Genomic DNA, 144,179 nt, shown 5'->3' with positions numbered 1-144,179 from the left:
GCTGATGAATTGTATATGTTCTTAAAATGATTACTAGTTTGTGTAGCTCTACTGATGAATTGTATGTAGACCTACTGTAAATTGAATGGTAATATGTATAGCTCAACTGATGAATTGTTTATGATTATAAATTGAATTAATCTACTTGATATTAATTGCACAAATTTGTATAGCTTAATGAAAGTATGCTACTTTGTATTGTATATATTTGTATAGTTTTGGCCGATGAATTGTATATGCTTTGAATTGAATAGTAATCTATATAGCTCTACTGATAAATTGTTTGTGTTTGTAATTTGAAGTAGTTTGCATGATATGTATTATCAATTTCTGTATATCACAACTGGTTGAATTGTTTATGCCTTAAATTTAATTAACTTGTTTTGTATTATACATATAGCTCAACTGATGAATGATCGTTTGCGTTTGTAAATTTAATAATCTGATTGGCTATGTATTGTATACTTTTAGTAGAGCCATCGATGTAGCTCAGTCGGCAGACTCGCTGGGCTGCTGATCCGGAGCTGCGTTCGGGCTTGTGTTGGATCCCCCTTTGGTCTTTGGTTTCTTCTGAGGTTTTCCCCAGCCGTGGGACTGAAGCCGGATGGTCTATGGCGAGTCTATGGCGAGTCCTTGGCATCAACCCCTTTGATTTGATTACCCCCCTTTGATTTGATTATCTGGTTGGGTTTTTCCGAAGTTTCCCCCACCAAAAGGCAAATGCCGGGTAATATTTTGGCGAATCCTCGGACCTCATCTCACCTCACTACATCTCGCCAAAATGTAAAAAAATAAAATAAAATAAAAAAATGTAAAAAATTGCACAAAATTGTAAAAATTGTAGAAAATTGCTAAATTGTAAAACTATAAAAATTTGTAAAAATTGTAATTGTAATATTGTAAAATGTTGACTTGTTCCTCATCTTAAAGCTTCATTGCCCATGTAAGATCTATGGAATAAAATAAATGAATGAATAAATGAATGAATGAATGTAGTATTTCTTTTTAACCAGTTTGAATTTTACGTACGTAATTTTGTTGGCTTTGATGCATATTGATTTGTGCGTAATTCTCTTTTACAAGCAGTAATTTTTTTAAACCAATTTCAATTTTATGTGTTTTTGTTAGTTTTCATACTTCATTTATTTCTCCTTTGTAAGTAGGAATTTTTTAATCGACTTTGAATTTTAGGTGTCTTTTTTTTGGCTTTGACACTGAATTTAGCTTATATCTGCGTAAATGTCTTTTGTATGTAATATTTTTTTATCGAGTTTGAATTTTACGTGTTTTTGTTGGCTTTGATACATAATTTATTTCTGCGTAATTCTCATTTGTAAGTAGTAGTTAATATGTAAAATTCAACCTCTATCAAAATTATTTATTATGTTAGTTGGCTTTGATACGCAATGAAGTTTTATTTTAACGTACAGTTACCCTTAAAAGGAATGAGACGACTCTTGGTCGTCGGAAGTTAAAGTTCTACAGCGCGGTTCACTCGATATCGACGTAACATTAAGTACCATGACAAATATAACAAGATTTGCTACAAGGACCACAACAAGGACAAGGACCAGAATAAGGATCACGAAGAAGATAGCCATTTAAGGCCACGATTTCACAACATAGCTCGAGTCACAAAATATCATTGCTTCTCTGTACCGAATGGCAAATGCCTGCTATGGGATCTACATTCTGGACTTCTATTGTCATTGTCTTGTCTCGGTAGCTCATATAGTAGCGTGTCGGTTCCACTGTATAACCTAAACGTCTCGTGTTCGATCCCAGGCAAAACTTTTTTTATGGAGGTGTAATTAATTTCTTCAGAGTTCCTCGACTGTCTAATATGTCGAAAAATATGGACTAATTTATGCCCAATGGAAATGTGCATGTTGTGAAAAAATTCAAAAGTAAAAAAAATGTAGATAACGCAGGGAATTAAAAATCTCATGTATTAAAAAGAAGAATCCATATGTAATGAGTTGCAATGTAATGATCCTCATGTTCTTTAATACTACAAGAAGTACAACGTAATTTATCAAAAATTATGAAAGAGGGAAATAGAATACATTTGAATAGAAAAGTAAAAAATTCAGATAAAGCAATTAAAGCTATTTGGAATATTATTAAATTTAAACTTGTAGATATCCTAAGAAAGGAAATACTTTTTTCATTAAAACCAGTGATTGAAGATCCCATATCTATTGAAAATTCTTTTAACGTCTTATAGTATATAATACAGAAATATTATTGACAACTTAAACATTCAAGATTTTGCAAAAGATACTGCAATTGGTTACTTAACAGATGTATTTAATAATTAGTATTAATGTATGTAATTAGTGAATAACTGCAACACTGCTTTTTCATTCAATCATAACATGAATAAAATTGAATGCACATAAAGTTAAACACTATTGCAAACACGTAGATGAAATAGTTAAAATCAACTGAAGGGATGAGAATGAAAGAATCCAAAGCCACATTTTTAACAAAAATTGTTTTGTGCGAGTGTATTTCTTACACATATGGGAAAGCTGCTAATTAAATATTGTAATAATTACTCAGCAAATGACATAACCTAAGGACTCTAAACCTTTGTAAAAGTTTATCTGTGTGGCTTAGGACTATCTTTTAATTTCATTTTAATTGTTAGTTTTTAATATATATGCATTTACATTGTATATGTGTGCGTGTGCATCAGCATTCTCATTTCCCAGGATTCCACAATGGGGTGGTATCCATTGGAATACAATTCTTGTATTGAGTGATATTAATTGAGAGAGCATTTTAGTTCTTTCTGCTGTTTGGGATGAAGGTGTGTGTTTAGAGACTATTGATAGAATAGCTGCTTTGGAGTCTGACAATATAACTGCATTCTTAAATTTATTGATGTGGCATAGAAGATTCCTGAGACTTTCACTTATTGCAACGATTTCTCCATCAAAACTTGTTGTTCCATATCCAAGATCTCTATAAAGCGAGAAGAGACAGCACGTAACACCTACACCGGCACCTTGTTCTCTGGAGATCAAGGATCCGTCAGTGTATAAATGAAGCCAGTTTTGTGGAGGGTACCTAATATTAATTGTTTCTAAAGACAATTGTTTCATTATTTCAGTGTTTACTTCTGATTTCAGTATTTCTTCTGTTAAATTTAGATTATATTCTATATTTAATGGAGTTAAAAGGTTTGGTTTAATTTGTAAGTTTTCTAATAAATTCGGGATATTGATTTTCTATTTAATTCTTGAGCCATGGATATGAAACTTTTTTCACTTTTCAATCTACAGAGAGGACTGCATGAATGCCAATCGTTTCAAGGTCAGACATGCTAACTGTTACTTCACAGCGGTGGACTCGATAAGTGTTCAAAACATTTAATATTTGTTGCTTGAATATCTTACTATAGTTTCACCACGATACTAAGCGCGAAACACTACGATAGTACTCAAATAATTATTAATCCTTAAATATTTTAATAATAATAATGTATCACTTTCATTCCTATCGTATCCCATCATTTTAAAAGTAAACGAAACATATAGGTTGGAAGTGAAATAATCTTGGAGACTGAAAGGGACGACAGGATACATGTAAATGAATAGAAAACCTTTATTACGTTTTGTAATTAAATGCATGGTTAATTAGAAAATTAAATTTGAAGTTTCAGCAGTCCGGCAACATCGCCGTTAACACACTCTTCTTGTGATACAGATGTAAGAGGTCAACGAAATCGGTGTGGCTCGCTAGATGAGCTGTTCACTGGCGCTGCGTTGTAACCAACTCGCATCGTGCAGTGGCTTGAAATTAGAGGTTTTAAAAATTTAATTTACACGAAAACTGTCCACACTATTGAAATACGCAGAGAAGTAAATTATTTTTTATTAGTTTTCCTATCGATATGGACAGAAATCACTATCCTACTCGCAATAGTTACCGAATATGAGGTTGTTAACATTTGATAAAAGCATTTTTTTCTGAAAAAACTATCAACTTTCCACTAATATTATTATATAGTTTTTTGTTACATACAACATGTGCTGAAAATTTGTAAGGCTATTTTATTTCTACTCTGTATAGAATTTATTTTTATTGTATAAGACAAACATGAAGTCATAATATCAATTACGTACTAGAAACTAGACGAAATCAATTTAAGACACTTCACAAACTTGATTTATATTTTTTTCATTAATATGTCTATAGATTTTGGTTATTTCCTCCTCTACTATCCCTTTTATTGGCCAGAAGTATTGTAGAAAGAGGAGCAGGGATAGTTTGAACAACATGTCTACAATTACTAATAAAAGGAATTGTTCATGCAGAGCATCAATAGGCTACGCATTTTGTTTTAAGGTTTTTTCATGTGCTTGTACAGCCACTTAGTATTGTTTATATACTGAAACCTTTACAGCGATGTCTGTAATTCCGCGTAAGAATTGAAATGCCTCAATAAGTTAGCATGTTTAGCTCGGCTCTACTTCGTTCCATGTCTGACAAGCGACGTAAACAGTACCGAGAGAGAGAGAGAGGGGGGGAGAGAGAGAGAGAGAGAGAGAGAGAGAGAGAGGGAGGGAGGGTGGCAGGGAGGGAGGGAAAAAGATAATTGCTATTCAACCATGGCAGAAGTTTTAATCCACGTTTGTCTACAAGTTGAGAGGAGGTAGAGTTCTTCAGACACTTCAATAGCAATCCCTTCCTTCCTTTCTTTCTTTCTTCCTTCTCTCTCTCTCTGCGGGCTCTGTTTACGTCGCCGGTCAGACCAGCGAATAGCTCAATTTTCCTGTTTTGTTTTTTTGTGCGCCGGCGTTTAGTTCCACTTTGGAGCGCTAGAGGTTAGTGTAATCGAGCACACGCTAAGTGTTTCTCGATAATAATAGTTATTGAATATGAGAGTTGAGACACAGAATCCAAACACCGTCTTCTTTGTTGCATAATCCAGTAACGCTTTTCTTCAAATAAATTCAAGTTAACAGCTTTTCCTTATTTGTCACTGATAAACTAGTTGTAATAATAATTTTTATGTTTTATATATAAGAAATTATATTATAAAATAATATACGTAATAAAATTACGTATGAAATTCGTTTAATATTTCTATACAATATAATAGGCATATGGTTTTACTTCTCGCAGGAGTTTTGTTTTTCCATTTTCAGTGCATCTAGTCATTATATTTTATTTGTTGATGGTGTAAATGTCTCAACTCTCATGATAAAGGAACTCTAGAGTCTAGACATTACAGATAATGACGGATTTATTATTTCATCGGTCAAATTTATTTTGAGTACATAATGTATCTAGATGTATTAATTGTATGCCTGTTATATTCCGCTGTGTCGGCTGCTAGTTTGTGTGATGTCAGCGCCAACTCTAGGGAAAAAGCAGAATCTCACGCTCAAGTTGGTTTGAAGGTCATTGAAATCAGTCCTGCCACCCTACTCACCCGATCTGACTCCGTCGGACTTTTTTTGTTTCCATGGATGAAGAAATGTCTGAAAGGAAAGCGATTCAGTGATGTGGATGACACCAAAGAAAACACGCTAACGGCTTTGAACAGTATCCTGCCTAAAGAGTTCCAACATTGTTTTCAGCAGTGGCAAAAGCGTTGGGAGAAGTGCATTAATGCACTTGGACAATACTTTGAAGGGGACTAAAGTTCTGTGAATGCAGATTTCAATTAAAATAAAAAAAAAAAAACATTCCGGTTATTTTTGGGTCCCTTCTCATACACTCCGGGCGCATTTGACCGCAAGTTGGAGCGATAAATGTCCTGAGCTCAGATTTTGTTCAAAACATGGAGAGATGCTTTCAGTAGTCTAATACTGCCTTATATCACAGAACTAATCTTTTTGTTTCATAAATTTAAAAAATAAATACTCGTGCTCTGTGTAATTACGAAGCTTATTAATAGTCGAAAATTTTCTTATAGTAATAGTCAGTCTCACAAAAACGATATCAGAACGTTCCGGTAGTATTAATCAATATATTCTTGATTATTTGCATCATGGCTTCGAAGCGTGTATCAGAGGGATGTAATTGGAGAGAATATACTAATCAATCTGACTGTACGGAACTGGCTATAACAACTTAATTGGAATAGGCTACTAGATTTATTCAATTGGCTAAATTAAGTGACTCAATTTAACCAATTAGGGAAAGTACTCCCTTAACAACAGTGACTCAATTGAGTTAAATAGAGCACTAAGTGAATTCAACTTGCTAAACAGAAATGGCTCAATTTATTCAATTAGGGAAAACAAATTATGGTTTTATTGAACGACGCTCGCAACTGCCAAGGTTATATCAGTGTCGCCGGTGTGACGGAATTTTGTGCCGCAGGAGTTCTTTTACATGTCATTAAATCTACTGACACGAACCTCTCGCATTTAAGCATACTTAAATGCCATCGACCTGAGCCGGGATCGAACACGCAACCTCGAGCACTGAAGTCCAGCGCTATACCGACTACGCTACCCAAACCGACTTCAATTAGGGAAAAGTATCGACCTAACGGGAGTGATTCCTTTCATTTGAATGGAATACTGGATTCAAATGGCTTAAAAAAAAACACAATTCATTCAATTAGAAGATTATACTAGCCTAAGAATTGTGGTTCGATGCATTTAATTGGGTCTTGGATTAACTGAGACGGAGACATTAAAATAGCTCAATTCATTAAATTAGATAACTGCACTGCCAAAAGAAGAGTGTCTCGAATAACTAAAGTGGAGTACTGAACTAGAACAATTGAACAAGTATGGCAAGATTTATTCAATTAAAATATTGTAGTGACCCAACACTAATGCCTCCATTTTATTAAATTTAAGAACTACTGACTTAACAGTAGTGGCTTGAATCTTTTATCTAGAGTACCTAATGGAATAACAAAAATGGCTATATTAAAATGACTGGATTTATTCAACTTGAGGACTGTATTGCCTTCAGCGCTTCCTTAGTTTTGATGAACACAACCAGCAATTCTTTGAAAATTTATACTCCTTTTGTGCGTCAAAAATGGGATACAGTACTAACAGTCAAATGATTCCTAGACAAGCGAATATAGTTTAATCCCTTTCGAAGAGAAGTTGTACGCGTATTATTTTACTTTCCTTTGCTATGCGAGACAGAAACTTCAGAGCAATTGTAAAACACTAACAATAGGCCTATGTATTCTACAATATTAAATCCGGCTAAACTAGCGTACTTCGCTTATACACCTTCAAGTGTTTAAAGTCTCTCTCTTCAGTCATACCAACATACATTTTGTGACATTATGATAGTTCACGCTAGTGTATACTCACTCTATGCCTTGCATAGAGGAATCTGTGAAGGGTTAGGTTAGGTTAGTTTAGACTTTTATTATGCCTTACAAATACGCTGGGAAAAAGCTGGTGATTTTTTGTTTTGTGACGTTATCAGTAATAAGGTAGTGTAATGGCGGATTTTCATTTTTGAAATCACGAAAAACAACTCAGCGCTAGTTTCACTTTAATGTCGTAGGGCCGTATTCATAGACATTCTTAGCGCGGGCTTCCGGTGAATGATCAGCGAACTAATGTTTTTCGTATTGATAAATCATGTTAGCGATGTGATGTGACATATGATTCCTGTACAAGTAGCCAGTCGATAGCCGGGGCTTGTTTAGCACGCTCGTAGCGCGGGCTAGCGAAATGTCTATGAATAGCACCCTAATATGCGTACATATAGTACATGCATATATTTTTAGTAATAGTAGTATGTAAAATCCGGGCTTGCAAATCTAGTCTTTCAGGTAAGGCTACCTGTAAAGCAGATTTTGAATAATTCAAGGGAAAAATTGTTCCGGGGCCGGGTATCGATCCCGGGACCTCTGGTTGAACGTACCAGCGCTCTACCAACTGAGCTACCCGGGAACTCCACTCGACACCGTCTCAACCTTTCCCTTTATATCCACACAACTCGCGTGGGCTGACGAAACGCCAGAGACCCACATCGAGTGCACACAATCTCTGTGTAACTTGTACTTGTGATTTTCTATTAACGTACCGTACACAGTGACGTATATATTATGCAAATCTAGTATTTCAGGTAAGGCTACCTGTAAAGCAGATGTGGATATAAAGGGAAAGGTTCAGACGGTGTCGGGTGGAGTTAACGGGTAGCTCAGTTGGTAGAGCGCTGGTACGTTCAACCAGAGGTCCCTGGATCGATACCCGGCTCCGGAACAATTTTTCCCTTGAAATTATTCAAAACCGGGCTTTTCTACAGCACGCGACACTGGGTTAGATTAATTTAGTTTAGGTTCTTCGTATGCCTTGCATATACATATCTGTAACAGATTAGGTTAGGTTAGTTTAGTTTAGGTTTTGGTATGCTTTGCATGTACGAATCTGTGGGAGGTTACGTTTGTTTAGGTTTATGTATGTCTTGCATATACTAAGTGGAGTGAAATGTGAGATTCGCGTTATATTTTGAAGTGTTCTGTCTCTTTTTCATGAGTTAAATAATCACTTTTAGGTTATCTACACCGATAAATTGTTTACAATTTTAACCTATTTTCTAATATGTTTTCAAATTACCGGTAACTGTCGTCACATACTCATTCTTTACATTTCAAACTACCATCCGTCTGAAAATTATACCATTTTTCCAATTTTCAGTCAAAAAAACATTCAGTGTCGCATGCTACAGAAAACCCAAACCCGGACTAAAGAAACGAAGAGAATAAATTATACGGTTCCTTTATTTTACTGCAAAGTGCATTTTCACCTGTAGTAATGGACGAAAAGTGCAGTATTGACAGAAATAATAGAATTAATATATTACGGGAATAACAAGAAAAAGAATTATATACTGTACAAGAAACTTAGGGCCATATTTATAGACATTCTTAGCGCGGGCTTCCGTTGGATGATCAGAGATATGATATGATATATGATATGATATATGATATATATGATATGATATGATATGATATGATATGATATGATATGATATGATATGATATGATATGATATGATATGATATGATACAATATATGATATGAATCCTGTACAATTAATCAGTCGATAGCCAGGGCTAGTTTAGCACGTTCGTAGCGCGGGATAGTGAAATATCTATGCATAGCACCCATAGAGATTAGTACTTATCTTATGAAACGGAAGATTACAATTTCAGAAAGTAAGCACATTACAATAACGGAGAAAATTCTTGATACCTATTCGACGAGGAAGTGAACGCCAAATGTTCGTCTTAAATTAAATTACAAACTCAGAAGACGAAGTCAAAATAATCCGTAAAATATAAATCTTCGATAGCTTCCCGAATGACACAGTACTAATGTCTGTTTTACGTTTCGTTACGATTAGATGGGTTAATTGAGGGGATAGCTAATTCACATGAGGTCAAGATATGTGGGGATATTAGAGTGACGTAAGGTCAAGGAATATGAACAAATTATTTAAGTACGTTTTCTTTTCTGTATGTAGTGTGAGAAAATATCGAACTTTCACCCAGAAATTTTTTAAAATATATTTTGTTATAAATGCAATGAAGCGAAATGGTAACTAAAAATGTACGCATTTTTTTTATAATTTCACTTGGGGTATTACCTCTAAACCGAGTAACAATTCCAGTTTTCGGTCATAAAATGCTTACGTCAACTTACCTTAATTGAAGAGTATATCTCAAAATGCCGCTGTCTGTTTTTATATGTGCCCCAAATCTTGTAGAAGCAATCCCACTAACACTATCAAGTTTTGTTGCGTAGTACTGAAAATTCACACACGAATATTGTTTTTCAGCTCACGGAATATAAGACGACTTTTCGCATACATTTCTTTTCACTGGTTCTACATGTCCATAGGACTTCAATTTGAAATCGAGAAGGTCGTAAATCGCTACTAATACACAATCATAGGGAATTTTATGTAGCCTATACACATTCAATCACCAATAATCAAAAACAATTTACGCGTTCTCATTGTCCTACGTGAAGTAAGTCACTATTTTGTCCATAATTACTGGACAACGAGCGTCAAAACATCATTAATATATCATAGAATTCACTGCCTCGTAGAACACCTGCCCGATTGTCTTACACGCACTCAACGTATACAGAACTTCGCTTTAAAAGTTATGAGAAGGATCATCATGCCAGAAATATGAAACACACTACATTCACTTCATATTATAAATAATTATGATATTTTGAACATAAATCCCATTGTCCTTCTTTTGAAAAAAAAAAAATCTATATAGCTTATGAAATTCTATGTCCACTGCACATGCTTATTTGGCTTCTCTAAACACGCATCTCGCTTGCCGATAAAAACTGACTGAACAAGGAAAGGATCACGACAACAGCGCGATCTGAATCATATTTCAGTCCCGTCTCTCAGGCATGCAATTATACATGTAAAAGTGGAATATGTATCCTTCAAAGAAGTGAATATAGTAATCACATAGCAACCGATTGCTTTGCTTAATTAGTGAAAAGATGATTATGGCAATAATAATAATAATAATAATAATAATAATAATAATAATAATAATAATAATAATAATACGTAAGTACAGAACTGAAGGGTCCACTGCTTGAGGGAGCTATGCCATAACAACCATAAAGGGAGAAAAAAAAAGACTTTTACGAAAAAGGCAGTATTCTAGGATATCAGAATGCTCTACTACTGGGTGTTCAGTTCAAAATGTGTCATGGCTCGCTGTATGCCGTCATGTGGCTAGTCGATGAGCCTAGAGAATTCAATCTTCCTACACTTCCGTAGAGCTGTATTACTTATGTGCCAGAGAAGTTGCCTAGCAAGTACGGCGTTCATTCAGAAGAATACTTACCGATACGTACGGTAATGCCGGTAGTGGCAGGAATGTGAACTATTTCGAAACATGTACTGAGGTGAGTTTTTTCTTACTGTCGGGATATAGGGAGAGGGTTAAGACGATTACTTGCGTATTTGTTGACATTAACTTCGACGGTCAACATGGACACGGAGCATTTGATTTGTATTGTGGAATGTTGCCGTACGCAACCGATAATAAATACCCTGTGTACGACTTGACCGCGCAAAACACAGTTCGAAAGAGGTTATAGTAGCACACAGACCGTACAGACCGCCATCTGTTGCTACGACGTTCAAGTTATACCGTACACGTTCTCAAGTTCAGATTGAACGCCTTGATTAATAGGCAACTTCTCTGACACAAAAGCTGAAACTCGCTTCAAATCGCTGACTCATCGACAGTGACGTCATGACACACTTTCAAATGAACACCCAGTATTAGCTGGTGCAATGCCACATCTGTACTGAATGAACCGTAAGCAATGTCATTAATTTCAAAGGATTGATCTCTGAGATATTTAAAACAAAATGTTTAAAACAATTTTGTTTCTATACATTCATATATAACAATAATAAAAGACAAAAAAGATGCGTACTTATTGTATATTTCCCACCCTACGGATGATAATCGCATTAAATATAACAGACTCTCTGCAATTGCGAAGAGAGAAGTAAGGAAAATTAAAAGAGAAAGGTGGGATAAATTTGTAAATAATAATATTCAGTATGATATTAATGGCAAACAAGCTAAAGCATACAAGATTATGAAAAATTAAATAAAAAAGAGAAAGATGCTATAAACTGGAACCCCATTTCTGACATACAATGGCTAGATTTTTATCATTATTTATGGACTAGTAAGGATGGTGAAGAAAACATACAAACGGCTACATACAATGAATATGTTGACCCAATTTCAATAAATGAATTGAATTATGCTCTCCAAACAACCAGAAATAGGAAAACGCCGGGATCAGGTGGTCTAAATCTGGAATTGTTTAAATATGCGCCACAATGCTTCTTACAAAGATTTTTAAGTTTTTAAAATATATGTTGGAAGTTCGGTCACATACCAGAAGAATGGAATATAGCCCTAATTACTCCCATTTTTAAAGAAGGGGACAGGAAGAATTGTGAAAATTACAGAGGGATTAGCCTTCTTAACTCAGGCTATAAAATATATGCCAAGATTATCTCTCAAAGTCTAAACAAAATTGCAGAAGTGCTGTTATCAGAAGAACAGAGTGGGTTCCGGAAAAACAGATCATGTATTGATAATATCTTCGCCATAACGCAGATTATAGAAAAACATGTCGAATTTAATATTCCCACATATATGGCTTTCATAGAATTTGAGAAAGCATTTGATATGATTAGCAGAACAAAATTGTGGATAATATTAGAAGGAAAAGGAATTCCTAAGCATATAATAAGGGTGATACAAAGTATGTATAAAAACATAAAATCAAAATGAAAATAAACAAGATTACCACCAACTTACGAGAAGTTAACCAAGGGGTCAGACAAGGGTTCCCTTATCACCTGCCCTTTTTAATTTATATTTAGACGAAGCCGTAAGAGAATGGCAAAACAATTTAAAAACCCATTATTTTATAGATAATATCATTTTAGATGACTTACTTTTCGCAGACGACCAGTTGGTGTTGGCTGATTCTGAAGACAACCTACAGAGAGCAGTCCATTTGTTGAAAATTGTTGCTAATAACTACAATCTAAAAATATCACATAGGAAAACTAAAGTATTTGGTTTCTGCGGAAATAATACACTAAGAACTAAAATTGTAGTAGAAGATAAGATGATTGAACAAGTAAATTCTTTTAATTACCTTGGATGTGATCTCTCTCACATTTCCTCAATAGACGTAGAAAACAAGTTAAATAAATTCTTAAGACTTATTGGTACAATTAAACGTACACTCATAAATAAATTCGACGGACAGAGTGTACTCAAATTTTGCAAGACACTGGCAATTCCAGCATTGTTATATGGTTCAGAAACGTGGATTCTGACTAGAGCGCAACAGAGAAGAACTGAGGCTGCTGAGATGAGACTCTTAAGGCCACTAGCAGGATTAAGATTACAGGACCATAAGAGGAATGAAGATATACGTCAAGAACTGAATATCGAATGTATAACAACAACAATTGAAAAATATAGAAATAATTGGTACGACCACATAACAAGAATCCCCAACGACAGGATACCTTTCAGAACATGGTGTTACAGACCTACACGAAGAAGACGAGTGGGAAGACCAAAGAGAAGTTGGAGAGATCAGTTTGACGGATAAAATTCTGGAGGCGGAACAGGCCATCGGCCTAAACCTTGAAGTTATTGATGATGATGATGATGATGATGATGATGATGATGATGACATTCATATATGAGGCCTCCCCGTCCTCATTCAATAATCAAGACTATAAGGAAGAGACTAGTGAAGTGCTTTTTTTTTTTTTTTTTTTTGTGGAGTGTAGCATTGTATGGTGCAGAAACATGGACACACATCCTTACGACGTGGGACCCAAGGATTGGCAAACGCAACATTGGAAGTGAGAAGACAAGATGGGAGGACGAATTCAGATTAAGATTCGGTTTTGTTTAGTCAAGAACAGCGAAATACCGACAACAATGGAAGCTCATCACAAAGTGACTTGCAACCAAAACAGTGATTAGTGAACAGCGGATCCTTCAATGTAAACCCACACAGCATCTTAAACACACTATGCCATTACAAAAGTGATCACCATTCCCGGAATGGCTAACCAGTAACTGCTTGCCAAACTACCTTGCATAGTCAGGAGGTCCTTGCCTTTCACGGGATTTCTTGGATAATTCTAATTCTAGTAGAAACTATATTACAGTAATGGTATTATAGTTTGGGGTTGTGCTTTTAGTACCTCCCTCATGCAAATAACACTGTTACAGAAAATAATGACAAAATGTCAATAAGCCTCTTGATTATCGCTCAGAACTATTGTATTCTGAATTTAAAGTATCTCATATCCATCAAATTTATAAATGTCTTATTGAATTTAGTACACAAAAACCGAAATAGATTATTTAATTTGTATTCACATAAATATAAAATTGAAAGATCGCATAGCATGATTGACAGAACAGAACTGTACCACAACCAGGGGCGGCCGGTCCTTAGGAGCCACCCAACGGGGCCGTGCCCCCATCAATATTTCGTGCCCCGTATTTTTTTTCGCATTTAAAAAACATAAATTTTGCTCAAGAACACTGTATTCATAACTGTTTCACTAATTTCATCACATTACGCGATGTGTGTCAGTAAAACGTCAAAGATTATATGACACTAAATATTGAGAGCTCGCGTCAAAGAGTCCTTATATCTTGAATCACTTTAGCGCTCAACTGCCATAGTGCGCGGCTTGCAATGTCGCGTTCGCTACCGACGGAAATTCACGAAGTATTACGAAGTTACCGTTACAAGTACCCTATACGCTTCGTTGGGGCCCGTCCAAGCTGGCCCGCCTGACGGACGGAAGCAACTGCACGGCTAACGGTCTGACCGAGGTTCTAAAACAAAGTCTACAACCTTCCAATTTAGAAAATAAACTTATAGCTCGATGGTACTGCAGTAATGAGTGGAAACCAGGATGGGGTCCAGATTTTGATGCAGAAAACATTTCCTTTTGCGAAATTTGTTCACTGCTACGCCCACCAACTTGATCAACTTTTAATTTAATTATAAAAAATACATATTCAAAACGCATTAAATGAGTGAAATTGTTTTTGTAAATATTATTGGATTCATAGCATTCTTCTCTACTTCACCTAACGAAGTGACCTACTGCGATCTGTATGCAGTAAGCCAACCATTTCAGCAATACGATGGAACTTTCAGTCCCGAATTGTATCCTCCGTTAAGGGAAATAAAGCGGAGCTATTTAAATGCTTCCAAAGGATTGAAGAGGTAGATGACTCAAATGAATGGAATGATATAACAGTGAGAGAAGCTTCTGCCCTAAAAAAAACTTGTTAAATAATAATTAACTTTTATTTTTTTAGTTTATTTTATGACTTAATGAAACATGTTGATATTTTATACAATATATTACAGATGCAAACTGAAAAAATAGATCGAGAATATCTGACGCATTACAACATTTTGAGTCAGCTGTAATGGAAATAAGAGAGATCTGAAATAAATGTCGATGCTGAAGAAGAAGAATGTTCGTTTCCTCCAAGAAAAAGGCTGAAACTCAGTATGCAAGAAAACCTGTCGGCAGATGTCAAAGAAATATACGATAACATTATCAACCAATTCAATTGAGTTTCCTGCAAAGATATACAGTGACTCTCATAATTGATCGTACACTATCATTTAAGCGTACAATTTTATGAAATTAATCACTCAGAGACGATTTTACTTAAATGACGTTAATTATTCCAAGGAGAGTATGTGTTTACACATTACAATTACGATTTTTTCCTTCCACCTCTGTTTGAAGATACTGTAAGCACTGCATAATAATTTTATTAGTTTAAATACATGATCGACTACATCACAAAATTGAACGTACACCTGATAACATGCCTCTAACTCACCTCTATTACTATCCGGACAGGAGGTTCAGCAGTTGCTTCTTGACTGTCTTGAGTTCATTGTTCTTGTAAATAATATTATGTTTTTTTTCCCTGTGTACCATCAATTATGTGATGTTGAATTAAGATGTATTTTATTAAATTTTATTTTATTTCATTAACATTGTAGACAAATTACGTAAAATTTATGTTTATTTTGAGAAATGATAATAGACGTTATAATTATATTTCTTTTGTATGTAAATTATAATGCTAAATACAATATATAATTTGATTTATATAAAAATGTAAGTACGATCAATTATGAGAGCCACTGTATATCTGGCAGCTTTAATACGCTAGAGACAAAGAAATTAGCTTCATATAGAGATAAGTTCCCCACCGACCTGGCAAATATTTTCGTAAAAAATTATTGTTCTTTAGTTTTGAAAGAAAAATTTATTAATGAACTATCAGTGATCTATCGAAGTGAACATTTAAAGACATTTCCTCTGTGTGTGATTCGTTCAGTTTTTTAATGGATTACTCCTTTGAAGATTCATTCTCTGAAGTGGGAAAAGCCCTTCGAATCGCACTAACAACACCTTTTTCAACTGCTATGTCAGAACGGAATTTCAGCACAAAAATAGGATAAAACATTTCTCAGAAACACCATGCTGAATTCGTTGGCTTTCTGTTCTTTTCTTAAGGAGCATCTCCATAGAATTCCGAACTTAAGAACAGGGTCATCGAAAAGTTTGACAGAAAGAAGAACAGACGAGCACATCTTCTTTATAAATAATTCTGGAAATTGGTGAGTTTAATACTGAATTTGCGTTATTATGTAGGTGATAACTAAATAATTAACTAAAATGAAATAAAAAATCTTGGTGTATTATTTAACGCATATCGCAAAATTTGTGAAATATCTGGCCCCACCAACAAAAATGATCACGAGCCGCCACTGACCACAAGTGTAGCTTATAATCACAGTAGCAACTTCGGTCCAAGGCTTTATATACAACACGATAACTTAATTCCAAAACATACAATTTGCTAATGCTCCTTATTTTAAAAGAATCATTTAAAATTATTGTTTAGACAGAAAATTTAACGTTCCAATTATTGTGATATCTGTGTTTTTCTTTTTCTTCTTTTACTTCTGTAATGTTATCTGATTGAGGTTTTGGCTGATATTTACATCTATTATCAGGCAGTACATATTACTTGTCGATATGTGTCAGAGGAACAACAATTGTTTGTATGCACCTGAAGTCTGACTAGTGTAATATGTAGCTAGTCGGTGATTTATGCAATGGAGGGGGAAAGGAGCTGGCCACCCTACCCCATTATCTCCTGGTCTAGTTGCGTCATAAGTGGTGCCTTCTTTGTATCACTTGTGAGGTTCAGACTTGTCTTCGAACAGTTGGGTAAACAACAATAACTTCTGTAATCTGCTGATTAATGAAATATTTAGGCCTACATTAAAAGTTTGTGAAATACCTCGTGTGCACGAGTATGTACGCTTTCTGGGGACGCTAGAGATATTTTTTAAATTAAAAAAAGCATTTTTCTTGCAATAAATGTATAATAATAATAATAATAATAATAATAATAATAATAATTATTATTATTATTATTATTAATTATTTTCATGAAAATGTTATCTATTTTTAAATTATGTAAATGTGAAGGGAATATGCAAGAAATAAAACGAAATTCTATATGTATAATTTTGTATTTATATATAAATTGGGATATTGATGGAACTGGATGTGGTTATGTTCAATCAAATTATACTCGTATTGCAGGGTTTCAAAGTAGAAACTAAGAAAGGAAAGAAACATAAAGCGAGAGCGACCTGGAGAAGAACAGAACTGGAGAGTATTTCAAAACCGGCAATCCTCTCCTATATCCATCAAATGTTCCATATCTTTCTATTCCGTATTCCCTTTCTCGATCCAAGTCTCTGAGCAAATCCCTCTTTCCATTTCCTCTTGGATACCGAAAAAAAGAAGAAAGAAAGAATTATACGGTAGAGTTAGAGGAAACTCTTAACCCCCACCCCATATCTAATTTCCTTTTCAATTCTACTGTTGTTCTATATAATCAGATCACAAATGTCCTCAAAACCAATGCGTGTCCATTGATATGATTAATGGAATAGAATCTATCACACTTCCATCAGCAAACTTGATAGTTTTATCGACATTTTTAAAGCAATTTCCTACGTCGCTCGCTCAATATCCGTTTATCTGTATCAGTTCCAAATTGAGGAACCTCTTCCCTTCTGTCAGCGGACTGATACTTTAATATAATTTATTTTGGAGTTCCTTGCCTGACCCTGAGTGCCTTCCCACTCTATTACTGTAATGGAAAGCACTGACCGAAATCTAATTTCTTTGTTCTGAGACCACCATTGTAAGAGTTTGTAACAGCCATAGCGTTCATGAAAGGCAGTATAGGGTGTAGAAAATATAAGATTAATTAAATCTATGGATAAAAGGTGATTACCTTATGACTATCTGTAAATAAGATACTTAAAATGGAAGACGTGAGGAGGAAATTAATAAAAGAATAAATAACAGAATCTTCAATATAAAAATGAATAATGCTTAGAGCAATGGTGGGAAGATCTTGAGATACTACCCGTCACATAGAGGAGAGTTTGTGCGGTACGGGAATGTACTTCACCCCTTTCATGTGCAGTGGCGAACTTTGACAGAAACATAATATAAAATATGAGCACACATTATCTCTGCCGTGAGTTAAGCTTGTTCTCAACACTGTTTTACAATTCAATTAATTGTACACATTTTATTACAAGAAGTTGATATAAAAATAAATGAAGAACTCCCTCAAAGAAGGTTGTATATCAACGGCTTTTGCATATGATATACAACGTTCTTTGAGGGAGGTCTTCAAATGATAATTAGGCTACCTTAAGATCCATGCTGACTGAGCAATGTCCGAACTTTCATCTAAAGCAACTGAGTACGCTATGAATTGGGAAAACTAGATTTTAGTTGCTAATCCACCGGATCTGAAATATCTTCTATTCTTCTCCCTGTAGTATGAGAAGACAAACTAATATTTTCATATTGTTCCTTTTGTTCAGAGACCACTTAGACATGCCTTAACAAATTCCACGTCACTGAAAGGTTTCAATGATTTTGCGACTTCCCATGCAACTATGTAACTGACAAGAATTTCATTTTGTTTTTGAGTCAAGGCATTCGCCTCCTCTATATTCTGGTAATTTAATATTTCGGTTTTCAATTTTTCAAGCTGCTCCGTATGTTTCGGCTGTATAAATTGAAATAGAGAGAAATAGAAAAGAAAATAGAAAAGATAGAGCGAAATTTTGTTTAAAAATTTGTGGAAACAGAAAAATGATCTACGTAGCCTAGCTAATATTATTATTATTTTAGATTATTATTGTGTAGGTATTTCACTTAAAACTACGGTTACTTACTTGTAATTAAGCTGTGATTCCTCTGACATTGTTTATAATGTCTGTGTACATTGTTTCTGTGCATTTTTGTTGCATAGTAAGCATATCACCACAGACTACTATATACAGTCACGAAGTTTGAGTTTTGAGGGTGCTAGAAACAATAGACTGTGACGGTACTATTTTGCATTGCCTGTAATGAGGCGATATTAGCGATCCTAGTGGTGAGCAACTATCTAATGTTTGCATATTTACTACGTATTGAGCTTCGCGACTGAATATATAATAGACTGTGATATCACGTTTTCTCCGTGAGCACAACAGAAGAACTTTTCTTCCCAATCTACCTGAATTAGCGTTTACAAATATTCACTGAGGTTGACATATTCAACATCGCAAAGACAATCCGTCGCATCGACTAAGAGTTGCTTACAGAGGAGATGGAAGTTGGTGGAAGAAACGTGATGTCAGAACCCTCCCCGCTACCGGATGTGTAATCATGATTACCAGTTTGCCCGCGTCTGCCTTAGAGGATTGAACTATTAAACATAATCTTAAATAAAAATAAATAATTCAAACACAATAACTACATACAGAGTGAGCCGTAAGTATTGTTATTTATGCTGGTGGGTGATTTCTTTAGTAAACAGAAATAAAAAAAAATATCAAATACCATTTTCCAGTGTTTTGAATAATTTTCCAGAAAACGTGTGTCTTAAGAGACATGAATTGTACGATCGTGCAACGTTGTAATCAGTAGGAAATGCATATTAGATTGTTGTGTTGCTCTCAAAAACCCCTTTACCCGACTTATTTTGAATGGGGGAGTGCGAGGTCATGCCATGTACATTGTTTTTAAAATCAGAAGAAAAAACACAGATGATACACAGTTTAACTTTTGTGTTTAAACTGTGTTAGAGAACGGAGAAAGAACAATGCTCACGTTAAATAAAACAACTTGGTATATTTAAAATAAATTTCACAACTTAATTTTAATTAAATATTCAGAAAACACACAATAACATGCTCTTATTTCAAACTAAATTTACTGTGGGGAGCTGACGAGAAAGTCTCTGCGAGATGTATTTTATTTAGGTGCGGTGCGGAGAGATATTGGTGAATGGAGCACCGCTCTTCCTAGGACTGACCAGAGATAAGATAAGTTGTTATAAGTTATAGTCTTATGACCTAAACAGATGACATCACTGTCAGCACATGATGTTTAATTATACTGTGGCTGAAAATATCAGGTAGTTTGAGACTACCTCTGTGTCGATGTGTTGTATAAATTGAAACTGTTTGTTTATATTTTAAAAGTTGATCGAATGTTTCACGTTGGTTAGTTATTGTAATGTAGTTAATAGTGTGTCATTATATCGTATTCTGCGAGCAAGAAAGGCGTTACGCTGGCTGTTGCCTGTGTGTATAATTGGCACTACTACACATTCCTACCAGGGCTGATCTCGTGAGCACCCCAAAGTAGAAGATTAACCTTTCAGTAGTCGCGTGATATTTTTATATGCCAGTAGTCGCGTGGATTACAATAGTATTCCATACTAATTAACCACTAAAACATGAGTATCAAACGCAAAATAAATTTTCAATACATTACTATGTATTATGAAAATCATAAGGCTTACCATAAATATGTTATGTTTTATTTAACGACGCTCGCAACTGCAGAGGTTATATCAGCGTCGCCGGATGTGCCGGAATTTTGTCCCGCAGGAGTTCTTTTACATTCCAGTAAATCTACTGACATGAGCCTGTCGCATTTAAGCACACTTAAATGCCATCGACCTGGCCCGGGATCGAACCCGCAACCTTAGGCATAGAAGGCCAGCACTATACCAACTCGCCAACCAGGTCGACCTTACCATAAATATATGGATTTATGTATATATTACTTTTATCTAATTAAAACATCTCATGTAGGCCTACTGTTGCAACTACTCCTGTTCAGTATTCCTGTTCATCATGGACACTGTTCTTCTACTGAAATGGTTCATCGGGTTGTGTTCTCACATACATTTCAAAATAATATTATGTAGTGTATCAACTGTTGCAAAAATATTAACCCGTATTTTGCTGGTTTGGCTGGAATATACATTCTAATCGTACATCGCGGTTCGTGCAATTAATTTTACCTGCGTTGTTGAAGGATGTACACCCTTTTCTGTTCGTGAGGGGTTGTGGCTGCAGCTCGGCGGAGCACCGCCTCACTTCATTGTATATATCCATGACCATCTGAATGGTACATTCCCTGGTCGCTGGACGGAAATGGGAGGCTCTATTTTATACCTTGCGAGGTAACCCGACACGAATATACTCGATTATTTACTACAGGGACATCATTTTATTTTACTAACATTTTTAATATTAACCTGTTATACCTTTAGAGAACCGGAAACACCGCTTGCTCCCCCCCTCCAAGACTGGAGTTCGATGATACTGGCGTAAAACACAAATCACTCTACTAGGTATAGGATGGAAGAAAAGTAGTTCATCCATTTACGTAAACTAGGAAATATCGCGATTTTGAGTTCGATAATTTTCATTAGGTTTTTCTTTAATCAAAGTACAGTACTGTATTAAGAATAAGTGTTTTTACTCACGAAGTGAGTTATCCATGCGAACGTATTCATTATGCAGTGTATACTGTCTACAGCACATTAGCGTACAATACAGAGAAAGAAGTTAAATTGAAAAATAATCATAATATGAATATTTAAACACAATTTTGAAAATGGTGGCCGTTCATTTCGATACAGGCTTCAGTTCTTTTGTACATATTATCGCACTATAGACTATTGCATCTAATTCCAATTGCCAGTTTCGTCCTTCGTACTAGTAACTCATGTTGAAATAATTCTGTACCTACTCTACGTACTGTGAATTCAATCTTCACTTCTGCCCGACCCGAAAATATAAAATTACTCAGACATGCTATCTACTGTCCGTCCAAGTGGTTATGCCGTAAGATTGTAGAAAGGGAGGAAATCACGTGACAGTTAATTACTTAACGAGGTCCTTTTATTTAAGTTAAATTAAACAGCTGTATAATATTACGTAAACGTCCAATTCCCAAGAGAAATTAATGTTTTCAGAAAAGAGCTAAGACAGCCCAGCTTTTACAGAGGGGCGAGCAGAAGCAGGTGGGGGAAATCGGGATGCGACGTAGGCAAACGGATAGTACCTGTGCGAAAATATGATTCAATATTGAAAGCTCTTTCGTCACTGGAAAACGCGAACATATTTCTGGAACGTACTATACTCAGTAACTCAGTACTGCTTACTATCTGCGGTCTTGGTTCTGTGTGCAGTTGGAACTTCCTTAGTAGAAGGGGTGGGAGTGAAGTACATTAAAAAACTCAGGTACAATAAAAATTGAAGTAAAAATAAAATGATGTCCCTGTATAAGAGTGGAAGGGGTATAAGTGCCATTATTTTAAATGATGATTATTCATGTCATAAGGAAGAAAAATGTCCTCACTACTTGAATAATTTCGAGGGAAAAATTGTTCCGGGGCCGGGCATCGAACCCGGGACCTTTGGTTTAACGTACCAACGTTCTACCAACTGAGCTACCCGGGAACTCTACCCGACACCGATCCAATTTATCCCTCTATATCCACAGACCTTAAAGTGGGCTGACAACCGTCAAGCAACCCAACTTGGAGTGCACACTAACTCCGTGTGACTTAAATTGTGGTTTTCTGTTAATGAACAGTGACGTGTATTATGCAAATCAAGATTTTAGGTATAACTCCCTGTAAAGTTGATTTGAATAATTTCGAGGGAAAAATTGTTCCGGGGCCGGGCATCGAACCCGGGACCTTTGGTTTAACGTACCAACGCTCTACTAACTGAGCTACCCGGGAACTCTACCCGACTCCGATCCACTACTTTTTTCTAATCGCAATATTTAACTAATTATTAAAGTTTACAATAATAAACGTTTTGCAACGTTGCTGGATGGGGAGTTGGGAGTTTAGAAGTACACAGAACAACTCAATCGGGGAGAAGGGTGTTTAGAAGTACACAGTACAGCTCAAACCGGTACAGACATACCGGTATAAAAGAGATGTTCTGTTCTAATGCAGGAGCGACCATGACAATACTGTTGTTTACATAAAACGAGCAGCAAATACAAACTTCCAATCTCATTAATAGAACATTATGGTAAATTTACATTTTATGTAACAATATTGCTTCACTTTTTAATTGTACGTCTAAAGAAAAAACAATAATGGCTTTCTGTACAAAATGACACGAACTTTTTTTCTAATGCAACATTTTAATCTCTCCCGCTTCCGTAAAGAAGTATCATTTTTAAACAAATTTCTGGTTGTACGATTGTCGAAACGGGGTAAGAGACTTCTAGTTTCTAATAATCGTTGAGAAACTGCTACAAAAGTTCGTCGATTAGGTAACCTTCTTTGAGGAAAACGTTGACTGCACATCATCCTTGTCACACTTGAATTACGACGTCTTTCTCCATAAATTAATTGTCATTAGTAATTATGATATTCCTGAACTATGAATGACATTGTAAGCTGTTTATCGAATATCCTGTACTGAACTGCCATCCGCTTGGCAGTAGAACTATGGACAGGGAGCTTGAACTCATCTGACTCGTGCTTTGTGGAGAATACTGCCTGCTGAACGTCGCCATGTCTCTCACGCCAGAATATTAACACATTTAAGCATGCATTTTTACTAATTTCTCGAAAACGTAATAGACCACACAAATATTTATTTAAATCAATATTAACTCTTTGCTAAATATACCTACTGATATAATTATTTTCGTAATTTTACTAACGATATAATCAGTATAACGCAAATAAAATAACAAAATAAATCTTTTTTCTGGGAAAACTATAAAGTTTCGACTATATGCTGTATGGACTTTTTTGTTCCTGCATACCATCCCCGACGACTGTGAAAAGGACGGCACTTATACCCCTTACACCCTGCACATACAGGATGTAACAGAATGAATATACGATGAAAGAGTAATGGAACGGAGAAAAATTCTCTCCGGCGCCGGGATTTGAACCCGGGTTTTCAGCTCTACGTGCTGATGCTTTATCCACTAAGCCACACCGGATACAACCCCGACGTCGGACAGAATTGTCTCTGATTGAGTTCCAACTCTTGGGTTCCCTCTAGTGGCCGCCCTCTGCACTACGTCATAGATGTCTATGAACATAGGACCGAAGTCCACACATGTGCTTAGGTGCACTCGTTATGAGTGACTAGTTGGCCGGGATCCGACGGAATAAGCGCCGTCTTAAATCACTTCGTGATTTACGCATATCATACATTATATCACATCATATATCATATGTATTTCGGTACATTGAATAATAATATATTATTTAGCTGTATAACCGATTAAAGTTCTGTCACTTAGGCTGCTAAGTTTCCAGAGAAATAAAGGTTAGGTCTACTTTTTTTTCAGAGGATATATTTTTAATTGTAGCTATTAATTTTGTTATTACTTTTATGTGTTATTTTACTAAAGACGTAGTAAAATTAAGTTTGTTTTAATGAAATTTATTGATCACGTTTTATTTTCAATTCTGGTGAGATTATTATTGCTTAGGCCTACTTTTTTCTTCAGAGGATATGTTTTTAATTATAGCTGTTAATTTTGTTGTTATTTTTATTTGTTGCTTTACTAGAGACGTAGAAAAAGTCTGTTACAATAAAATTTATTGATCACGTTTTATTTCCAATTCTGGTGTGATTATTATTGCTTAACCTCATCCCACTTTGTTAACTACGTAAGCCTACACTACAAGTACTGATACACGTAAGTTACTCCATTAATTCATATTTCCATTATTATTGTTGTAAAGAGAAATGAAAATTAATATTTATTGGTTTCATAGTTAATTATCGCTATAATCATGAATGAGTGAAGCTATTATAGTAAATTTCAGTTCGTTTTGCACAAACAAAAGTTATATTAACTTATTTCTTGCAGGTATCTTCGAGTTTATGGTGGAATTTAATATACTTCATTAAAATAATAAAGTAACTTTATGCATTTAATATTTCAATAATGGAAGGAAGGTGTTAATTTTTCCAAAAGAACACGACAACGAAAGTGTAACATATTTTGTCGGCTGCTAGGAGAGAGATCTGCGATGATGGGGCGACAGTAGCGATCCTAGTAGCGGGCAACTACCCATGTTTGCATTTTTACTACATATTGAGCTTCGCGACTGTATATAGTAGACTGTGATATTATTATCATTAATAGCTTTGTCTTTCAAATTATGAAGGTTAACAAGCTTATCTTTATAAATTTCTATTGATTCCAATATATTTCATAATTTACCTTTTCTGTTGGCGTGTAGAATATCCATATCGGAATTAATGTTGATCAAAAAATGTTGACTGTTAAAAATATGTTCACTAAAAGCTGAATGCGAAGCTTGATGTGATATATTTTTGTGTTCTTTATATCTTATGTTGAAGTTTCGGCCAGTTTGACCTATATATGTTGCTTCGCATTCTGGAAATTGACATTACAGTTTATATACTCCTGAATTATTAAACTTGTCAAAATTTGTAATAGGAAATTTATTAAATAAAATTTTACCTAACGAGTTGTTTGTTTTGTACGCTATGTCAAAGTTTAGTTTTTTGAAAATGGAGGTAATGTTATAAACGTATGGATTTGTGTAAACAAAGCTTACGCAATCCTTTTTCTCTTTATTATTTGACAAATGGGTGTAATTTTTTAAATGTTTTTTCCGATTGGTTTGATAAATGATCCTATCAACTACTTGCCTGTTGTAGCCATTGTCTGAAGCTATAGAATAAATTGTATCTAGTTCCTTGTCATAGTCTGATTTGGACATAGGAGTATCCAGCAATCTATTGATTAAGCTATATAACCCTGCTTTCTTATGTTGAATTGGATGGTTTGAATGACTGGGGATTAAGTGTGTGGTTTGGGTTGGTTTCCTGTATATTTTGTAACAGAACTCATTATCTTTCCTTTCTATAGTCAAATCAAGGAAATGCAAAGAATTATTAATTTCATCTTCTTTAGTGAATTGGATATTAGGATGTATAGAGTTTACATTATCTAGTAAATTCTGAGAAGTAGTATTTTGGTATATTAGGATAGTGTCATCGACATAACGTCTCCATTTTATGATGTTATGAGTATTAGAATCAATGAATGTATTTTCTAGATCGTTGAGAAAAATTTCAGCTAAAATACCTGACAATGGATAGCCCATGGGAAGACCGTCAGTTTGTTTGTAAAATTTATTGTTAAAGGTGAAGTAATTTTGATCTGTGCAAACTCGAAGTAATGTAATTATTTCATCAATCTCTATTTGACTAATATTTTGTTCTTTTAAATTCTGTTCAATTAACTGGATCGTGTTTCTAATAGGAATATTGGTGTACATATTGATGACATCGAAAGAAGCCATTTTACATTTCTCATTAATTTGTAAACATTTTAACGTATCAATTAACTCTTTTGTGTTCTTAATACTGTAATTATTACGAAATTTATAGTTTTTCTTCAAATAAACTTGCAAAAATTTGGCGGTATTATATGTGGGAGCTGTACGAAAATTGATAACCGGTCTAATGGGGATGTCTGGTTTGTGTATTTTAGGTAATGATCTCATGGTGGGAGCTTTTGGATTCATTGAAACTAAAGAACGTTTTTCTTTATTCGTAACTGTAAATTCTATGGATTTCAGGGTGTCTTTTAAATTCTTTTGATACGGTAGGATCCTTTTTTAAGATTTCAAAATTATTATTGGAGATGAAAGATTCTGTTTTTTCAATGTATTGGAATTTGTCTAATATTACGGTTGCATTTCCTTTATCCGCTTTAGTGATAATCAAATCATTTTCTATTATTTTATTACGTAAATTCTGCATTGTTTGTTTATTTGCTTTAAATATCGTAAATACGTATAACTGAAGATAGTGTATTGAAAATTTTGAAAATATTTACATGGAAAATGTTTGTAAGGAAATGAATTATCAAAGCAACTACTGTTACCTCATGAACAGAAGATATATGCCCATATGTTGGTAAAACATCAGCTCTATAGCATCAGCATAATTCGAGAAAATAGTTTAATATTCTGAGGATAGGAAATTGTGCACCAATATCACCTTAAAAGCATAATATGTAATATTAGTTACTGTTAAAACATATACCTAGCTAACTTTTCTTTGTACTACAATATTGTTTTGATTAATTTATTGATTACTTTTATAAGGCTAAAGATATCATCAAGATCAATTCCAAATTATTATGTCATACTCTCTTTCTTCGGGATAAGACTTTCTTTATAAAATATTGTGTTTCATTCACTTAGTACAGTATAGTTGTACTACTATGGAATTTATGTGAATATTCCTTCTTAACTCTTTATTATGTTATTAAAGTTTAAAACACAACTGCAATATTAAAAAATTGGTGTTAGTATTTTTGTTTTACAGACAATATATATAATCTCAAACAAAAAGAAGCCGTATAAAAATAATAACAGAAAATTTCACGTTCTGTTTGAAGTTTGTACACCACTGTTTTCATAATCCAACATGCTGCTTATTCATATACATAATCCTTCCTCCTTCCATACCTAGAGCTTGATGCCCTCACACGACTTCAAGGTCAGAAAAATGCACTTGCTTTGACATCACTGGCCTACACCATGATGGACGACGGTAATTGTGATGAATTTATGTCGCGTTGATTTGCCCTGAGCAAAATTTTATCTGGAACACAACTTCTTCTTAAAGTTGTTGAAATATAAAGTGATCAATTTAAAAGTCTGTGACGAAACTTGCAGTAAGTTTCAATTCAATCAAGCGAAGCACAAGATAAAAGTTATTATTTTAATGTGTTGTGTCAGACGAAATAATATTAATCTTGATATAAAGTTTGATTTAATTGGCAAACTTTCCTATTCATTAATTTATCATCGCCTTCACCGTATACGCCTTCCGGACTTCACCTGTTCTAAATTTCACCAACTTTTTTTTCTGTTTCGGTTTCTATTTCCATGAGAAATATCTTTACGGTCTTTTCTGTGTACTTGTTCTGTCCACATTGTTTAACGTCATCTAAACAGTGTAACTTGTAATTAATTTGATATATCTTCACTATTTATATTATATATTAAGCTATCTCTTTTTCTACTTGCACAGATTAGGACACAAAAGGCTAGTTTAATAGTTTAGAATGTGTTTATTATGCCTTACCACTCTTCTATTTAGAAGTAGTAGATCGAAATGATAGCCGTCCAAATCTTGGATTTAAAATATCGGCATCCTAATCAATTCAAAAGAACAAAAAAGAAATTGTAAATTAGGGCCTAATGTTAAAAAATACATAATGCAATTTAAAAAATTAATATTCTGCGACAAGATGTGGTAGCTATCAAAACGATGAAAATTTATTGAAAATAAATAATATACATTGAATATTATAGAGAGATGGTGATTGATGATGTTCAATGAAGATTTTAAAATGGTTGATGCAATTGTCTGAAGAGTCTTTTCAGGAACCTTTAATTGTCTGAGGATCTCCAATGTAAATTTCGGAATTGTTCCTCGCGCACCTAACATAAGTCCAATGACATTCCAATCTTGAATATTATATTTATGACTGAGATCATCACAAAATTAAAGATAAATAGCAAAGCCCAAATTTCCGTTTCCTTTATATATAGTGTTTACAAATTGCTGTCAGATATTGTGGACACATATTTCTAACAACAAAACATTTAACAACTTTCGTGTTAAAATGGTCATGAAAATGCTTAGTTTCAGAGTTACGCTATTTAGTTGATTAAGAACAAACTCACAGTTCAAGTGATACTAAGCACTTATTAAACACAAATTATTACATAAAAAACTTATTAAACTATTTCTTACTGCCATTTTTTCCTCGGCCGTGTTCTTCCGCTATATAACGTCAATCTTTTTCCACCACCCAACTTATAGCCATACCACAGTCAATTTTTTTTAGTTGGTTATTTAACGACGCTGCAACAACTACGAGGTTATTTAGCGTTGATGAGATTGGTGTTAGCGAGATGGTATTTGGCTAGATGAGCCCGAGGATTCGCCATAGATTACTTGGCATTCACCTTATGGTTGGGGAAAACCTCGGAAAAACCCCAACCAGTTAATCAGCCCGAGCGCAACTTCAGACCGACAAGCAAGCGCCTTTACCGACTGAGCCACGCCGATGGCTGCCACATCTAGTATATACAGTCACGAAGCTAAATACGCAGTAAATATGCATCCATAGATAATTGATAACCACCAGGTTCGCTAATATCGCCTCATTACAGACGATGCGAAATAATACTGGCACAGTCTATTGTTCCTAGCACCCTCACAACTCAAGCTTTGTGACTATTTATATAGTAGACTGTGGCCATACCATACATATTCTCCTGCCCTGTGTAGTTTACTCTACGGCAGGGATCGACAAAAATCTCATCGTGATCACTAGCAATAGTGACGTCGCAGGGGCAGTGCAATAAACTGTCATTGCTTCACCCCCTCTCTTCCGTCCAACTCCCCTACAACTCCAGTACACAAACATCTATCAGTGGTGGGTTACCTGCTTATATTTAGATTGCTTCTTTCTCAAAACCTTCAACGTCTGTTCGGAAACGTATGTTTAAGGTAGAATGGGAGGAACAGTATTTGTTGTGCATATGGTGACAAGTTATGTTTTGCTTTGGAAATAGCAAAATCATTGAAGTGCTATAATGAAGGACAGTTCATTAAAACATGTCTCAATAGAGTTGCTAACATCATTTGTCCCGAATAATCTGATGTTTCAACAGTACGAAATTTCCACACGAACACTACAAAGGAGAACAAGGGATATTGAAACACTAGCTGAACGAGAAATAAAATCAGAGATGCATAAACACTGGTCTAATCTCTCGCTTCAGGTGGAAACAGATACTAATACAGTAGAATTCGTAATGTTCACCTGTGGAGTTACGAAGGACCATATGAGGATATTTGCTCGATGTCATTGCACTTAAAGGAAATACAACAGGAGAGGAGTTATTCCAAGCATGAAGAAAATATGTAGAAGAAATGAATCTGAATATGAAGCAATTTGTATCTATAGTAACACACGGGACTCGAAATACGACTTTAAAAAAGTCTACTAGGTGGAGTAACGTGTTATTAAGAGAGCTGGAAATAACTGAGAACATAAAACATAGCCATTGTATAATACGCCAGACTGGCTTAGATTTATTTAAAATGCTCTTCATAGAAAATGCTGCATATGTAGCCCTATCGTAGGACGCCTGCCGCTACTCTACATAGCTGCTATGTTTGGCTCTATATTCAATATATTTCGGAACAATTTTTTTCTGACCGAAAACTTGTAATATCTAAACAAAGAGTTGTATTAAGAGTGGCAATTTGTGATGTATTTTCTTAGTTGTTGTAGCACAGTAAAAATAAAGGTGAAGTAAAATATAATCTGTCAATCTATAAATCAATATTGTGTAGTCTACGTCAAATGCTTGCGTTGAGAGTCCGCCACTGCGATCCGAATGGAGTGCTCTATACTCCTCGATTGATGTTACATCTTATATATTGCCGTTTGCGTCCAGTGATGTCATCGTGAGTACAAATTTGTCGACGCAGTCGGAAAGTTGCGAGCTACGGCTTGTTGATCCATCGATAACAGAGTTTACGGTTTCCCCGCTCCTGGTGTTGGAAAGTCGCGAGCTACGACTTGTTGATTCACCGATAACAGAGTCTACCGTTTCCCCGCTCCTAGTGTCAGAAAGTCGCGAGCTACGGCTTGTTGATCCACCGATAACAGAGTCTACCGTTTCCCCGCTCCTAGTGTTGGAAAGTAGCGAGCTACGGCTTGTTGATTCACCGATAACAGATTCTACCGTTTCCCCGCTCCTAGTGTTGGAAAGTAGCGAGCTACGGCTTGTTGATTCACCGATAACAGAGTGTACCGTTTCCCCGCTCCTAGTGTTCGAAAGTTGCGAGCTACGGCTTGTTGATTCACCGATAACAGAGTCTACCGTTTCCCCGCTCCTAGTGTTGGAAAGTAGCGAGCTACGGCTTGTTGATTCACCGATAACAGAGTGTACCGTTTCCCCGCTCCTAGTGTTCGAAAGTTGCGAGCTACGGCTTGTTGATTCACCGATAACAGAGTCTACCGTTTCCCCGCTCCTAGTGTTGGAAAGTAGCGAGCTACGGCTTGTTGATTCACCGATAGCAGAGTACCGTTTCCCGGCTCCTAGTGTTGGAAAGTTGCGAGCTATGGCTTGTTGATTCACCGATAACAGAGTCTACCGTTTCCCCGCTCCTAGTGTTGGAAAGTTGCGAGCTATGGCTTGTTGATTCACCGATAACAGAGTACCGTTTCCCCGCTCCTAGTGTTGGAAAGTTGCGAGCTATGGCTTGTTGATCCACCGATAACAGAGTCTACCGTTTCCCCGCTCCTAGTGTTGGAAAGTAGCGAGCTACGGCTAGTTGATCCACCGATAACAGAGTCTACCGTTTCCCCGCTCCTAGTGTTGGAAAGTAGCGAGCTACGGCTAGTTGATCCACCGATAACAGAGTCTACCGTTTCCCCGCTCCTAGTGTTGGAAAGTTGCGAGCTATGGCTTGTTGATCCACCGATAACAGAGTCTACCGTTTCCCCGCTCCTAGTGTTGGAAAGTAGCGAGCTACGGCTAGTTGATCCACCGATAACAGAGTCTACCGTTTCCCCGCTCCTAGTGTTGGAAAGTTGCGAGCTACGGCTAGTTGATCCACCGATAACAGAGTCTACCGTTTCCCCGCTCCTAGTGTTGGAATGTCGCGAGCTACGGCTTGTTAGTTCCGTCGACTGCGGGAACTAACCGAATACCTGATTCCATCTCTCTCTCGTTATCCTGCCCCCTCCACATCCTACCATATCAGGGAAAACCGACTTTTTCCATGCCAGGGACTCCGTTACCCCTGTCTCTCTCTCACACTAATTTTACTATACCATCATTGTAACTATTCCACTTAGAAGACTCAGCCAGAACAAATTTCTACATTATAAAATTCTGTCACGTCTCTCCTTTTTCCCCTACCCATAGAATTAGGGCAAAATAGCATATTTTCTTGTAGTTAATAAACAAATAGGCCTATTGTTTACAACAGTGTCCCCTTTTCTTTGTCACATCTTCTCCTTAAGCTCCAATTCTTTTGTTCCTTCACTCCCGTTACCCTTCTCTCCACCTCGACGAAATGCCAGAAGGATGCAAAGGAGATCGGCGCACGGAGAATCTACACATGTGCAACCTATAAATATGATCAATGTTAAACAAATAAAATGAAAGGTGTTGAAGAAACAATGGATTTCTTTCTTTTTTTTTTTTTAGCGATTTTATTGTATATAGCTCATTCTATAGTTGGGAACTGGGAATACAGAACTGTTCAATCACAAAAAAATTAGAAGTGTATTACTGTCGGTATCGTGATTCACTATTTTGTTCCATCTACAGATTCAGCAGTGCATCGCCAAGGTTTAACGAAAATCCTCTCTGAAAGCCCTTCCGTCTCTCTGGGACGTGTGCAATTATATTAGATAGATAGATGCCATCTGTATGCGAATCACGGTACTACATCTGATGCATCTCCGGTCGGCTTGAAACTACTGAAAGATGATAGATGAAGTTGAATTTAATGAAGCGATTTGAATCTGAGATTCAACGCTGAAAGTTACCCAACAATTATGTTTCAATTAATTGAAGTGGAAAAACTCGGAAAAATCTGAGAAGGTAAATTTTCCTAATCCGGATTTCAACCTGAGGCTTCCCGCTTCACTGTCAGACATGCTAACATAAGTCTACAGCGGTGGACTTATTATTTTTCTTGATAACAAAAGGAAACTAGAATATTCTTCAAGGTGGTAAAAGAGGAAGAGTATAGGCCTACAAGAGTAATGCACGTAGGAAAATATTTATTTATTTATTTATTTATTTATTTATTTATTTATTTATTTATTTATTTATTTATTCTGGTGTAGTTAAGGCCATCAGGCCTTCTCTTCCACAACACCAGGAATACAAATACAATAATAGAAATAAACAGAGAAAAAAATACACTAAAATATCTCATGCTTGAGGCGCTACGAGACATTATGGAATTTATTTTGACGACCACTATAATATCTCTCTTAATTATCTGTTCTCCCTGATTGTTTGGTCAGCACGACGCAGAGCGACTGTGAAGACGTAACAGAACAAACACAAAGGAAGGAATAACAAACAGTCCCGTGCAATAGGGATAAATCTGCGCCCATACAGGAAGTCGAACCATTAACCGCATGCTTAGAAAGTGAAAGCGCTGTCACTCACTCAGTCACATTAGCCTTGTTAGGAAGACATACACCTACAGCTCATGCATTTTGTCAAGACACTCGCAATGCGCAGTACGGGAACAATGTTTCTGTGGAGGGGGTAGGAGTAGAAGGAAGGTGGGGCGTGTGTCTACTGAGTTCAAGGCAAAGGCTAACCCATTCCCCTATAATTCGTAAGTTGACTCATCCGTTCTCGTGCGCAGCTCTGTAGGAAGAGTAGGGAGTGTCTTGACACAAACCGAAAAACATAAAATCGTTCAAAAATAATGAAACGCGAACGGAAGAATGATTGAATTTACTGATGATGAAACTGTCAAACTACTTTCAAGAAAGTGAATGTGAAACAGAAATAGTCCATAATCAAACTAGAGGAAGAGAAAGCAAGGGAGAATAGGAGAAAGAATAGAAAGACGCACTACCTCTTGGTAGACACACTGCCACTAATTTATGAATAATGAAGTGGTGAAAAGCTACAAACTTTAGCAATTAATTTTAATTGCACTTAAACATAACAACGTAGGATTACATAAAACCACTTACTTACTTACTTATTGCCCTTTAAGGAACCCGGAAGTTCATTGCCGCCCTCACATAAGCCCGCCATTGGTCCCTATCCTGAGCAAGGTTAATCCAGTCTCTACCATCATATCCCACCTCCCTCAAATTCATTTTAATATTATCTTCCCATCTACGTCTCGGCCTCCCCAAAGGTCTTTTTCCCTCCGGTCTCCCAACTAACACTCTATATGCATTTCTGGATTCGCCCATAAGTGCTACATGCCCTGCCCATTAGTCGTGCCAGAGAATCAGTTCCATTCCAAAGCATATTTTGAGGTTTCGTAACAAGATGTTTTTTTACGGTGATGGGTTGTTAGCCCTTCGCCCAATCCCCAAGCTGGAGGACCACCTCTCATCGGCTGTCCGTGACTGCTTATTCAATATATTCACCGCTACCCTCCATATTTGGAGGCCGTCTCCTCGAACCGAAACCTGAGGAAGCGCCATGCCGTGGTAATAGGCACCCACAATACTTGGACATAAAACCACTGTAACAACAAACAAATCCCTATTAAATCATCCGTCAGAGAATTCTGTTTGCGTCCGATTCGTGCCCTGCATAAAGAAGATGTACTTCGAAAGAAACTGGAGGAAACGAATAAATAGAGAAAAAGTAAAATACTAGGGATAACGTATAGGAAGACATTAAAAACAAACCATTACAGACAACAATGCAAGTCAAAAGGAAAGAAAGAGGGAATTAAGTGAGAGAAAGAGAGAGAGAGACAAGTAAAGATAGAAGACGTGAAAATCATTCAATAAACCAGCAAAGAGGAAGAGAGATATTGATAAATCTATTAGAGAGGCAGCATAAAGATAATAGTGTGACACAGAAAGAGGAAGCGTAGAGAAAGAAACAGAAAAGGTTATAGAACAGGAAGAAAAGAGAAATTATAGGAATGGGAGATTTAGGTGATGAAAGATGTTGGGAAGAGTGTGTTAAGTATTACCACAGTCTAGTATATACAGTCACGAAGCTCAATAGGTAGTAAATATGCATCCATAGATAGTTGCTTACCACTAAGATCGCTAATATCGCCTCATTACAGACAATGCGAAATAGTACCGGCACAGTCTATTGTTCCTAGCACCCTTACAACTCAAGCTTCGCGACTGTATATATTACACTGGTATTACTGACAGTCACACGGAAAAGAAAATAGACGAAATAAAAATAAAGAGACAGGAAAAGAGAGATGAAGAGAAACAAATGTCAGAAGGGGAAGAAAATGGGAGAGAGAGAATTTAAGATAAATTGACGCAAGAAATGTAGGAGGAGCTTGAAAGGAAGGTTGGAAAGAAAGCCCTATAGATTAGAACGAGAGTGACAAAGGAAAACAAACAGAGGAAGACTGCGTGACAAAAGAAGAACGTGGGAGGCATAGGACGATATTGACCGTGACGTGAAGATAGCGTCCGAGCTTAGAGGGCCATGAGTGAAAAAAAGTAGAAGAAACAGAGTTACAACATCGATGATGTTGAACAACAACCTCGTATGTAACAAAAAAAAAAAAAAAACAAACAAAATGAGATTTCACTTGATTCCTACAAAATAATAAATAAAAAAACCTACCTGAAGCTTCTATAAACACATTTTAAATCCAAGCATGACTAGAAATTTAACATTTATATCCTCTCTTATGTCATACATTTGTTCGTTATCAGGATACAAAAATATATTTTCCACCCCTACTTCAGTAAGTATATTACATATTATATCTGCAGTGCTCGGGAAAAATGAATTAAGTCAGTTTCCACAAACCTTTTTTGATAATTTATTGACAACTTACGGAACATCTGCTTGCTTGGAAATAAAATAGATAAGTATTTCTCCCATTACAATAATTCATACAGAAAAAAATCAAGTCGACATAAACCAGTGTAAGTTGTCAATAAATTATCAAAAAAGGTTTGTGAAAACTGACTTATGTCACTTTTCCCAAGCACTGCAGATATTGATTCTAAGGAAGGAATGAAGTCTATTTTATCGTCACTTCTTTGGTATCTATAGGCAAAGGGAGGTAAGTAACTTACTTTTAGGTAAGTAAAAACAAATGCCAAGATACGCGCAAGAAACGATTGCCGAAAAGCAATGGTGGCGTTGCTGTCTGTTTTGATGTGTGTATGTAGGCACGCCGAGGGGGGAGAGGTACGAGCCGATGGAAGTACTGTCTCTTCCAAGAAGATGAACAAATGAGGACATCGCTGTGGAAATAAAGAACGTAGCAAGAGAAAAATTCGAAGCTAATTAAACGTGCAACATATCTTTACGAATGAAATAATAATACCGTGCGATACAAGACACGTATTCACATGCAATGGAACAAACTAAAGTCGTAATGTAACTATCACGACGCAAGACTGTTTCTATCGATGTCATTTCTCTTCCGACTGTACTCTTGAATATCATTCAAGTTATCTCATGGCCTTTTCTGTCGCCCGCTCTTCCTTATCGCAGTGTTTGATTCGCATTCCTTCCGTGGATATTCCGTGCTTGCGAGATCTAATACATTCATTCATTCTTCTGCAGACAACTGATATGCATAGAAACAATAGCAATTATCACATTTATTAATATTGGTTGCAACATTTACATTATTATTATTATTATTATTATTATTATTATTATTATTATTATTATTATTATTTTACAGGTTTACTATGTCTTTGACATTTTCCTATACCCATTTCAAGAATTTATAGCCACTCGCCACTCAGCTCTGTTCTCCCAATCTCACTCCTCTAAACCTCTCTCACTCAATGTTCTAACTATTCCCTCTGTCCAGGTTAAGTTCGGTCATCCTCTATTTCTTCTTCCCGTCTTATTATTATTATTATTATTATTATTAACAGCTAACAGACCAAGGCATTAATTAATTAATTCATTCATTCATTCATGTGTTGATAACTGAAATTAATGTAAACATTACAATTATTACATTTACTAATATTAGTTACAAAATTTGGATGAATATAGTCAGAATTTATTTCTTTGCTTATTTCGAAGTTTTTTTTTTTTTTTTCACACCTACTGTAACTGAATCCTTCATAATGACTACCTCTTCAGATACACTGGGACCTGCTTCTCCACAAAGAACCCTCCTGTCCACTTTTTTCTCGTTACTTAAACTATCGGCTACATAACTATCCGCAATTGTAGATGATTTCCCTCCTTTATGCCTCTTAAGTGCTAAAACATCCACACTTGTGTTAGCCGAGAACGTAGCGGAAGTTCTTCTAAATGAATGTCCTGTATACTGTTAAAGATTTTCCAAATTTCAAAAAGTTGCTATCTTACTAGGAATTGTGGAAAGAGTGTTCCAACCGGTTTATTATACTGTAACATTGTCCTTTGTCATATCGCATAAACAATCGCGATTTGTTTTTCCCAATCCTTGACCTAATCATAATGTAGCTATGTACTTCGTAACAATTTGTTAAATGACAAACACCACTTTTACTAGAAATAATTGTGAGTCTACGCGACATACATTTTTTAGAATCCGTACTTACAATAATATTTCTGTTTCCACCTCAACATCTTCCGGTCTCAATCCCAATAAATAATTCATCACAGCGACATGCTGCAGCAATTTCCATAACCGCCAATGCTTTTGTTAGAAAGTATCTATCATCAGGAGCATCTGATCTGTAAAGAATTGTACAGGGATATCATTTTATTTTTACATCAATTTTCATTGTACCTGAGTTTTTATAATGTACTTCACTCCCAACCCTTATACTAGTAAACTTCCACACGTCCTCCACACAGAACCAAGGCCGCATTTCCGGTAAAAGTCGTCTTACGGTCACAGTAAACAGTACTGAGTTAGTGCGTATAGTACGTTCCAGAAATAATTATGTTCGCGTTTTCCAGAGACGAAAGAGCTTTCAATATCGAATCATATTTTCGCACAGGTACTGTCGTTCGTTTGCCTACGTCGCATCCCGGTTTCCCCTACCGCTTCTGCTCGCCCCTCTGTAAAGGCTAGTGATCGGGTTCTTTTCTGAAAACATTAATTTCTGTTAGGAATTGGACGCCTACATAATATTATACAATTGTTTAAAATAACATAAATAAAAGGGCCTCGCTAAGTAATTGTCACGTCATTCCCCTCTTTCTACGACTCTGCGACATAAACACTTGGACGGACAGTAGATAGCATATCTGAGTAATTTTATCTTTTCGGATCGGGCAGAAGTGAATATTGAATTTACAGTACGTAAGGTACTCTTTTATAGAGTAGGTACAGAATTATTTCAACATGAGTTAGGTACTAGTACGAAGGACGAAACTGGTAATTAGAATTAGGTACAACAGTCTATAGTGCGATATTATGCAAAAACGAACTGAAGCCATATCGAAATGAAAGGCCACCATATTCAAAAATGTGTTTAAATATCCATATTATGATTATTTTTCAATTTAACTTCATTCTTTATACTGTACGCCAATGTGCTGTAGACAGTATAATTTACGTCCGCATAATAATTATTAATTTCAATTCAGGAATCCGCCCCTGAGCACAAGTTTTACTGTTTCAGGGGCGAGCTAAAGTATTTTTGTATATATTATACTTTATGTTTCAATTATTAGCAAAATAAATAAATAAATAAATAAATAAATAACTAAATAAATAAATAAATAACTAAATAAATAAATCAGTTCGTGAGTAAAAACACTTATTATTAATACTGTACTGTACTTTGATTAAACAAAAACTTAATGAAAATTATCAAACTCAAAATTGCGTTATTTCCTAGTTTACGAAATGGATGAACTACTTTTCTTCCTTTCTATATCTAGCAAAGTGATTTGTTTTCATTTTACCCCAGTATCATCGAACTCCAGACGTGGAAGGGGGTAGAAAACGGTGTTTCCGGTTCTCAACCCTTTGTCCAAAGGTATAACCAGGTTAATATTAGAAATGTTAGTAAAAATAAAATGATATCCCTGTACAAGTTCTCCTCTATTGAAAACACTCTATTTTTTTTCGGTTTGTACCTCTCATTATTTTATTTTAAAAAGCTCTCTTCGAATCTGAGTACGTTTATCACATAACAATACAGCTACTACGGCCTCTGCCACTATGAACGCAGAAATATTAAAGGTCACAGGAAGAGTCAAAACCTGCTGCGAGGAAAGAAGTATTTATTTTATGCAATTGAAGGTAAGTGTATACAAATTTGCTTGTCAAACTATAAATAAATAGCGATTTCATTGACAATACTCTGGGTACTTTAGTAAGCGAAATACACTGCTCCGTCGATATAGCACAAAGCCAATGTCTACCTACTTAGATATAACACGCGGAGCAAGTCCGCTGCAATCGGCAAGCATCATGGAGAGGTACAAATTGAAAGTTGAGGAATATTATGTAAGCCTGCAGTTAAAAATCGATCAAAAGAAAATGGGTATTTAAGAGTTGTTAATTCATTAAAAAATGTGAATTTGATACGAAATTAGTACAAATTAATTATATTTCCTAGAATATATCTGTCTGTAAAATATACAGCAGAGCATCGATTATCCGAGTACCGATCAACCGAAACTTCGGTTAACCGAAAACGTTCCGGTCAGCAATTTCAAATTTGCGCGCGAGCCATGTAGAAGTTCCGCTAGCGCTGTTTGCGAGATTTAGAGTCAAAAAAAAAAAAACGAGTCTCAGCTCTGAAGCAAACAAAATATTTTTTTACTGCTTTTCCTAAACTGTAGGCCACTTTGAACTTGTCAAAGTAGGCTAGTCAGTTCTTTGAGTTATTTGTAAGACGTGTGATACAATATATATATATATATATATATATATATATATATATATATATATATATATATATATATTAATTACACAGGGTGTTTAAAAATACGGGGAATAATTTCAGGTATGTATTTCCCCACATGTAGACAATCAAAATAGTTCATTACAACATGTGTCCGGAAATGCTTTGTTTCCGAGTTATGGCCTTCGCAACATTGAAATTCATCGGAACGTTTTTCTTTCCGCTGATCGTTGCCGTCAAAGGAGACATTAAGAGGGCACTCTGACAGTTCATTCCGAGGCGAAGGTTATATTCAGTGTTGTGTAGACGTTAGACTGTGCGACATGTATTCAAATCAAGAGCTGGCAGAGATACACTTCATGTACGGTAAGGCGGATGGCAATGCTGCGCTGGCTCGTCGTTTGTACCAGGAGGGGTACCCACAGCGACAATGTCCAGATCGGAAGACATTTGTACGTCTCCATTACCGTCTGTGCGAGTATGGAATATTTAACTCTCCTGGTTTGGGAAGGGGACGACCAAGATCTACAACTCCAGAAGTACAGGAGGAGATTCTGGAGGCGAGGCTGTGAACATGACTCCTTCTATGAGCACACGAAGGGTAGCGTTGCAAGTCAATGTTCCTCATACGACTGTCTAGTGACTGTTGAAAGAGTATCAATTGTATCCTTATCATTTGCAAAGTGTACAGGCCTTGTCACCAGCAGATTACCCTGCACGAGTTAGGTTCTGTCAGTGGTTTTTGCAGCAGTGTGGTGTAAATCCGAACTTTCCTGTCTTAGAATTATTTACAGATGAAGCACAGTTCACACGAGATGGCATAACAAATTTCCACAATCAGCACGTATGGGCATATGAAAACCCACGTGCAACTGTTCCATCTCATCACCAGGTGCGGTTCTCCCTCAACATGTCGGCCGGTATCTTTGGTGATCGATTAGTTGGACCCCATGCACTTGCAAACAGACTTACGGGGCAGGCATACACAAACTTCCTGGAAAACACCATACCTCATGTTTTAGAAGACACTCCACTGATCAATCGTCAACACGTCATTTATTTCTTGCATGATGGCGCTCCTGCACACTTCAGTCGTACAGCTCGCCGGTACTTGGATCGAAGGTTTCCTGATCGATGGATAGGCAGAGGTGGCCCAATTGCTTGGCCTCCACGCTCACCTGATCTGAACCCTCTCGATTTCTACTTGTGGGGCCATTTAAAATCATTGGTTTATTCGTCTCCGGTGCCTGATTTGGAATCCCTTCGGAATCGAATTGTGGCATGTTCTGAGGACATACGCAATACTCCTGGAGTTTGGGATCGTGTTCGCAGGTCAATGAGACATCGATGTGAGGTCTGTATTCAAGCAGGAGGTGGACATTTTGAACATCTTCTGTAATGACAACGAGCTGCGGAAAGAAAAACGTTCCGGTGAATTTCAATGTTGTGAAGGCCATAACTCGGAAATGAAGCATTTCCGGACACATGTTGCAATGAACTATTTTGATTGTCTACATGTGGGAAATATATACCTGAAATTATGCCCCGTATTTTTTAAACAACCTGTGTGTATATATATATATATATATATATATATATATATACAGTTTTGTTTTAGTACCAGTGTTTCTTTGTTTCATACTGCTCCTATGACACTGGTACAGTTTTTTTCGTAAATGATCCGTTATCCGAAAAATCAGTTATCCGAACACCCACTGTCTCCAATTGTTTCGGATGATCGATGTTCTACTGTAATCATCATCATCATCTTCAAACAAGTATTAGGCCTCTCGAATGGCCTGTTACGTCTCCTCACAATTGATCTCGCCATCTCTTTCTAGGTCTTCCCAGCGATACTGTAATGATAAATAAATAAATAAATAAATAAATACATAAATAAATAAATAAATTAATTAATTCTGTCATAATGCCTTACCTATATGCGAGGGCTTGGATTCTCGTCACATCAACAGACCACGTTGTACTGTTTTGCTGCTTTTTTTAGACTAAAATGCATTTACTAAATTGACGGAGCAGTGTATTTTCTATAATAATAATTATAATAATCGAATGCGGTTATTATACACTTCTAATATTGTACAGGGACATCATTTAATTTTACTAACATTTCTAATATTAACCTGCCTATACCTTTGGATTAATGGTTCAGAGCCGGATACACCGTTTGCTACCCCCTTCCACGACTGGAGTTGGATGATACTGGCGTAAAATACAAATAAATCACTTTACTACGTATAGGAGGGAAGAAAAGTAGTTCATCCATTTACGTAAACTAGGATATATCGTAATTTTGAAATTGATAATTTTGATTAGGTTTTTGTTTAATCAAAATACAGTACATTATTAACAATAAGTGTTTTTACTCACGGACTGAGCTATCCATGAGAACGCATTCATTATGGAGTGTATATTATACTGTCTACAGCACATTAGCTTACAATATAGAAAATGAAGTTAAATGAAAAATATTCATAATATGGATATTTAAACATTTTTTAAAATGGTACCGTTCATTTAGATACAGGCTTCAGTTCTTTTGTGCATATTATCACACTATAGACTATTGCATCTAATTCCAATGACCAGTTTCGTCCTTCGCACTAGTAACTCATGTTGAAATAATTCTGTACCTACTCTATAAAGGAGTACCTTACGTACTGTAAATTCAATCTTCACTTCTGCCCGACCCCCACAGATAACATTATTCAGACATGCTATCTACTGTCCGTCCAAATGGTTATGTCGCAGGATCGTAGAAAGGGGGAAATCACGTGACAGTTAATTACTTTTATTTAAGTTATTTTAAACAGTTGCAGGTGGGGGGAATCGGAATGTGGCGTAGGCAAACGGACGACAGTACCTGTGCGAAAATATGATTCAATATTGAAAGCTCTTTCGTCACTGGAAAACGCGAACATATTTCTGGAACGTACTATACTCAGTAACTCAATACTGTTTGTGTTTACTACGACCTTAAGGCGATTTTGACTGTATACGCTTGGTTCTGTGAGGAGAACAGTTGGAAGTTCACTAGTAGAGGGGGTGGGATTGAAGTACATTCAAAAACTGAGGTACAATAAAAATTGAAGTAAAAATAAAATGATGTTCCTCTAGTATATTATTATGTTGTGTCTATGTAATGTATAATGAGATTTTATAATCTTGTGACTGAGATCAGAATCAGAACATGAAAAATGAAATTAGAAAATTTTATTACGATATCCATTACCGATACGAATATGGATTTGCATATATTTCTTATTACTACCTAATAGCGAAGCGAAATGCTAGAAAAGTTATGCAAAATGTATGGCTAGTTACAGAAGGAAATAAGCTTTGAGCAGTTCTGCTTTAAAGAGAGCGCTTTGGAGCGAGTTAATCAAGGCAGTGGAGCTGGATCACGTACTTGACAAAAGACCCCGCTACAAGAATCTGCGAGAAGAGGCAGTTCTAGTTACGAATTATGGGCTAGTATAATGAGCTTACTTCATTGTTATCCTCAAGGGTGAAGCTCCTTTTGTCCCCCTTAATTCTTTGAATTACTGACCAGAGACAGACGTTAAAGAGATGCTTATCTCCCTAATAATACAGGCAACATGACAAAAGTTAGTGCCTGGACGTGTATGGGGAATACAATTTGTTTCATACATAATGTACAACAAAATTTTTACAGCCCTAATATGCTTATTACTAGGCTTGTAATGTTGGTGACCGATTACAAAATTAATGTTGACTGCAGCATGGTACATAGGCCGGGGACGTGAGTAGTACGAGGACACTGACTTGGTTCTGCGATCGATTACAGGAATAACAAGGTGAACATAAACAAGGATAGCTCTAAAAGTACATATACGCTACATAGCATTACAAAGATATATTTTTACGTACTTTTCGTTATGTGCAGAAGAATTATCATAGAATTATTTGTGGGTTTGAGTTTCCTCCCTTCGTTTCTTGTGCTACAGTGTATCTGTATATAATATCCCTTGTCACCTCATATGTTTGTATTACATAATTTACATGTAGGCCTGATGTTCCCGCCATTCATTTCAAAACATTCACCAAATTCCGCTGCAAAAATATACGTCTGAGAATCTTTAACCTTCTGCATTATTATTCAGCAGCTACACTGTTTACGCATGCTACAGTAGTGACTAGCGAACGGAGTATTCAGCAGGTACATTGTTGATGCATGCTAGAGTACTTTCTGGTAAACGGATAGTCAACTTGAACCCATCGTAACATACTCTATCGGTTCCCAACATTACAAATCTGCTTATTAGAAATGCAAATTATATTATGAAATTGTAACATAGGCTAATGGGCATCACGCAAACGAGTTTTCTTTGTTGTTCTCAATTCTGCGACATATTAAACCACATTGGAAGACAAACACAAGCATTTTTTTATTAATTAAAAACGTTTTCCGTATATCTATGACATATAAATGTGCAAACCTGCAAAATGTTGTGGTATAAAAGTACAGTGGTGCTTATCGGGTAGAAAATGGAGCAAGCCATAAGAACTTCACCTTTAAGAGATTTTTGTGCACACGTTATGGAATGAGTTCCGAGCCCACTGTGCTGTCAGGCTAAGATGTCCCTCCATCCACCACACCACGCATTTCTCTACAGTCTTCTAATCCGTGTACTTTATCTGTAATAGTGATCTGCCACTCCTCACAGAACTACAGCATATATGTTTTACAGTCTCCTGTGGGGTTTGAGTATTCAGATCTTCAGCCTATTAAATAGGCGGTTAGAGTTCGAGTCCCGGTGGGAAGTGAAACTTTTGCTGGACGAGATTGCAGTTGGGGTTTTTCTCGGGGTTCTCCTGTTTCTCCATATTATTCATCTACATCATTCCGTTGGCACTTCTCTATTTCGTTATGATTTCACAACATTCCCCGAACGCTGACTGGTCTAGGGACGAGTGGGGTTGTCTGCTGGATACGCAGCGAACATTAGTGTAGTCAGCTGGTGTGGGTTTGGGAATGCGCCTAGCTTGATGGTTAGCGCAATAGATTTTGAAAGGTCACAGTGCTTGGTAGTAGTGTCCCCATCCAGAAACTTCATTACATTCCATATAATAGGCTACTGTATGTGTGACGAGTCGGATAACCGTGAGATAACCAGGAACTACAGAAGTTTAGTTGCGTCTTATACAGAGAAATGGGTTGTCTACAATACAGTATACCAGCGGTTACTAAAGGGGGTATCATAATCTTGATTACATCGTGTAATCATAGACATTCAAAGGGGTACGAGGAGTTTGCTGTGCATTGCTGTCTGTCCCATTTACGTACTGAAGGCAAGCAGTGGCGCAACCATGTCGCTCTACAAACCCTCTGTCTATATGAACAGGAAGAGAATGTTTCACAGCGCATCGAAAGAGGATTTCTTTTTTCTGTCGGGGAAAATGTAGGCCTAATAGGTTTCCTTTGCTCAGCGGTTCCATTGCGAGTAGTAGTACTGGTATATAGAAACAAGATCAAAAGATATTACTACAATTATTGCAAAGCTAATTGTAGAGTCGTAACATATAATATTATTACTATTATTATTATTATTATTATTATTATTATTATTATTATTACTATTATTATTATTATTATTACTATTACTATTATTATTATTATTGTTGATCAGTATTTGCTACTATAATTCTTCTGTACGTGCATGAATGTTATATATATATATATATTATTACGTACAATATAAACACACATACACACACACAAGATGAACTGTTATGTAATTAATTTCAAAGAGTTAATCTTTGAGATATTTCACACAAAAATGTTTAATATAGGCCTAAGTTTGCTCGATTTTGTTTCTTTTTCGAGATAAAATTATTTTATATGAAACATTGCTTTGCGTGCTTCGGGAGAGTCATTGATTGAATTCCCAATATGCTCAGTCAATGTAAGAGAGCAATGTATTGATAATAAATGTTTGATACTCTTGAAATATGGAGAAATTTTATCCGAACAAGTATAAATTCTGCAAAGGAATTTGAAAATGTTACATTTCTTAAGATCAAATTTCTGCAGATTTAAAAGACAAAACTAGAATTCTCTCAATCATTTATTATCATAATACACTGTCCTCTTAAATCGACTGAGCATATTGGGAATTATATCAATGGCGCTCACAAAACACGCTATGAAATGTTTCATAGGAACACAATTTTTTGTCGTAAAGGAAGCAAAAATGATCATAATTATATTAAACTTTTCGGTTTGAAATATCTCACTCAAAGCATAACTCCTTGAAAATAATTAAATTACTTACGGTTCACCCGGTACATAAAAATGATAATAATAATAATAAGAATAATAATAATAATAATAACAATAATAATAATAAAGTCGGTAATAATGTACATATTAATGTAATGTAATGTAATGTTTCGATAATCATTTAAAATGGAACCAACACATTAATTACCTTTGTAATAAATTACGTAAAATAGTATATTATTTTGTTTTATTGAGGAATTATTTGTAAATAAGTTTATTACGTACAATATATTTAACTTTATTTGAACCGGTAATTATGTATGGAATTATAGGATGGGGCAGCTCATTTAAATTCAATTTTAATCCACTTTATTTATTACAGAAGAAAATAATTAAAATATGTCTTCATAAACCTGTTGATTTTCCATCTCAAAATTTGTTTCTAGACTTATTATTATATTTATTATATTGTATTAATAAAATTCATACATAAAATCGAAATACTTTTGAATTGTATTCTCATAGTTATGAAACGAAAGGTATGAATTCTTTAAGATTGTTTGAACCAAAATGCAACACTGTTACAGTATTTAATCATAGTAGTAATTTAGGCCCAAGAATATATAACAAATTTATATTTAAATATCCTAATCTTGTCAATTCTAATAGTTCTAGTATTAAATTTAAAAAGTTATGTATGGATTTTATAAAAATTGAAAAATTGTAAATTTAAATTTATATAATATAATTGCACAGTATACATAAGAAAAATTGTATTGTATAATTATTAATTTCAATTCAGGAATCCGCCCTTGAGCACGAGTTCTGCTCTTTCAGGGGCGTGCTGAAGTTTTTCTGTATATATTATACAGAGACATCATTTTATTTTTACTTCAATTTTTATTGTACCTGAGTTTTTTAATGTACTTCACTCCCACCCCTTCTACTAAGGAAGTTCCAACTCCACACAGAACCAAGACCGCAGATAGTAAGCAGTACTGAGTTACTGAGTATAGTACGTTCCAGAAATATGTTCGCGTTTTCCAGTGACGAAAGAGCTTTCAATACTGAATCATATTTTCGCACAGGGACTGTCCGTTTGCCTACGTCGCATCCCGATTTCCCCCACCTGCTTCTGCTCGCCCCTCTGTAATAGCTGGGCTGTCTTAGCTCTTTTCTGAAAACATTAATTTCTCTTAGGAATTGTGCGTTTACGTAATATTATACAGCTGTTTAATTTAACTTAAATAAAAGGGCCTCGTTAAGTAATTAACTGTCACGTGATTTCCTCCCTTTCTACAATCCTGCGGCATAACCACTTGGACGGACAGTAGGTAGCATGTCTGAGTAATTTTTTATTTTCGGGTCGGGCAGAAGTGAAGATTGAATTCACAGTACGTGGAGTAAGTACAGAATTATTTCAACATGAGTTACTAGTACGAAGGACGAAACTGGCAATTGGAATTAGATGCAATAGTCTATAGTGCGATAATATGCACAAAAGAACTGAAGCCTGTATCGAAATGAACGGCCACCATTTTCAAAATTGTGTAAATATTCATATTATGATTATTTTTCAATTTAACTTCTTTCTCTATATTGTGCGCTAATGTGCTGTAGACAGTATACACTGCATAATGAATACGTTCGCATGGATAACTCACTTCGTGAGTAAAAACACTTATTCTTAATACAGTACTGTACTTTGATTAAAGAAAAACCTAATGAAAATTATCGAACTCAAAATCGCGATATTTCCTAGTTTACGTAAATGGATGAACTACTTTTCTTCCATCCCATACCTAGTAGAGTGATTTGTGTTTTACGCCAGTATCATCGAACTCCAGTCTTGGAGGGGGGAGCAAGCGGTGTTTCCGGTTCTCTAAAGGTATAGACAGGTTAATATTAAAAATGTTAGTAAAAATAAAATGATGTCCCTGTATTTTATGTTACAATTATTAGCAAAACAATAAATAAATAAATAAATAAATAAATAAATAAATAAATAAATAAATAAATAAAGAAATAAAGAAATAAATTAATTAATTAATAATGTTCAGATAATTAAAGATATGATAAACATTAAAGAAAAACTATTTTGGTGCAGAGAATATTGCAAGAGATTTACAAAGATGGAGCCATAAATAAATGTTATTTGCATGCACATTTTAAGACCAATAAAATTATATTTTTACGTAAAATGCGCCAAATGAATTTTGCACAGCCATGTCAGCTCAGGGTATTTGCCATTCAGCCTCTCCTCGAAGTTTTAAGTGCTATCAGACGGTGTGAAGAATATAGAATGAAGCCGTGTAATTGCATTCGAAGAGGTAAGTATATTAGTGTCCTGTTTGTGTTCAGATTAGTAACCGTGTCTAACTGCATATCTATCTTTTATATATCCTTAAAATTTGAAGTAATAATATAGATTTCGTGTGCAGCTCTTCTGAGATATAAGATATAAGCTACTGATATTCTTTCCCATTAATAAATTTCAGGAATAGCCGTATGAATGCAAGAAGATAATTTGCTTTCCTTCTATTCCACTGCAAGAACAGGTGTAATAAGGTCCTTCCATTCTTTCCTTTATCGTCGGAGATCCTTTCTTCCTGGATATTGATGTAAGACTTCTTTCTCCGGAATTATATTCTTTCATCTTCTCTGTATTAGTTTCTATTATTTATTCATGCATTTTCTGCTACAATGTAGGCCTATAGGTTGTTTCAAAAATAACTTTACAACTTTATAAGCTTATAGAAATGTATCCACAGATCTTCCAGAATCGGTTCAGATGTCATTTTAAAGTACAATACATCGAGTTTGACTCATGCAGTGGCGTGCTATCTTGTGTGCCAAGATATGCTCGAAAACTTCCTCATTCCGCAGATTGACGAAGATGACCAAGAGGAACGCATTCAATAGCAGCAAGATGGGGCACCATCTCACTACCGCTTCGAAGTTCGTGAACGACTTGATCGACGTTTCCCGGTCGTTGGATTTGTCGTGCAGGGTCAACTGCACGGCTACTTCACTCACCAGATCTGACCGCATCGATTTTTTCCTGTGGGGGTTTGTCAAAGGTCGAATGTTTGTTCCTCCTTTACCTGCCGCAGTTGCAGAAGTGACTCCTGATCTACTGGCTCGTGTGTGGGAAGAAATTGACTATTGTCTGCTATATCACAAACGGTAGTCACATCGAATCAAAATAACTGATTAATGGAAATTTGATGTATTGTCTTTTGATATGACACCTTAACCATTTCAGCAATGAACCTCCGAGTTCCTTAAAAGTAAGTAACTATAATCCCATTGAAATTTATTTAGTACAAATCCATATTATTTAATTATATTTTATTTGTTTATTTTTTTAACCACTTGCTTTGTAAATATTTTTCTGAAATTCAGGATGCCTGTGGTCACCGATATTCTTCGGCTGATGTCATTGTGATTAAATATACAGGGTGATTCACGAGAATTTACTGTCCTTTATGGAGCTTATTTCCGAAGACATTCTGGGTAAAAATGTCATATAAACATTGGTCCTATTCACAATATTTACAGAGTTAACGTTTCGTTATTGGAACGCAATGCCGCGAACGCGTGATCTGGTCAGAGTGCAGTCAGCTCCCAGCGCGAGCGCTACGGAAATCAGATTGTACTCAAGCGGACAGTGACATTTTTTAAAAATGTGTTGTAAACTCTCCAAGACTGTAAATTAGGATCCCGTATTGAACTGAAAATAATTAAGTCGGTGGAAGTGGTGTGATTTGTAATAATTGTTGTGATAAGTGCATAAGAATAATGTAATTTCCTAGTTAAAAATAGAAAAAGATGTCTGTACGAAGCAACTGAGGAGTTCACAGCACAATTTTAGCTTCATAATATTTGCCAATTAAAGAAACGATACTTCTGAATGGTTCATTCTCTATTTGTATTAATCTTTTATCTTCAAACTAAAGAAAAAATGTATTTTACAAAAAAATTTAAATTAGTGTAACTCTGAAAATATTGAGAATGGGAACTAGATTTATATGACTTTTTTTGCTCAAAATGTCTTCTGAAATAAATTCCGTAAAGGACGGTAAATCCTTGTGAATCACCCTGCATATGTAGAAATTAAAAAAAAAATGTATTATACATATCACATTGAACATACTTAGAATAACAATAGTTCTCTCGGAAAGTTCTGGATAATCTGAAAGCGTTTTTACATAGGTACTCGTAAAAGTCTGACAACATACAGAATTCACCACACTACCTGGTCAATAGAACGGCTTTACTGCATCGGAAAGGAGGGCGGAAAGAGCATTATGTCTGAAGGTATTTGATAATAGACAAACAGCAATGTTATAGATCTTCATTTCAAATTTGCAACTGTTCCCTCACATAATGCCAAGCTATTATGCTTCATAACCTATACCCCACTGAAATGGAATAACCAGACGATTATTCTGACATCAGAAGCTTGGAATTCGACAATCAATCATGATAGATTTCCTCACTAGAAAATTCCGATAAATACACGCTAGTGTGCTGACTAAGAAATGAGTTTTTAGCTGAAGGGAAAAATGATCCATAAGAATGAAATTAGATGCGAAATTATCATATCAATATCATCACGGCTTAGGCCTGTTCCGTAACCAAGATTTAGGTGAGAAATTGATCTTTCCAACTTTTCAACGGTTTTCCAATTAATCTTTTAGCCTTAGGTATATAACTGAAGACCTCCCCGGGAAAAGCATGTAAAAACAAATTAATAAAATATGTGACTTAAATAGGAAAAGTAATTTTGAAGCATTCATTTATAGCAATAAATTATCGCTAGATAAGAGTGAATTTCAACACATACTTTTCATTATTTACATTTATGTTATAATGAGGATACTGACTAAAACCCTCGTGTAAGTCGTATACGTTATAAACAATTTAATTGCGAATTCTTTTGAAATGAACTATAATATTCGATTTGGATACTACGTTAAAAGTTTATATGTAAAACTCTGTATTTATATTAAAAATGTATACTAAGAAGAAACCAAAAGTTAAGAATCTAATGATTGGAGATGATCCAAAGATCCATTACACTTCATATTACATTTTGGATATAAAAACGAAACATTGAGATAAAGAATCTAGTGGAAGTCGAAGAAATACAGGATGTTTTAAAATAGACTGTACAACTTTAGAAGCCTATATAAATGTATTAACATTCTCGTGAATCACCCTGTATATTTTATCAGAATGACATCAGCCGAAGAATATCGGTGAGCACAGGAATCCTGAATTTCAGAAAAATATTTACAAAGCAAGTGATTAAAAAATAAACAAATAAAATATAATTAAATAATATGGATTTGTACTAAATAATTTTCAATGGGATTATAGTTACTTACTTACAAATGGCTTTTAAGGAACTCGGAGGTTCATTGCTGCCCTCACATAAGCCCGCCATCGGTCCCTATCCTGTGGAATATTAATCCAGTCCCTACCATCATATCCCACCTCCCTCAATTCCATTTTAATATTATTCTCTCACCTGCGTCTCGGCCTCCCCAAAGATATTTTTCCCTCCGGTGTCCCAACTAACACTCTATATGCATTTCTGCATTCGCCCATATTTGCTATATGCCCTGCCCATCTCAAACGACTGGATTTAATGTTCCTCATTATGTCAGGTGAAGAATACAATTGGTGCAGCTCTGCGTTGTGTAACTTTCTCCATTCTCCTGTAACTTCATCCCTCTCAGCCCCAAATATTTCCCTAAGCACTTTATTCTCAAACACCCTTAATCTCTTTTCCTCTCTCAAATTGAGAGTTCAAGTCTCATAACCATACAGAACAACCGGTAATATAACTGTTTTATAAATTCTAACTGACAGCAGACTAGATGACAAAAGCTTCTCAACCGAATAATAGCAGGCATTTCCCATATTTATTCTGCGTTTAATTTCCTCCCGAGTGTAATTTAAATTTGTTACTGTTGCTCCCAGATATTTGAAGTTCTCCACCTCTTCGAAGAATAAATCTCCAAAGTTTATGTTTCCATTTCGTACAATATTCTGGTCACGAGACATAATCATCGGTACTTTGTCTTTTCGGGATTTACTTCCATTCCTATCGCTTTACTTGCTTCAAGAAAAATTTCCGTGTTTTCCTTAATCGTTATTGGATTTTCTCCTAACATATTCATTTCATCCGCATAGACAAGAAGTTGATATAACCCGTTCAATTCCAAACCCTGTCTGTTATCCTGAAACTTCCTAATGAAATATTCTAGAGCGAAGTTAAAAAGTTAAAGTGATAGTACAACTCCTTGGTTTAGCCCGCAGTGAATTGGAAAAGCATCAGATAGAAACTCTCCTATACGGACTCAGCTGTAAGTTTTAATGAGACACATTTTAATTAATCGAACTAGTTTCTTGGGAATACCAAATTCAATAAGAATATTATATAAAACTTCTCTCTTAACCGAGTCATATGCGTTTTTGATATGTATGAGTAACTGATGTACTTTACCCTTATACTCCCATTTTTTCTCCAATATCTGTCGAATACAAAAAATCGGATCAATAGTCGATCTATTACGCCTAAAACCGCACTGATAATCACTGGGATTATAAAGTCTGAAAAAAGAGAATTATTAATAATTCGATTATTGTTAGATTGGTTGAAATATAAATGATGTTGAAGAATCTCCAAAAAGTCACTTCAATAGTTCGAAAACTTTTTGAAGGCGCGACTCACTTTTGGGTGAGACTTCTCTATGCGATTCCCCTCCACCGAATTGGTAGGATACCGGTATTTCAACTCATACGAAAAATAGAAATATCTATAAAATCGTAAACAACGATAAGTATACTCAAAATTAGTGGAAACCGGTGAAAAAACAACCAAAATAGAAAAATGTAGTGTCATAATGACGAAATATTAAAAGAAGATAATTTCTAATGAGGTACTTTGCTGATATATTTCAATACTTAAACACTGGATAATACGAGGTTGCAAGACCAAGATATTAACATAACAGCAAGAGATAAAATCAAAGGATTCATAAAGAAACTTAATTTCTGGTGTACATCACTTGACAAGAAGAATGTGTGCTTTCCAGTGCATTAAGGATCTTGTGGAACATTTGGCAATGTGTGATACGAGAAATACTGAGTTTATTAAATTAAGTTTCCACAATTTAATTCTAAACAACAGCTTTTTATTATTTTCTGGAAGACATTTAAAACAATACGACAGTCACAGATGGATACTAAATCCATTTTTAGGCAGTTGCGCTCATCTAGCTGAAATTCAAATAGGAGAGAGAGAAAAAAATGAAAAAATAATTAAAATATGTACAGTAGGTACCTAATGATGGAATGTTGCAAATAGGTTTTTTCGCAGAATGTAGAAAGTTGTGGATCATGAATACCTCGAGCTTACAAAAGAAACTCTCAAATTTTTTTTATAGCATTTGCAACCTCATATTTATACAAAACAAGCTTCTCGTCTATGACTGCCATAAAAACGAAGACGAGAAATCTCATTGAACTTGAAAGTGATAACACTGTGTATGTGTCGAATATAGAGCCCAGATTTAAGAGCTACTTTCTGAAAAACAGGCACGTTTGTCGCATTAATAAAATTACTTTTTTAGTGCATACTCTCTAAAACAGTTGCTTTTCGGCAACCTTTAGCGGCGTTTTAAACAAAATCAACGCAGCATCGTCAAAATCCATATTCGTACATAGCCTATACGAGATTCAGGTCCAGACGGTGGCAATGACAATCGTCATACCAACTTTAACAGGGTTTTAAACAAAATACTTCATAATATAACAACAAATAAAAGCCAACATTGTTTGATTATATTTGTCAGAAACGTTACCAGTGTTTTAAACAAAACAGTTCACCGTATAACAACAAATATAACCAAACATTCAACGTTTCTGATTCGGACTGAAATTTCCTCGGGTTTATCATTCATACTTTTACAAAACTAAACAAAGTCTTTCATAAATAAACTAGTTCGTATGTATTGATGTTTAGAAACGAGCTCTCAGAATATGTACCGCAGTGTATGCTCGTATTCGTACGCAATCTATACGCAGACGGCAGTGACAATCGGCATACCAACTACAACCACAGTCTAGTATATACAGTCACAAAGCTTGAGTTGATGAGGGTGCCAGAAACAATAGACTATGCCGGTACTATTTCACATTGTCTGTAATAAGGCGATAGTAGCGATCCTAGTGATTAGCAACTATATATGGATGCATATTCTCTGCCTATTGAGCTTCGTGATTGTACAGGGACGTCATTTTATTTCAATTTTTATTGTACCTGAGTTTTTGAATGTGCTTCACTCCCACCCCCTCTAATAGTAAACGTCTACACGTCCTACACACAGAACCAAGGCCGCATATAGTAAAAAGTACTGAGTTAGTGAGTACAGTACGTTCCAGAAATATGTTCGCGTTTTCCAGTGACGAAAGTGCTTTCAATATTGAATCGTATTTTCGGATAGGTACTGTCGTCCGTTTGCCTACGTCGCATTCCGATTTCTCCCACCTGCTTCTGCTCATCCCTCTGTAAAGGCTAGCGGCTGGGCTGTCTTAGCTCTTTTCTGAAAACATTAATTTCTGTTAGAAATTCTACGTCTATGAAATATTATACAACTGCTTAAAATAACTTAAATAAAAGAGCCTCGTTAAGTAATTAACTACAGTATCACGTGGTTTCTCCCCTTTCTACAATCCTACGAATAAACCCACTTGGACGGACATTAGATAGCATGTCTGAGTAATTTTATTTGTGCGGGTCGGGCAGAAGTGAAGATTGAATTTACAGTACGTAAGGTAGTCTCCTATAGAGTAGGTATGGAATTATTGCAACTAGTACGAAGGACGAAACTGGTAATTGGAATTAGGTAGTGTGATAATATGCACAAGAGAACTGAAGCCTGTATCGAAATGAACGGCCACCATTTTCAAAAATGTGTTTAAATATCCATATTATGATTATTTTTCAATTTAACTTCATTCTCTATATTGTGCACTAATGTCCTGTAGACAGTATAACGTACACTGCATAATGAATATGTTCGCATAGATAACTCAGTTCGTGAGTAAAAACACTTATTGTTAATACAGTATTGTATTTTGATTAAAGAAAAACCTAATGAAAATTATCAAACTCAAAATTTCGATATATCCTAGTTTACATAAATGGATTAACTACTTTTCTTCCCTCCTATACCTAGTAAAGTGATTTGTTTATATTTTACGTCAGTATCATCGAACTCCAATCGTGGAAATGGTGTTTCCTGTTCTCAACCGTTAATACAAAGATATAGCCAGGTTAATATTAAAAATGTTAGTAAAAATAAAATGATGTCCCTGTATATACTAGACTGTGCTATAACTGGGTTTAATATGCCAACATTGTTTCATTATGTTTATCAAACGGCGGTGAGAATATGACAATTTACTGACTACGCCTTTTTATACTTATATTTACTTTTACTCTACTTAATACTCGGCTTATGTCTCTTCCAAAAACACTGAATTCGTCCGCTAAAGGCTTATTTTGCGTAGGCTACTTGATACAAAAATATTTATTTTGTTTTAGTGTATAACTACTGAAATTTCTTTATTATGTTAAATGCTGCTTATGTTTCTCAATTACGTAATAAGTGTAAGTTAATAAGGCGTTCTTTGTTTCATTTTGTAAATCATCTCGCGACCTCCCTCAGCACTTTACACGACTGCCCTGAGAATTGCGACCCCCAGTTTGAGAACTACGGCTATGCTTGAATACATTTCTTAACTATTCTAAAGTTATAATTTTATTTTGTTATACTTTTTCTAAATGAATATACTCAAATTGAGTGGTATTTTTAATTTTTATTTATTTTAACTTCTTTAACTCCTAGGCTATTACAAATGCTCTCTTTTAGTGCTAGAGCGCTTGTTATTGTCGTTCTATTTCTATTATTTCGCGATAATTGGCGTACAATGTGGTATTCGCCTTTATTTAACAGACATTTAGTTAATTATACTCATTCGAGGTGAACGATTGGTTGGCACCGGAGGTGCAACCTTGGGCCTGCAAAATGTGAGTTCATTGCGTTAGCGAGTTCATTGCTCGGAGGTGTGACATTAGTGTTTTATTATTATTATTATTATTATTATTATTATTATTATTATTAATATTTAACTGTTGTTACTAATATTATTTGTATTATTTTTCCTCAATATTGTAATATTACTGTTTCTGTTATTATCTAATTATTAATAGGTGATGCTTGTGTAAAATTTGTGTTGGATAAATCCTAATTTCCGCTCTACTGGATTGTATCTGAGCACGAGTTCATGCTCATTTGGAGTAACTTGAGTATTATCACACCTTTTTTTTTTACGAAAATGTTGAATAAACTTCAGTTTGAATTTTCTGCGCACAGTAACTTTTGTAAAATAAATTAATGTTATATTAGGTAAATTACAGTAACAAAATAAATATCATTCACAACATGACAAAAGAAGTGATTTGATATCGTAAGAATCTATTTGTCATCTTCGTGATACTGAAATTAATGTACTTTCAATGCTTATACCGGCGAAAATTCAATGTCCAGACTCGCGCGAGCTATAACAATACGATACAGTTCCCCAGCACAACGAGTTGCAGTTGTGTGTCTTCTTTATGAAGAAATGGAACACTGGTGTAAGCGTTACACTTCTCCATTGACAACGTCTTCTCAGAGAGAAGATTAGCTGGGAGAAGGAGAATCTCCACTCCAAAGCTGAAAATCCCGTAGGCAGCTGAATTCTCAGTCATAGTAAGGAACCTTCCTAGGGGAAAGTAACACTTTACTGACACTCGAAGAGATGGTTACTCATCCTGAGAAATTAAAAAAAACACTTATATCTACAAATTGAATAGTCTGAATGTTTCAAATCAATCGAAGACTGATTACTGCAAACGATTGAAGTGTCACAAACAAAACTTGTGGGACTTTTTCCAAATAGTATTGTATATTAAGATAATATTAATCATTTACCATTTCCATATATTGCTGTTACGACACAACTTATTTCTTGCACTAAAATTATGGACTATAATATAGGCTTACATGTTCTTGCTAAGATAGGAGAAGAAATGTCAGAAGGAAGTGAAATAGGGAGAGAAGTACGACAAGGATGTCCTGTTCAACATCTACTTGGAGAATTTAGTGAAGGATTGTTTTCAGAACATGGGAGGAGTGATAGTAGGAGGAATAAGAATAAATTGTATAAGATATGCTGATGATATGAGATTGTTAGCAGAAGAGGAGACTAAAGGATATGCTACTGGAGCTAAATGACGACTGTGAGCAGTATGAGATGAAGATAAATGCAAGTAAGACGAAGAGCATAGTCATAAAAAGAAAATTACATAAGGTAAACTTACGAATGCTAAATGAGGTAGTAGAGCAAGTGCACGGCTTCACATACTTCGGGTGTACTATAAGCAGTAACATGAGCTGCTGCTAAGAAGTCAAAAGGAGAATAGCAATGGCAAAGGAAACTTTTAACAGAAAAATGAGCGTCTTCTGCGGACCCATGGAGAAAGAATTAAGGAAGAGACTAGTGAAGTGCTTTGTGTGTTGTGTAGCATTGTATGGTGCAGAAACGTGAAAATTACGACGAAGTCAAGAGAAACGGCTAGAAGCATTTGCAATGTGGATATAGAGAAGAATGAAACGTGTGAAATGGATAGACAGAATAAGAAATGAAGCTGCGTTGGAAAGAGTGGGTGAAGAAAGATTGATGCTGAAACTGATCAGAAAGAGAAAAGGAATTGGCTGGGTCACTGGTTGAGAAGAAACTGCCTTCTGAAGGGTGCATTGGAAGGAATGGTGAACGGGAAAAGAGTTCGGGGCAGAAGAGGATATCAGATGATAGACGACATTGAGATATATGCATCATATCAGGAGACAAAGAGAAAGGCAGAAGATAGGAAAGACTGGAGAATGCTGGGTTTGCAGTGAAAGACCTGCTCTTGGGCAGAACACTATGAATGAATGAATTAATGCATGAATGAATGAATGAATGCATAAATGAATGAATATGTTTTTGTTAGATTGGATAATAGTAATATTGTTATGGAAAACTTTATGGGAGCTAAGAATGAATTCTTTATCAGATTCTTTTCCAAAATATTTCTTTCACTTATCACAACCTTTAATTTATCTTTATCAAGCCTCTCAATGGAAAAGAAATAATATTACAAATAAAATAAAAGTAAATTGAAATAAATAAATAAATAATGAATAAATAAATAATAAATGAATAAATAAATAAAAATGAATGAATGAATGAATGATCTATTTTGTTCCATGAAGAGCTAAGACCTCCTAAAAAGAGAACTCGTTGGAAATTCATGTTGTGAGCTAATTCACATGATATGATTTAGTTGTGCTTGTACTCCTCCCTTTAGGAAAGCCCACTGTCTGCTACAATTGTGTCTAACAGTACAATCTAGACTCATAACGCACACATTTGAACACACAAACACGAGTGTTTTAATTGAATGGATGGCTGGAAGAACGTGGTATTTCGCTTTTAGTAAATTCACAGGAGGAGGGTTTGTTCTCTGGCATACGGACATTAGTGGAGCTGCACTAAATTGACTACATACCACGTTATTCCACTCAACGTAATTAATACATTCTTAAGTATGGGAAGAGGTATTTATCAATAAGGATAACATTGACATGATTCACAACCCTTATTTAAACTCTCCTGGTCACGTTCAAACGATTCATGCTGCCCCACACAAGGTAATTGCTTGAATACTAAACACTGGCTGATGTAATGACCAGAGCTCGGCAAGATACCACGTTTTTCCACTGTGTCAGCACCACAATTATATAGTATTGTCACTATAGATGAACAACAAGCGAGAATGTAAGACTAACAGCGCCCGTAAGTCCGAAAACCCGCACGACAGTATTGCCTGTCGTCGACTCCATGCAAGCAAACGTTCAAAACATCGGATCAACTCTCGAACGTCAAGCAGCCTTGAATCGTCACATTTGTTTATACCAGACTGAACATTTTATTTATTTTGGCAACTGTTATATGTATAAACAATCAAGTAGCCTATTTGAAACAACATGTCTACCTTTCAGTACAGTAATCCGTTTCCCAATCTCTATTTAATTACTAGGGCCTTATTAAAAGACTACGAATTTTTTCGTATGTTTGAGATCAAGTATACAATCTCAACTAAAAAAAAACGCTTTATTTGACGCTATGTTTTTTGTTTCTTAGAAATTCAAATTTATTTGAGAATTTTTTATTTATATAGGCCTAACCATAGGTAATATCTGATAGTAGAACCAGAACATTTTGATAACTGTGATACTGTTTTCTTTTGTCTTTTTGTATCAGTAAAACATCTCTAATGTTATTTATTTCAATTATGTATGTTATTCAAAGTTACGAATTCTTTCCACGTCGACCAAATGCTATTTTGAGAATGATGAGCGAGACTCGAAGCGCACGAGAGTTACGAGACGAGATTCTAAAGACAAGTGCAACGAACACAGCGAGCGAGAGCGGCAGTTAGTTTTTGTTCATCTCTAATTGTCACCTACTGGTACCTATTACAAATATCACGGAATTTCATGACGTACCGGAAGAATCATACCTCCCTGTTTCAAGCAAAAATTCAGTTTTGAGGAAATGTAACATACCACGTCTTCCAGCCATCCATTCAATTGTAATACAAGGTAGATCTACAGAATTTCTCAGAGATAATTCACTTAAGGTGAGTCTGTACTTCCATATCTTACAATGTTAAATTCCTCAATTTTAGGTACATTTTTCTCAGAAGTTATAAAAACGCAAATGTAGAAAAAATAGGGCATATGTAACATATAACTTGAAGTATTCAACTAGTTAAATAAAATTAAAATTCCACTGAGTAGTTGGCAAAAAAAAATCATTAATCTTTTATTGCACTAAGTATGACTGCAAATTATTATTATTTTTTTATTTTTGCTGAAGATAGAAATGGACTTTACTTTTTAACCCACTGTGTAAAATGTCATCACATTGATATTGTATATTAATTTCAGCCTTCTGGATACAATAATTTCTGAGAAAAGTATACCAATGTCACAAAAAATAAGTGAAATGGTGACAAATGTTCCACATATTTTGCAATGTTAAATTCCTCTCTTTTGGGTGCACTTATCTCAGAAGTGATAAAAGATTCAAATATAGGAAAAAAAAGGGTATATGTAATATAATTTTATGTACACAACCGGCTAAATAAATTTAAAATTCCACTGAGCGGTTGGCAAGAAAAAAAAATTTCATTAATAACATTTTTTTCATTAAGAATTACTACGATATATTTGCTGAAGATAGGACTGTAACTGACAATTAGAAGAAATGAACTCACATTATCACTTTCCACATATTAAACTACCGAAAAACGATAAAAACCAAAATTTCATTTTTTTTGTCAAAATTCGGTGTACAGATTTCCCTTAACAGATTTTGAACTCTATGCACGATTTGTCCATTTTTGTTTGTTTTAATAGGGAATTCTGCGGCCTTTTCCATTCACTCCGGGTCCTTCCTGCCCTGGACCAGTGTACTCTGCGATTTTCTTGAAATCGGCCGATCTAGATGCCGGTCTGCCTCTCTGTCTCCTACCGATGCGATTGTAGATCTGTGCCCATCTGCTAATGTCTCTTCAAGCCAAGAACCGTACAAGACCAAAACGATATGACGTCACTGGCTGATCTACGATTAGTTGGAAGCCAAAATAAATATACGCTGTAAAATACACCGTGTACCGCTTAGAGGGATCGAGACATAAATCAGATGAAGATATTGTTTTGATTTACATCTGACAAGATATAGAAACAGTCCAAGTTTATGCACCAATGGTTTAAAAACAGTTGCATGTTGATGTGAATGCGTACTAACGTTTATCGTGGAAAAGAGCCTGGCACCATTCAGTAGAACATTCCGTCATTGGACCATTCTTCTTCACCGAGGCAACAATTAAAGGGAATATATATATGGACATGTGGAGAAATTTTTTTGCTGATCAACTCCCTCTGGTCCACACCTGTGGAATAACGGTTAGCGCGTCTGGCCGCGAAACCAGGTGGCCCGGGTTCGATTCCCGGTGGCGACAAGTTACTTGGTTGAGGTTTTTCCCGGGATTTTCCTTCAACCCAATATGAGAAAATGCGGGTAACTTTCGGTGCTGGACCCCGGACTCATTTCACCGACATTATCACCTTTATCTCATTCAGACGCTAAATAACCTAAAATGTTGATAAAGCGTCGTAAAATAAACTACTAAAAAAACTTCCCCAGGATCGGGTTTTTAGCAACGTGGGGCTCCAACCCATTACTATGTAGCAGTGCGTGGCTTATTGAATGCAAACTTTCCCAATAGGTTGATCGGAAGAGGAGAACACTTGCCTGGCCACCTAGGTTATCCGACTTGACGCTCATTGACCTTTTTCTGGGACTTTATGACGAATGTTGTGTACCAACGTGGTACAGTTGACACTTTGGAAAAACTAAGACAACGCATTATAATTGCAGCTGCGGTATCACTCCACAAATGTTATGGAGCATTGGCAGAAAGTTGAGTACCTTTCGGATGTCTTCAGGGTAGCTCGAGGCGCACACATCGAGTTGCACTGACCATTCTCCGAAACTCGGAGAGTTTTTACATAAAGTTGTTCAAAAAGTTATGTTATAAAACCATTATTTATACTTTAAATTAGCACTTATTTCTCGATCCCTCTAAGCGGGAAACGGTGTATATCCCATAAATATTAAAACTAACGTTTTTACGAAAATTATGTGAATTCAAATAAATACAATGTAATTATATGATGATGATGATGATGATGATGATGGTACACTAGTGTCCAAAAGTTAAGCATAATTCAATATTTTGTTCCCAACCTATCAGAATGGCACCAAACTTGTACAAATGAATCACACAGGATCTGGTATGTAACAGAGTAACACATATCAGCAAATTTTGTTTTATTGTGGCGTAGGGACACATTTTACACAATTACGGTACAAAATCTGACTATCACGTCCACAAAAAAGATGATGCTAAGCGGTTAATATGGGGTGTGGTTACCCCTCATGGCTAACAGGCGTCGCAGCGCCGTGGCATGCCCTCTGTCAGGTGGTTCAAGAGCTCTGCAGATAGCTGTTTCCATTCCTGACGAAGAGCATTGCGAACGGCGTGAAGTGTCTTCGGTGGAGGCTGGTGGGCTGCAAGTCGTCTTCCTAATGCATCCCAGGCATGCTCTATAGGGTTCAGATCCAGGGACATTGCTGGCCAGTCCATGCACCGGATATCTTCCCCTGAAGATACTCCTCCACCAGGTTGGCTCTATGCGGACGTGCATTGTCGTCCATAAAGATGAAGTCTGGACGAACTGCACCTCTGAAAAGTCGCACATGTCGTTCCAATACCTCGTCTCTGTACCTCTGATCATTTACAGTACCAGCTGCGAAGATGTGAAGATCTGTACGTCCATTGAACATGATGCCTGCCCGCACGAGTACGTCACCACCACAAAATGGGCGTTTTTCCACGATTTTTGTGGGATGAAACCTGATTCCACGTTCCCTCCAGATTATTGTGAGACGGGAATTACCTATTAGTCAAACTGAATCTGGACTCGTCTGTAAACAGCACGTTCCTCCATTCATCCAAAGTCCAAGGTTGATGTTGCCGACTGCACTGTAAACGGTTCCTTATGTGTACTCGAGTGAGCTGGTCACACACTGCTGGTCGTTCGGCTTAAAGTTTGCCTCGAAAATCGAACGCCTGAGGCAACTGCAAGCTCAGAAAACAGTTGTCTTGCATGCATCGTCCGATTACGTCGTGCTGTTAAGGTCAAATATCGGTCCTCTTGCGGCGTTTTGACCCATGGGCGACCTTGTACAGGCATACGACGAACATCTCCTATGTCTTCGAACCGTCGCCAAAGCCTGGAAATGATATTTTGTGCCACATTCAGGGCTCGAGAGACTTCGGTCTGTGTCTGACCTGCTTCCAGACGTCCGATAATTCTACCCTTCAAAACAGGGTCCAGTTGGCGTCTCTGTGGCATGTTGCTGCTATCCTGTATAAGAAACTACCCTCTGTTCACAATGAGAGAACAAGAACGAATGAGTCGCATTGGGTCTGTTTGCTTACCTTCGAAACACGTGTTTACTCGGAGGGCAGGCGGAGGTTGAGGTACCCCCTTCCTATGCACAGAGCACAAGTACGATGCGGCACACACTGTGATAAATTTTTATGGCGATTGCTCACCGTTTTCCCTTTCAGTTCTCTGTTTTACGAATTATGCTTAACTTTTGGACACTAGTGTATATATTTGATATCAACATTTACATCCATGTAACGTGGACCTCACAATTTTGTATCCGATGCCACAATTACATTCATTACAGATATACCTTTTGTAGACGCTCTTATAATTTAACTTTCAACTCCATTTAAATTGATCAGTCTTCCCACCTTTAATCCTAACGACTTAATTTAGATCATTCAAAATCGAAAATTTTACAACTCCTTTCTTGATTTCCAGTTCACTTATATCGAACACACACAGTTTCTAATAATAATTGTTACTAAATCTTACTACACCATTGTCCAATATGTTCGTTATTATGTATGTTTCTTGTGTACATTCCATTTTCAGATCTCATTAATTTTCTACATATTATACTTTGCTATCCTAGCTAGCCTCCTCCACCATACTCCTTACCTATTTTCATTATCTCTATCGTCTCACTTAACTTCCTATTATACTCCTCTAATTCACTATTTATTTTACTTAGCCATCTTTGGACCAGAAACATTCACTTCACCCTTTTATGTTAAAAACTTGTCTTTCTTTTTCTTTTCTTCACCTCTCCCCATTTCAGCCCTTGCACTCATAGAAACAATTTCACTCCTCCTCTCGGCACTGATCTTCCTTCCCACTAATCTAGTTAAATTACTTCCCGAAACACTTGAATTTTTACTCGTGTCACTAAAATTCATTGCACTTGTGATATTGATTCTACGGTTCCATCAGCTTGCAGAGGTGGTGGCAGTCTCCATCAGCCGCCATCAGTGAATCTGATTGGTTCTTGTATAGGGCGGGAATTAGCAGATGAATGACATCGTGCACTGTTTTGTCATGGCGGTGTGTTCTGCTTTAGTTCTGCTGTATTGTTTGTAATGAACACAACGTAAAAACAATATGTTAATGGCTTATGAGCGAACATGTCAATGGACCAGTTATTACTACTAGTTCAAGAAATAAATTGTTTATGCTCTCTTTTCTTTGAACGAGATGACAGTTCGGAAATTTCGCAAAATCTTGTTAGCGTAGCACAGACAACTTGTACAGCCGCCATGACAGCTATCGAATCGTCCAGCAGTTTTGTTTCTATTATGCTGCACCGTGACGTCATTGTTGTCCACCGCCCCGTTGAGATTCGGAATACGCTGTATATATATTTTTTCCCGCACGAGTTCACCAAATCTAGCGACAGGAGTCTTTCGCATTTAAGCACACTTAAATGTCATCGACCTGGACCGGGATCGAACTAGCAGTCGACCTGGTTGGCGAGTTGGTATAGCGCTGGCCTTCTATGCCCAAGGTTGCGGGTTCGATCCCGGGCCAGGTCGATGGCATTTAAGTGTGCTTAAATGCGACAGGTTCATGTCAGTAGATTTACTGGCATGTAAAAGAACTCCTGCGGGACAAAATTCCGGCACATCCGGCGACGCTGATATAACCTCTGCAGTTGCGAGCGTCGTTAAATAAACATAACATTTATAACATTTCGAACTAGCAACCTCGGGCGCAAAGGGCCGGCTCTATGCCGCCTGCTCCACCCAGGGCGACAGTATACGAGAACAGATCATCCCAATGCTTGCAATGCCAACGTTGCTCTCTTTTAGTCGTGAGCCGAAACATGCTGCGTTTTTAGTAGGTTATTTTACGACGCTGTAACAACATCTTAGGTTATTTAGCGTCTGAATGATATTAAGGTGATAATGACGGTGAAATGAGTCCGGGGTCCAGCACCGAAAGTTAGCTAGCATTTGCTCATATTGGGTTGAGGGAAAACCCCGGAAAAAACCTCAACCAGGTAACTTGCACCAACCGGGAAACGAACCCGAGTCACCTGGTTTCGTAGCCAGACGCGCTAGCCATTACTCCACAGGTGTGGACTACATGCTTCGTAAGAGCTGCTGAGTTGTTCGCCATTGTCCTTGAGTCAACTGTCTAAAGTTTCGCGAACGAATATATAGTGTTGTGAGACCGTCAGGAAACCGGTTCGGATATGAATTTTCGAGAAACGATGGGGAGGGTGGGAGGGATGGTGTGGAGTGGAAGTACGGGCTCTGACGGCAGTGGTATGCTCAGTAGCCAACAATAAAATACCGCCTGAGCAGACGAGGTTGCACTAAATTATAATTACGTAGGCAATTTTTCACGCTCTTGGAGGAATTTGATGTCATCCTGCAAAGTATTGAATTTCCGCAAATCTTTTGAGGCTGAATTTAATTTTTTCATAGTTCCATGAATTTCTCTACATTCCCCGAATATATTATCTACTCCAGTTCTTTCAATAAAATATTCAAGTGACTATTCAGTATTGATTTTTATAATTGTCGAACATTCCTTGCTCCACAGCACTCATTTAGAGTCTTCAAATGCACGTACAGCAATAATTATGTATTTGTTATGAAGGAAGTCCACCACTTCAAGTAATAGAAAAGGGAAGGAAGAGAGCCAGTTCTTGAAGGCAGTGTCTTCACTTCTAACTGAAATCAAATATTGAACCGCAGTAATTAAAAACACAAACGTAGCATTCATGCCAATGTCAAGTGTGGACAGTTCCATACTATTTTATATATCGTTCGGATGCTGAGATTGGTTGGAAGTTAGAATTTAGAATTTAGCCCATGACATCCCTTGAGGGCTAAGGCCTTCTGCACGTAGGCAGGGTAGCTCTGATTCACTCTTTAGGTAAGATAGCCTAGAGATTGTTCCACCTTGTTCTCTTGTTCATCGTCTCTCGTGTTGGGTATGATGCACTTTCACTGGATTACGATCGTTATTCACTGATTCTGCCGCGCATACATTTCACTTTCCACCGATTGATGTTTCTTTCGACAGTTCTTTCCATGTTGATCTGCTTCTTGCGCGGCTCGTCCACTTCTTCCCCGCTCTCTGTGCGAATGTATCCGCCCATCTGGTTCTCTGTCTTCCTGCACTCCGCTTCCCAATCCTGGGGTCCCACATGGTCACTCTGTACGTAAACTGGGTGTCACGCACCCTAGTTACGTGGCCTCCCCAATTCCATTTAAGTTCGTCTGCAACCTGTACTGCTTCTTTCATGCCCGTGTTATTAGATATTAATTCCTCTGTTGTCACTTTTTCAGTGAGCAAGCCACCTGAGTAGCCCTTACTATCATGGAATGCCATGCCGAGTTTCAAGATCTATACAGTAACGCCACTCACTAATTTACTATGTGGGGTAGTTGCATCCTATACACGAGTTTCGAGGGTGTTTTGGAGGGCGGCGGCGGTACGATCATCCACTCTTCCTCTTTGTCTTTCTTATATTGGCTGCTTTCGCCAGGTGGAGGGCACATTGGAAGGATTGGATGTGCGCAGTGGAAGACTTTTAGAAATGAATAGTGTGAATTTGTAAAACAAATATAATTAACAATAATAAGTAACAATGTACATAAATGAAAAATTAAATAACAATAAATATGAAATGGGTGAGTGAAAATAGGACAAACTAATCTGAAATGATATCCCCAAGATATGTAAATCATGTAAGTATCACAAGGCTGAGGCCAACACACTTATAAGTGATTAAACAATCCAATATGGCCGTCTCTCGACAATCAGTGACTAACCTATTAGCCATATGTTCATGAACCACTCTTTAAAAGTATATATATATTTTAACTATCTGAGTATGAATCTGAACACAACACTCAGCCGGCACATTAACTTAATACATGATCCTTTCGAGCATAGATACCACTCAAACTGAGTAACCAAACTATAAATACATATACACTCAATAAGAGAGAAACTCTACCCAGCATAAGACATCACATGAGTGATTACTATACATTACCCTTGCACATATTGCTCACATACTCTGTGCAAATTGCACTAACACAAATCTTTGCACTTTACAAAATGAACACCCAACGGAGAGAGAGAGGGATGGAGACAGATACACGTAATAAGTAACGGACGATAATTCCAATCTCAGGGATCGTTTAAATACCAACAAAACTCGACGCATATGATAACAAAATAGCGGCGAAGGAAATCAATAATCAAATGGAGCAGGGAATACACAAAACAAAATGTGAGACCGTAACCGCTGCTTTATCACTCTAACCGTCTCGGAACATGAACTCACGTTTCAAATCAAATCTCATTACATAATTCCCAAATACAATTTACCTCAAAGACATATATCTCACAAATATGTTACTCGATGCAAATACTAAAACTTGCCCCCAAGACGTATCACAAGCAAGCGATGTTTCAAACTACAATCCACTAAAATCCCAAACACACACGACGCAATATAACTACTCCACTGATCTATCTCCAACACGTACAAAGCCCGAGTCACGTTGTCTATATCTGCCGCGTACCAAAATCCTAAATCTTGTTAAATGTTTCTGCCGCTTACGAGACCTTGAATCTGAGCCAACTGTTTCCGTATATCTCCCGCGTACCAGAGCTTAAGTCTTGTTAAGTGTATCTGCCGCGTACCGGAACCCGAGTGACGCTCCGTGTATCTCCATTAAAACAGGTAAACTCTCTCCCCCTCTACCCTCGTGAGACGTAATGAACGGCCAATAGGGTTATTTGGGAAAGAACAAATGAAGGGATTGATAGCGCTATCTATACTGTGACGTCTGAGAGCGCTCTGACGGATGAAGTGACGTACTAGGTGAACGGCCGTGGTCGTGGGCATGGCTCAAGGGTAATGCGATCAGTACAATATACCCTCTTGTGAGGCTGTGTTGAAGTTATCTAAGGCCATCAAAGCACTTTCAAGAGGATTGATTGATCGAACACAATTCAGCTGTCTCATTTACTACCACCGTCTGACAATGGTTTTCCTTGGAAAAAGAAACATATCAAATTTTTCTAAATTTATAAAAGAAAAAAAAAGCAGAGAAACCTGTGGTATTTCTTCTCTTGTATAAATAAACCTCCAACGCTTTCTAGGAATTTATTTTAACACTTTCGCCATTACGGTGATAATATTGATCATTTTGTTGGTGTCAATGAAAATAATATTTGAAATGTTCCTTTTCTCTAACAGAGATTTTACAAAAGACTATAGCAGCGAGGTATTAAGTTAAACGTTCACTACATCGTATCGCACTCATAGGACGAATCACACGGATAGGAAAATGACAATCTTTACTGTAATTGTTATGTAACAGCGTTCACTACATCGTATCGCTCGCATCGGCTCTCGGTAAATCCGTCCACGTTTCCCGGATGAGCAAATTTTCCGATGCATGTGATCATGGCCTTCTTTAATAAATCAATTTTAATTGCTCAACTGTTACTATTATGTTGTGCCATGTCCAGCGTCGCGCCAAAATGGCAGACGCACTTAAAATATGCTTTGCGTGTAATGCGTACGAGGAGTGCGATACAATGTAGTAAACGCTTACCTTTATAGTACTAGTGAAATGGCAATAGGATAAGGAAGTACTCAGTTTCTGTCCAACAGCAAATTTGTCCATCAGAACTCTGAGAGAAACTAACTGGAAATGAACGCCTTCCTATTTAGAGAAAGTCCGTCATCGGAGTTAAATAAGGCTAGGTGCGACTATTTTTTTAAATAGTAGGTGGTAAGAAGTGAAGCTAATTGAAAACGATGTGTCAGTAGTAAAATTAATACATGGTGATCAAATGTGTGTTAATAGTAACATTATTTGAAATGAAAGTTATAAAAATTCTTCAACAAATTTCATTGCTATGACTGGATTACTTACACAAACGTATGCAGATACAGGATAATACGTCAGAAAAGAATATATTTGCGTAGTGTTAATATAGGGCTGGAAATTTGAGTGTAACAAAAATGTCAATACATATTGTAACTTTTATTAAACAACAATGTGGTTTTTATTTCTAATTTTAATCACACACCCGTCAACAATGGGTATTCCACTGAACACTGCAACACAGTAGTCGTTATTGCACTCCAAAGAACGACAATGACTATTCACGTGGATTATTGAGAAGAACAACAATGTACTCCTAAGCTCAATTAATGTTCACAAAGCACTATGTACAAAACAAAACGTCAGTTCTCAGTTCACAGTTCGTTCGCCTTGGCTAGTTCTTCTAGCTCACTCACTCACGTTCACGGTACGTCGAACCAAAGACTTTCAGATAAAGTTCATTGCACTTCGAACCCAAGACTTCCGGACGCGTTGCTTCCGCCCGGACGCTGCCACAGTTACTCACTCAAGTTCACTGCACGTCGAACCCCGGTCTCGAAGGTTGGCTTCCTTACTCGCTCGCTGCTGATTCACAAACTGACTGACCAAACTAAACTGACACTTCTGGCTCACTTGCCCCTTTTTTATTTTTTAGATTACACGTTCTCGAATGTACTGCGTCGCGTAGCTTCTACAACAATCGGCTTGCGTGGCTTTGCCAAACTTCCAGATATTCCCTCCTTTGCTCCTTATGCTCCGCATCACGCCGCACCTTCCTTCGCACTAGATGCGCGCGCAACTTCCCCGACGCGACTGGGTCTTCCAACATGGCGACATAATATATTTTATAGTAAAAAACTGATATGAAATTTGAGGAAGACCCTATGACTTTATGTACGGTCTATACAGGAATTGTCCACACCTGTGGACTAACGGTCAGCGCGTCTGGCCGCGAAACCAGGTGGCCCGGGTTCGATTCCCGGTCGGGGCAAGTTACCTGGTTGAGGTTTTTTCCGGGGTTTTCCCTCAACCCAAGATGAGCAAATGCCGGGTAACTTTCGGTGCTGGACCCCGGACTCATTTCACCGGCATTATCACCTTCATCTCATTCAGACGCTAAATAACCTGAGCTGTTGATAAAGCGTCGTAAAATAAGCCACTAAAAATATACAGTATATATATATATATATATATATATATATATATATATATATACACAGGAATTAGAGAAATGGAATTAGGATAAACAAATATTTACTGTCAGGACTAAGAGTGTCTATTGAAAGATATGAAATAAATTACGAATTACAGCCAATGCTCACATACTAATAGTAATAAAATAATAATAATAATAATTTACTTACATATTTATTTATTTATTTATTTATTTATTTATTTATTTAATAATATTTGTGTGCTGAACAACAGCCAGAGGCCAATTATAATTCAGGACAATACACAAACAGAAGATACAAAGGTGCAAGAATAAATAAAATAATATCTTAAATCAAGAAAAACATACGTAAATGAATGTGAGAACAAAGACAGTAAATACTAATAAACGAAACTATACTTTAAAAGGATCTAAAGATCTAAATTGTTCCCATGCAAAATTGACGTATTTTATGCATCTACAGACTGGAGAAAGAGATTTTGAATTTGTGTTTTAAAATTTTCTTTTACAATCATAAACCCTTTATACGAATACGAAGGTTGATATTGTTTATGACAGACTCACAATCAATATCACCCATGATAACTTTGCAAAAAATTGATAATCAAGATTTTGACGTCTAGAATAAAGGCTACAACAGTTAAAATATTTACATTTAATCTCACAATTAAAGTCAGAGTAATTGGATATAAATCGAAAAGCACATAAGGAAATAAATTTTCATTGAATATTTTCCAATTTCATCGAATCAGTTGAGGTAATGGAATTCCAGGCTACAGATGCGTATTCAAGTTTAGATCGAACCAAAATAAAGTATAGAATTAATAGAGACGCAGGAATAGAAAAAGAATAAGTTGTAGACCTTAAACCAAGCATTGTCTCGGAATGATTATAAATATATTGAACATGATCATGAAAATATAATTTAGAATCAAGTAATACACAAAGATCTTTAATAGAATTTTCCCTAATAATACAGACGTTATTAAGAGAATAATTACATTTTTATCGAAGTAGTTATTCGTGAGTACGAAATGACAAAAGGTTTTGTTTCATTAATTTTCATTCCATTATCGTCAGACCAAAGTTCAATAGAGTTAATATCATTTTGAAGGGTTTGGTAAACGGCCGGACTATTTATTGTGAATAATAATAATAATAATAATAATAATAATAATAATAATAATAATGATAATAATAATAATAATAATAATAATAATAATGATAATAATAATAATAATAATAATAATAATAATCAATAAATGACTTTCAGAGAACCTGGAGGTTCATTGCCGCCTTCACATAAGCGTCCGACATCTGTCGCTATCCTAAGCAAGATTAATGCACTCCCAACCATTCCTCTTAACCCTAAATATTTTCCTAAGTACCTTATTCTCAAACATCCTTAGTCTCTGTTCCTCTCTCAGAGTGGGAGTCCAAGTTTCACAACCATATATAAGAACCGGCAATATAACTGTTTTATAAATTCTAGTTTTCAACTTTTTAGAGTGCAGACTGGATGACAAAAGCATTTTATCCGAATAATAGCAGGCATTTCCCGTATTCATTCTGAGTTTAATTTCCTCTCGAATGTCATATTTTTGTTACTTTTCTCCAAGATACTTCAGTTTTTCCACCTCTTCAAAAGTATAATAATAATAATAATAATAATAATAATAATAATAATAATAATAATAATAATAATAATAATGATAATAATAATGATAATAATAATAATAGTAATAATAATAATAATTTTAATAATAATAGTAATAATAATGATAACAATAACAATAATTATATAGCAATAATACTACATTAAAATAAAAGGTGAGAAGAACATTAAAGAGCTATTTCGAGGGACAGAAAATTAACAATATCAGTTATATCAACACAAGCCACCTACAACACACCATCGAAACAGGAACTCAATAATATTATTAACAACGGCGTACTAGTATATCCACAGATCCTGAACACGCTATATCATCGCAGATGTTAAAGCGTGTATAAATAAATTTAACAAATAAATTAACAATTATCTAGAATAGTTAGTATAAGCATATGAGAATATCCTTCAAATATTATTGTTAATCATCCGTCTAAATGTGATTAATGTCAAGATTTTATTAACTTTCTGTACTTTAAGTATGTTCTGAGTACGCATTCATGTCGAAGCACATCTGAATAACTGCATTTAACATGTTGCAACCACCATTGATTAAAATGAACTCTCCCAAGTATATTATGCAGGTATGTAACCAACATATACACACTCTCTTCATGTATAGCAGCGGTCATCAGAACACTGCACTCTCGGGCTAGCATCTCTTACCTACAGGTCTCTTACAGCACCAGCGTGCTTTCGTGGCTGCCGGCGAGTACGCTTCCTCCTGCACGAGGGTGCATGTTGCCATGCACTGCTTACCCGTAACTTATTTCAGCTAGTGCTGACGACCACCGCTGTATAGCAATGAATGGACGTTCACTGCTTTGGAGTAATGATTAACATGTCTGACCGTGAAACGGCGGATCCAAGTTCAATTTGGACAAGTTACTTAAGTTTTTTCTGAGGTTTTCTCTTAAACAATTGAAGCAGAATAATATTGCTGGTTAACTTTCGGCGTTAGACCTCGGACTCATTTGACCATCATCATCATCATCATCGTCACCATCATCATTTCCGTTTCTTTCCCGTGTTTCGGATTTTTTCCGCTGTAGAGTCGGCTGTGGGCCGCAACCGAACTTGGACACCGTGATATGTGGTCATTAGTTACTGGTGGTAGTGCTTTGTACAGAGGGGGTTCTCCCCTAGCGCTCATGGTACTCATGAAACCAGAGTTGAGAGACCGCGGTATTGCCTACGCGTAAAGATAAAGGGATTTTGTAGGTTGTAGGGGAGTGCAGAGGCGACCGGTAGAGGAATCTGTAGCGCGGGGAGCTTCAGGGAAAGTACACCATTCCATTACAGTCTAATACATACAGTCACGCAACTTCAACACTTTTTTTGCCAACATTCGCGACACTAGCGCCTAAGCGGCAAGCAAGGCACAAGTCATAGGGTTGATACAGTCAGCACGTGCTTTTAAGGGATGCGAGATGTTATAATAACGTTTTGAATATGCGTCGGAATAAAGGTAATGTGTGCAGTGCTGTAAATTGCAGTAACAACAAGTTTAAATCTCCGAATTTGTCATTCTTCAGATTTCCTAAAGGCCAAGAGAGGTAAGTGTGTATCTGAAAATCATAACTCAGTCATAACCAATAATCCACATCGTAGATAGCCTACATATTGCGTTCTATAAAACATTTATTATTTCATTATACATCTTGATTACACAACTTTTAACACTATATCACTTTGGAAAAAGTATTATATATCTTTCACGTGCTAAATTTGATGTTACCTTGTTAACATATTTCGGCCTGCTATCGGCCATCATCAGACCTGGTAGTTGTTGGTCTTGGCGCCTTTTGTTTTGTTTCCTGTGGGGGTGTGTTTCTGTAGTGTAATGTGGAGTCAAAGAGTGTGTTCTGAAACTGAGTTGTGTGTTGAGAATTTCATTTGGATGTGTTTTTGTGTGTTTGTATATTTCATATTTTTCTAGTGTGTTTAGTTTCTGGCTTTTTGGTTGGATGTGTAAAATTTCCATGTCTGTGTTGATGTCTCTGTATGTGTGGTTAGCATTTGTGATGTTTTCTGCATATGTGGAAGTGTTTTGTAATTTTGTTATGGCTCTAACGTGTTTGAAATGATCTGCCTGCCTGTCCTATGTAGAAGTTGTTGCAGGTATTATATTTTAGTTTGTATACGCCTGTGTGGTTGTGTTTGTTTGTTTGTGTTGTATGTGTGTTGAGATGTTTTTGTAGAGTATTATTTGCTCTGTATGCGGTGTCGTAATTTAATTTCTTGAATGAGGTTGCAATCTTGTGTGTGTTTTTGTTTTCCTATGTTAGTGTGTTTCTATATGTATATACATCATACATATACATGTATAACATACCTCCGTTTCGACGCCTCCATTTACTGAGATGGACGGAACATTTATTTCCATTCCCGTGAATGATGTAACTACGATTCAACTTGGATCTATATATGTTTCTCCTTCTAAGCCTCTCTTACCTTCTGATCTTGAAATTCTTCATCAATCTGCTTCTAACTATGTACACGCCGGAGATTTTAACGCCAAGAATACGCTCTGAAACTCTCAATTAACTAATAACCGAGGCAAAATCCTAGAATCCCACGCAACATAAAATGGGTATATGGTGATAGCGCCATACAACCCCACCCATTATCCTTACAATAACAGGAATAGACCAGATATAATTTATATTGCTCTAATCAATAGCAACCTTACTCCTATGTTTATTGAATCTATATATGCTTTAACGTCAGATCATAATCCTGTTCTGTTAATCCTGACCATATTCCTGCATCTACAATTTTTCGAAGACTGAGAAGACCACTACACATTGGATTACTTATCCAATTCATTTTCTTATAATCCATCTGTCGTAAATGTAAATGACCTTAACCTAGCTGTTGGAATGTATATCAGTATAGTTCAAGATGCTCTTCGTATCTCTACTTATAAAGAATCGCCAACCAACAGGAGAAAATGTAATCCGGATCTCTTGGAATTAATAAAATCAAAACGCAGAGCAAGGAAAATGTGGCAACATACCCGTTCTGAGGCTTCAAAAAATCTATATAATAATCTAAAAACAGGGTCCATAGGCTTGCTCTCTGCCAAAGACTGGACAAATCTTAAAAAGATGTCAGAGATTCGGCTTCTTCAAACAACAACCGGGGTATAACCAAGAGGCTTAAAAAACCTTCTCAGCACTCCAGACAAAAACCTATTGAAAGTTCTAACGGGCCAGTTTACGATCCCAGAGGTAAATCTAAGTTCTTGCGCAGCATTTGAAGCCACAGTTTTCGCCCGCTTCAGTTCATCCTTCCTGCTCTAAACAGAATAATAGAATCATTAGTGAAGTCAACAACTTTCTGCTTAAAACACCAACAGCAGTCATACACCCTACATCACCTTCAGAAGTTTAAAGAATCATCAAACGTCTAAAATCCTCGAAATCGTCTGGCCATGACAAAATTCGAAATATCTCTCTCAAAAGCTTGCCCAGCAAAGCAATTCTCCATGTTACCAAAATTTTTAATGCTTTTCTCAGTCTTCATTCTTCACCAACAGTATGGAAGCACGCGAGTGTAACAACTATACCCAAAACAAGAAAAAGATCCTACAATACCTCAGAATAGACGTCCAATTAGTTTATTAGACACTCATGGCAAAGTGTTGAAACGAATAATTCTCTCTAGACTACTTATCCATGCTGTCAATAGTATCCCAAATTATCCTATGGCTTTTCAGAAGAATACAAATATAACCTACAACATTCTGGCTCTGGTTGAAGAAATTTCAAAAGGCTTTAAGAATAAATATTATACTGCAGCTTTTCTACTGGACATTGCAAAAGCGTTTGACTCCGTGTGGCACTATGGACTACATTATAAATTACTCCCCCATTTTCCAGATGCTCTGACAAAACTTATTGCGAGTTATCTTCGTCAAAGGACTTATTGTGTTAAAGTTGACGGCCATCTTTCTATGTGCATCACATAAATGGTGGAGTTCCTCAAGAATCTGTGATTGGCCCTACCCTCTACTGCATATATACTTCTTATTTACCCACATCTCTACAAACAACAACATTTATGTATGCTGACGACACCATAATTTACTACACCAAATCTCATCCAAATGAAGCTATTGCTGCCATTCAAAAACATGTGAGTTTCATTGAACGATGGTTCCTGTGCTGGAGAATTCAAATCAACACTGACAAGTGCGAATCCATAGTTTTCACCAAGTGCACCAAAGTACCGGATAGTAAAATTACATTATATGGACAATGTCTACAATATGCTGATCAAATTAAATATCTCGGAGTCATTCTGGATAAACGCTTACTCTGGACACAACACATCAAATGTACCGCCGTTAAAGCTACTGCGCGCACTTTTCAAATTTATTTATTACTACGATCTCCCGTGCTCAGCTTGAAACAGAAGAAAAATCTCTATAGACAATTAATTCTTCCAATCCTTACTTATGCTTTTGCTGCTCGGTTTTATGCACCTCGGACTACACTCAAGCCACTACAAACAACACAAAATAGAGCTCTCTGGATTATCCATGCCTGCGACTGGTTTACAAGCAATATACAAGTTCATGAAGATCTACAGATTGATTATCTGCACACTCATCTTCTACGAACTACAAGACACTTCTATCAGAAACTTCATTCCATTGACAATCCTTTTATCTCATCATTAGGCAGTTATGATCCTCGACAGTTCACCAAATTGAGGACACCTAAATCAATCATTGATCATTAGGCTTTAGTTTATTGACTGGTTTTTCTTTATTATAAATTTGATGTTATTACCACTGAATTTTGATTTAGTGGTTTTATTCCACTTAGTTTTCCTCTTTGTTGTTAAGTATTTATGCGTAAGCAAAGAACCTAGTGGTTTTGCTACTACTTCTTTATTAATTATGCATTAAAAAAAAGAAATATTCTATCGATTGCGCTTTACATTATCCAATTATATTGTATAATTCTCGCATTATACGCTGTCATTTATGTACACCTACATCACGCATTACAAATTACTCAAGAATTACTTTCGCCTACCACAATAGTCTTTGTGCAGTGCGTGAAGTAACTATTAATTGACGATGTGATATCAATTTAAAGTATTTTAACATTCTCTGCACGTTCTTTCGGGATAGGTACCTCTAATTCATCAGATGCCTTGCTTGTTAACTTACGACTTTTTACAGATATCTAATTAACAAATTGTATGTATGTCACCCGTTACTAGCTGTTTGTGGCAGTCCGGAACGTGAAGCATTTACAGCGGTTCCAGTAATGTGAGTTAATTTCCTCAATGTTGCCGAACTGGTAACGGCGCATTAAGAAAACTAGCATTCACATTGCGAATTTTGGCATAATCACTGTCAAACTTTCACCACAGTTGAGGCATGTAAATTCTTTTTCTCAGCTAAACTTGTCTGATATTACAAACCGTTATATAGCACAGATCTTGTATGAATGACTTGACTTAAGACTGACAAAATGTGTGTAGGTTATATAAGACAAAACTTATACCAAGCAGCTGACTTACGACCGACATAAGAATAAGTATGCAGTGATGCCAACAATCAAATCTGAATTCAGTTTGAAAGCAATCTGTTATGCATTAGTATGCACGGAGACAATGACTTTTGAGACATCTATACATTTAATTGTCATTTGTGCTTGTTTATTTCAGAAACTACATGTAGCAATAACATTCACAAAATATGGTTCATATCAAGTGTGGGAATTTAATATACATATCTATCATTCGTTTTGGAAAGCCAGTATGTAAATCCAGACATATATATCACTTGTGCATACCAAGAAGAATTCATTTGGACAGTTCTCGCTTTCAACCCTGGAAAATTATCAATACAGGCGGTGTCAAATGTCATTAGACGAGCTGAAGCAATTACTGTATACACTGGCAGCAATCCCACCCAGAGCCAATTAGAATATGAGACACATTCCGAAGCTATAAATAGAAATGGAGCACGTATTCAGAGAATGCGCTTAAAATCAATGGCGCCTACGTGTATCTGTCCAAAGCCAGTTTAAAGAATTTCAGTATGAAAATTAAAACATAAAACTTTGAAGTATAGCACAGAGGGAACAGCAATGAAGTCATTTCAACGTGAACGGCATTCTTCGATTCGTATTGTAGGTAATTCACGTAGGAGCCTAGGCCTACTATATTATTCCAATGTTATGCCTCCGGGTAAAGATTACTGGACAACTTTCAACCAACCTGTGCCTTTATGTAATTATAATTTTAATAAAGGCAGGAAAGTTAATCTGAATATGTATGTTTATATGGAGAGAAATATATGCCTAGCTGGAAATGAGGAATGTTCTATTACACTATAAGGAAAACCAATAATTCATTAAGAACTAGAAAACCAAAGCATAGGCTAAAGGCAGGCGTAATTAAATATTCTCCTATGAAATGAAAAATGGAATTCCTGAATGTACTAAATAGGGCAAGGCAATTAATGATTTTGCATTATTTTCTTATGAAGGTTTAAACATTGCTAGCATATATGGAAATGTATGACATTAAAAACCGGGTTAAATAAAAGCAATTCGTTAGGGCATTTTTTTGCATTTTCTTACCTATCTTACGGATATGTCATTTTTTAGCAATTTTTAGGTCATTTTGAGCATTTTTTTTACACTTTTCAGGAAGGCTGTGACATTATTTGTATTTGATTTGAGATTTTTATTATAATTCAGTATTTTCCTTGTCAATACAATTTCTTGGAATTAAATAGGGGAGAGTCGGGTAGTATCGGACATCGGGTAATATCGGACAGTGAGTTTCTTTCATCTACCACCATATGGTAGTACCTGAATGACATGGTTACGTTTATCTATGCGACATCACAGAAACTTAACCATATCAATCAGGTACTATCATCGTGTGGTAGATGAAAGAAACTCACTGTCCGATACTACCCATGTCCGATACTACCCGGCTCTCCCCTAGATGTTTGCTAGCTTCTACCCCTATTTCTCAAGGTATGTGCATAATGAACTTGCCCACTTCTAGGAATTTTATTCAAATTCTTAGAGCGTATGCTAGCTTGTACCCCTATTTTTCAAGGCATAATGAACTTGCCCACTTCTAGGAATTTACCCACACTCCCACAGAGATTCCTTTCTCCAGGTAAACTGGCATTGTTATGCTGTTAATTGAGGTGGTCAGTTGTTTCTAGTCGTCTGTGTGAACAGATCAAGAGCAAAATGCCTAAAGTAAAGGAAAGTGCTAGTGTTAAATTAAAGGCATTTGTTTCAAAATATGGATAAAATATTTTTTCAACGGACGGTCGTATTTTATTCTGCAAGATCTGCGATGTGAGAGTGGCTGCTGAAAAAACGTTTACGATAGAACAACACATGTCAAGGGAGAAACATAAACGTGGCCTGCAGAGACTTGAAAATAAATCCAGTGTAAACTTACAGCAAATGCTTCTGGGGGATTCGTGTTCAACGTTTTCGCCATTTTGTGGGAAAATATGTGAAGCAATACAAGGTACTGTAACATGTATTTTTTTTAATTTTATGTAGTTCAGTAATCAAGTGAGTACTTAACGTAATTAAAAGTATGTTCATTGGCAATGCTTTACTTTTTATTGGTCATTTTTTTTTGTTTTTAGGTCATTTTTGTATTTTTTTAGGTCATAAATGCATTTTTTAATTTGCATTTTTTACCAATTCATAGGTCATTAAATGCCTTGCCCTAGTAATAAACTTATGCTGGCAGACATACTGTACTACAATATATCAGTAAAATGGACACAAAGAATAATATATCTAGGAACGCTATATGTTTTAAAACGGCAATCGCACTGAAAATAATAATTTTTAGTTCAACTCATTTTATATTACTGTAACAAAAAGATTAAACATAATAAGTGAAAATAGAGTATATTAAAGTAGTTACATCGACTCTTAAGATAAAAGTCCACATTTTTTCCTTAACGTCTTTCAGACTTTGGTAACATGATTCTTGGGAGTAAACTAAACAATTTATATAATGAAGAATCGGTGGAGCGGAGAAAAATTCTCTCCGGCACCGAGATTCGAACCTGCGTTTTCAGCTCTACGTGCTGACGCTCTATCCATTAAGCCACGCCGGATTCCAATTCCAATTCCGATTCCGGATTGAATCCTCTCAGTTTAAGCTCCATCTCTTAGCTTCCCTTTACTTCGGTACATAGCAATAAACAATTTACATAAATCAAACTTGAAAATCGAATTTGGAGGCCCACAGGAAATTTGAAAATAATAATAATAATAACACAATTTTTGACCGACCTAACTCCATTAGAAATTGACAAAGAGTAAAACTTATTTCGCCAAAATGATCCCCTACGTATGGAGAATATTAAAAACTAAAATTATTTATATATCTTGAACCATTCAAAAGATGTCACATTATATAAGCACTTTAAAAGAGTATATATTTTATGTATAGTTTTGAAAAAAAAACAATTATAATCGATTGAAAAAATAATTTAAATTAAAACATAGCCACATTTTTTAAGTTTTAATTTAGTACCTCAATGTAGTCTTTTACCAAATTATAAGTCTACTTTTTGTCTGTCGGAAGGATAACAAATGTCAGAGAATATGAAATAGGAGAAAACAGACACTGAAGATGGTGTAAGGTATACAAAGTATAGTGGGCTTATATTATAAATGTCCAAATAATTATGAAGTTATTAAGATAATGGGTACAAGTTATGTATCTTATTTTTGAAAACAAGAAGAAATGAGCTCCCAGATGAGGCAAAAACTGTATTTACCAAAATTTTGGAGAAATCTGACATTTCAAGAGTCGATGTATACCTTAGACTAGGAACAACATGGGTTCAGAAAAGATCATTCATGTTCTGATTGCACATTCGTTATTCAAGAGTTGATCCAAATTTTTCTATTTGAGCCAATGCATGAAAATTCTCCACAAAATTCCCTGACAATGTTATATCAATTTACGAAAAATACCTCATGAAAATGAACAAAGAAACAAAGATTTTAAAGATATGAATGGCTTACGTTATGCTTGTATTCCCATTATTCCCCTTCTATTCCCCTTGTTCTCCTTCTGTTCCTCTTGCTCTCATTCTCGTTAATTTTCCCTTGTATTCCCTTGTTCTTTATCTTCGTCCCTCATTTTCCTTGCAGGTCTTTTCTTTATTTTCCTTGTATCACTCTCGTTCTCCTTGTATTTATTCCTCTGTTCAGCTTGTATCCAAATTTTGTCATAGAATTACATCTTTCTTTTCACTGTGTAAGATTGAGCAACTTTGGAAAATTAAGCTTAGATAAATAGCAACCCTCTTACCTGTCTCCTCCGCTTCCCCTTGTACTCATTATCTACCCTTTGTTGATCTTAGTTTCCATTACTCTCCTTGGCTTTCTCTTGTTCTCTCTGTATTCCTGTTATATTTCTTCTATTCCCCATGTTCTCCTTGTATTCCCATTTATCTCCTTGTATTTTTCTTATTCCCCTTGTGTTCACTTTATCCTCCTAGTATTCTAGTATTCCCCTCCTTCTCCTTGTCTTTCCCTTGTTTTCATTGTCTTCTTCTTGCTCTCTATGTGTTCCCCTTGTCCTAATATTTCCCTTGCTTTTCTTATATTTTTCTTGCCTCTCTTAATTTCCATTATTCCCCCCTTTGTTCACTTTGTTTTCTCCTTATTATCCTTGTCTCAATCTCATTTTCTTTATCTTCTGTTTTTCCCCTGTGACTTTCTCTATTCCCCTTGTTCTTCTTGTCTTCCCTTTGGACCCCTTGCGTTCTTCTTGTTCACCTTATCTTCCCCGTAATCTTCTTATATTTGGTTCTTCTTCTCTGTCTCTTGATACCCTTATATTCTCCCTTTTTTCTTTGTCTATCACTTCTTCTTTTATATCCCATGCTCTCCTTTTATTCCCCTTGCTGTTTTTGTCTCTCCCTTATTGTCTTTGTTTTCTCGTTCTTCATATTTTCATTTGTTCTTCTTATAATCTCCTATTCTTCTTGTATTTCCATTTTATCCTAATCTTCCCGTTATTCTTGTATTCTTCTTCTTCTCCTTGCACTCGCTTTGTTCCATATCTCACACCACCCACATGTAGTTCTACGTAACGATACCGTGTCCCGCTTAGAGAGATCGAGAAATAAGTGCTAATTTAAAGTATAAATAAAGTATGTTGAATCTTACGTACACTACTTTTAACACTTGAATATAAATAATTTATTAAATGGCGATCGCATCTTGATTCAAAAAACAGAAATACAACATAGCATACAGAACAGAAAACACACTACAAAGACATCTCAACACACAAACAACACAAACAAATACAAACACACAGGCGTATACAAACTCACATGCAATAGTTGCGACAGTTTCTACGTAGGACAGGCAGGTAGATCATTCCAAACTCGATACAAAGAACACATTAAAGCAATAACCAGAGGACACAATACATCTACATATGCCGAACACATAACTAATGCCAACCACACATACAATAACATAAATACAGACATGGAAATCCTACACATACAACCCAAAAACAAAAAATCAATATACTAGAACAATATGAAATATGCAGACACACTAAAACACAGCCTAATCAAATACTCAACACACAGATCAATTTCAGAACACACACATTATTTCACTCAACTTTTCATTACACGAACGCACCCACACAACAGGCAGCGAAGTTGAGATGACGCCGAGACACAGAAGGCTCTGAGGATGGTGTCATGTTTCACTGAAACAGCTGTAAGCCGCACATGTTTACATAATTAACGCGAGTGAGATCGCCATTTAATCAATTATTTATAAATAATGATTTTATAACATAACTTTTTGTATAACTTGATGTAAAAATTCTCCGAGTTTCGGAGAATGGTCAGTGAAACTCGATGCGTACGCCTAGAGCTACCCTGAAGACATCTGAAAGGTACTCAACCTTCTGCCAAGTGTTGTGGAGTGATTAGTGCAGCTGCATTTATAATCCATTTTATCAGTTTTTCCAAAGTGTCAACTATACCACGTTGGTACACAACATTCGTCATAAAGCCCCAGAAAAAGGTCAATGGGCGTCAAGTCGGTTGACCTATGTGGCCAGGCAAGTGTTCTCCTTTTCCGATCAACCTATTGCGAAAGTTTGCATTCAAGAAGCCACGCATTGCTCATAGTAATGGGGTGGAGCCCCATGTTAATGAAAAACCGATCCTGGGGATTTGATCAACAACATAACTTCTGCACATGTCCAGATACACATTCCCTTTGATTATCGCCTTGATGAAGGAGAATCGTCATCAAACCAGAAGAGAGATATCGTGTGGTTAGCACGATGATCCCCCAGCCGTTATACCTGACTTTAGTAACCGGATTTCTATACCTATTGTAGCTATTCAAGTGGGTGAAAAAGAGCCAATTTTTAGTGATTTATTGTATTTTAAGACATGGAATCTGTTCAGAGATGTACGTTATTATCAATATAACTTTAATTTCAGGTTTATGGAGTATTTTTATTCTTGCAATAGAGTTTAAATATTAAAATTGGAATATATATATATATATATATATATATATATATATATATATATATATAATATTTGTTGGCGTCGTACAATATGTGGTCCAATATTATTTTGAGAAGATTAACTCCATATGTAGATGAAATTATTGGGGGGAACATCAGTGCGGTTTTAGGCGTAATAGATCGGCTATTGATCAGATATTTTGTATTCGACAGATATTGGAGAAAAAATGGGAGTATAAAGGTACAGTACATCAACTATTCATAGATTTCAAAAAGGCATAAGACTCAGTTAAGAGAAAAGTTTTATGTAATATTCTTATTGAATTTAGTATTCCCCAGAAACTTGTTCGATTAATTAAAATATGACTCAATGAAACTTACAGCAGAGTCCGTATAGGCCAGTTTCTATCTGATGATTTTACAATTCACTGCGGGCTAATGCAGGAGATGCACTATCACCTTTACTTTCTAACTTTGCTCTAGAATATGCCATTAGTAAAGTTCAGGATAACAGACAGGGTTTTGAATTGAACGGATTACATCAGCTTCTTGTCTACGTGGATGACGTGAATATGTTAGGAGAACATCCAGGAACAATTAGAGAAAACACGGAAATTTTACTTGAAGGAAGGAAGCAAAGCGATAGGTTTGGAAGTGAACTCCGAAAAGGCAAAGTATATGATTATGTCTTGTGACCAGAATATTGAACGAAATGGAAATATAAACGTTGGAGATTTATCCTTCGCAGAGGTGGAAAAATTCAAATATCTTGGAGCAACAGTAACAAATATGAATGACACTCGGGAGGAAATTAAACGCAGAATAAATATGGGAAATGCCTGTTATAATTTTATTGAGAAGCTTTCGTCATCTATCCTTCTATCAAAAATATCTGAAAGTTAGGATTTATAAAACAGTTATATTACCGGTTCTTCTATATGCTTGTGAAACTTGGATTCTCACTTTGAGAGAGGAACAGAGATTAAAGGTCTTTTAGAACAAGGTGCTTACGAAAATATATGGTGCTAAGAGGGATGAAGTTACAGGAGAATGGAGAAAGTTACACAACGTAGAACTGCACGCATTGTTTTCTTCACCTGATATTATTAGGAACATTAAATCCAGACGTTTGAGATGGGCAGGGCATGTAGCACGTATGGTCGACTCCAGAAATGCATATAGATTGTTGTTGGGAGGCCCGAGGGAAAAAGACCTTAGGGGAGGCCGAGACGTAGATGGGAGTATAATATTAAAATGGATTTGAGGGAGGTGGGTTATGATGATAAAGAGTGGCTTAAACTTGCACAGGATAGGGACCAATGGCGGGCTTATGCAAGAGCGGCAATGAACCTTCGGGTTCCTTAAAAGCCATTTGTAAGTATTTTAATTTCTCAAAATATAATGTGACTTCTAATACCGCCGATCGTCCACTGCTGTGGAGTAACGATTAGCCTTCTTGGCCGTGAAACGAGCAGGGCCGGGTTCAAATCCTGGTCGGGGCAAGTTATCTGGTTAGGTTTTTTCTGAGGTTTTCCCTCAACCACTCGAAGCAGAAGTGCTGGGTAACTTTCGGCTTAGACCTTGAACTTATTTCTCCTTCATTAGCATCATTCTATCAATCATCTTAATAGTTACAGGTCAACTAGGAGGACATGTCGGACGTGGTTTTTGGATCTGGCTATAGGCGACATCTGTCTGCGGGGGCTGCACATATCCAGGGAAGTCGCAGGGGCTTTAATAAGCGAATCGATGGCGACATGTTCTTCCGGTTGATGATGCATCAGATTCAGGCACATGAATTACGAATCGATGTCATCTAACTCAGGAGATCGCAGAATAACATCACAGACAGGCGGAGGATCAGTTCTCCAGTCAGAAATGGATGCTGTGGCTGAATCGATATGATGACAACATGCAGTGAATCATGCGCTTGAAGAGCGATCCTGAGGACTTCATCAATCATTCCAACACAAGGGGGTTGCACAATTAGCATAAGGCTGCGGTGCTTGCCTGCGGGCTCTCCTCCGGAAGAAAGAAATAACCGTCGGTCATGTCTGGTTACAACAATTCTTTTACCATTTAATACAAAATAATTTAGAGTGGTGAATCCTTGTTTTAAAATTTGCGCATTCTTGCGCATTTATTATTAATTAATTGTTTTCAGTGCCGGAAAACACGGTAACGCAGCGGCAACTGTTCCATGTTTGGTTTAAAAGTAGAAAAGAATCACCGACTGAGAAGTTTATGATCGCTGTGTGTGTTTTAGTCGTGCAAAATTATTCACATCACATCGAACAACACCGTCTCTGCAGCTCATCTCTTGAACTCTCTACCACAACATGTCAGAGACTGTCGGACATTATCTAGTGTCAAAAATAAACTAAAGTTGCACTTTTTCAATTCAGATTCCTTTCACTTATAAGCCCTTTTCTCTGCGATAGTTTTGTAAAAATGTTTTTTTTTTTTTTTTTACTTTCTGCTCCTGTTTTTATTGTTCTCTTGATTGCCAGTTGAATTTATTATCGTACCCTTTTTATTGTTGATTCTATTTAAATTTCGTATTTTTATTATTATTTTATTACATTCCATTTCTTATATTTCCTTGCGTTTCTCCCTGTTAACTATCTATATAAACTGAATTGCTTTTATTATATTCCAATCTTTAGATCTGTATTTCACTTTATTTTTTCTATTATGGTATTATTTTCATTTAGTTTACAGTCGATTTTGTTATGCTATTATTTTTTGTAATATGTTACTATCCTGTTCTTTAACTTTTTGTTAAATTTTCACTGCTTGTATACTTTGTCACCTGGTGGAGTGTAAGAGCTTAACTCTGCCAGTATAAATAAATAAATAAATAAATAAATAAATAAATAAATAAATAAATAAATAAATAAATAAATAAATAAATAAATAAATAAATAAACAAATAACAAATAAACAAATTAAAAAATAAATAAATAAATAAATAAATAAATAAATAAATAAATAAATAAGTGAGTGAGTGAATGAATGAATAAATAAATAAATAAATAAAGATATAAATAAATATATAATTAAATAAATATATAAATATATAAATATATGAATACATAAATAAATAAATAAGTAAATAAGTAACTAAGTGAGTAAGTAAATAAATAAATAAATAGTTAAATAAATAAATAAATAAGTAAATAAGTAAGTAAATAAGCAAGTAAATAAGTAATTAAATAAATAAAATATATTAAATAAATAATAAGTAAATAAATAAATAAATAAGTAAATAAGTAAGTGAAATAGTAAATAAGTAAGTAAATAAATAACTAAATAATTAAATAAATAAATAACTAAATAAGTAAGTGAATAAATAAAAAATAAATAAGTAATAAATAAATAAATATGTATGTAAATAAATAAATAAGTAAATTATTATTATTATTATTATTATAATTATTATTATTATTATAGTCTGAAAACACATTGGACTAATTTTGGTATATTCTTAAAAAAATACACTGTGTGGAAAAACGCAAATAGAGGTGGATAAAATTAATAACTTCTCTACATTATAACGGATTGTTATAAAAGTTTGTACAGATCTTAGAGGTAGCACATATTTTTTGCCTAGAATAAGTTGTTAATTTTGTGTAAATGTACCTCCTTTAAAGGAATATTTCCTCTTACACAATTATAATCGGAATTTGTAGGCCTACACAAAAATGTGTTCTACCTGCATGGTCCGCACAGAATTTCATAGCAATCCGTTAGAATAGAACAGAGAGAAGTTATTAATTTGTCCAGCTAGATTTGCATTTTTACACACTGTGCGTTGGTGGAATAAAATATATAGTCCCAATGTTAAGGGGAAAAGGGAGAACCGTAGAAGAAAAACCCCCATTCTACGATGTTTCACACCAGAAGCAATACTCTAATCGATAATGGGGATCCAATCCCAATTCGCTGAGTTTTAGGTCTTCGTTGCAGTATAGATCTAATGAAGTGAATGAACTTTGCATTAGAAAACTGTTTCAGGGTATTCGCTTCCATAAAAAAAATACAGCGAATTCAATTGAAAAACACTTAGCGATTCGGTTTCTATTTCTCTAACCACTCACAATGTCGCTTAGGGCTGAAATTGGATATCACGACTTCGGATTTAATAGAAGAGAGAACCAGTGAATTGCAGGCCCACGTGCTCTTCAACCCTATACAAGTACTCATGAGTCTTTATTCACTATTGAGAGCCACATGAGTGGTGTATGTAAAGCAAAAATATTCTTCGAGACATAAGATTAATCACTGAACTGTTAAGAATTTTATATTTAATACATGATGATAGAAAAACACCACAAACGTGGAAAAGTTATTGAAGGAAAACGATTTTTAAAGTTTTATTTATAAAAACAGTAAATATTACATTTTTGAAAACCTGTAATTTTAATGTTAGGAATATTTGTGTGGATTAACAATTGCTTTTATTTGCTTTCGCATGTTTTTGTTAGAGCTCTCCCAGGTTATTTATTTTTTATCATTGCATATTATATTTTATTTGTCGAGGAACGATTCGGGGAAGTATAGGACTCCGAAATTACTAGTGACAATAGTAATATCCCAAAGCCCTACAAAAGAATTTATTTCAAACTGTATCATAAATTCTTTTTTATTTATGTGTGTATCCAATTCCTACCCACTTCACTTTACGTGATTCGGGTTCCTCATATTGCGGATAGATGGCAGGACTGTGACCCATTTTCTAGCTGTACACCACTTCGGCAGGCCACACTGTACATGATGTGTATCTGTGGAGAGTTATGTCGTATACTAGGGTGAGTGTATGTGTAGATGATTTTCGTGTAAGTATAGTGTCTAGAATGAGTGATGATGATGAAGGTAGGGAAGGGGAAGGGGAAACCGGATGCCGGCACGTAGCCTACTCCTGTCGAACAGCACCAAGGGGGCCGCCAGGCTTAACAGTGACATATGCCTTTTCTTCATATGCACTACAGAGAGATTGAGATTTCACCCAGGCATATTGGTGCACAATTTAGTGATTAGAAGTTGCGCACCGCCAACTCTTCTAGTCAAGAAGTAGAAATTTTATATGAAAATTTCTGACCCTACTCACAATTTCTGTTGAGACTTTTAATGTAGTGATTGTTGATAATAGAAAATGATTTAGTTAATTCTCTTCAGTAATGAGGAAAACGTGTGAAAGCATATTATTCTATGGTACATCGTGCTATATGCAAGTTAGTTAGATCTGTACATATCAGGAACTAAATAAATTTGGTTTTTAAAGGAAGATAATAAATACGCCAATCTCGAGCTACTTAAAAGCTTAGAAAATAAATAACAAAATTTTCGCATAATTTATCTGAGAATAAAACCTTATATAGGCCTACAATAGTACGTAGGCTATTGGGTGGATAAATGTATGGATTGATAGATAGGTGGATGGATGGCTGAATGAACAAATGCATGGAAATATGGTTGTATAGATAGATTCATGAATCGATAAATGAATGGATGGTTGAATGGATGAATGAATGAACGCATGATTAGATGGATGGAATGGATGAATAAATTGAATTAATGAATGTATGAACGAATGAACGGGATAATGAATGAATTGAATGAATGAATGAATGTATAGATGGATGAGTGAATGAACGAATGAATGAGTGAATGAACGAATGAATGAATGAATGAATGAACGAATTATTGGACGAATAAATGAGTGAACGAATGAACGGTTAATGAATCAATTGAATGAATGGATGTATAGATGAAAGAATAAACAAATGAATCAACTAATGGGTGTATGAATGAATTAATGAACGAATGGATGGATGAATGAATGAACGAATGGGTGAATGAATGAATAAACGAATGGATGGATGGATGAATGAATAACTTGAATGAATGAATGGATGAACGAATGAAATGGTTAATGAATGAATGCACGTATAGATGGATGGATTAATGAGTGAACAAATGAATGAGCGAATGGGCGAATGAATGAATGAATTAATGAACAAATGAATGAGCGAATGGGCGAATGAATGAATGAATGAATGAGCGAATGGGCGAATGAATGAATGAATGAATGAATGAATGAATGAATGAATGAATGAATGAATGAATGAATGAATGAATGAATGGGTCCATGGAAAGGTATAAAATGACAAGATAAGATATAATAATTTGGGATGGACGGGTAAACAGACTAAAACATGGATGGATGGATGGATGGATGGATGGATGATTCATGACTAAATTATTATTTTTTCTCATTCCATCGAATGCCACTTCAGTACAAGGTGTAAAATTTTATTATTTTGTAAGTTCATGATAGCCTCCCTTCACTAAACTACAGAGTGATAGAATATATCTCAATGTAGGTCATATGCAGCCCTAGTCGATAATGTTTTGGGTCTAGGAAGTTGTTGAACATTATAGAAACAGGATGTAACCCTTGTATAGCAAAAAAACAGTTTGTGCACGCACATGTTCTATGATAGAGACTAAGCTCGACATGACTATGAAATGCGTGTAAATATGATTTCTTTCAAAAGTTCGTCATAAAAATGACCGAAGTTCTGTAAATGTTGGAACAGATATCTTGTAGGTAGATATGCAGTATTAAGTTGCTCTATTCCACTGAATGCTGGAGGAATTTTTCAAAGCTTCAAAAAAAAATTTTTTTTTTCTATTGAATTCGTTGACAATTCTCAGGAGATACAAATCTGGCTTTCAGGTATAGATCCTTATAGAGCTAACTTCAATAATTTACAGGGGCCGGACCTGAATTTAGATTTTTATAATACACATTACTGTTCGTTAACAGAAAACACACATTTAAGTCACATAGAAAGTGTGCACGCAATGTTAGATCTTCGACGCCTTGTGAAGCCACTTGAAGTATGTGGTTAGAAAGAGTGAATAATTGAGCCGGAATCTGGTAGAATTCCTGGGTAGCTCATTCGGTAGAGCGTTGGCGCGCTCAGCCAGAGGTCCCGAGTTCGATGTCTGGCCCAGGTACAAATTTTCACTTTAAATTATTCAATTCTGAGGATAGTTTCCAGCAATTGTTTCCGCGCTGACAGAAATGATTAGGGGCAAGAAGTAATTATTTTGAAGATAGTTGTGCACACAAGTATGTCATCGTATCTTAGTATTCTTAATTCATTGAATATCTATGAGCAATACGCTTCTTATCGCATTCAGCATGTCACTTTCATATCATAACTACATTTTTTTCTCGTTTCTACGATCCATTTATGTGTTTTGGCCTATTTTATGTTCCTCTAGTTTTTTTACAACAGGCAGATACACTTGGTGGGACTCTTCTGACTTGTAGTTAGCAGGACTATGGAGCTGCAATGAAGAAGAAGATACAAGACTTCGTATTACCAACGTACGCCCTACAAGGATTCTAAACCATGATGTTGGTCTTCCTGCCGTATTAAATCTGTGTGAGACAACAGAATCAGCTATTTAAAACCTCATTTATATATTATTTCTTTTGAATTTAATAAAATTATTCCTCTGAGCTATAACAATTAATATACATTTTTTAATTAGCCAATTTTTTCTCTGACTGAACTTGGATCAGAACCCTAAAGACACAAATAACTATTAAATACTTCCAATACCGTGATATACATTTATAGGCCTCAATCCTACAAATTAGCGACGTCAATTACTCCTTTCCTTTCTCTCTCTCTCTCTCACTCCTTTATATTTGAATCGGTTTTTTAGGAACTCCTTAAATCACGAGATACAAAGTTTTGGGGAAACACAAAAAACTGTTTAAAAGAAATACATCAGTTAAGAATTGGAATGTCTGAAATGGAAAATGTTGGTAAAAACATACCGAATATTTAGGTATGCACTAGAATATTCAAATGAAGATCAGTTAATAAGAATGTCACAGGCCGTTGGTAGTCCGGGGTGCGCGAGAGGAAGTGCTACAATATGGAGGAGCTGTGCGAGACCAACTGATGAAGTAGAAGCAAGTGACGAACATTTAATAGGAGGTAAAATGACAAATAGAAACTTTAACAGAAATAAATTAAATTCAATCAAGGATATAGATACTGAACGAAACTACCTACTGAGAAGGTAGAAATTAGAAAAGCTTATTATTAACTTAATAAGATAAGAAGACAGGTTTTGAAAATAAGATAGAATAATGTCAATGTTTTAAAATAAAAAATTGAAAATAGAGAATTAATGAGGTTATTAATGTCTTCCGATAGCTGTATTAATTAGTAAATGTTCAAAAGATAATTGACTTTACAAATTGGTAAACTACTTTATTTTAAATTCAATAAGAATGCATTTATAATGAATTCATTAGTCGTCATAATAGCAATGAATAGAAAATAAGTGCATACGATACAATGATGGAACTGAATTGAGGTTGATTATGTAATGAACTTGTCAAGCTTGTGTTTAAATAGGTATGCGGTAGTCTTCATAGAAGTTACGCAAACGATTCTGCTAACAAGAAAATATTGCACGAGTAAAGATTACTCTGCAGATTGAATGTGTCGATTCAGCTATTTCAGGTTGATGACTTTACAGTATGTCGACATCTGCTCACCTATTTGAAATAATAAGTTATTATGTAAAAGAAGACCTAAAAATTAAACATAAATACTGGATAAATATAGCAACAGGAAAAATTGATGTACACTTGTTTATTGTAGAGTTGAAAAAAATGTAAATAAGCTTTAAGGTCTTTTTGTTTTAAATAAACGTGTTTGGTTGAAACTTGTACTAAAAACTAGACGCAAGTGCAAGTGCAAGCCAACATAAATTGAAAAATATATATGTTGGAAAATGAGGTATTAAATGTATATTTATTGCGTATAATTGCTATTCGTGTACCTATATGTTAATTGTAATTTATTAAGTGTATGTACTTTTTGTGAAACATTATTAATAAATATCCATATCGGTGAAATATGAACTAGAATATTTCTTAAAACATAATACGACTCAATATTAATGTTTGAATATGTTAGCCCCATTATGTGCAAATGATTTCTGTCCAATTAGTATCCTACCTGCTCTATCAAAAGCTCTGGAACGTATTGTTCACAAACAATAAAATGAACTATCTAACCGAACATGACTTACTGGACGAATACCAATCCGGGTTCAGAAATGGATATAGTACGACTACAGCACTATTAAAAGTGAATGAGGATATACGTGAAACCACGGATGAACGAAAATTAACATTACTAACATTACTTGACTTCAGTAAGGCTTTGATACAGTTGACACGGACTTTCTATTATGTAAATTAAGACGTCTGAATCTTTCTGAAAGTTCTGTTACTTTGTTTGAATCCTACCTTCGCGAACGTCAACAATGTGTCATTGCATGCGATTATTCTTCAAAACGGTGTGTCGTGAAATCTGGAATTCAACAAGGATCAGTTCTCGGACCTTTACTCTTCATGATCTATATTAATGACGTGACTAATATGATAAAACACTGCAGATATCATATGTATGCTGACGACTTGCAAATTTATTTGCATTTCCACCCTGACGAGACTGGTGACGCAGTAAACAAAATAAACGAAGACTTGAATTCGATTTCTCTGTGGGCACAAAAATTTGGATTAAGGTTAAATCCAGAGAAATCGCAAGCAATCGCAATGGGACATAATCGTCTACGAAGCACTCTTGATAGTAGTACTATGCAACATATAATATTGAATGGGATTATTGTTAAATACAGTGAAACAGTTAAAAATCTTGGCATTTTTATGGATAGCGATCTAAATTGGAACACTCAAGTAACACACATTTGCAAAAAAATATTTTCTCAACTTCACTCCTTGTTCCATATGAAAGAATTTCTACCACTTAGTCTAAAAAGGAATCTTATTCAGACACTTGTAATGCCCCATTTTGAAACCGACATTAAGCACTTCTTTCCATCTCTCATCATAGGACGTCTTTATACTCATCTTTCTATACTGTAGAAATATCTCTCCTCTGGAATTCGTTACCTAATGACGTCAGGGACTGCCGGACTTTATCACAATTCAAAATTAAATTGGAAAGTTTTGTCTTGGTTAATGTTTTTAGGTATTGCTAGAAGTATTGATTTGTGTTTTTTTTTCTTTTTCTTTTTTAATCTAGATTAAAATGGCAAGTTTCTTGTTTATGTTAGTTAATTAGTTTGGATACAATTAATTATGATACTTAATCACTCATTTAAAGTTTGTGTGACTGGAACCTGTGTATATTTCTGTGTGGCTTTACATTGTTTATAGTGTTTTATCTCTCTCTCTCTCTCTTAATTTTTTGTGTAGCTTTATTTTGTATATAGTGTATTTTTTTCTCTGTTTTTCTATATTATTGTATTTGTATTCCTGGTGTTGTGGCCTTTTCTACACCAGAATAAATAAATAAATAAATAAATAAATAAATTAATTAATTAATTAATTAATTAATTAATAAGTAAATAAATAAATAAACTTATGGGGTTTCTCAAAATGTGGTAAATGTGGTAAAGATTTAACAAAACAATCTCGTTATTTCATGAAATAATTGAACATTTGGTTAAAAAATAATACGAATTTGAATCTTAAATCCAGTATTTAGAAACTCACTTCTTAATTTTTGCTTCATATGAACAAATTTTACTTTGACCTGTATCAAATGTCACTAAGGATATAAATAATAAAGTTCTGCATTAAATAACCTAGAGTGGATCTGGGGAAGATCCCTGACTTTTTCTTTGATTGAAAATGTGAGATATTGTTCATTTAGTTTTGAATTTCAGATTGAAATATCAAAGTGTGGAAGTTATTTTGAAACTATAATTTTGGTACAAAACAGAAGACATTAATTACCTTGTTTATGGATATAGGTTTCCTTCTTGCCTGCACTGTAGGCATCTTTCCCCGACAGTCGGGTATGATGGAAAATGCAATTAACATATTTACTGATATATGTATTTTACCTGAACTTGGTTTGATACATGTATATAACAAAATTGACTTAATCTAAAGCTCATGGACACTTTTTCACTCGTTTATCACTACTTAGCGACACAGTCATTGCACATATTTTATTGCCGTGTACAAGACTCGTTAAATCACTTCTTGCACATAATGAGTTCAATCCAGTACATTTTTTGTCATCATTCTATTTTAGGCGGCGTTTAAGGGTTCGGTAAGGAATCCCGTATGCTTGCGATGCTCTAAAACAGTTCATACCCTCTGTTATAATATGTTCCATCGCAAATTGAAGACTGTCCTCAATCCACTGACTTCTATCAGAGGATCTTACGTAATCTTTACACATTCCCTGCAATAAAACAAAAAATAAAACTATTGCAACAAGTTGTCATCTTCCCCAAGTATCAGGGTAAGACGCCTAGTCTATTACGCCACCAAAGATGGCGGAACAAGGTCGTTGGTTGTTAAAAATACAAACTTTAGAACTTTTACTACAATATCCATTACAAAGGTTTGACAGTTATTACGAATTCAAGGATGTATTAAAATTTTAACACACCTTTGCAATTATTTTATAGCAGAAAAATGAGCTGTTTTCTTGCTTTTCTTCTTCTCACAACAAGAACACGTGGCAAAATGAGTTAGCTTCCACTCTACAGACATTCAACTGTCTCAGTGATCATGAAGACACGCGCGTGGCGTTCTCTCTTCGAAGAATGTGAAACTACAAAGAAATAAGCATTTTTCCCCGACAGTCATCTCCCCCCGATTCACTCTGATACAAAATACATTACACAAGATAGCAACTTTATTCTAACAAACCCAAAATTCAGACATAAAATAAATAAATAATTAATTTACCAAACACAACAGCTATACTTTTGTTCATTCTGAGTCAGCCTTGTCACTGACTTATGGGCCTTCTCCACGAAACCTAATTTTCAAGCGCACATAACAGGAATATCGTTTGACTTGTGGTATTTTTCTACATAATGGTATATCCATTCCAATAGAACAGGTATTAGCAATAAACTCAATTTTGTTAAAATTTGACTTATGGGGGTTTATAAAAAGAACCAATTCATTTATAGTCTCTTCATTTCTTCTTTGACCTTACCATCTTCAGATTTTCTTCTATGCTCCTAGTCCTTCCGTTAATTTCTTCTCTCCTTTCATCCTTCATTCTTTATTTTTTTTATTCGATCCTATCTCGTACCTTCTCATGTTGCTACAACTCTTCACTCCCCTTTCAAATTCCGAAATGTTCCATCAATCTTTGTAACCGTATTATTTTCAGTAATTCTAAATCTTCCTTCTTTCTTAAGACCTCGGGAAACGCATCTTCTAACATCTTTATGGTATTTACTCATAACGTTATATTGATATTCTCATACTGCATATACAGTATATTACAGACATCAAATTCACATTACGCCTTCCCTTTTTCCCTCATCTTGTAATGGGTTTTGAATCCTCCCAAATAATCCATTATTGCTGTTTTTTTCTTTTTACATGATCTAATTTGAGTATCTGAACTTCACGGTTGCTTGGAAAGAATAAGATGACCATTATTTTAAATTCATATTCCCTACCTACGCAATTTTTCTTATTTGAAATTCTCTTGTTGATATCACATTGATATGGAAACTTCCTGTTTTATATTCTGAGAACATTCTTGGTAATGTGACAGTCCACATGTTTCAACACAAGAACTTTATGTTTATGTGAATGGCAATCTTTACCTCTCTTTCAATTTTTTACCAGTAAATGTTGCTTTTTGATGAAATATAAAAATCACATTTTAAGATTGAATACAATATTCGTAAGCTGATAAGTGAATCGATTTTCTACAATGTTTAACAGTGCAATAAGCACACAAATAATATGAAATAGCACTAATAATAGTTCCTATTTTTATAAAGATTCAAAATAATAAGTTCATTGAAAAAAAATCAGCAAAATAATGGTACACATATATTTTAGAATATTTTTTACAGGGAGTGTAATTGTTTGAAAGTGTCTGCTGCATATTTATTTTACTAATATACAAAATAATGAGATTATTCCATTTTCTTGGAGGTAAGATTCCGAGAATATACAAAGAAATAATTAGATGAATTCTGCATTAGTCTGTACATTTTTCGCTACTGAGTCAAGTGAAGACTACTCATTACAATGGACACTAAGTAGCTACTAATTCCATTACAAGCATGTTCTAGTAAGGTTTTCGGTAAAGAAAAAAATTGTTAGCAAATTCTATTAAGGTTGTCGGTAAAGAAAAAAATGTTAGCTAGTTTATTTGATGAAAATTGTACTTCGTCTGTCATTTCTTTTCCACAGTTGCCCCATTATCACTGTACTTTCCCTTTCGTGAACATATTCTTTACCTACTTTAAAGATGCTTAAAATGAACAATCTGGGTTTTAAATTAATCTATAACATGAAAATCACCCACGTGTAAAACATCAGCATTATGTTTTGACCGAAAAATTTAATTTAAATATCATTTGATAGCTATTGCATCAGAAACTTTAAATGAAAGTACTAATTAACATTATAACGAGAATTCTGCAATTCCTATAAAGGTCGTGTATGTAAGTCGCAAAGTAGAAATTGAAAGTTTAATTGCATTTCAGATATACCGACTGTACTTCTACAGTATATAAGTAGAAAATAACTGACGTACCTGAACATCAAAGAAAACTTAAAAAAAAAAGACTGTGTAATAGTTGATAGATAGAAAAGGTGGGCGCACATTCATTAATTTGTTGTCCGTCCTTGAAATCAATATCAAGCGCATGGAATTGAAACCAGTTACTCCTCTGTAGCTTTGAAGAAATTTCTTTCACATTGAAGTCAAAGGAATAGTTATCTTTATTGTAAGAGAGAGGTCAGAAAGTGAAGGTCATTATATTTATATATAGAAAATAAGAAATGAAAAAAGCAATACGTATATTGTGACTTGATCACCTGCAACCAGAAAATTGAGTTTGTTAGCAATGTCAAGTATGGCAGCCATAGCGAGACGTTGGCCTACTGTAATTTAGAACCTTACTTTTTAAATTTCGTAATACATGCGCTACTATATTTATGTTGTAAATAATCTAATTCATGTTTCTGTGAACTAAGTTTATTGCCTTTATATGATTGAAGAAAAGCAGATTATTCACTATAAAAATCGAAATATTCTGTATAACTTTTAATCCATTGTGTTCCAATGGTTTAAATGTATTTTTCATTTCTATTTATTTATATTTTAACTGCAAAGTCTTATCGCGACAGTGTTGATTACTGTTGGGAATGCTCCTTGTTCTTTTACTGTGTCTATTATTTCCTAAGTCCAACTCTGCATTCGCCCCTACTTAACTGAAAAAAGCTATATTCAATTCGCTCTTATAACTGAAAATTAGCTATATTGATTTCACTCTTATTTAACTGAATATGAGCTATATTGATTTCACTCTTATTTAACTGAAAATTAGCTATATTCATTTCACCCTTATTTAACTGAAAATTAGCTCTATTCAATTCGCCCTTATTTAACTGAAAATTAGCTATATTCAATTCGCCGTTATTTAACTGAAAATTAGCTATATTCAACTCCTCCTAACATAACTAAAAATTGCCTATATTTAATTCAGCCTTATTTAACTGAAAATTAGCTATATTCAATTCCTCCTTATATAACTAAAAATTGCCTATATTTAATTCACCCTTATTTAACTGAATATTAGCTGTATTCAATTCGCCCTTATTTAACTGGAAGTTAGCTATATTCAATTCCTCCTTATTTAACTGAAAATAAGCTACATTCAATTCCTCCTTATTGAACTGAAAATTACCTATATTCAATTCACCCTTATTGAACTAAAAATTACCTATATTCAATTCCTCTTTATTTAACTGAAAATGACCTATATTCAATTCCTCCTCATTTAACTGAAAATGACCTATATTCAATTCCTCCTTATTTAACTGAAAATGACCTATATTCAATTCCTCCTTATTTAACTGAAAATTACCTATATTCAATTCACCCTTATTTTACTGAAAATTAACTATATTCAATTCGCCCTTATTTAACTGAAAATAAGCTAAGATTATATTCAATTCCTCCTTATTTAACTGAAAATTACCTATATTCAATTCACCCTTATTTAACTGAAAGTTAGCTATATTCAATTCCTCCTTATTTAACTGAAAGTAAGCCATATTCAATTCCTCCTTATTTAACTGAAAATTACCTATATTCAATTCACCCTTATTTAACTGAAAATTAGCTATATTCAATTCACCCTTATTTAACTGAAAATTAACTATAGGCCTATAAATCAAAGAAAAGACAGGCTGGCACCGAAGATTGAACCAGTGCAGTACATTAACACTGAGCTATGTCGCTCTAAAGCAGCGTTTCCCAACCGAGCTTACACGACCTGATGGTAGGGGTTCCGCGAATACTCTTCATTCTTTCATGAACAGTTGTGCATTATTTGTGGCTCCACCTGAAGTTTTTCTTTTGAATATGCTTGGAGATTATTTGAAACGTGTTCTTGACCAGTTGTTAGGCAGAGTCAAATTTATTAAACAGCGATCATTTCAATCTCGCGTATTTGATAAAATCTGTCAAATCATGGGACAAGACCACGTTACTTTCCTCCTACACAGATGTCAGGTGGTTTTCAAGGGATACAGTGTTAGCCAGAGTATTTGAACTTGAAGATGAGCTGATTTTCTTTAGGGAAAGTAATGAACCAGCTTTCTGCAATTTTCTTGAAGATGAATCCTGGGTCATGAAACGAGCATAGGCTACCTTGCAGATATTTTTGAATATTTAAATATGCTAAACATTAGCATTCAAAGTCAAAAGAGAAAATATTATCTTTTCCACGGAAAAGCTTCTGGCTTTCAATACTAAGCTTGGCGTTTGAAAAAAAAATCTTCGTAAGGCACCGTTGACATGTTTCTACACTTATCTCATTGACAGAGTCAAGAATTCAAGTATGAAGATATTATTATATTATTATACTACACATTTCCAACCATCTGCAGTAGAATCCCTATCGGGGAATCTTGACAAGTGCTTCTCTTCTTTATTATTGGACATGTACGACTCGATCAGGAACCTTTTCATAGATTGCCCTAGGAGTGTAGAAAATTATTAAGCTTGGAAGAGTAAGAGCAATTAGCTGAGCTGAAATGTGATCGGACATTAGAAGTGAAATTCAGTAAACAATCTTCAGATATGGATTGGTTAACGGTGAGAAAAATAGTTTCCTCTATTCTCACAGAAAGCGTATTACTTCAATTTTCCACATCTTATTTGTGTAAACAAGCGTTTTATTCTATGACAAACATTAAAACCAAACAACGAAATAGGCTTTGTCCGTCGAAGAAGAACTTCGAGATTGTCTGTCAAAATTGTGGACTAGATCCAAGAAATAAGCACAAATTGCAGACTGGGCTGAAAATGAAACGAAATTATTATAATTTAGGAACTGTTTGGTTTTATTTGAAGATGGATCTTTTAAACGTGTTTTGCAATTGGAAATGATTTTGCTCAAATATAGAGAATGATTCGCGAGGATTTACTGCCACTTACGGAGCTTATTTCCGAAGACATTCTGAGCAATAAATATCGTATAAACATGTGTCCTAACTCAATATTTTCAGAGTTATACTATCTGAAGTTGTCAGTAAAATACTTTTTTCTTTAGCTTTAAGGGTAAAAGAATATTAGAAAAATAGATAATTAAGTATTCAGAAGTATCATTTCTTTAATTGGCTAGTGTATTGAAGCTAAAAATGTGTTCTTAATTGCTTTGTACAGATTTCGTTCTTTTAATTTTTACTAAAAAATTACAATAATCATATAGATTTATAAAAAAAAAATGTTACAAATCATACGACTCGACTTTAGGAACTTGATTCTTTACAGTTTAATTATGCATCCTAATGTACAATCTTGAAGAATTTACAAGAGTGGCGTGATTTGTTACAATTGTTGTGATAAATGCGTAAGAAAAATAAAATTTTTAGTTGGAAAGAATTCTGTACGAAACATCTATGGAATTCACAACACATTTTTAGCTTCAGAGTAATAACTAATTAAAAAATTATACTCCTGAACAATTCATTCTTTATCTGTAATATTCTTTTACCCTTAAATCTAAAGAATAATGGTAGTTTACAAACATTTTTAAATTAATCTAATTTAAAAATATTAAGAATAGGACACATTTTTATGTGACTTTTTTTACTCAGTAAGTGGAGGTAAATCTTCCTGAATCACCCTGCATATAAATTCAGCATCTGGTAATAATGGTTTTTGTAAGATATAACTTGAAAAGGAATGTCTTGCTATGAATAATATTATTAAATAAATCTCCTTTTTACATTTTTTCAAAATATAACAACTGTGATACAGATCTCCTACCATACTTATATTTCGGCCTACAGTTACCCTCTTTAATATTAGGCCACTTCGGTTTGTAACCAAACCAATGTTTATTCTGATTACCTTAATGACAAATATGAACAACAAAAAATATAAAGACAACAATTCCTGTTTTTAAGATACTACTAAAAAAATCAGTCCATTCTTCATTACATAGCATAAAAATAAGTTCATAACAAAAAATTGAGAATTATCACTCTTACTTTAATATTCGGCCACTTCAACTTTTAACTTAATCAATCCTTTTTTAGCAGCTTATTTTACGACGCTTTATCAACATCTTAAGATATATAGCGTCTGAATGAGATGAAGGTGATAATGCCAGTGAAATGAGTCCGGGGTCCAGCACTGAAAGTTACCCAGCATTTGCTCATTTTGGGTTGAGGGAAAACCCCGGAAAATTACCTCAACGAGATAACTTGCCCCGACCGGGGAATCGAACCCGGGCCACCTGGTTTCGCGGCCAGACATACTAACCGTTACTCCACATATGTGGACTGAATTCATTCTCTGTAGAAACTAAACAAATAACATTTAGTGACCTGTAGCATATCCTCTTCGTCTTAAAACCTCTCTGATGTAGCATATCCTTTTCTGAAGCGTTGTGGCATATTAGAAATTTATTTCGTAACGTTTTCAGTGGGTATTTTAGCCCATTCCTTCTTTATTTTTTTCTTCTAATTCAATTTTTGATTTTGAAGGTGCCTTTCGTCTTCATGATTTCAGCTCAGCTCAGAGATTTTATATGGGATTCAGGTAAGGGCTTTGGGGAGAGGTGTCAATAACTTTGAGACAATTATACAGGAGTCAGTTCCTCATAAGATAGGATTTGTGTTTAGAATCGTTATTCTGGTAAAACTTAAATGTGTCCCTTATGCCCAATGTTTCAGCACTTCTGTGTAAGTGTTGCTTCAATATACGAAGATGGTCTTCCCTTCTCATCATCCTTTCGATTTGTTCATCTTTCCAACTCCTGCTGCAGAGATGCAACCTCAGATCATGATGTTGTCTTCTCCATATTTCACAGCGGGCTGCAAATTCTTCATTTCAAGTTCTTCGTTTGGCTCCCCCACACATTTATCTTGCCAACTGAATAAAAAACATTATACTTGCTCTCGTCTGAACCAATTATGCCATTCCACAAGAAACATTTTATTTGCACATTCCCTAGCAAACTGCAGCCTGTTCTTTCTATTCACCTCACTAATGAAGGCCCTTTTTCTTGCCACTCTACCATTGAACTCAGATTTTCTTTTTACCCTTCGAACAGTTTCTGGGTGGACACTTTTTCTACTCTTTTCAAAGAGTTCACCTGTTAATTTTGGAGCACTCAGTCTCGGGTTGCTCTTTATTTTCCGAATTATTATTCTTTCTTCTCCTTTTCAGGGTATCGACTCTAATCTATCTTCCTCCGTATATCTCTTTATTGTGTCCCCAATTGTGCTTCTTGGTATATTTAATATTTTTGTTGATTTCTCTTTCAGATTTCCCCTTTGCGTGATGGAAAATTACGAGTTGTCTGTGTTAAAATGTTGAATTCCTACCTTTACGCCACATACTGTAGCGGCAGATGCTTCAGAACACATGTAGGTAGAGCGGTACGCACATAAACACTGTGCCAACTGAGGCAGCAACCCCACGCTCATATAAACAAATGAAGTGGCCGAATATAAAAGTGACGCGCTCTTGTGCCCGTTAATAGAAACATATTTTTAATTCACTTGTGTAATGGTCTGAAAATTGGTGTAATTGATATAATTACTAATAAGTATCAGCACATCGTTCTCAAATTTATTTTAGACTTAGTCAAATCTCTACTGCATAATAAAGACAAGAAACCCTGAATAAAGGATCTGGCCGAATATTAAAGTGAATAACTGTAGATGATATAGACATCGGAAGGCAAGGCATTAAAAATGGTATTTTAGGCGCCTAAAAAGGCTCTGAAACAACAAAAATAGGGCAATAAAAGGCATTGAAATTATATTGAATCACCCATAATTAATAAAGTAAACATCTATAAGACCATAAGTAACTTAACAAAGTAGACTGGAAAAGTAGTTTATCTGTTCTATAGACTTCTTTCACTTGTACTTATGAATACACAACTTCACGTCCATAATTTGAGTTACAGTAAATAACAAGCAACTTGTCACGATTAACACACAAACTTCTGTCACGTTTATTGGACAAAATCAGTATATTCTGGTTACATAATTAATGTTTCATTAGTAGTGAAAGCAGAAAATTCTACTTCCCAGTGACAATATAAAGAAGCTTTCGATGTTTTCAATTTTGGCATTTTTCACTATATAACAGTCCCCTCACAAAGACAATCCTGGACTGACTGCGTATTTCTTGTTCTCAACTGGAGTCAGAAGGACAAGGTCGATTCCGGAATAAGCAAAACAACAATGCTGCATTGCAACAGGGTGTCCCATATCTATGGCTACTATAAGAACTGCAATTTCCTTGTTTTCGAACGCAGAAATAAATTCAGTATTGAGTGAGTAGTCATATAAAGAAAAAGGCAAAACAGTACATATAAAAGCAAAAAAAAAAAAAAAAGGACAAAAAGTACATATTAAAGCAAAATAGGCGTTAACGGAAAAAAAGACAAGGAAAGGTAAGATCAAACTTCATCACAATGCTTCATTTCTCATGATTCGTGCATATTTACTAAAAGCTTTTAAATATGAACATTCAAATAAAATAGGTATTATCCTAAACATCCGGGGTGCTATGCATAGACATTTCGCTAGCCCGCGTTACGAGCGTGCTAAGCTAGCCCCGGCTATCGACTGATTACTTGTACAGGATTCATATCATATCATATCGCTAATACTGGTTTATGAATACGAAAAATGTTAGTTCGCTGGTCACCTACCGGAAGCCCGCGCTAAGAATGCCTATGAATATGGCCCCCGATGTCTAGAGATAACATTCCGCGTGAAACTGCCAGGAACCCTCGAGATTTAATTAGTTAAACATTTCTAGGGTTCCCGGAAGCGGAAAATGTTGGAAAATACTGCTCTATAGTGTAATGTTGCACTACAATTACTTTTTGATTTAACACAGTAGTATTAGTAGCAGCAGTGGTGCTAGTGACAATAGAGGTAGAAGGGTTTTACTTAACAAAGCTTTCAACTAGGAGGACGATGAGCCCGTAACTACCCAAACGAATTTGTTTTATAACATTTCTATTACTCAAATGTGTTTCTTTAAAGTATCCATCACCATCTGCTCTTCACACGGTTTTCTATCGTAGCAGCTCTCTTCGGCGCATCTTCTTGATTGAGAGTGACGTGTTTTATATTCAGCAGAAACCCACTACGATTCAGGACATCAATAGTGATTCACAGGAGACAAGAGTCTGTGTCAATAAATCCTGAAGGAATAGTCTTTGAAGTCGAAAAGAGAGACTTTTCCGGTCAGACACGTGGAAAACGACAGACATTATTGTGTGTTGGGTAGCTTAACCCCTCATGCGAAGCTAACTCTTTTTACGTCATTCTCAATTTCGTTTACTGGACATGAACTCCCTAGCCCTTATTTAACTGAAAATTAGCTAATCTTTTTATCTTAGAAGGTTATTTTACGACGCTTTATCAACATCTCAGGTTAATTAGTGTCTGAATGAGGTGGTGGTAATACCGGTGATTTTATAGTAGGTTATTGTACGACGCTGTATCAAGATCACAGGTTATTTAGCGTCTGAATGAGATGAAGGTGATAATGCCGGTGAAATGAGCCCGGAGTCCAGCACCGAAAGTTACCCAGCATTTTCTAATATTTGGTTGAGGGGAAAAACCCGGAAAAAGCCCCAACCAGGTAAATTGCCCCACCGGGAAACGAACCCGGGCCACCTGGTTTCGCGGCCAGACGCACTAACCGTTACTCCACAGGTATGGACAATTAGCTATATTCAATTCATGAGCTAGCCGTCGAAAGCTTGGAAGCAAATCTCCAACTCACTTGGCTGAGAACCCAAGAAGAGTTATTCTATATTCAATTCGTCCTTATTTTACGGGAAAAATAGCTAGATTCAATCCAAAAAAAGCACGTAATGGTTCTCCTATCTCAAAACATACTTTCACTTCACACAACCTTTTACATCAACATCTTGGCGACAATATTGACATACTCAAAGTTTTACAAGCGGCATTTGAATGCACTACAGCGTCATTCACATGAGAGGGCAAAGGGTATTTGTATTCACTGTCTAGCAGTGAATTCAGTGCAATGTCGTTCGAAAATACCAGCTTAAAGAGCAATGGGAAATGTATAATTCTGTACTAAAACATGCACAAAGCACGTATGAGTTCTATGTTTGGTTCTATGTAACGTACGTGAGCAAACATTCTCGAAAATTAACTTCATTTGGAGCAACGATCGCTAATAGCCCAATAAAACGAAATGGAGGTGAACAAAATAAGAATGCTGGTAGATATGTGGCACACGTTGTATTTGAAAATAAGTTAATTACAACAATGATTTTCCTTTATATTCACATAAGAAATTACATCTGTTTTAGTTTTTATTATAAGATCAATATAGTAAATTGTATTTCAAATAGAAGATATGTAATTTTATACTTTTCAAAATGTTATGGACGATTTAATTTTTACATATAATCTTGTATGCAGACCTAACTACCAATACAAGGTTAAGGTATTTAATCTGTTTTTATAGCAATATATTTAGACAGGGAGTAGGGCCTGCTTAAGTAATTTTATTAATAACTGATGTTACCCCAATCTGCTAAGACTACAACAAGAATATTTTTTGTTTATGTATATAGTATTATTATCAGTTCACTTTAACCAATTGAATTTAAAAGAGAATTTGTGCATTTAAATATTTACAAATATTTTTTTTACATACAGACATGTTCTATTTATTTATATACCATTAGACATGTAATGCATTTAATTCGAATTTGTTGTTTAACTTTAAATGTTGTAATTATTGCGGTCGAAAATTGACCATATCCCGCTTAGAGGGATCGAGAAATAAATGCTTACCACTTAAAATCAGATAAAGATACAGTTGAGATTTACATCTGACAAGACAGAGAAACTGCCCAACTTTCTGCAACAAAGTTTGAAAATAGCTGCATGCGTAACTTTCGTTTGTTGCTAAAACAAGCCTGTCGCCATATTGTAGAAGAACACGCTATGATCAACATGTGGACACCACAACAGAAAGTTCAGTGTGTGCTATGGCTAACAAAAGGAAAATCTGTTACGCGAGTACAACGCCGTGTTCTTCGTACATGGATAGATGGATCGGAACACGAGGGTCTATTGCCTGGTCAACCAGGTCACCCGATCTGACCCTCTTGACCTTTTTTTCTGAGACTTTGTGAAGGATGCTGTGTACCAAAGAGGAAGAGCTAACACTTTGGAGGAACTGAGACAACGCATCACAATGCAGCTACGTTAGTGAGTCCACAAATGCTACAGAACTCTTGGCGGGAGGTTGAATACCGTTTAGATGTCTACAGGGCAACTCAAGGCGCACACATCTAGTTGCAGTGAGCATTCTCCGAAAGTCGGAGAGTTTTTACATCAAGTTATGTAAAAAGGTATTTACACTTAAAATTATCACTTATTTCTCGATCTTTATATGCGGGACACGGTGTACTTTCGTAATTCTGTTCATGAGCTCACTGAATCCGACACAAGTTTGCGGACGGATCACGGAGATGTTATTCAACGCCAGTAGACTGTGGAAGGGGAACCAATGCTTTCCCCATGCTTCCACTCCCTCTCTCACTCTCCCTCTCCCCCTCTCTCTTCCCCTCCTCTCTCACTCTCTCAGTTCTGCATCCCTGGTCTAATTGATGCTAGGAACGGAACTTGTTAGAAATTCTAAAGTATGACTGAATCTCAATTGTTATATATGAACAAATGAGAGTACAGAAATTGTGTTCTATGTTAGAACAGTAACTTCGTGTGGATAAAGGACTTCCTGCTTACGATATTGACCACTACAAAAGCATTCGCTTCACTATTGTCAGACATTTCCGTGAAAGGTGATTATATGGAGTACGTAAAGTCGATAAAGCACCTCTTATACAATCTAGAGTCCTATTGTTCTCTAATCAATTTAGCAGTAGTCACAGAAACACCTGCTTTCTTGAAGCTTTATCAGTTACCTACGGCACAGTAAATAAGAGTTTATCACATTTATTTGATTTTTTGAACATATTATTCTGAAGTAAAATGATTTTAACTCTCTTTCTTGCATCTTGTCTCGGGAATCAGTAGAAAAGGTTAAACCTGTTTAAATGAAGTTAACCTTGTAATCATCTTCATACCTGCTCTTCTGAAGGTGAAGTTGGAATAAATCTTCGAAATGTCGTGAAATCGTATTAATTTATCATTATCAATATAACAATTCTAAAAGACATCCTCTGAAATATTTACCACTGTTTTCTTCCGTCTTCAGAAACAAATACGTAAGTAAGACCAGAAACGTCCACCGGTGTTCGATTTCCCGCTTGGGATGAGTTGCCTGGGTGAAGTTTTTTCAAGGTTTTTTTCCTCACTCTGCACTCCTATGGATGAATATCAGGCGTATGGAACCCCACTCATTCTCGCCACTTCCTTTACCTCCCCTTCATCCTTTCCTTATCATTCCGGTTGTTTTCTTGGTTTTCACTCCTGCGGCGGCAGCCCTCCGAAGCTCCTGACGCTCTCGGCCGGCCTCCATGGATATGTTAAAGCGTGGTATTTGGTGATCCAGCAGCGGAACCCACTACCCTCCCGATGGGAGGGATGGACTATACCTCAGACGTTGACCAGACAGGAGGGATGGCGTACATCTCAGGCCGTTTGAGGGGGGAATGCCGGAGGCTGTTGGGGTGGAATGGTACACGAACTTAGAGGGATGGCGGGACTGGTAGTTAGGGACTAGATCGGTTCGGCATGGGTGCTGTCGTTGGGCTACAACTGATCCCAGGGGCGCACAATAGACCTCAGGTCGCGGTGCATAGGGATGTTCCTCTCCCGGCCTCATAGAGAAAAAAAACACCAGGAACAACTTCACAAGTTTCACTGTTAATAAAACTTCACACTTTGTTTTGTCCGCCAGAATTATTAATTTATTAAGGCAACATGGTGTTCGGAAAATCACTCAGTACTTCTACCGTAAACATACAGTAGATGTTCAAAGTAGTTTCCACGAGCGTCAATATAGGCCAAGATACGTTATAATTAAAGAGCGCAAATGGGTGCGTATTGAGAGAATACAAGTTAACTATAAGGAAAGCTTTAATGACGTCATGAGTGTGGGTGGAGTTGCATCTCTTAGGTACGCTCCCATTCTTCTATAAATATTCGTTTTGCTGCACTCTTTACGTTTAATGGTCTGGAAACAGACATGCTGATCGCCAGTTACTCTGCCTGTCCTACGTGGAGTGAGTGATTCTGGGGGGATGCATTAGTGAATTGCCCCTTCGTAACTACGACATAAGATGCCACTTTCCGCATGAACTGCCGACCGCTGCGCTAGAACAATATGAAATTTACAAACATACAAAAACACACCCCCAGTACATATTGCACACTCAACTCAATTTCAAAACATACACGCTTTACGAAACAATCATTAACACACCCCACCACAACAGGGAACCGGAAAATAGCGCGGGATCTTCATTAGGCTTCGGAGAATGAAGAATATCACTTCGAAACTAGTCGGCCAGGTAATTTCCTCATATTAACACACTAAAGAAGATACAAAGTTAATCAGTGATTATATAGCCTAAGTGTTAAAAGTGAATGCAGAACAATTAAGAATTATCATATTATTGCAATGAGATGGAAGAATATATTTTATAGGCCTACAACTTGAGGAACTAACATGGACTTTTCATCAATAACTTTCTTACAATTTTCTCTCAGTTCCAAATACAATCACTGGATTTTCACCTTGATCTAACTGTCTATGTTGGCTTTGAATCACAGTTAAGGAAAATTCTTCTGAAGTGTTTCTTTTAACATTATTGAGGGATTTCCGTTAAGTCTTCTAACGAGACAGGGTTTCTTGTCAGGTCGCGTATTCTCTCTCTTCGGAAGCTGCTTTTTAGATTTTCTCGATCAGGATGCTGGCTTAATGCTCCTAATTGCACTTCTGGCAGTTACGTACTCAACATCAGAGCTGAAGGCAGTCCAAATCTATCCTGAGCCGCTCTTTTCAGTTGTTATGTTACTTTTCCTGCTTCTGCATCCTCCTCATTAAGGGTATAAGAATGTAGAAACTCATTTAAGTCCTTTTTCTACCTTCAGACCTCCAATTTCCTGAAAAGTTAATGCAAATGCTGTACCCTCTTCAGCTTTCTACATTTCAAATAAATCTTATCTCTACATTCTCTAATTCTGTAGTAAATAACAGCTCTCACTCATAATTCTGTATCACCCTTCATTGATATAATTGTCTGATGCAGCGTTCATCACTAAAAATTTTCTGTGCCAAATAAAATTAACAAAAAGTCTCTTATCTCAGCTACTCAAATTAAATAAAAAATGAGGGCATGGAACAAACACATCTACACCACTTGAAATGAAAATTTTACTGCGGCAGTTATAATTGCTAACATGTAAACAGAGATGCAGAAAAAGTAACACATTTGCATTTCTATATTACAAAAAAATTAATTCAGTTTTAGGAAAGATCGAATTATAAAATCTGCAATTTTGATATTTGAGTTTTAGGAATCAAATTAGAAAATGTGCTTTTCTCAAATTGTTTTCTGAGGAAAACTATTCATTAGGAAAAACTTTACAATTTATGACTCCTTAGGCGGCGACGTCACTATCTCCGCGTTCCCTAGCAACCAAGTTGTTTGTCTCTACCATATTTTGTTAGATAGTCCTCAAAGTTACTGAAAACTGCAATTAGTTGACAAACCTTTCCATGCCCAAAAGGTAACGGTAAGGTGCGCAGTTTCATAAACTGGAATAATCGGCCCATTCGTTTTTGATAATGAGGCCGGAAATGCAATGACTATTAATTCAGTGCGATATGTTGAAATGATACAGAATATTTTACACCACAACTCGCCCATTTTCCAGTGAATGAAAACACACTGTTTGAACAGGACGGAGCGACAAGCCACACCGCAAGAATTTCGATGGATGCTGTAAATGTTTTGTTCCCGGGCCGCGTCATTTCTCGGCCGCCTAGGTCACCTGATTTAACTGTATGTGATTTCTTCCTATGGGGACACCTCAAAACGAAGGTGTTAGGGGCCAATCCACCCAGAACAATCCCAGCCCTAAAACAACGTATACGAGAAGAGATCGCTGCGATACCTGTCAATATGCTGAGAGGGGTTATGCAACAGTTCGTGGCCAGACTCGAAGGATGTGTGCGTTTCAATGGAGGTCACTTGGATGACATAATTTTTAAGAAATATTTTTTTTTCTTGTTGCATATATAATGGTTATTCATGTACTTGTCATTTCTACTCATTAAATTGGTATAATAGTAACTTTTAATTCTTTTTCTGTGCCTTGAAATCTTTCAGTTTGACTGGCCCACCTTGTATTTACATAACATAGAAGAAAAAAATGTTGTGCTACATCAAGTACATCTTGAAGGGATTAAAATCTTGATATTTCTATCGGATATTGCGCACTGGTCCACTGAAGTCAGAAATATTTTTTTAATTATATACATGCAAAGTGTTTCAGGGGGGATAGAAAATATTTTACGGGGTGTAGTACGCTTAAGGGGAGAGGATGGTATTTTTTGGTGAAAAATGAGTAAATTTTCAAAAAAAATACTCTGTGATATGTGTGGAATGCATAGCATAACATTTTGTGGCATTTGTGCCCTTATCGGATGTTCAGTCGCCATTTTTAAATTCCTACGTTATGGATTTTTAAATCACTTGCCCACTTTTGTTGTTGCTTCCGGTAAATGAAATTAAAAAAAAAAAAAAAATCTTTAAATACCCTTTGATATGTGTGGAATGCATTGCATAACATTTTGTGGGTATTTGTGCCCTTATCGGGTGTTGAGACGTCATTTTTAAACTTCCTGCGCTACGGATTTTTAAATCACACGCCCGCTTTTATCGGTTTACAGTAACTTCATTTTTTTGCTATATTGCCAGACAAAAATTGATATAATTTCTGAACTATTAAAGATACATGCATGAAATTTAGAACACATATTCTTTAGACTATTGGGAAACGTTTCTCTGTAACAGAATTTTGTTAATTGATTTCATTTAAAAAATACGTCCGTTTGTTTGCAAGAAAGGAAATCAGGAAATTGTTATTAAATTTTAATTGTTTATTTTACAAACGTAGGGACTAATACCAAAATTCTATTAATGACCCTTTGTAGAACAAGCGTTTGCAAATACATTGAAAAAAGCGTTTGAATCTATGTTTAAAAACGGTTCAGAATATATCGGTTTCAGTACAATCCTGCATTGGGTATATTTTTTTTCAAATTTGGGCCCCCAAATAATATTTTTTTTTTCAAAATAAATTTACTTGATTGAGTTGCCACAGTTATGAGCTCTCTACATACAAAAAATTAATATTTTACACTAAATAGGAAAAAAATTTAAAAAAATACCATCCTCTCCCCTTAATTGAGAAAAAATTGTTTATATAAATATGTGTCGAATTGTCAGCGGTTGTGGAGAAACTGCTGTTTGAATGTTGCGCATAATAAGCGTTTAAAGTGACACGAAGGCAAGCCAAATTACTTAATATAGTTATTATAATTTTACATGATATCAATACATTTCAACAGTTCAACGCACTTAGCCGTTGTGTTACAAACAGTAAGTGTTCGAGATCGTCTTGTTTTTTTTTTTTTAACGGCGCAGCACTATTCATAATGCGAGCGACCAATTCGTTGCTTGTATTTATTTTATTTTGGTACACTTCGTCTGTCACCCACCCTCACAAAAGTAAATCGACAAGAGTGAGATCCGGAGGCCTTAGTGGCCAATGCACGCGGACGATCCTTCGTTCGAGCAATGTGAGATTTATATGTCATCTGAAGTCCCAAAATGCATAGGAACTTCGTCACGCTTTGACATGCCCGTCCTCGTCGCCAAGAGAACTAGAAACATGTGTTTCTCGACACCCACTATGAACACTGCTGCTCCCAGACGATCTCAGAAGAGCGTCAATATTACTCCTTTGTAAATAGTTAATAGTACGCAGTCATTTGTCGTCCCTTGATATCATTTATGAGGCTTATTTGTATGGACTGTTTACTCAGAATAGTCCATATTACCACCCACTAAATATTTACTATTTCTCTTGAATCACCGTGTATTTTCGTATTTTTTGATCAGTTCTATAATAATATATCGAGAAGAAATTTAGAGCAAAGAGGAAATTCATTATTTACGAGATGTTACATAAAAGAAAATAAATATGTCACTTTAAAAATCCCTTTTATGATGAATTTACATCAGCATTGCTATATGAAATTTTATACAAAAGATGTTATATTCACTTACTAGGCGATGAAAAGCAAGTATGCTATAAATATGTGAATAAAATAAGAAACATTTAGCGGTTTCATACTAGGTACACAGAAAAAGAACAAGGAAACATAAAAGAAGCAATTTCCTTCGTATCCTCAAAGCAGTAGAGTCAAGCGGAAATACATTCTTTAGAGAATAAACAAAGCCCTTTAAGCCTTATATAGACCAGAATGAACACGCTTCGTTGAAGCCCAATAAAGTGGATGCTCTAGTAAACGACGAAATGTAAGCAATAACGTGTGAGACGTTTACGTTTGCTTCTGAGCTGTATTAAGTAGCGTAGGCCTACACGAGTCTCAGTTCAGGACCCGAGGCTTAAAACCCATAACATAACCTTAGGTTGTCTAAAATTAGGAGAGTAATAGTTTTCGTGGGGAGTAGAAGAGGTAATAACATATTCGGAAGACTTGAAAATATTAGAAATTTAAATTCTTATTCCTCTTGTATCTTTTTTCCTTATATGTTTATTATTGTTGAAGTTAGTATAGTTATTTACGATATGAGTATTGTAACGTTTCATATCATAAAAATTAATCGAAGGCCACAGGCTGAGTTTGATAACCAGTCGAGTATTATAATTGCCTATGAAGTTACGGTAAATATATCATACAGCGTCTTATACACTTTGATAAAAATTGTTTAATAAAAGTAATTGTATTATTAGTTTTGAACATGTGTTTGTAGAGAGGCGATTGTACTCCTTTCTGCGAGAGACGATTAGTTTGTTTGTTTCGTTAGTTTTTAACACGATAGGTTTTTGTTCATAACAGAAGAATACCAGTATAGGGACATCTTCATTTTTACTTCAATTTTTATTGTACCAGAGTTTTTAATGTACCTCACTCCCATCTCTTCTACTAATGAAGTTCAACCGTTCTCCACACAGAACAAAGGCCGCATATGCAGTCAAAGTCGCCTTACGGTCATAGTAAGCAGTATTGAGTTAGTGAGTATAGTACATTCCAGAAATATGGTCGCGTTTTCCAGTGAAGAAAGGGCTTTCAATATTGAGTCATATTTTCGCACAGGTACTGTGCGTCGGTTTGCTTATGTCGCATCCTGGTTTCCTCCACCCGCTTCTGCTAGCTCCTCTGTAAAGGCTAGTGGCTGAGCTGTCTTAGCTCTTTTCTGAAAACATTTTCTGTTATGAATTGGACGTCTACATAATATTACACAACTGTTTAAAATAACTTTATTAAAAGGACTTCGAGAAGTAATTAACTGTCACGTGATTTCCATTTTTCTACGATCCTGCAACATAACCACCTCGACGGACAGTAGATAGCACGTCTGAGTAATTTTATCTTTTCGGATCGGACAGAAGTGAAGACTGAATTTACAGTACGTAAGGTACTCTTTTATAGATTAGGTACAATAGTGTACAGTGCGATAATATGCACAAGAGAACTGAAGCCTCTGTCGAAGTGAACGGCCACCATTTTCGAAGATGTGTTTAAATATCTATATTATGATTACACTGCGTAACAAATTTCAATATTTTTTTGGGCTGGCCGTGTGATACATATTTTCTATATAATCTGAACCTCCTGAATACGAATATGACAATAAAAGTAGTAGTAGGGTACGGTTTTTGAGAAATTTTCGAATTTATATCTACCGGTATTCAAAATACTGATTATGTAATAACAATAACGTTAAATATTCACTGTTCAGAAGATTACAGCTTTATTTTTCTGCATTTTCTTTCATACTGGGCATCAGGTAGATCACGAGATAAAGTCTGCTAGCATATTGGTACTCCATTGTCCTTGGTATCTTTTTTCCATAGTTGAAATTTCTTGATGAAAACGCTCACCATGCTCATCACTGCAATCGTCACATTTCTCGGGGAAAAGTCAAGATAGAAGTGAAGGAAGTGAATTTTCAGGCACATGTTACAACCCATAGTTTGTATTGTATAATTACACTAGCCTGCGAATTTCAGCTTTGTGTTTGTTGTCTAAAGTAAATAATGTGATTTTATATAATGTCGATGTGATGAATTCGAATTTTCAATCCGTTTACTTCTATCACGTCAGGTTTGTTTGCAAAATCACTTTAAATGTATTGCATAATTACGTGAATTTCATCACAAACTTTTTCATTTCACTTTTTTATTTCAAATGCAAAAGGAATATTTAAAAGACACAACTTGCTGAAATTATGCGTATGGTTGTTCATACATGTCACTAGAGAGTTTTTGCTTTGTTTTGTCTTGTTTCCTTCACTATTGGATGTATAAATTAGCACAATGTATCACATAAAAAATTACACCACTTGCTTCTTAGTTGAGGACGTCCTCCTGGTCCTCTTTCTTTTATTTTTGTCTTCAGCTATTTTCGCTTTTACATCCAACAATAATCAGAAAGCATACTGATGTTCCAGCGTCCCTGGCATCTCCTTTCGAAGTCCTGCAGATCCTTGTGAAATCGTTCACCTTGCTCTTTGCTCAAAATTCCTAGATTTTCGGGGAAATAATCTAGGTGAGAAAACAGAAAATAAATTTTGATACTCATGTTACAACCAAGGTCCTTGTATGCTTCAAGCATGTTAGCCACAATGTTTCGGTAATTAGGACCCTTGTTCTTACAAAGACATTTTAAAACAAATTCACAGAAGGATATCCATGCTGCTTTCCCCTTTTCACCCACAGTGTTTTTAAATGCTGCATCAGACATCTGTTTTCTTTAGTCAGGACCATTAAATATATTTTCTTTTAATTTGCTTCAGATAGTATTGGAAATTTCTCAATATGTATTTGAAACAGTCTCTTTCCTTATTTAAAGCCACGTTCTGCAGCACCCGACTCTGGTAGATAGCCACTGTCACTCGTCACTATTTCCCTCAGCACTACATCAGACTCAGATGAAAACTATTCAAGATTTTCTAGTCGCACAGTGATTGATACATCAGGCCCATGGGGTACGGGTAAAATGGCTGACCGAATAACTGGATACCGTACACGATATGTTTTTTTATTTTTAGAATCGTATCCCTTCACATCACACGAACAGAAGTAGCAGTCACTACTATGGTTCAACTGCTCTCTCCAAACCATAGGTACTCCAAAAGATAGCAACAGTCTTCTTCCGTTGATCCAATGACGAAGTTCTTCAATGCATACTCTACATACTTTGTGTGGTGTCCAAGCTTTACTTTGGTCTCCAAGTTTGATTCCAAAATAGGCATGGTATGACTTTTTCACAAAATCTGTAAAATTACGCCTCTGCTTAGGCAATGTGTATAGCCTACATAAGTTATATAACAAAAATGGTCTGGATTATTTATACATTCTCGATGCGACATGGTAAATACATTTTTACTAAAAAACTCTCAACTTTCTACTCCACAATAAAGCTTCAAAAACTGATTTCGTTTCGTTTCCAGGTGAAACACAGACTATTGAAATGTGAGAGGAACTAGACGAGTTGAGTTGAGTCTCTCACCAAGATATGGCTGACATTTCTATCTCCCACAAATAAAGATTATGGCAAGGCTTCACGCTATTTCACCCTAACTTCCTTATATGCTTGCACCCTCTATCAGCTAAGAAATATCTGTTATCCTTGATTTTCAATATAAACATCTTAAAAATATGTTGAATATATTTGGTTTTCATATCTTAACATATTAAAACTGCAGTTGTTGAAGTATTATAGTTTAAATAATTACTCTATAAATTGTCGTAATATATTATAAGAAAATTAAAATAACAAAAAAATGGTACGTGATAGGAACTTTCTGGCTTCGAATTTGACTTCAGCATGCTAAAAATACTCTAAAAACATTCAAACTTTGGAGGCAGTAATTTCATCGCAGACTAGTGTTATTAATTATAATTGTATTGTATAATTATTAATTTCAATTCAAGAATCCGCCCCTGGCCACGAGTTCTACTCTTTCAGGGGCGAGCTAAAGTTTCTTTGTATATTTGATATTTTATGTTACAATTATTAGCAAAATAATAAATAGACAGACAGACAGACAGACAGACAGACAGACAGACAGACAGACAGACAGACAGACAGACAGACAGACAGACAGACAGACAGACAGACAGACAGACAGACAGACAGACAGACAGACAGACAGACAGACAGACAGACAGATAGATAGATAGATAGATAGATAGATAGATAGATAGATAGATAGATAGATAGATAGATAGATAGATAGATAGATAGATAGATAGATAGATAGATAGATACATAATTTAATACAACCTCCTTGAATGCAATTCAGGCGGCTCTCTCTTTTCCTTCCAATAAGATTCGAAGTGATTGTCCTTCATTATTTCTCTAATTTATGGTCCATTAAAAATCCCCTTTTTTCATTTTCGAGTCACTAATAGGAGGGAATTTTTCCTGGATATGTTTAAATGCTTCAGTTTTATGATTCATTCCTTTAACAAAATTCTTTATTAACCCTAACTTAATGTGTGAAGGAAGAAAAATTTCTTTACTTTGGAGTACAAGGGGTTGATGTATAATTATTTCTTCCCTGGCTCTAGTGTTTGTCGTTTTATTTTATAATGCGTATCTCGAGCGCGACTCTCCCATTCGCACTGAAAAAAGCAAAATTTAGTGTAGCCTAACTGCATTCCAAGAAGCAATCTACAACCTTCCAATCCGCACATATAAACCAATCCTAATTTGAGTATTATCATTAAAGCACACTTTAAAGAAATACACGTCTTACACAGAATACTAACACCATGGAAATCTCCTGATAAACTGAAGCGATTTTACATAGCGAATCAGTTTCTCCCCCTCCAAATTGAACCGAAAAGGAAATAAAACGATTTCCGCTTCTAGAAGTCATTTTGACAAGGTGGTCTATTGCAAAATATAAACTACAGTAATATATTTAAAGCTCACAGTGAAATAAATTACATCTCAAGTAAACTCAAGCGAATTCATACCGCGAATCTATTTCCCTCCTCCAAATATACTAGTAAAAGGGCAATCAAATAATCTCCGTTTCTACAAATGCTTCTAACATGTACTAATATTGTTTTCACATAATTAGTCATCACATTTGTAAAACAAAGTAGTTACACACGAAATACGGTCTTTTTTTAAAATAGAATGCATGTAAAATAAATTATATTGTGCATCTCGAAAACCCGAACTGTGGAACATTTTGATTGTTATTTTTGAATTCAGGAGGTAGAAATTAGTCAGATTTTGTTAGTTTTATGTCTGACGCAAAATGACTGTTGACCAGTGTTATTTTTCCATTTACATTCACTCTCTATATTGAACTCTAATATGCTGTAGTCGATATAATATATACACTGCATAATGAATACGTCCCCATGGGTAGCTCAGTTTATGAGTAAAAACACTTATTGTTAATACTGTACTATATTTTGATTAAAGAAGAACCCAATGAAAATTATCAAACACAAAATCGCGATATTTCCTAGTATACGTAAATTGATGAACTATTTCTCTTCCCTCCTATACTTAGTAAAGTGATTTGTTTGTATTTTACCCCAATGTCATCAAACTTCGGTCATGGAAGGGGTAGTAAACAGTGTTTCCGGTACTCAAGCGTTAATCCAAAGGTATAGCCAGGTTAACATTAGAAATGTTAGTAAAAATAAAATTATGTTCCGGGACTAGGAGAAATAAGCAAACATTTTTAAAATGAGTTCAAACGAGGTTTCAGATATTGAAAATGCTGTATGTTCTGCAATTGAATGTTTAGTACCATTGAAATATTGCCTAAGATATGAAGTGGAATATAGAAAATTTGGATACTGGTTTTCCAAGAAAAATGTAGAAAGTGTGTCGAAGAAGGGAGGCCTAATGCTGGTATATTTTAGTGAGGTGCATGCGAAAAGACAATTTCGTTGTGGTAGCACAATTCGATAGTACGGAGTACATTATTTTTAAGAAGGTCTACATAAGTAAGTACGTCTATATAGGACAGTTGTACGCGTTTTTTAAACAAAAAGGGAAGTCCACCAGGCTAAGAAATCTAGTATCTTTTCAAAATGGAACATTCCTACAGGAAGCAGGTGACAAGCGTTATTTGATGATGAAAGTGACACTTATTATTGATATTTTTGGAGACTGTCGTCGAGAAGAGCTGAAAAACTTAACACTACGCGACATTGACGATAGAATAAGTTTCATTACTATTTCATTAACTGAAACCTAAACCAAATATCTCAGGCAATTTGTCATCACGAAGGGAAATGTTTTAGGATAAAACTGTTTTGAGATAGTTCAAACACTGTATTTTCATCTTCGCCCACCAACTACAATACATGATCGCTTGTTTGTTTATTACAAAGATGGCAAGTGTACATCGCAACCTGCAGGTATAACTTTTGGGCGAATTCCAAAACTCATTGCAACTATAGTTGAACAACGATCGAGAAAGCAAGACTACCACCACCCACAAAGCCGAAAACCCGCACGACAATATTGACTACATCGCGTCGTTGATGTAAAAACTGCTTGTGAGCGTTTTTTAAGAGTTCGGGAATTGCCAAATCTCGAACGTCAAGCAGCCTTGAATCATCACAGTTGTTTATACTCACAGACCAGACTGAACTTTTAGCTGTTTTGGCAACTGCTATATAATTATGTATAAACAATCAATTAACCTATTTGAAACATCATCTCTATCTTTCAGTGTATAATAATCCGTTCCCCAATCATTATTATTAAAAGGCTAGGATTTTTCTTTTCGTATGTGTGAGATCAAGTGTACATTCTCAAGTAAAAAGAAAATATTAAGGCTTTATTTATGTTTTATGTATCTTGGAAATGCAAATTTATTTGAGAATTGTTTTCTTTTCTATTTATACAGGGATTTCATTTTATTTTTATTTCAATTTTTATTGTACCTGAATTTTTGAATGTGCTTCGCTCCTACCCCTTTTACTAATGAAGTTACAACTTTGCTCCACACAGAACTAAGGCCGCATATAGTAAACAGTACTGAGTTAGTGAGTATAGTACGTTCCAGAAATATGTTCGCGTTTTCCAGTTTCGAAAGAGTTTCAATATTGACACATATTTTCGCACAAGTACTGTCGTTCGTTTGCCTACGTCGCATCCCGATTTTCCCCATCTGCTTCTGTTCGCCCCTCTGTAAAGGCTAGTGGCTGGGCTGTCTTAGCCCTTTTCTGAAAACATTAATTTCTGTTAGGAATTGGACGTCTACGTAATATTATACAACTGTTTAAAATAACTTAAATAAAAGAGCCTCGTGAAGTAATTAACTGTCACATGATTCCCCCCCCCCCATTTCTACGATCCTGCGAAATAACCACTTGGACGGACAGTAGATAGCATATCTGAGTAATTTTATCTGTGCGAGCCGGGAAGAAGTGAAGATTGAATTTAGAGTACGTAAGGTACTCTTTTATAGAGTAGGTACAGAATTATTTCAATATAAGTTACTAGTACGAAGGACGAAACTGGTAATTGGAATTAGATGCAATAGTCTACAGGGTGATTCAGACCACTCGTAACAGTAATTTATTTTGGAAACTAATGCATTAAAATTTTCGAGAAAAAATATTTATACTAAACCGCATGTGAACTTTCACTTGAGCTTAATTTCATCAATCAGCTCTAACACGAAGTAGGGTCAGTGGCGTATCACTTTAAAATTTCAAATGGAAGTATGGGTCAAAAATTAATAATTAATAAAAACGTTTCCTATGAAAGTTGTTTGTTTTGAAGAGCTCTATCAAATGATACCTTATTTGACCCATACTCCCATTTGAAATTTTAAAGTGATACGCCACTGACCCGACTTCCTGTTAGAGCTGATTGATGACATTAAGCTCAAGTGAAAGTTCACATGTGGTTTAGTATAAATATTTTTTTCTCGAAAATTTTAATGCACTAGTTTCCGAAATAAATGACTGTTACGGGTAGTCTGAATCACTCTGTATAGTGCGATAATATGCACAAAAGAACTGAAGCCTCTATCGAAATGAACGGCTACCATTTTCAAAAATGTGTTTAAATATCCATATTATAATTATTTTTCAATTTAAACTCATTCTCTATATTGTACGTTAATGTGCTATAGACAGTATAATATACACTGCATAATGAATACGTTAGCATGAATAACTCAGTTCGTCAGTAAAAACACTTATTGTTAATACAGTACTGTATTTTGATTAAACAGAAACGTAATGAAAATTAACAAACTCAAAATTGCGATATTTCCTAGTTTACGTAAATGGATGAACTACTTTCTTCCCTCCTATACCTAGTAAAGTGATTTGTTTGTATTTTATGCCAGTATCATGGAACTCCAGTCGTGGAAGGGGGTAGCAAACGGCATTTCTGGTTCTCAACCCTTAATCCAAATGTATAGTCAGGTTAATATTAAAAATATTAGTAAAAATAAAATGATGTCCCTGTATAACCTTAGTTAATATCTGATAATAGAACCAGAACATTTTGACAAGTACGATACTGTTGAATATTCAAATTTCAACCCTTTGAATAACTTGTCATATTATTTACTTTTTACTTTAATAAAATGCATCTGCTTCTTTTAAAATGTTCAATTTAAATAATCAAAACCTTGTAAATAGGAGAAAATAATGAGAATTGTATTTTACTTTTTGGGTGAAAAATATATTATGAAACAGAAAGTAGCTAGAATCTAGAAGCGTTTGCTTATTGTAAGAACAATTTTCTGTTACCCATAAGGTAAATATTTAGTTCTTTTTTCTAGTAAATCCATGTGACAGTATATTTTGTATGTCAGTACTGTTCTGACTGTTTAGTGTCTATACGAATAAGCAGATGGAAAGACCCGAAATGGAGCTGGGAGATGATCTCACTACAGCCTTAAAAAAGTCTGACTCGCAAATCGAAGAGAGTAAGATCCAAGTATACCTAAATTATACTCGAAATAACCAAACTCAGGACTCTAGTTATAAGACAAGGTTTGTAATGTCTTCTTTTCCTCTCTCATGTTTGAACGTTACTCGACACTAGCTGGTAATATGAACGTATGCATTTTTACAAAAATATTTTGCTTGATTTATTTTACGTATAGAGTACGTAACTTCGTAACTTTGCAAGATATGCGACTGAAATCCTTATGCAACTAAAGCATAAAGGGGCGAGGAGAGGAGAAAGTAATGTAAAAAAATCACCGAACATAAAGGAAAGGTTGAATAAACATAACAGACTTGCTTCCGCAAAGCGAGCTTCTGCAAATGTAAACAGATAAGATACACACCAGTTTCCGAAGAATTCGGTAATTTGAATTTACATTCTTCAATTCCATGTATTGTTGGATGCCTATGGAGTAAGGCGAAGTTTGTAATATCTTCATATTCCCTGTCATGCTCGAACATTGCACGACATTATATCAAATTCCTTACTATAATAGTATCGGACAGCTGTGTACTAGCAGCATTGGCGTGACTGCGAAATGTCGCGGAGCTGACATCTAGCGGAGAGGTATGATGTTACGACCACAAATACAAATATTTACATAGCGGGAATCTGACTATTGTATAAAACGTGAGGTACTAATGTGGAATAATATACGAGACACTTAAGAAATGTTTAATAGTATTTAATGTAATATCAAAGCTGCATATTATGAGAAATATTGCATACTTCTTATTACTTTTCGTAATTAATTGTTACATATTTTTTCTTTGCTTTAGTGAGACTAAATTAATTCTGACATTAAGAATGAATTTACAATAACGCTTTATATACGCACAGCTGACAGCTGCGAAGATAAAATTGATAGTAATGTGATGCTTGTATTTTAGTAAAGACATATGGACAACAATAAAATTTAATTTGACTATTACACTCTTACTACGTCATACTACTTTTGACCAATAAAACGGTACGAAAGGACGTATTTCAACCAATCATGGCTGCTTATCGCACAATTTTATCGCGTCCCTAGCATTTGTTTAATTTTATCGCGTCCCTAGCATTTGTTTCTTTGTTTGCCAACATTTGAAACTGCGCTGGTATGGACGTCAAATAAAAAAAAAAAAAATATATATATATATATATAATTACAAACCACTCCAGTCGATGCACAGCAGTTTCAAATATGACTCGCATTGACATTCAAGAACAAGAATTAAAAAAAATCACTGATCATACCTATGCATCGTCTGAAATCCGATTTACAAATAAATGAAGAGCACCATTCGGAAATCCTGAATAAGTTGAATACACCATGTAGGCCTAAATCAACGAGTTCCACTTCTATTACGCACACGTCCAATATAACATCAATTGAACCACCAACCACATTCAAATTTGAAAATTGTACATTCAATAATTGTTCCATTTAAAATTATTCATTCGGAAATTCTGAATAAGTTGAATAAACCACGTAGGCCTAAATCAACGAGTTCCACTTCTATTACGCACACGTCCAATATAACATCAATTGAACCACCAACCACATTCAAATTTGAAAATTGTACATTCAATAATTATTCCTTTTAAAATTATTCATATTTATTTTTTATGTCATCGTCGTTAATTAAAACTTTTCTAACACCTGTGTATATTAGTTAGGTTATGTCATAGCTTCTGCTATATGAGATTGTTTAATATTAAGATTTATTGAAAATCATCTGTCAAGTGACGTTGATTACTGGGATTCGGATAATTGAAGTGGAATGTTGCATTTTAATAAAATGAAACTGAATCAACAAAGCCTTCTTGACTAGTAACATTGCCATCGTGTATAATAGATCGAGAACTTCTCGACGAGAAGGCATTGCTCACTACTGCCATCTAGCATGCATCTAGCGTAATATTTGTAATGTTGAGATGGTACAATAATACATTTGAAGACAGTTGTATTTTCGTAAGTCAATATTTTATTGTATTGGAGTACTTCGTTACTTCTAATCTTTATATACTTTCTCCTAATCGTGTAATAGTCAATTAAATCCCACTCGAGTTTTGATTTTCTCTAGATAAATCAAAACGTCTAGTGAGATTACGGTTGATAAAACCTTAAAATTTCCAATACATTTTAACTTCTATTCATTTATTAGGCCTAAATAAAAAAGCTAATTTTTATTGATCTATCAGCAGAGAGATGAAAGCAATAGGCGTACTAAAGAATGTTGTTGATTTACGTTTTATGATCCCTCAGAAATCGAAAATACGATTTGGAGCAATTTCTAATGCTGTAATTATAACAGTTATGAACAGCACATACACACCCTGACATTTTAACACAATACTAATTAATAAGAGTATTTACTAGCCCAGCAATAATCTACATTATAGTAGATTATAGCTAATACTCTACATTATAATAGAGTATAGCTTACTTCGCGGGTTTCAGCACACCCTGCCACCTAGATAGCAGCACCTAGGCCGTCCGGTATTATTATAGTATGGTATTTGATTATAGTGTGCTGCCTATATTTATGTGGAACTACGTGTGGGTAGTGCGGTTCAAACGTGGTGACATCTAGCGCAATGAGCGGCAACTCGCTAACAAGCATAACATGGGACATTTTCGCGATTTTGCCAGGCTCTATCTGTCTGTCTTTTTTCATTTGCTAGCACTCGCGGCGATTGGGGACTGAATTTTTTTATGATTATCAATCACCAATTTTCCACAACTATACTTACTGAAGAGAAATACGTAGTTGTACATAAAAATCACTCCGTATAGAACATGGCTAATGCACTAAAGTCACTCTGATTTACGTTCGTTGAATTTTATTCTAGCAATTGACCCTATGTGTAACAGTGTTTCCCTTTTATTATACAGAGTGTTAAAAAAAGTCTCCAATATTTTAGGAGGTAATAGTACGCATCGAAACAAGGAAAAAATGTCTAATAAACTTGGGTCCTACAACACATACGTTCATAGGAGGTGTTCAATGTAACGTCCATTTATGGCAATGAATTTTTCTGTCCAACAATACAGCAAGCTACCAGATAATCATACCGTAGTTGACACCCCTGGCATGGACTACTGATACGTCGCAAGGAATACTGAAAAGAAAAGTCTGGTTGCGGTGTGTGGGCTGATGAAAATTCCCATGCGTTTGAAGAAACAAGGCATCAGCACCGATTCTCAATCAACGTATGAGCAGGCGTTCTTGGCGATAGATTAAGGGCCATACGTGCTACCACAAAGATTAACTGGGGCTCGTTATCAGGACTTTCTTACCTTGTTGGAGTATGTGCCATGTCAGCAAAGACTACAGATGTGGTTCATGCATGATGGCACACCAGCACATTGTTTCCGCAATGAGCGTGAACATCTGACGCTGACATTTCAGGACCTCTGAATTGATTGATTGATTGATTGACTGATTGATTGGGGAGGTCTCACACTTTGGCTTACTCGTTCCTCAAATCTAAATCCCCTAGACCAGGCATGTCAAAACCCTGCACATTGTGCACTTGTCTCTGTGCGATGTGCAGTTCCTTATTCCCCTACCTGGAGGGAGTGAATCGGCTTGGAGGAGAACGCGACAGGGCTGTACATTACCTGCAGTAGCAGAACAGTTTTGGTTTCAGTAACACAGATCAGTACGGGTGTGCTCATTGAGCTGTGATTGTGAATGCATTATGAAAAATAAAGTGAGGAGTCCACAGATATAACGAAGAAGAGAAATCACGAATCATATAACGTAACTGTTATGATGTTTTCCTCAGCCAACAGTAATTATTTTAAAATGAAAGGCTTTCATCATATCATGTGGACCTAATAGTGATGTGAGAATTTATATCAGATTAGTAAAGTTCTCAAAATATGATATTCGCCAGCTCTTATTTCTTAATTAGTACTCTCACGGCAAGACAAACATGACTATGATGTTGTTTTGGAGTCTGTACTAACACAGCCATCAATGGTTAGACGACTTACAACTTTTATTTGATAAGCTGGTAAGTGATGAGAATATTGAATGAAGAATACATGTGAGGGTCTTGAGGTTGTAAGGGAAGGAAGAAAGCAACTATTTGTAAGGCGGAAAAATGTTCTGGAATAATAATACATAATGGCGAATTTTCCATCTCACGTACTATATTTTTTTTATAATATACTTACGTTAATAATTCTTTAAACCTGACATAAAGAAAATGCCCTCGCTTCACAGCTTGTGAAGTACTCTTTTAACTTAATTCAGGAACGCTCCCAACTTGCTGATACTTGCTCTCAACGTTTTCCAAATAAACTATATATAAATTTAAATTCAAGCTTAATTTATCCAATTTATTAATAATAATGTGAATTTATATTAATATACAGCAAGGAAATGATTCCAGTGTAAAAACCTCACAATGTCCTATTGCATGTGGAGTAAAATATTTTCTTTAACATTTGTGCACCAATGGTCCCAATAATGCTTGAGAAACAATGAAAGAGTATTACTTTGAAATAATCAGTACCTACTACGTAAAATGAAATACTGTATTCGTTTTTTGTTGTTTCGAAATTACTGCAATATTTATATTTTCTTCAAATACTGTATACAAATCGTGTAAATAAATGATTCTTTACAAACTACTGCTTTGTGAATTGTAACTGAGTAAGTCTATTGTTTCTTGTGTTACAATTGTCAAATATATACACTTGCAATATTTGTATTTTGTCCTTCTGTTAAATGTGCTTATAATGTCCAAATGTCAATTTAATTGAACACTAGATGTGCAGAATAGATTCTTGTACATCCCTCCCGCTAAGAACTGGTAAGAGCAACACGTGAATGACGCAATCTGCACAGACCGGCGTTCCTCGCACATACACTGCACTTTCAGTGTCTGATTTCTGACATGCCTGCCCTATACGTTTGGTTATCAAGAACAACCAGGTCAAAGAGTGCGTGATTTCTTACGCCAAAGGGCAGAGGAACGCATTGCCATGAATAGACATCACATTGAGCACCTCCTATGAACAAATGTTCAGATCTCAGGAAGTATGTATTGTAGGACCCATGTTCATTGGACAATTTTTCTTGTTTTGATGCATACTAGCACCTCCTAAAATAGTGGTACTTTTTTTAACACCCTGTATTTTTTTACTACCAATTACTTGGATTTGTATTTTCATCATAGAAATGTACTCATATTTTATGTTCAATTATATTTAGATGGCTCCATCAACATTTCCTCTTCATTTCAATGTGTGAAATTCTCTAACAGCTAGTGATTCGTAATAATACGGAAAGTACCCCTCACTGAGTGCATGAAGTATAATCCATCTTTTTACTCTCAACTCAACAACACTTCATATCTAGTTCATTCTTTCACGCTGCTTAAAATCTACACTATTGACACTTCAGCTCCAATAGATCGCTGAAGAGCTGACCACTTTATATCAGGTTTCAACAATACTCTCGATTTCATTCTATTTCAGAGCTTCATACAAGTGGTATAATTAAATTTTCTGACGCTATTCTACCTAATATATGTAGACGATAGAGTTCAAAGAGATTTAAATCAAATAACACTTAAAACACTGTGAGGTAGTAATATGTTGGTAGCGCACTTCCCAACTTGGGAACAGCGTTATCTATACTCTGAATGCTCTTGAATCGAAAATATACTTCAATTTAATTACTGAATTTTACCATTCCACACACATTTGTTTGATCCCACCTGTTTGGAGAAGAGCTCGGTATTAATTTAATAGTAAATTCAGAAAAAAAATTTTCGACTCAGACCACAATGAACTGAGAAGTGACATTATATAATGTTATGTAAAAAGCCCAAATTATTACCACTGGAAATGTATTAAAACAAAATCTGAGAATTAAAAGAAAGATAGGAGCTTATTTCGTTCGTTATATTGACAATTGGCCCAGCTATCACCGGATATGAATCATTAGCTACACCGGGAAGCGAGTGGTCAGATCCCGATAACAAAATGAACCAATAAAGGGCCACAAGCTAGAGCAGTCTGATTTAGTTAAGTTTTATAGTTATCACTAGGGCTAAGAATAAAATTGTATGCCGTTACATTGCGCTTCATGCGCCTCTGACTTCAGGTACCGATACGTAATTGCGTTGGGGGGGGGGGATTTCAGTGTGTTTCGTTCAGAAGTGAACTTCAGTTGATCGGTTACATTACGACCGAATACTGCTATTCGTAACAAGTAACATTCAACGTCTTGTAAAGAAGAACAATAACATGATGTCGAGGATGAAATTTGCGACTTAATTTCAAATGAGAAAATTTTTAATAATGATATAGATTTTGAGATATATAATTCTTGTATAAAACATTTTAAATATGCCCTCATTGTTTCTGCAGAAGTGGAACAAAGTTTCTCTTCATATGAGACTGTGTTTTCTAGCAACAGCATTCTCCCTTGAAATTTTGAAAATGTGGTTTGTTATTCACTGCAACAATATATGAAATGAAAAATTACGTAAAACAAAAGCGTAATACACTATCTTATTAACAGAGTGAAATAATAGAGCTGATACGTCTTGTCAAAATTGTATTAGGTGTATTTTCTACAGACAGAAAATAAAATGCCTTTAAATTAGTGGAATTTTTTAAACAAAAAAATAATTGATAAATTGGCACTTACTAGTGTTAATTATTAAAGCAAGTGTGGCTTACAGCTGTTTCATTGTATACACCATCGTCAGAGCCTACTGGATCATAGCGTCATCTTGATATCGCTGCCTGTTGTAAGGGTGTGTTTGTGTGTGGTAATGTGGAGTTAAATAGTGAGTGTGTTCTGAAATTGATCTGTGTGTTGAGAATTTGATTAGGGTGTGTTTTAGTGTGTCTGTATATTTCGTATTATTCTAGTGTGCTGAGTTTTTGGTTTTTGGGTTGGATGTGTAGGATTTCCATGTCTGTATTTATATTACTGTATGTATAGTTAGCATTAGTTGTGTGTTCGGTATATGTAGATGTATTGTGTCCTCTGGTTATTGCTTTAATGTGTTCTTTGTAGCGTATTTGGAATGATCTGCCTGTCTGTCTAATGTAGAACTTGTCCCAACTATTACATGTGAGTTTGTACACGCCTGTGTGTTTGTATTTATTTGTTTGTGTAGTTTGTGTGTTGAGATGTTTTTGTAGTGTGTTTTCTGTTCTGTATGTTATGTTGTATTTCTGCTTTCTGAATGAAGATGCGATCTTATGTGTGCTTTTGTTTTCGTATGTTAGTGTGATGTATTTCTTGTGTTCTTATTTCTTGTGTTCTTGTGTCTGTGTTGTATTTTGTGTGTTTTTTTGTTTGCTAAATTTTTGTTTTGTCTTCCTTATGATGTTGTGTATTATGTTTGGATTGTAAACATTTTCTTCTGCTATGTGCTCTGACTATGGTGTATACACCGAAACAGCAGTTAGCCACACGTGCTTTAATAATTAATGCTAGTAATGCTAATAAGTGCCAATTTATCAATCTTTTGTAATAAAGTGTTAGAAGTAGTATACGCAAGATTCAAGATGGAAAAAAATAATGGCTTCAAATTTTTCCTTAGCAGACAGTTGCGTTTCGAAATCAAAGGAGTGGCTTTCAACCACCCAAATGCTGAGGACTAACTTGCCGTGATGATAAGCATGTGTTCAAACGAACGAAATATACAGCGTTAACTCACCCCAACTGTGAGACGTTTTCAAAGTCAGAGGCGCACGAAGTTCACTGGTAGTATAATGGAATATATTTTCCAGGACTAGTTATCAAGAATATTATATTTTAGTACTTAAAAAGTAAATAACATACTTATGTAATTCATTAAGAGCGAATACAACTAATATAATTTTATGTTTCTATATACAGGATGAAACTTAAGCAATGTAATTTCAGACGATTATTCTTTGAGACATTTCAAACAAAAATATTAATAAAATTTTGCTCTTTTTATTTCCTTTTCGAGATGAAATTGTTTTATAAGAAACATTTCATTGAGTGTTTTGGGAAAGCCATTGATTTAATTTCCACTATGATCAGTCTATTTAATCGAATAAATAATGATTGAAGGAATTTTAATTTTGTCCATTAAATGCGCAGAAATTTGATCCGAAAAAATATATTACCGGTAATGTAAATTCCTTTGCAGAACAAATAGCGTAGTTACTTTCGTTCGGATCAAATTTCTGCATATATAAAGGAGAAAATTAAAATTCTTTCAATCATTTATTATCATAATACACTTCTCTTTTAAATTGACTGAGCATACGATGAGAATTGAATGAATGGCTTTCCAAAAACATACTGTAAAATGTTTCATATAAAATAATTTTTATCTTGAAAAAGATGAAAAAATGAAAAAAAAAAAAAAATTATAGTAATCTTCTTTGTTTGAAATTTCTGAAAGCATAACCCCCTGAAATTAACGACATTACTTATACTTTACTCTGTATTATAAAATAATATAGAAATTCCTAAATACGTAGAACAATAAAATCGATACATTTTAAGGTGTGGCTACTGTATTTTGGTAATTTGTGAATAATTAATTATTTATACAATATAATAGAGTACATAAGCCTATTTAAAATATACGATATGTATTTAAGCGTTATCAAATGACATCCATTAAAATAATTTATGATTTCTATTAATGTACATGGAAAGTAGAAGTGTCGTGAGGTCAAAGTTAAAACATTATTAATATATGCAGTTTGTTTTCTTAGAATAATTCTTCATAGACCAGTCCTGAGGCGCTAATAACTCAATCGAGTAACTGCATACTACCCCTTAACTCCCCACTCCACCTTTTCCTGTTGCAATAGTTATGATTCGAATCGATACGAGTAGATAGGAAGGCAAGTGTTCCTCAGTGACGGATTGTATAAGACAGACGACATAGCTTTCAACTCTCGCTGGTCGATTAAAATCCACCACTGATGCACAATGCCTTACTCCAGGGATGAAGCGATATTAGCTCTCAATCACGGTTGAAGAGCTCGACCTTGATCAAGAGTGCATAGCGCATCTACTACATAGCGTCCCAACGTAGACATCAGGGATGTACACGCACCTGCAGCGAAAAATAACTGGCGTTACTAAATTTCTGGCTATATAATAATTAATATATACATATATATATATATATGTACATATGTAAACAAATCACAAAGGATAGGAGACAACAAAAAGAGAAAGGGAAGAAGTTAATTGTCTGTAAACCATTTTCATGTGAAAAGCAGCTGTTTATTCTGTAAAAATGTTAAAATTTTATGTTTTATTTAACGACGCTCGCAACTGCAGAGGTTATATCAGCGTCGCCGGATGTGCCGGAATTTTGTCCCGTAGGAGTTCTTATACATGCCGGTAAATCTACTGACATGACCTTGTCGCATTTAAGCCACTTAAATGCCATCGACCTGGCCCGGGATCGAACCCGCAACCTTGGGCATAGAAGGCCAGCGCTATACCAACTCGCCAACCAGGTCGACTATTCTGTAAATATTTCACTTCATTGTTTACGAGGAATTACTAGGGTCTACCTGCTTCACGTGTGTGATATGTAAGTACTTTTGAGCATTTGTTTAAAAAATAATGAGAATAATGATTGAAATAAAGTATATATTGATTGTGCGGTTGTGAAAATGTAGTCAATACTCTTCAGCCATGATTATGTAATGAGTTTTCTTAGAGTGATTTGTGGGATGCACTTAACGCGGATAAAATAGTCGTTAAATTATGCAATGGGAGAGCCATCGTAATTATTTAGGAGTCATTCATTTTAGAGAACACGTATGATTTTAAAACTTTCACAATTTTCATCCAAAATTTGTGAAATGTACATTACATAAAGTGATCTACAATACTATCATCTGTACAAAATTTGGTGCCATTAGGTCTAATAGTTTTGAAATTATATTTTTAAAAATATATTTTATATTGACGTCACTAAAAAGGCTCTTTGCGTCAAAATTTTCAAACTTTTTAGTTCATATTTGTTCAAAATCTTGAAAATAGTTATATGAATAAAAATTAATTAGATTTTAGAGCTCAGTTTAAATAGAGAGACAAATAAATGTTCAAACTTTATGAATTCACCATTACAGCACATTAAATTTAATGTAAGTGCAATATGAGTATTTCTCGAAGGAACTTAATATTAATATTTCATACAAATGCTATTTAAATTTTATTTATCACCTCTGTGAGACGTTTCAGACCAATATGACAATAAATGTTGTTCAAGGAGTTTTTTTATGCAATAAACTGCTTCAAATTTAAAAGTCGTGAAAACAGCATTAAAAAAAAAAAACATTTCTCTCACTTCTCGCACCGTATGTTTGTCCACACTTCAGTATATGGTTAGATTATATAATTACGGTCATAAAATAAAAAAACATGGATTTTCTTAAATTTTCAGCATTATTTCACCACAGTGTCCTCTTAAATGATACTTGCACCTGTATTGTCTTGTCTAAAAACAATTTCTCTCTTATCCAGAATAATGTCTATATCTGTGTTTGTGTTGTGTTCGTACTGACATTTGACTTTTTTTTTTGCAAATAATATATATATATATATATATATATATATATATATATAACTTATTAAATATTGTACTTCAGTGCCATGTTTCAATGAAAAACTGAACCTTCTATTTATTATTTGAAAAAAATTGTATTGTAATGTCGCTTCCGATCTGACATGATGTGCAACGTTTTATGTGCTGTACACCCTTTCTTACTGCTGTATTAGCAATGTACCTCAGAGAGAAAAGCGCAGAAAAGCCCTTAGAGAGAGCTTAAAAAAGCTTGCGCTCGGAACTACTAATAAGCATCGCATCACTGCCTTACTGACTATGTTTAAAGCTGTTTAAGTGGGAAAGACATGGACGAGAGTATCTCCTTTCCTTTTTCCTTCCCCTTTATGTCAAGGTCTATCATAGACACTGGCCAATGTGCCCAATTGTATGGGTGAGGAGTCGATTGCAGTCATATATATATATATATATATATATATGAATGCAGCAGATTTTCTTAAAAAAATTCTCAATGGATATCCATTGATACATATGTTCCATTGGCTGAAGAGGCGACAGCGAAGAAACATTTTGGCTGCAAATTGAAATATTTAAGCACTGCGACCTACAAATCGCCATCTGTGTAAAACAGTGGTGACCAACTAACAAGCAAACAATCTCATGACGGCAGATAAAAAGAGTTATTTTTTTTCTTCCACCATGTTAATAATGTCAAAACAGGTGCTTATACAAATTTTGACGACTCGAGCGCAATTACGAGGACGAAGAGAAAGAAAGTTTCCCTGAATCGTTTACAGAAGGAAAACACAATTTCACAATTGTTGACATATTTTTCAACATATTCCCCACTAAAATTGAGACATTTGTAATTTGCGATTAATTTTCGTATTCCTGTGTCATAGAAGTCTGCCTCCTGAGATCGGAACCAGTGTGTGATAGCCGTTTGCACCTCTCTGCCATGAATCCATGGTATGACAAATGTCTCAATTCCGATGGAGAATATGATGAAAAATAGCTCAGCAATTATTGCATCTGTACCAATAATTTTTTTCAATTAAACTGTGTTTTCTTTCTGTAAACAGCCCCAGGAAACTTATTTTTTCACGGCCCTCGTAATTACGCTCGAGTGGCTAAAATTTCTACAAGCACTTGTTTTGACATTATTAACATGATGGAAGAAAAAAAATATATCTGCCCCCATAAGAATGTTTGCTTGTAAGCTGCTGCAATGAAGCAATGTGTGCAGTCACGTGCACTCAAGAGCGAAAAAGAGCATTGAAGTATTGCTACTACGCTGTGCTTTCTCATTCTGCTCGTATGCAGCGAAGCGTTCTTGCACAAAGAGCACGATTTGGTCACCACTTCTATGCCCCCATCGAACTTTCTCTAAGGCTCCGAACAAATGACAGTCACACTGTAAAAAACTGGAACTTTAGGCTGGCTATTCCAGAGCCTTCTATTGGTAAGAATTAAACCACCGCCTTTTATGCAATTCATAAAAATAAATTGTGTCCTATCTGAGTGTACAATAAACGATTTTATATTGTGTGTACAGTATATTTTACTTTTTGTTCTACAAAACAAATTACAAACCGATAGGCCTATAACTTTGTTACATAATAGAATACTGAATTAGTACAAAATGCGTACAGCAAAATTTATATTAACGAAGTTATTTCAGTTACATTAACCTACCAGTACAATCATTATTACAGCTGATAGTGTTATATAGGTAATTTTTGTCAGAAATTCCGATCTGGAATGTTGATGTGGTTTTGCGTGGGTTATAAATTATGAGTAACTAGAAATTATTTCTGAATGAACATTTTACTCTCGTATAGAAAAGTGATAACAATGCTAAAGATTTTATCGCATTTTAAATTCCATGCACTAGATTACTTTCCTATGTGAGAACATTAAAAAGAATCAGAGCCAAATTGATAGATTTTCAGAATATTGTGACAAAACAGAAAAGATTAAAGAGGAAACTGATATGCGCTTTAAAGATTTTAAGGCATACCAACTTGAGTCTCATTTTTAATGTTGCGATTTCTGTTTTCAGTAAAAGAGAAAATAATTTATCTTCAGAATAACTAAATTTGAAAAGAAGAATCTTGGTAAGTAGAATTTCAAAAATCTACTCTCGTCAATCTGAAAATTCATAACATATACAGTTAGTTTTAATCCATCCGAAATTGAATATATCGTACCAGGGGCCTGTTTAATAAACACAGTAATAATATTAAGTAATATTATTAAATAATATTACTACAGTCATTAAAATAATTCTATTATTTGACTAAATTCTGTTTCATAGACGTTTTGCACAACTCATAAAATACGTACAGTAACATTAATATATTAATGAGCGCATTCTATATGAGATTAAGTTGTGGATGGTCATGCGTGGTAAACAGTGGTTATAGTGTGTTTATATCGTTCGTAGCCATCATAAATAAATTATTTGAGTTACGGCGCAAGTATCACCGTTATACAGTAATTATTCCTCGGACTTCACTATGTATTGTTGTTCCTTCTTTCCTGTGTGACTTAATTATTATTTTATACATACAAGAGCAGAATTACATTTAACTTAATTATAATGATCAAAACAATATTTATTAACAATTTTATGACACTAAACATAATATTACGCCTAAAAAAATCTCAAACAAACAACTTTACAGCAGGACCACAAGGAAGGATGTTTCATGAAAGACTAATACAGTTAGATGGTATAACGACGTGGGTTATAAACACTCATTGAATTAAAACCCACTATTAGGCATACAAATAACTTGAACAAACGACTTAATTACAAGGAGGTTGTTTTGTATGTAACTATTATCATTATCTAATTATCCTCCATGCAGAAAGTGAGCTAATGACCGGAATTAACAGTAACCAGAAGATGCAATGTTTGAACTACAATCTGGAAGCAGTAGCAATTCGATTATATCCTGCTCTTGAATCATCATTCATCATGATTCATGAATTAGAGCGTTAAGACGCTGGCAAAACACGCTTTCGGTTGACTGAATACTGAAAGCGATTACGCAACACATCGCAACGAGTGGGCACAGGTTCACATATTGGTTGGGCCAATTTACCTTGTTGAGGTTTATTCTCCGAGGTTTTCCCAGTACACAATCTGAGCAAATGCTGTGTAAATTTCGGCTCTGAACCCTGGATTCATTTCGCTAGCATTATCAGTAGTGACCGTACTTTGTTCCAGGAGATTTTAAGTGGACGATACACATGCATCTAGCATGTGTAGTACTTCACTGACTACTCACGCGACTCTGGTATAGTCAAGTTGGACAGAAAACATGGACAAATTTAACAAATTCCACTAATATTTATAATTTAAATTGTTTACACTGTGTCCACTAGAAAAGACTATTTTTACTATTCACACTATCCTAAAGAAAGTAGGTCTACAATGGTCAAACATTGTTTACAATATTATCTACAGTGTTATGCGTTGTAATGCGAGATCTTTTATTTAATAATACTATAGCCTTCTTCTTTTGTAAATAGTGTATAATAGTGTAAATATATTTTAGCAATGTGAACCTACATTCTTTTATGATAATGTAAACAAAAATGGCATATTCTAGTGTAGGCCTACATTATGGAAAGAGGCTGTCAGGCATTGGCTACTTTCAAAAGCCGATTGTCAAAAAGAAAAGAATTAACCTGTTATTGCACCCAGTGCCTCAATTGCACATCGGAAACCATATTTACCAGAAATGAATCATTATAATTTGTCTTTTTGAACTGGTTAGTGTTGGTAACTGAGTCAATTTAGGCTACTTTATGTCAAGAAATGATAAATGGTTTCTTATTATTTAACAATTGTTAAAATAACTGAATGTAAATTTCATTTCATTCATTTATTGTTATGACCAAGGACAGATCTTTCACTGAAAACCCAGCTTTCTCCAATGTTACTTATTTTCTGCCTTCCTCTTTGGAATATATATTATATTATTTAATTTAATTATAAATAAATATAAACGTTTTCTCCTTTTGGGTGTTTATTTCATTGCTAATCCAACCTTGTTAAAATTCAATTACTTTTTCCTTCTTGGAAAATAATCCATGGATCGCTTCAATACACAACTCTAACTTTGTCTAAGTCTTTATTATTGGCACATTAATAACTGAATAGAGGAATTAATGTTCAATAAAAGTGAAGTTATCCTTTATATATACCAGGATGCCGGTTGAGGAACATGGAGGTAAATCTCCATGCTTTCATGACCTTCTCCATAAGAATGAGTTGGTGTGGTCGACAGCTTATAGCACAATATAATTAATATGCTCAATGAAGTTGTTAACGTGATTTACAATTTTATCTAATCTTTGTAATTTACTCCATAGGCTGAATTAAAATTAATTAATCGGTTTTTACAGGACTGCAAGTATTAAATTTCAAAATGTGGTCGAAGATAATTATCCTTATAATTTGAAATAATTAGCTTGAAATTGGTAATTGAATACCTGGATATTGATTTCCCCATTTCGAAGTAATTAATTTGGAATGCAGGTTTTTAATTATTCAACATATTTCCAACCCAAGTTCCCTCCAAAAGTTATTAACTAGCAAACACATTGCAATAAAATGAACATTTTTATTACTCTAAATTTATGAGTATAAATAAAATACATCAAATCCAAGTTACTTTATAACAATATAAAACTAGTGGGAAACTAAAATCTCTCAGATTTTTTTACTACATGAAGATCTTTAACAAGTCCGATATCTCCTGCAGTAGTTTCTCAGACCTATACCCGTATATTACCAGAAAGTTCTAAAGGAAATACCAGTACAAATCCCATAGTAAATAGCTGGATGGCGTCTCTCTTTATTGCTCCCCAGGAATAGTTATTTATGGTACTTGTTAGGTAAGTGTATCTTTATTGCGCGAGTGCTTAATTTACACGAGCGCAATAACGATCACACTCATAAGTATCTTACGTAATTTTATGCATGACTATAACAAAAGATTCTGTCTCATAAAAGAAAATATGTTCAAAATAAGTCATATAATCAGATGTCATGGCGTGGATTTTAGAATCGATACACATACTGGAAAGGTTATGATGTAGGAGGCCATGAATAGTGAAGAATTGTATCTAAGGCGATGGACAAATAAATTATAATTATATAATTTTAATATATATATATATATATATATATATATATATATATATATATTAATATCAAACATGTATTTTCTTCGTTTTCAAGTTTCAGGGATTATTTTGAACCCTTCACGGGAATAATGTGATTAAAATAATTTCAAATTTTCTTTCTGTAAACTTAAGAGGAATATTAAAACTTAATTAATTATTGTGTCTGTTTAGCTCAGATGACTAAGGCGTGTTGTTATTAAATCCAATAAATTCAACTTCGACGTTTAGAGTCTCCTCGTTTCCCAAATGGTAAAGTACAAAATAAAAAAAAATACATATTAGATACGTACGTAATACACAAATTACGATGCAGTGATGGTAGTATGGTAGTAGTGGCGACTGAGATTCTTGGTCACGTGCTAGGATTATGTCCTAAAGGAGATTTATTGCGCAGTGTACGTCATCATAGTGTTCGCTCTTATATTGCCTCAAATTTAAGGAAAAATAAAAATCTTGAAGTAGTGAAGAAGTATATTGTATATCTGGGGATGGCAAGAACAGACGAGCGGATATAGTTGCTCTTAATAGACAAAAGAAGATAGCAGTAATATTGGACCCAACTGTACGGTTCGAAAAGGATGTATCTCAAGCCTCAGCGGTTCACCAAGAAAAACTAGCCATTTAAGGCCCATGTGTTCCTCACTTGAGTAAGAGATATAATGCAATTGATTATACATGGGAGGTGAGGGGTTGGGAGGTGAGGAGTTTGGTTTTTGGTGCCCGCGGATCGGCATATAAATATACTACTGACATTTTAAAACAATATGATATGACATCCCAAGATATTAAAAATATGTGTTAAATAACTTAAAGAAATCCATAGGAATTTTACATAATCATTTATATAAAGTTTAATTTTTGAACCTTCTAAATTGTACATTGTTCTATGATTGTCACCTATTATATTGAGTTTTCTCTCTATTCCATGTATGCATTTTTTAAATTGTTTTCTGGATCTATACGGTCATCTGTTATGATAGACGGATGTAGTAGTAGTAGTAATAGTAGTAGTAGTAGTAGTAGTAGTAGTAGTAGTAGTAGTAGTAGTAGTAGTAGTAGTAGTAGTAGTAGTAGTAGTAGTAGTAGTGAAAGGAGAAGGAGATTGAGTAGACAGAGATAAATGAAATGGTAATAAAGAAGTAGAGGTAGTGACATCTAGTAACTAATATATTAACTTCTTGCGTAATAGTTGAATGGATGAGTGGTACACATGCGGTCCCGGGTACTAGGAAAATACTATGACTTTTTATTCTTAATAATTCACCCTACAACTATGGTTATTCCACTCAACACAGCAACGCAAAAATCGTTATTGCGCTCCACACGACGACAATGACAAAGCACGACGTATATTATTGAGAAGAACAACAATGTACTCCTAATTTCAAATAATGTTCACAGTGCACTATGTGCAGAACAAAACTGTCAGTTCTCAGTTCACAGTTCGCTTGCCTTGGCTAGTTCTCCTAGCTCACTATTCAAGTTCACTGCACGTCGAACCCCGGTCTTCCGAATTGCGTTGCACTCGTCTGAACACTGCCATAGTTACGGACTCACTCATGTTCACTGCACGTCGAACTCAGTTCTTCCCAGTTGCGGTCCACCACACTTCGAACTCAGGTTCCTGTCGCTCGCTGCTGTCCAAGACAAGACTTGAAGACTCAAGACTGACTGTCACTAGCGCTTTTATTTATTACACCATAACTTCTGGAAGCTTCGATTCGCGTGGCTTTCAGATCTTCGAGAGAGATCTGCTTCTAGATGCTTCCTTACTTCCGCCCAGTCATAGTAGCTTTTCTCCCCCCCCTTCCTCTGTACTGCGGCTACCATCAGGGGTTCGTGTTTCCCCATACCACCTCCTTGCTAGATGCGCGCGCAACTCCCTGACGCAACGAGAACATTCCAAATGGCGCCACAATGCTAATGAACTGTCAATACTAATGAATTGTGAGGTAAAGTTAATTTCACTAATGGAATAAAGTAATGTTTAATAAAAGCCTACTTTACGAACGCAAAATTATTTAGTAAATGCACTTTTTTGTTATGGTCATGGAGAAATGTAACTTATGCCAAACTGAAAAGAAACTTTTGGTTGCCTACGTTATTGGTGAGACAACTATAACTTATTTTTAAATATTCACGACTTAAATCTCTATTTAGAAACCTGAATACTACTCCCTATGACTAAAACGTGACGTTTATAATTTATATATATATATATATATATATATATATATATATATATATATATATATTCATTTGGATTTATTTATTCGTTTTGTAGAGTTAAGATCTTCAGGCTTTCTCTTGCATTTAATCGTAACTAACTACTACAAACAATATAACATATAATTAAACAAAACAGAAACAATAATATGATTTTACAAGATAATAGTAGCATGAAATTTGAATTTGGTTCACAGACTCCAATTCAGGCTTGAAGGTCTCTAACGTGCCTGAAATCTTCCTTACGAGACACGGGGCTGTGGAAGCCCTTCCCGTAGGACTTCTGCTGCGGAATTTTGGTCTTGTAAAATCCATCCACCCCAGCCGGGTTTGAACCCGCAACCTTTCTGACTTGAAGTGGTAGTGTTGAATTGTCACAATGTACTTTAAGTTATTGCAGAATGCATTTAGATATTTCATACTTTTAACACATTAATATCGAAGTAGCCTGTATCATACTTTCAATGTAAGACAGTACACTGACTTTCCACGATCTCAAATTTTCTGACCGTGTAAACGAACTTTCTAACCAAGAGCTAAGTCAGAACCAAGGATAAACAAATGGACAAATTTAGAAATAGCTTTTGTAGCTCTCAATAGCTGACATTATCATTGGGACCGGTAAAAATGTGTTGGAGGAGAATGATAATGTATATTAAGTTTAATCATTCTCATAATTAACACTACAGAGTGGATGGTAACCTGTGAACCAAAATTTAAGTCGTGATTTTGCATGTTAATTATAACAAAATTTTTATTACACTCTTTCTACTAAGAAGCACAGTTAAGCAGGAAAAATAGTCTTTTCCCAATGTTAGCAGCCATCTATTACGGTAATGGCCCGAGAGAAATGGCTGATTGCTATACAAGCAGGTAAGTAACTAATAACAGTTAATGTCTTGAAGCTTTTTTTTGCAAATTAAACCGTTTAGCCGTGTAATTAAATTGAATAATAGCGAAAATCGTTGAAATAAGTCTTGCAACGCAGCTCACGTCGCATATTACCAGGCTTCGAGACTTCGGACCCGATAGAGCAGTTCAGTGGGAAATCCGCATAACGGCGTATTGAGTATAGTGGTAAAGAGCAGTGGGTGGGGGTACTGTAGAATGAAAGCCAACAAATACGCAGAGGAAAACGCTCTGGATTTGAAGGTTCTGACGAATAATTTGGTTTTCATACCAACTTATTTTCAAGCTGTGTCTGAAACTATTACACTGTTAGAAAAGTCAGAGCAAGAGATGCCGGAAGCCCTCAAAGTAATTTAGAAAATGATGCAGAGAATTAATAACACATCAAGTATACCGGTTACTGAATGTGTAAAACAGAAGTGGAAATCAATTTTATGTAAAAATAACGGATATGGAAGATTGTGTAATATAAACAGCAAATTTGTGGACATAGAGTCACCCGAGAATAAAGGACTGTCTCTTAGAGACTGCAATGAAGTTAGGTTTTTTCGTTTTGCTCCTATCACGTCATGCGACGTAGAGAGCAGCTTTCTACAGTACAAACTTTGTCAGATAACCGAAAAAGATTTACGTTTGAGACATTGAGAATGTATGTTGTAGTAGGTACATTGCAATTCGGTACTGCAACTGCACTTCCTAAAGACGAGCAATAGGATAACTGAAAAAATTAAAATTGCTACATGCTTATTTCCACCATTAACATTGTGTATAATTAAACACAAATGGTTACAAAAGACAGGAGAATAAATTCTTTTCACATTCTTTTGACATTATCATTGTATATTGTATATTTATTTCGGAATGTACATATCTGTGTTTCCCTATACTACCGTACTCTACTCTAAATAGCAACGTTGTTACCTCAATACATCTCTATCTACCTGCAGCGAGTCAACAGCCTATAGTGCATGCACGGTAAACTTATTGTATCGGGTCCAAAGTCTCGAAGCCTGCATATTACCGACTGAGTATAGAAGAGAGTGAGGGGAAGGTAAAGAGTGCAGACTGCCCTTGCTTAGAGTTATTGTAGCAACCGTGATGTTGCCAAATGATTTATAGAAACATAAAGACTTTCTCTAAAACGGTGAATGTTAGAGAAAAAAATTATTTAGATATTTCAAATCTCTCCTCATTATCTATTAACAGTTTCATTTTGGTGCAGAGGTTACCATCCACTCTGTACAAAGTTTCCTGCAAAACCTAGTGCTTTTTTACAATCATCAGTGGGGATGAGATGTTGAGTACTGTAATGCGGGTATATTTATGTGGTGCTATTGGCCATCTATCGTAGAAGTAATAACTATAACGAAACCACACTTACACGAACAAATTCACTATAAGTATCGATTACTTCCTAGTAAACTTTGAACGCCAGTGTACTTATTTAAGGTTATAAAAAAATCGGATTTTTATGAAAATAGAGAAATACTGTATTAGTATACAAAAACAGATCAAAATAGAAACATAAATTAATGTTGTGAACTCGAAATACCAACTTGAAAGACATGCATGATATACCACATTACACATGAAACACAGTACCACAGCTGCACTGTAGTGAAATATGTTGTATTTTTTTCAGGTTAAAGTGCATTATTGAAAACAGCAGGGACAGAAAACAAACTCTGGAGACATGGATACATCAAAAAGGTATCTTACTTTACTTCGATGGTGTGGATCTCCCTGAAGATGTCGCGAACTACACTCCAAAAGCGCAACGGTCGCCAGCAGGGGACGCAGGTGCTATTTACTCCTGTTCTGTAGAACTCGATACGTGCAGTGGTACATGCAGATGTTTGAAGCTTTCAACATGAAAACACGTTCTCTCCAAGATTTTAGCAACAGTACAGTGTGAGCCTGTAGTAGAATTCGCTTTAAATATTGAATCAATTGAAATACGATCGTAAGACTTCACTTGCATCTATTTTTAATTATCATGGATAACTTATGAAATAAGAGTGACCCGAGATAAATCTGTTGAAAGTCTGCTTTCCTCACAATAAATTCGATTACTAAATGATCGGTTACGGAAATCTAGTCGTCTGGATGAAGGACCAGCGCTGTGAACTTGAGCCTCAGATACGCCGAGTCTCACTAGAAACCTGCAACATACTTGCTAATTCACCTATTCCAGGCCTGCACAAGGTTTGCGCTCTCCGAGCCGGCTCACAGCTCATGAGCGGAATGCAGATATTGGCTGCCCTCTGTATAAGGGTGGACTGGAAGAAGGGTGATCTCGTACAAAATGTATACAAGGTGTTAATGAAATGAATTCCCGTTCAGTGTTTACAAAACTATCTTGGACTATTATTAATTAATAAATAAATATTTTTTATAGAAATAATAGAAGTTCTATAGCTACTTAAATGTGCAATATCAGGACATGAAAAAGAGGTTTTATGCTGTTGGCAGCTGAAAGGAACAGTAGCCTACTGATCGTAATGAAACATCAGTTACAGATGTTCGATGCCTGCCTATATTAAAGTTCATTATAGAAAACAGTTGCTCACAAATATAAATGTTGAGCCAAACATAGCAATCATTTTCACAGCCAGCCTGGTAGCCATGGATATTGTTGCTAAGGTTTAGTCTTGTAAAACTCAACCAGACTAGTAGTATTATTCAAACGGTCTTTAGCCCTTAGGTCACATTGAAGATCAATAAACTCAAGCTGTAAATCGTTAAATGTTATGATTTATTTAACGACGCTCGCAACTGCCGAGGTTATATCAGCGTCGCTCGCGTGCCGGAATTTTGAGTCTGTCGCATTTAAGCACACTTAAATGTTATGTATGTCACTGTTTCAACTGATGTTGAAGGAATTTATTATGATAACTTTAAGCTTCTTTCCATTAAGACAAGATCTTGGAACCTAGAATTAAATTAATTTTGAATTTCAATTAATATTTGAATACAATCGTTTAACATAGCTTCATACGAGCAGTTTCTATCGTTCGAAAGTGAGCCATATTACCTTCCCGAAACTGACTTACGAAAAGTGTAAGTTTACGACTGAAATCCCGTAATTTATTCAAGACATCAACAATGAGCTAGCCTTTTCCCTGAAGGGAGATATTTATAAATTGTTGAAGATTGAAGCAGTAATTAGGAGAGGGAGAGACCGATTTATTAGCGAAGTGATATCTCCATATTTTTATTACATGTATTCGCGGGGATGTTCTGGCGACTTCGTTAGAATTAGCCACCTCACACAGGTGTGTCGTCACTTGTCAGCATCGGACAGATTTAGGGCCACCTTGAGCGGGGTTTTCGTATAGAGACTCGATGAAGCATAAAAGCCGGAGTCGGACTAGACCCGTGGGAAAGATACTGCCAAGCTTGGGTTTTCCAAAGAACGGGTATACTTGTGAGATATACAAACTAATTTGAGGTTATGGGAAATCCAAAGTTTAAATTTAGAGATGACATATTTCGCGCCCAATAAGAAGAGATCTTGGTCCAGCTTATGAGGTCACTTTGGACCAATAGGGAATAGATTTTAGGCCAGTTAGTGACGTAGTTTTTAACCAATAGGATAGTTAGTTTTAGCGTAGGATAGGTTTTTATAAATAAGGGTGACGGGGAGCGGAGATCATCAAGACGACTACTATTCCGCTTCGGAGCGGAGATCATCAAAACAACTTTACTTCGTGTCGGCAGCCCTACATACAGGGCAGAATAACTACTTCGTTTGGCGTCGACAGGACTACTATTTCGCTTCGTGTCATAGTGTACTGGACAGAATATTGAATTTGTAGTATCGGATAGAGCTTATTCAGAGCCGCCATAGAGTCGATACAGAAGTGCGACCAACGATTGAATTATAAGTCAGCCCTAAAATACATATTCTAGGGTTTACCAAGTGGATACTACAATAAACTTATAGTTTTGAAGTTTACGCTGCCTTTTATTTAAGTAGCCGGCTTGGTATTATTCCCGACATCACCCTATACCACAACAGTACCTCGGCTACCCTGAGTGAATCTCACGCAACATCGAGACGCACCCACCCTCAAATGGCGCCCAACGTGTGGTCACAATAACCACTCAACAACGATACCACCCTCAAATGGCGTCCAACGTGGGAAATCA

Source organism: Periplaneta americana, chromosome 1 (assembly GCF_040183065.1).
Source record: "Periplaneta americana isolate PAMFEO1 chromosome 1, P.americana_PAMFEO1_priV1, whole genome shotgun sequence".
Taxonomy (NCBI): domain Eukaryota; kingdom Metazoa; phylum Arthropoda; class Insecta; order Blattodea; family Blattidae; genus Periplaneta; species Periplaneta americana.
Note: the sequence above shows the minus strand (reverse complement) of the source record.